This window comes from Odontesthes bonariensis, chromosome 7, assembly GCF_027942865.1.
Source record: "Odontesthes bonariensis isolate fOdoBon6 chromosome 7, fOdoBon6.hap1, whole genome shotgun sequence".
NCBI lineage: Eukaryota > Metazoa > Chordata > Actinopteri > Atheriniformes > Atherinopsidae > Odontesthes > Odontesthes bonariensis.
The window spans coordinates 11,767,137-11,911,315 of record NC_134512.1 but is presented as its reverse complement, the minus strand read 5'-3'; the positions used below and the strand labels follow the sequence as shown (position 1 = coordinate 11,911,315).

At 40.8% G+C, this 144,179-nt stretch overlaps 4 protein-coding genes across 11 annotated transcripts in view; 2 read left to right on the top strand and 2 right to left on the bottom strand.

Moving 5' to 3' along the window:
* nap1l4a (nucleosome assembly protein 1-like 4a) overlaps nt 1–3,938 on the top strand; it is a 13,592-nt gene extending 9,654 nt beyond the window's left edge. The window contains exons 14-15 of one of the 3 annotated variants that reach the window (XM_075469502.1): nt 1,791–1,825; nt 2,203–3,938. In XM_075469502.1, coding sequence (XP_075325617.1) covers nt 1,791–1,796 — 6 coding nt within the window. In that variant the 3' untranslated portion in view covers nt 1,797–1,825; nt 2,203–3,938. Of the gene's footprint in view, nt 1–1,790; nt 1,837–2,202 lie in introns of all 3 variants that reach the window. The other 2 variants (XM_075469503.1, XM_075469501.1) reach the window with 2 other exon arrangements.
* Nucleotides 3,939–12,934: 8,996 nt separating this feature from the next.
* On the top strand, nt 12,935–13,986 carry phlda2 (pleckstrin homology-like domain, family A, member 2). The gene is made up of 2 exons (XM_075470924.1): nt 12,935–13,515; nt 13,644–13,986. Exon 1 carries the CDS (start codon nt 13,062–13,064, stop codon nt 13,473–13,475), a length of 414 nt encoding a protein of 137 aa, XP_075327039.1. The 5' UTR covers nt 12,935–13,061; the 3' UTR covers nt 13,476–13,515; nt 13,644–13,986.
* A 20,833-nt stretch (nt 13,987–34,819) lies between these two features.
* osbpl5 (oxysterol binding protein-like 5) lies at nt 34,820–75,993 on the bottom strand. 6 transcript variants are annotated; one of them, XM_075469495.1, is made up of 23 exons: nt 75,824–75,993; nt 68,056–68,117; nt 54,058–54,213; nt 53,726–53,799; nt 52,333–52,413; nt 51,980–52,081; nt 51,530–51,733; nt 50,538–50,622; nt 50,262–50,424; nt 43,839–44,052; nt 43,457–43,641; nt 43,280–43,361; nt 42,341–42,439; nt 42,072–42,168; nt 41,800–41,898; nt 40,684–40,781; nt 40,457–40,546; nt 39,937–40,073; nt 39,416–39,595; nt 39,142–39,271; nt 37,881–37,995; nt 37,601–37,703; nt 34,820–36,631 (listed from the first exon to the last, which is right to left on the bottom strand). In XM_075469495.1, exons 3-23 carry the CDS (start codon nt 54,191–54,193, stop codon nt 36,496–36,498), a joined length of 2,610 nt encoding a protein of 869 aa, XP_075325610.1. In that variant the 5' UTR covers nt 54,194–54,213; nt 68,056–68,117; nt 75,824–75,993; the 3' UTR covers nt 34,820–36,495. The 6 variants fall into 6 exon arrangements, with proteins under 6 accessions (XP_075325610.1, XP_075325611.1, XP_075325612.1 ...); XM_075469496.1 differs by lacking the exon at nt 68,056–68,117; XM_075469497.1 differs by lacking the exons at nt 68,056–68,117; nt 75,824–75,993 and adding an exon at nt 57,552–57,629.
* Nucleotides 75,994–77,027: 1,034 nt separating this feature from the next.
* Nucleotides 77,028–121,630, bottom strand: LOC142383776 (receptor-type tyrosine-protein phosphatase beta). Its single transcript, XM_075469494.1, has 45 exons — nt 121,238–121,630; nt 104,553–104,574; nt 104,239–104,421; nt 103,768–104,028; nt 103,292–103,552; nt 102,823–103,083; nt 102,424–102,684; nt 101,955–102,215; nt 101,556–101,816; nt 101,087–101,347; nt 100,688–100,948; nt 100,219–100,479; nt 99,820–100,080; nt 99,351–99,611; nt 98,882–99,142; nt 98,483–98,743; nt 98,014–98,274; nt 97,284–97,544; nt 96,858–97,115; nt 92,487–92,744; nt 91,202–91,480; nt 90,804–91,070; nt 90,428–90,688; nt 89,408–89,668; nt 89,049–89,303; nt 88,196–88,444; nt 87,845–88,105; nt 87,499–87,765; nt 86,696–86,971; nt 86,324–86,590; nt 85,894–86,157; nt 85,608–85,757; nt 85,235–85,433; nt 84,765–84,880; nt 84,584–84,671; nt 84,447–84,491; nt 84,333–84,341; nt 84,138–84,225; nt 82,160–82,250; nt 81,876–81,952; nt 81,529–81,663; nt 81,142–81,258; nt 79,287–79,447; nt 79,009–79,144; nt 77,028–78,911 (listed from the first exon to the last, which is right to left on the bottom strand). Exons 1-45 carry the CDS (start codon nt 121,301–121,303, stop codon nt 78,774–78,776), a joined length of 9,159 nt encoding a protein of 3,052 aa, XP_075325609.1. The 5' UTR covers nt 121,304–121,630; the 3' UTR covers nt 77,028–78,773.
* Nucleotides 121,631–144,179: the final 22,549 nt, after the last annotated feature.

The following is a 144,179-nucleotide window of genomic DNA, read 5'->3' as shown; positions in this document are numbered from 1 at the left end:
AAGTTGTGGTTCATGTCGTCCAACCCTGCTGGTAAGAAACGTGTGGTTGTTGCCTCACAGCGTCTACACCAAAGTAATTAGACAAACACGGAGGAGCTTCATAGTGGTATTCTCACCCTTAACCCTTTACATCATGCAACCCGTGGGTTCGGTCTGTCAACCCTGAAGCAATATGAGCGCTTAGGGGTGCGCGATCTGACGATATAAAATCGTGACTGGCGAGGAAGAGTGGAGAATCGCAGGCGATCTACCAAATTAGAGAAACCGTATAGATCGCCTTTGCCAATCAGCGCAATGATTTTTTTTTTTTTTTTTTTTTTTTTTTTTTTTTTTTTTAATGCTGGTGTATGGTGTGTGTCCCCGTTAAAAGACACGGATACAGATGTCCAGTTTGTGGTGGATTTATTTGGCTGTGGTTCTTCTGGCATTTACACACAATAAACCCAGGGTGTACAGGCTAATGTTAGGTGAAAACAGCAAAGGGAAAATTACAAGCTGTTCACTGCTGCATCGGGAGGAGAAACGAAACTTTACAGTGACATCGTCTCACGCACAGGTGCGGTACATTCAGGAACATCGGAACGTCTATGGTGCGTTCACGAACGTTGGACGTATGAAAACTCACCGTAAAACACAATATAAACTAGAAATGCACTCAGAGTGCAGACCTCCGCCAGGTCGCGCCACCTTGTGGCAGGTCGCAAGATTGCAGCACGAACAGACGAACAACCAACAGACTCGGGCGATCACATAACCTCCTTGGCGGAGGTAATTAATGTATTTAACTGAAAATAACCAAACAACATGGGCTTTCTAACAGGTGGAGTCAAGTCGTCATCAGTGGTTCGTTTTTCTAGTTCCGGTTGCTTCACTCTCACTGTGTCAGATGTCATTAATTAGATCATTATTTTTCATCTTGAATTGGCTTACAGTTGAATTACAATGTGTTGATTGCCAAATTCTTTCTTTTACTCCTTAGCTCTTCTGTGGTTCAGCATGTCGACTTAACTCTACTGTAATTGGTCTTTCTTTCTTTTTTTTTGGATGGAAGATCGTGATAAAAAATCGAAATCGTGATTTTATGCAAAAAAATCGTGATACAACATTTTTTCCATATCGCCCACCCCTATGAGCGCTCCATAAATAGATTTTCAAATAATTCTCATTTAATTTCTTCTAGAGGCTGAGAAATAAAAGGTTTTTATTAAAAAAGATTGAGATTTTCTGAAAAGGTGTTCGAAGGCCTTTTGAAAAGCTGAAGATGTCAGTAACAGTGTGAACATCAGGTCACATGATCTGAAGCGCTGCACCGCAATTAACCTTGGAAAATCATAGATGGTTTGATTAAAGTTGGCTGTTTTTTCCATTTCATCTAAAATGCTTCAGGAGTCGTGTTCATGTCGCCTCTTTCTTATTTAGACTTTCTCAGTTATTTTGCTCACTTCCTCTGCTCTCACTTTCCCAGCTTAATGCCAGGCAGGGTGATATCTATTTATACACTATACCAGTCTGACAATGAGTTGGGCATAATGGACTGTTGTAAGTATTTATTCGGGATTAACCAACAATGCCGCTTTGTCTGAGTGAGCTTCTTTAGTAGCTAGTTGTGATGAGCTCTTCCTGTTGTCATCCATTACTGATTTATTTATTTATTTTTTGCTCCCAGGATTTCAGGGTGCTTATTCATCTAGTTCAGCAATGTTTGTGTGCTCTCTCTCATCTCTGAATGTGACGATTAAACCTGTTCATACTGTTGTCTCTCCCTCCCCTGGATTTCCCCTTCATTACAGGCATAATCAAACATTCTCACCCCATGCATTTCTAGGTAAGGGAGAAGTAAGGATGGCGTTCCACATTCATTACACACTCTAGTAGTGACTTAATCATTCTTGCTATCTTTCTCCTTCATTACATCTTTGATTTTTTTTTTTTTCCCACTAGTTTGAGGTATTTTTACCCCTCTCACATCTTGGGTAGATGACTTACGCTATTTCAGTCCTGTCTATTTTTTCCATCTACATATATATTCCCGCTCTAGTCCCATCCCAGGTTTATAACATTGGTTCCCTCTGCTACACCAAACCAGGTGCTTTCACTCTCTTGCACTTGCTTTCTCTTTAGCTTTACTAGTTGCTATTTGAGACTCAATGGCTTCATCAGCTTTTTGTCTAATCAGGTTTTCTCTCCATGTTTTCTTTGCAGAAAGAACAGCCTCAGCCTGCAGAATGTAAGCAGCAGTAACCGTGCTGATCAAGGGAGGGGGAGACCTACTGTCCTTCAAATCTGTTCGGCCAATCCACAATACCTCCTACTCTTGCAGGCTCCGCCCTTTTACAAACTCTCATCTAAACGCAATAGAACGCAAATCAGACTGCGTTTTTAATATGTGCATGACTTCCTTTTCTTCTGTCTTGCGCCCATCTCACCTACTTTTTTTTTTTTCCTTTTTTTTTTTTTTTTTTTTTGGCTTCATTCGAACTCAAAACAGGAATTGACTTGAATCTTAATTAAATGACCATGTTATCACATAGGGACAGTCTTCTCTGGTAAGGTAGGTACTGCCAAACTCAGAATATCGTTATCTGGACAAAGATAGGAAAGGAACAGATCCCAACTTTACTTTTCAAGGAAATAAGTCAGTTACTCAGGGTTTTTTAATGCCAACAAGCTAAATGAGTTTACTAGGAAACTGCTGAACAAGTTTGACATAATCATTCTCTGGGGTTGTGTTTTTCTTTCGTTATGGTGTGTTTTTTCTTTTTGTTCTTTTTAATGAGACATACAATGTATCATTTTGAATTTAATTTACTTTTTTTTTTTATGTTCATTGTTCTGTCATTGGCCTATTTATTTTGGTGTCATGCAGCTGTATGAATCGTTGCATTTTGGGGAATGCTTTAAGGCCTGGCTGCAGTTATAGGCTCTTTCCCATTGGCTAAAGAAAATCCTCATTGGGCTTCCCAGATCAATAAGACGTGAATACTGCCAAGTCATGTTTTTACCATCAAAATACATTTAAAGACTGATGGTTTGTTTTCTGCATATATATTGCTCACTCCTGCCCAGATTTATGGGATTTATTTAAACTGAGCACTTGAGTGGACACACTTAATTAAAACCATGACAGGCATGTGGGAATACCTCTACAACTGTCATCCATTACTCTTCCCCGTTCGCCCCGTCACCCCTCAAATGCTCTTGGAACTTGTTAGTGTGAAGATATTCGACAAGAACGCATTTCTCCCAATATTTGCTGATTTCAGTCGGTTGGACGTCCCCAGCCCGAGCATCTCCTCTGGTTGAATACTCCCCTCAGTTGTGACAGGGTTCAGCAGACCCAGTGGCAGGATTCTCTACATTTTGATTGTCTATCACTTCTTCTATGTATGTAGTTCTTAACAAATGTCATTGAAAGTCAGTGATGGGACTGGGTGAAGGAAGTTTGGATCAAATGTAAATTCTATTGCCAAAAAGCCAAAATTAAATATGCGCCGTCCTTTTATAAAATGATTTGCCAATTGTCATTAACACAATGTAATCTAATTCAGCATTTAAAGTTGTTTAAGCATATATAAATATTTCTGTTATTGTCTAATGTTTCAATAGAATGTCAGAGGGAAAACAAGTGGAACAGGGTGCCAATGTATTTTATACACTGCACTTGATTTATTTGGACCCCTTTGTCTGATGACTGGTCATCGATAGCAGTGACAGCAAACTGTACACTCCCCTTCTCTCTTTTTAAAAAGAACGATTGTACATCTTGTTGGACAGATCTCTCTAAGCCACGGTCAACATCCACAAATCTACCACATTGAACCGTGTGCTAGCAATGGCCTTAACTGGTTCTTATTCACAATTTGTTACTTGCGCAATATTTCTTTTCAATTTGTACAGAGTTAGTTAAGATATTCTATTAAAGTTGTGCGACATGGAAATGTGTTCCGGGTCTTCTTTCTGCGAGTCCCACATGAAGATTTAGATTTGCAAGAGGTCATTTATTCGTGGGTCCTACAGCTTGCAGTTCACCTTCTCGTAGGATTTTCAGGTGTATTTGTTTATGTAGGTTTTATTGTAGTGTCACACATATATTTATGTGTATATATATATATATATATATCAGGACCTTTAAAACTACAGTTGCCAAATTAATCAGTCAGAAAAATGTATTGATTCTGTTAGAAAACTGCTCAAATTGGAACTGCACAACTACATGTACATACAAAGGACAATATATTTAAAAACTGACAAAAAGAGAGAATTTCAATAAGAAATGTAACTGTGCACCTGTCTTACTGCGAAGTGTAAAAGTCTGTAAATCGTGTTAATAAAGGCACTCGGCTGCCCTCTGCTCCACTGATGGAACTCCTTCCCCGTGTTAATGACCAGCCCAAGGACACTGCTGTACTGATTTGTGTTCAGATCACTTTCCTTGGGTGACTGCAGATGCTGCCGACACAGCATGGAATGGTCACGCTATGATGTGACTATTAGACATCAGGTGGTGGTTTGCAAATGATTGGCAAGAGCCTGAGGCAAAGCAGTCAGTCGGTCTTAACCTGAGCTGAGCCTTCTCTCCATCACTAACACCACGGTGACATTGTAACAGCGGGCTGGCGGGATTTTTGAGCAGTCTGCGCAGTCTCAAGCAGAAGGTCAAGAATCCTGTCTTGGAGATGGAGAGCAGGCCCACTGAGGTTTTTGCTGAAGGTTTTGGTGGAGCATGGTGACTTTGTATCCTAGCAGCACAGGTTTTCTTCAAAGTGCTGACAGCTGCTTTCTTATCCTGTCACCTCGTCCAGTAGCACTAAGAGTTATGTGCGTTTTTTTTATTCCGTCTTCAATGGAACACAGGTGTCAACGTGAGACGGTGAGAAAACAGGAGTCTGGATTAGATCAAGATAAAGAAGCCCAGAACACCCTCCAAGATATCTGTTAACAACTCAAAAACTGCCAGAGACGGCTTCATGTTCTGTAGCTGTGAGTTCTCGTTTCCTGCTGAGGTCCCTTGCTGTAATTTTGGGTAGTTTGCTTTAAGACCTGTGAACAAAGAGCTATTCATGCCAAAGCTGCTGCGTGGGGTTGAGGATTGCCTCACTGTAACAAGGAGTCCAATTGTGGCTGAAAGCTTGTTTCTGCATTTTAACTAACAAGACCAGGGAAATGGAAATGCACAGTGGAGTCACAGCTCATACTTTAATATTTGTCTGAAATTGCTGTTACCTCTAGGATGTCAGCGTTTAGTAAGAGAGCTCTGAAACACATTATACAGAAGAAATGAAAACTCTCTTCATGGCAGGACTTTTGCCTTTTCCTTAGGCCTTAGTCTAAGATGAATGGCCTGTATGAAAGGAGCAGAAAATGTGTTGATCTCCTGCCATTTAGGGCAACAAACAAAGTGCAGCATCACAAACGTCCACAAAATGAGATGCGGAACTGAGCAGCAAATTTATCAGTGAGATCAGCTCGTCTGGTTCATGCTGAAAGACGAGTGGATGGAGAGAAAAAGAGATCCTACTGTGATGCTTTCTGTTCTGTGCCCTCTGACATCTCTCCACACTCTCCTCTTCAGCTGTTTGATGCTTTATCAAGAGTTCATGGGTGTGTGAACAAAGAGGGTGTTTAACCTAACAAAAACAGAAAAATTCAGTCTTATGAACTCTGAGGGAGATCATCTCCATGTTGTGCACATGCCACCGCAGCAGAACAAAGCAGAGAGGTGGAACAAAGAAGTATTCATACTGCGGGGGTTATCCCTAGATGACACCTCCTGCCACTTTCTCATCCTCATCCAGCCGCAGTGTAAAGGGAGCAGCCTTCCTCCAACCTTCCTCCAAGCTGCAGCTGCACCCACCGACTTACTCTTGGACTCAAGGTGCATTTGGCAGCTATTCTGCATGCGAGCACACAGGAGAGTGTGAACAGGGTTGTCTGTGTGGGGTCCTCTGTGTAGTTTCCCCTCGGTCGGAAGTGATGCGAGCCAGACTGAGTTCCAGAAAGAGAAGGGAATAGAGAGTCGCTTTATGCTGCTGACGCTGGCTTGGTGTTCAGAGCTGAAAGAGCTGAACTGGGAGCCTGATAAAGAGCCCATTACCTCTTAGATCTGATAATGTTACTGGTGGCACCGCACACACCAGCCACAGGCTATCTCATTTGACACATTTTGATCTGTCAGTTCACCGGCTCATATAAACTTACTGTCTTCCTTTTTGCATTCTTTGTCATCCACAGAAACTCCTATTGTGACTAGTGTGTGCAGTAATCGTCCTCACAGGATGAAGCATTGCGACTTTAGTGATCCAGATGCTGGAGCTTGATAGTTCAAGCATGAGACTGATATATGGTTTTGAGTGAAATGACACATGGTTCATTTTCTTTGTCTGTTAGTTGATAGGATCATTCAAAGATACAAACAGAATCTACCAAAAGTGGGTCATGGCCCTACTTCATGTTGTGTTTTGTTGCTTTCTTCAGTAGAACTCTGCTCAGGCAGGCCAGCATCCTTAATGGGTGAAAAGAGCACGGTCGTCTCCAGGAGCGAGACCAAACATGATCATTACCAGCACATTAGACTGGGTTTCACAATCAACCTCTGTGCTTTAATGTTTTATGTGGGAGTTAAGTGATGGAAACTTGGAGGGCTTTGGACAGTTTTTTTGGCTGAAACACAAACTTTTTTTCTTTCCTGGCTTATTCTTAACTGACGTCTGTCCCAGCATGCACTGGATATGTCCAGTCCACCTGATTGGCATGTGGGAGGAAAAGGAGAGTGGCAGAAAAAAAGGTGTAGGCAAGGGATCAAACCCAAACTGACCACTAAATCACCATTTCAGTAAAACTCCTTGGAAGTACACAAAGACAGATCAGTTTCTTTGGAAATAGGATAAAAAAAAAATCAAAAACTTTTGCACAATCTCTTACATTAAAAGCACACTTTGTTCTCTTCTGTCAAGCCATGTGTGTTTGGAAACAATGGCCCTATAACCACACTAATCTCATTTGATGTAAAGCATTATCACCAGTTTCTTTTCTGCTTGGTATGTCTGGGAAAGCGGGTGTCACACCCAGCATAGCAATACTGCAGCACACCTCTGTCTGAATTCATGAATGGACTGAAGAATGAGCGGGGAGCTAGGTGTGGCATGGTTTGAATCACGCTACTTCACTTCCGACCTCTGATAAAGTCAGACTGCATGAACAGGTTTCAAGTTACATAAGGTGAGCAAGCCTGGTTTGAATACATGTAAATTTTACAGGCTGCATGATGGTTTGTTCAGAGATAGCATCTATGTGTGTTGCTATGTTTATGTTGTGTGTTGCTTCACTCGTTTCTGGAAAAGCAATTAAAAGTTTTGCTTTCTGGAGAAGTATTAATTGAAAGAATTTGCAGACTTGGATTTGATTGATGAAATCCAGTTACACTTGCTCAGTTTCTGAATTCTCTGACAAATCCATCATCATATCAGTCTTCCTCTCAATTTTCTATAAATGATCTAAGGGGGATTATTTTAATGATTCGCTTCAAGCTTAAACTGTTTCTGCACAATGGGATGGATTAATCATCATCAAGACAAACAGGAGTTGTGGGTCACCTTAAAGAAAACAACAACTGAAATACATAAAGAGACGTTTGGCTTTCAAGTCTCCTCCCTGCACGGATTAGATTCATTCTTTGGAAAGACTCTTGGTTTATTATCTAAGCCTTCATGAGGCTTTGCAGAAGGCATAGATTCCTGGCAGGGAGAGGAATGGCAGACCTACATACCTACCATTCTTTGCAGCTTCACGCTGGCAAGAGTGAGCTCCTGGACTCTGCAAGCAGCTCACTAATCACATCTCATAACTGTCACCCAAGTCATGGCTCATGTGATATGTGAAGGAAATTGAATGCTTGGTTCACACACTATTGTGAAGAAATATGTGTGGAACTTACAGTGAGGTGTGACAGAAAGCTTATTTCATCATGACATTAACTAAATAATTAACGCGGGCGGGAAGCATAAGTTGGGATAGAAGAGATTTCAGTTTAGTCTTCTTCTGTTACTTTACTGGTAATAGATCAAATGTCATCTTAAGGCACTTTGAAGGTGAAGATCTTGCAGTAAGTTTTGTTTCTGGACCTTTGCACAATTCACATATTTGACATAGACATTACCATGCAGACAGCTGGATTCTCACAACATTTGCAAGACTGCCATCTCCCATTCATCCATTTTCCTCTGATTATCCAGAGTCAAGTCAAGGAAGCAACAGGTCAGGGAGGGAAATCTAATCCCTCCTCCTGGGGGATTCTGAGGCATTCCCAAGCCAGAGTAGATATCCAGCGACTTCTAGGTCTGCCCTGAGGCCTCCCCCCAGTTGGATGTGCCTGAAGAAGGCATCCAGGAAGCATTCTCATAGAATGTGAGAACTAACCTTGCCAACTCTACTCCTGGATACACAAGCTCCTTACCCTATCTCTAAGGAATTTTTTTTTCAATCACTACCCAAGTTATGTGACCATAGGTGAGCTTTGGAACATAGATTAAAAATTAAAAGCTTCACTTTTCCGCTCAGCTTCCTCTTCACCACCACCAATCAGAGGAAAGCCGTCATTACTGCTGACAAATCACCTCTCATGTGATTGTGGCCACAGAACAAAAATTTGAAGCACAGCTCTGTCTGACAAACAATCTGGCTCATCAGCACATGCAGAAATGTGTGACAAGTAGCAAAATCCACCTTTGGGTGTATGAGAGATGGTGGTGCAGTAGATCATGGGACTTTTGCCCCAAGACACATTTGATTCTTTCTCTTAAGACTTGCCTTTAACACTGCGAATTGAGTTTTCTTGTGTGACTATTGACACTATTGTTTGTTTTAGTCCAGTTCTCACTTTTTGCTTGGTTCAGTACCAAAACCACTTGTTCAGGGTTAGGAGAAGCTTCTCAACTCTGAGTATTCCTAACAAATTCTGAGTGTCCACTTGTATAAATTGAGATTGGTGGTTTTCAGAGTTGTAAGTACCAAAAATGTTATTCTTTTAGGGCAGAATTCTTCAAAACGACTGGTTGATCATGAAGAATGTGATGCAGATTTCACTTTCGAATCTTTAGCTGCCATCACTCAGTAACAGTTTTTCATGGGACAGTACACACCATGCATGGCAGCAGTTGAGACTGTTTTCCTCGTTCCTCCTGCAGCATTGTCTTTGCTTGCTTTCCTCATCGGCCATTTGTTCTTTTTCCCACGCTGCTAAATGCCAGCATGGCCACAGACACACACACAGGGCTTATCAGAACAATGCCTCAAATAGCTGTAGAGTCTCATCACAAGGGCATGTCACCAAAGCGCAGAAGAGGATGTGTGTGTGTGTGTGTGTGTGTGTGTGTGTTTGCGTGCATGTGTGTGCAGCTGTTACCTGCGGACTCTGCTGGATTTGTCAGCGACCCATCACAGGCCGCACATCCATACTGCTTCCCATTGTTAGGCTGACCATGTATAGTTCACTGTTAGAGCAAGGTTTTCACCAACTATTACCAAGATCATAAACATACACAATGCATATCACATTACTTCATCTTTAGTAGTGTACAGATATATGAAGGAATCTATAAAAGCAAGCGGGGAAAACATCTTTCAAAAACTGAATGTGAGGTTAGATTTATCCTCCTGATCAGTAAGATCAAACACTGAATTACTGTACTCATATATTAACATTGTATGACCTTCAAAATAATGATCTTTTAAAAAATGGGAAACTTGTCAGAAATGTAATCTTCACTGCCAGCAGTAAATTTGCTCTGATGTTCATGTGTCCTGCTGATGAGTCTGAGAGGCTGAATTTTTCATACATTTGAGGAGGTCAGTCCTTTTTCCTCTGTTGCGGAAGGGTGGAGTGCCTCGTAACTTTTACTCATCAATATTTCCCCGGCGGTTTTCTTGGTAATGTTGGCTGATGACAAATTTTTACTCTAGTTGAAAGTGAAAGGATTCATCTCATCCTTAATTAGATCTCTGAAGTTATGTTATGTGTTTCACAATACCTTATTCGACATTCTAAATATGCATTTCTAACATGTACCAGCTCATTTCAAACCCAAATGAACTCAAGGTTCACCAAATGTTGTTTATGGTGATTTACAGTAAACATTTCGCAGTTTCATGTCCCGACATGACTTCCAAACTGGGAATTTCTGGTCCTTCCACCTGCTGTCATGTCACACCCATGTGCTCATGATTTCAAGGCTACATCACAGTGAAGTAAATGTGGTGAAAAAAAAACAACATAGACACACACAAAGTTTCTTTAACCTTCACACTCACTTTTTGTTTCTTTTTTATGCTTGAAACCCTCCTCGGTTGTTGCAGGTGACACATTATCTGACTTCCCCTTCTGTGAGTGTCTGGGAGTTTGTTTTGTCTGTATGGAAACACTGGGAACCTGATTGCAAGGATTTGAACCTGAGGTTGTCACAACACACCTCCAGAGATCCACTGTGCCATCCAATTCCCTCCAGGAATAGTCGTACTTTCCCACAAACCAGAGAAACAGGAAAAGACTAATACATTCCCATTTTATCGCCACTGCAGACTGTGACATGTTGAGCTCATCCAGCGCTGTCTACAACAGCTTTATGCTCATATTTCCCATTACATCCTCCACAACTTGCCAGCTTTTTTTGTCCTTTTTTAAATACCCCACTCCTATTAACAAATAAGATAAATAGTGACCCTTACACACACACACACTCACAGGCTGACACAATATTTTCATCCTGAGCACATGCTCCATGACACAAACCCTGACCCTCCTTTGGCAAGCAAACTCTTCCAAAGTGGTGCTGCAGCAAATGCTGAGTCACTGCCTGGGCATGTCTGCCTGCCTTAACCACAATACTCCTTTAAACAAAAACTCACACACTTCACTTCAAACTCATACTGCCAGGTGCCTTTCACTCAACAGAAGCCAGCAGGCAGTTGAACTCACTGCACACGTGCGCCTTTGTCTTCTTTGAGGTCAGGAGTTTGAATTGACCACCACATCCTGCCCCTGTGTCAACACATATGCAGGGGTAACTTAGCATACTGGGCGTGGAGCTGTTTAAAGTGATTCACCATGGTTTTGTCTTTGGTTCCATTACATCTGTATGTCACATGGTGTTTATATATATGTAGCCTCATATAGGTGGGCCTGGAACTCTGGGCCACACAGAGAGCGGTGGTCACCGAGCTATTTGCAAATTTACTGCAGAGCCGTTGAGAGCTGGTGTGTGTGGCAATGAGGTGCTGATGATTCCACGACATCATGCCTCCTGAGGGGAAAAAATCTCCTTTAAATCTCTTTAAGAGGACACTGACTGACAAGTAGACAGGAAACCGCAAAGTAGGTGCTCTAAGCACCATCAGCACTGTCTACACAGACACACACATTGGTGCGTTTTATCTGAAATGAATACCATGGCAGCAGGGGAAGAGTCGATGACATCTGCCTTCTTACCACCTCTTCATGCTGATTCGCACTGGCTCCAGGAGCTCAGTGATATGCATCCAGTGTTTGCTCCTGTCAGTCTGACATAAGCAGCCGGAACCAAGTGAGTCAGGTGACTGGCGGGGTGACTCTGTGTTCAGGAGCAGTTGAAGGAGTGCAGAGTGCTGAGAGTCATGACGATAAGAAATAAGAGCTCCACCCCAGCAGCAAATTTCAAAGGGCATCAAAGTGGTTTGCTATAGCTTTCATTTTTGTTTCCCCCTCGTTCTGGGTGTATCAATAATCATGGGACACCTGTAAAATCACTTTTACAACTTTTTAAGCCTTTTCTTTGATTCTTGAAACTCAGTGAAACCATCTTTATTTATTCAGCTTATAGTCTTATTCTCAGACCGATAGAGCTTTAAAAAACTCACATTTAAAGACTTGAAATGAGGAGTAGAACAGACTTCAGCCCCATAACTGAATATTTTAATCTAGTACAGTCAGCATATAGTATGATTCTTTCGGGCATGAGTTATTTAAGAGATTTTCAACTGATTATATTTAGGTTTTTTTTTCATCTTTTTATTTTCAGTAATAATGAACATGATGAAAGCTTAACTCTATGTTTTGATTTAGCAGTACTACAGTAACTTGTAGGTTAATGTTGTCAAATGAATACCTGGCCCTACGAACTGACCCATCAACAGTAAGAGAAAACTTTAAGATGATATGAAACTGATTCATCTGGTTTAGTTTGACCTACATTTTCTCTTATTGTTGCTTATTTTTTGTCAAACCAAAATGCTCCACTGCGCATGAAAAACACTTCTGGCCCGCTTCCTGTTACTGCTGAACTACCTGTGTTTCAAACTTGTTAACTCATCCTTTTGTCGTAGGTGCCTAAACAAGTCTGTTGAACTCTTGTATTCTCTGAATGGAAACTGCTTGTGGAATGTCTGGGTACGTTTAGGAGCTTTCGGCATCCACAGACAGGAATAGCAGAGTTTATGTGAAACAACACTGAGCCTAAACACGTTTGGTCTAAGGATTAGCTTTTAAAAGAATATGTTAGGTGGCTTAGTAACTTCTTGGATAAAGGGAATGAATAACCAGCCTGAACTGGAAAAAGACAAATTTGTACATTTTAACTGGGAATTTTAAAATCCCTCTGGAAGTATTACATGTCTCAGTGACTTTTACGCACGCCGCCCAGCTTACTTTGTGCGCACTTCTAGTGATTACCCATTTTATATTGAATCACTTACTGCAGAGTGGACAAATATTTGGACAAACTCCACGGTAGGATGTAGATTACTAATTAACATGTCGGCAGTGTAATTGAGTCCACGTTAGGACTTCCTCCCCCGCCTGCACCACAGCTTCCGCCCACACATAGCCTTGAATTACTCCACTGGCAACTGTTGATGCATTCCCTTACCATCTGACGTCAAGAGGGAAGGGCTGAGGCCAGAGCTGACTATAAAAAACTGTTGCCTTAGTTCATTCACAGACACACTCTGGATTACTACGATTTATCGGAGAAGCTCCTTTCGCGGGCGAAGCAGCAGGAAATCAGGGGGGTTTACAAAACAGCCCGACATAAAAAATGAAAATGTCTGCGGCGGAGATCTGCCAGGTTCTCAAGGAGGGAGAGCTGGAGAAGAGGAGCGACAACCTGCTCCAGTTCTGGAAGAGAAAGACGTGCGTGCTGACCACGGACAGCCTCAACATTTACGCCGACACGCAGAAGCGCTCCAAAGGCAAGGAGCTCAAACTGCAGTCTATCAAGAAGGTGGACTGCGTGGAGCGCACCGGCAAGTTCGTCTATTTCACCATCGTAACTACAGACAATAAAGAGATCGATTTCCGGTGCTCTGGAGAGGAGAACTGCTGGAACGCAGTGATTACCATGGCCCTGATCGATTACCAGAACAGAAAGGCCATCCAGGACTTTAAAACGCGGCAGGACGAGAGCGCGTCGCCCGGACAGCAGGAGAGGCGCATGGCCAGAGCGCCCTGAACCTCTGCGGGGACACTGGCAGTCAACTCCTCCTAATATGGTGAGAGACACACCAGGAACACGACTGAAACTGTATATAAATATAGATATGAGTCATATAAACTAAAATGTGACACAAATCTTTGTGACATTAACCATAAATAACATGTGTTGTGTCTTCTCGTTCAGTGTCATTGGGGACCACTGAAAGAAAATGCGGACCAAAAAGGAAGACGAGGCCATCCGGTCCAGAGATGAAGGACTGTTCGGAACTGAGATCCCGGACTGACGGGACAACTGCCTCAAACCGACAGATACACTATCAGAAGCTCCAAACAGGACTGAACTCTTGAGCTGTCAAAACTATTTCATGTTTGCTCTCCAGGGAGAAATGACTCCCTGAACCAAGATGTTAATTTATTTGTTTCCAGAAAAAGGTGTTACTGGCAAACAGCTTGTGTTGTTTAAATTATTTACTATGTCAATGTGTGTCATGTGTATTTATTTGAATAAATATCTGTTTTTGACATAACATCATCCTCTCTTTCTGCTTTTATTTTTCTAAACTGGCTGTGCCAAATGGTCATCCACGTGCGCTTAGCGTCTGATATCAGCAACTGTATATCTGACACACAGCGACACCTTTCACCAGCAGCATTTCTTAATAAATGCCTGACATGCAACCATAGATAGGGAGTGGACAACAGGAAAGTCCCTTTCCTCTCTGCTGTCAGGTGGAATGTGACTCTTTATTTTCACTGGGTGTGTTTCAGTCTTGAGTCATGACTGATAAGCAGACTCAATCAGCAGCAGCGGACTCTTTGAACACACCTGCTTCCGAGGTGTGGACGGTTTATTGCACCTGATGGAGATACAGAACAAACATGTTAGAAAAACAATTTATATATATATAAATTGTTTGAATTATTTTATAATAACCCTTTGGGTAGTATCTGTGGTGTTTCTGACAGTGGGTTAAAAAAATCTAGTTGATATTTAGAGGTGTTCAAGCTGCGATAAAATGGCTTTTATACACTTTTCTTATCAGAGGACTCTGCTCTTAAAAAGGCATAGAAGACACATGATGAATCAGATTTACTCTCTTATCATATCCTATTTTTACAGGATATAAAGTGACAAAAGAAACACACCTTTTTTTATAGATGGAACAGCAATGGGCACGGCATTTCAAAGAGTATAAACTGTGAAAGAAAAGGTTATCTGGAATTCTAAAAACAGGCTTATTAGGGGACATTTAGAGAATCCGATGTTTTGCATGTGAATATACTACAATGTGTTAACATTTGCTATGCAAGTAAGAGCAGTATATTAACATAAGAGACTTTTAAACTACCTTCATACTTACTTTTAAGTAAGTTTGGTAAGAAAGAAGAAGCTCAGTCTTATATTCAGCTGTGTCACAGTTATGCTTTCTAACGATCCATCCTGAGTTTTTTTTTATAAACCCTTTAAAAGAAGGCAGCTTAGTAAACAGTAAATAATGAAGTGAACTTTATTTCTATATCACTTTTCAAAGACAGACACGCTGCTTTACATGTGCATGTAAAGTAAAATGTCAAAATAGAACAAACATGTAAGGAAATTAATCAAACCTAAAGTAAAGAAAACCATGTGCAAATGTTACATAAATGTCACTCTACAGAGGCAGGTCTTAAAAACAGACTCAGTGGGAATATTTTCCATCATGGGTATAAACTTTAAAGCACTCCGTGCCCTGAGCTCTTCTCCACATAAATATCTCCCACTGAGGATCTTGTGGAGTGGAAGTGTGTTATGAGCACAAATGTGCGGAGGTCAGAGGTGACAGAGAGCCAACTCACTGGCCAGGAATAATGAAGAGTATCGTAGAGTCACACCCCTCCCTGTCGCATCCCGTCCATGTGTGCTGCTTTGAAGTGGGATCACGCTACCATGAACGCATCAAAGCCTTGATCTGTGGAGCATTACAGGAGTGGACGGGCCTTCTTTCTAAAAATACTGCTTCACAAATTGGCACCATGTTAATCTCACACACACATATGCACCTTTGGCCTCTGAGCAAAGGTCCACACAGGGGTTTTTTGTCACCAGAGCTGCCATTGAACCACTACAAGAGCTTTTTAGAGAACATCCAGCTAGTTCTGAATCTTTTGTGTTTTAACCAACCCCTGAAGTACAACTCTGAGCAGTGGTTCTGGACACTGATCCTAGAAGTCATAATCTATTCTATATCTGGCCACACAATATAAAATTGTCTCTACTTCCTCGCTGGTGTGGACACACACCACCATCCACAAAGACTCACACACTGCGTCTCCTTCTCTGATCTCAGACAGCATAAACATCCTGTGACTCAGCACTGGCACACACTCAGGCCACAGTTCGTCATTATGAGAAAGCAGCGCAATATTGAAAAAAAAATGCAGAGGGTGGGAAAGAGTGCAATTCCAGGTCTAACACCTTCAATTCGTCTTGATTTTCAAAGTGCCAAACTGGAAAAAATAAGTCATTCTGAGGCGTTTATTGTAAGTCGCACTGATAAGGGTGCTGTCAGGTGAGGGTTGACGGCCAGAGAAAAAATATTACACTCCATTTGATCATCCTCATAAACTTAACAACACACCCACACAAACTCATCTCACATCGTTAACAGCAATAACTTATTAATCTTTATCGACACAGATATATTGACACAACTATAAAATCAGCATGTGTTTCAACATGATGATAGAGTACTGTTAAATGTGAAATATGAGAAAATTATGGAATTTTAATGCTTTTCAGGCAGCAAATAGTATAGTTGTGACAGTTATATATATGATATATTTTCAAGGTTCATTCAGATATTTATATGTTATCTTGTGACTTTATATCGATGCATTTGATTTCTTTAGACAAATTTCAGAATATTCTGACAGGAGTATGTGTCTCCTCCTCCTGAATGAGATGTTTCCTGGAAATGTGACTAGAAAGAGAAAGAGTTGCTCTTTAGAAATAGAGTGCTTTTGATACGACTCTAAGTTGTGTCTGTGCCAAAGTCCCTGTTCACATACTGCTTCATAAATGACCCCCTTTAGCATGGAAGTTAATTCTTTGGGGAATTTGTGAAACTACTCCGTCTTCACAATTATTAGAGCAAACTGTGTTTCTCTCGATTGATTCAGCTGTTCACCAAAGAAAGTGATCTGAGCTCAATTTTTGATACTGGAAATGTGTTGTTTTTAAATGTGCACAACTGGATTACATTACAGAAACCCTGGCATCCTATCATATTCTTGATTCCCAAGTAAATGTTATAAATAACGCTCATAAAATAACAATTAGATGATTTATTTAAGGTCTTTTAAAAATAGTCTGTGACAGTACAGCTCCTAAATAAAACCACAAGTCTTCTATTCACGATGTCTGACAGTTTCTTGAAGTGTTCTTGACCAGTTTTCAATGAAAAAGTGTCCACAGCCAAATGGACGCTGTTCATGGAGTTGTGTTGCCTTTCCTCGCTGCAATTTTCATGACTGAGAATGACTGGCAAGCTCTTAAAAGGCTTTAAGGCATGTAAGAAAGAGGTGCAGGACATTGTTCAGTCAACTTTGATGCCTTTTTTATTGCTGAAAACATTTGAGGTAAGAGATGCATCATCTAGGGACAAGTAAAGAGTTCTGGAGTTGTTTCTCAGTCAGTCTTCAACCACGGAGCTTGACCCTAACTTCCCTAGTCACTATCTGCTCTATCAAGAGTCTCTCTCAGTTTCTCTCATAAATCCTCATAATAATCTGTTTCAGATAGTTTTTGGCCCAATCTCTCTGTTCACATATCAGAATATCAGCTATTTCGCTCTTTAAATTTCTTTTTTGCTCCATTTTGCTTGAGGCAGAGCTTTCACGTAATAAAAATTCACACCTTAACATGAAGTATTAATCATTTAGGCCACTGCCTCCCACGTAACATATTGACATAACACTTGTAAGTAATTAAACAGGCATTCAAGTTTATGTAATTTGGAGATGGAAAATGAGGATGAAAATAATGATACAGTCAGAATAGTCACTGATAACTGTGTATGAAGTATAAATGTTAAGCACATAGGTTCACCTAGTAGTTTTAAGCTTTAAGCAGCACTTCACCTTTCTCAGTCCTGTTATTATGTGAGTGTTTACATATCAAAAGATTTAAAAAGCAAAGATTTAATCTTCTCTGTCTGGATTGGGAAATAAAAGAGTCTGTGTTTGGTGGATGATTTAACTTCTAAATGTAGACGATTTGCGATTCAGCCAATGAAAATGACTCTACTTTTACATAGAGCCCTATATTGGGTGGTGCTGATGGAGAGTTTGACAGGACATATCAGCACCACTTCACTGAGGTGTGTATCATGACTCATTCCAACATGAGAATGTGGGTATTTCTCTGCTTCCCGTAAACCACCACGGTTTAGAATCTGTGCTTTGCTTTAAGTTGTGTCATTTCCTCACTCGTTTTTCCCGTCAGAGTCTAATCTGACGCCAGAAGGATACAACACTAATGCTTCGAGTAAATAAAAATCTCCGTAGCCCAAACAGCAGAGACGTAAGGCAAGGTCTCTGGAGGTTATTTTATTACAAACAGCCTCTTAGATCTGGGTTTTGCTAACAGTGTCTGTTGACTCTGGACAGCAGTGACACAACAGTCATTGTTCGCTGATGGGCTTGAAATGTGCAGCCTTATGAAAAGACCAGCAGCGACGTGTCATATATTCTTTTTTTAAGCTATATGAATGGGATTGTCTTAGAAGAAGTGCTATACACAGGCTCGTTTTACTGGCAAGACCCTTTGTAGGTATTCTGCTTTGTAACGCATGACTCAGGTGAGCTAATACCTGAGAACATACTTTTGCAAACACACGCCCTCTGGTCATGGCTGATGTAATGTGAACCAGGTGTCCTGGGTAATCTGAACTTTTTGAGAGTTAAAGTGGGGCTGCCAGGAAGTGCTTGACTGAAATTCAGCTTTCCGTAGTTCAACGCTGATTCTCATCCCTTCATACAAATAAAGGTCATCTGATTCCCAGATCTGGTTTTGGGTATAACATGGACAAATTCCCTCCTCATCTTATCCACAAAGGGGTCTTTCTTCTGATTGTTCGCAGCCATGACAACCATGTTTGTTTTCTATCTGACATTAATTTCTAACTGCTGAGTCATGTAGAAAGAACTCCCGAAATCCACATCTTCGGCTGTGTGCCCTTACTCTGGTTGTGACTGTGGCCAGAATACAACACTAAATGTGATGACACGGAGAAATACTGTGTCATTGTGACTGTGACAGAGCAGAAATCATGGGACTCCACAGCTACAGCAGTGATGAATCTTTCCTGTCTACATCTGAGATATTCCCTCCAGCCTAATGTTGCTCCACATCCAGATCACGTTTGCTATTCCACAGAAACAAGCAGACTCCACTTATGTGAGATGTAGGGGAATATTCCCCCGTAACAGACAGTTTCTTTCTCCTCAGTCCTGTTTTTCAGGGGAAATCTTTTGAATGTGGCACCATTCACTTCTGAGACATGTGTGAGCATTTGATATACATTAGTGCATTCACATACAGCAAACATACAGCACATACAAAGTGTTGGCAGGAGCTGCACTGGTGAGTGGGGATCATGTTGCTCAAGACCCAGCTGTCCGGATAGAAGCCTCAGACAGCGAGAGGAGACGCTGTCAGGAATGTCTACAAGGCAGTGAGGGGGCGGAAGGCCGTGGACGAAAGAGCTCTGCGTGCTTTCAGTGGCCTCAGGAAGCAGGCAACACAAAGATCAGTGTCAGATAATGTCGACTCAAAAACTTCAGATTTTGCTCAAAAAGAAAGAAAAAAAGCTTTGTCTTGAAATGTGTATATATTGTATATATGTATATATGTTTGCTAAAATGTTTAAACAGGTACATATTTACCACTGTGTTTCATTTAATCTTCTTTTAACATTCTATAAGTATTTGAAAATATCCTTTATTAGTATTTGAGAATAATACTCAGTTCTTGCTGGATATAGGTTCTCAACTGCACAACATTTCACATTCTCTTTCATTCAAAACTGCGCCAAGTGTTTTCAGTAGATGACAGGTCTGTACTGTGGGCAGGTCATGTCGCACCTGGACTCTTACTATGGAGCCATCCTGTTGTAATATGCACTACTAAGGTGTGATAGAAAGTGTCTTACTAAGGTAAGGTCATCAACAGTACCTTCAAACTCTGATCTAATAACATACCACATGCTCTCCCTTTTGGCCCAGAGGAAGCAGCATCTACATGACTTACAATAAACACATTTCAAATTCAATTTTTTTTGAGAACAGAACACTTTTTCCACTGCACTTCAATCCATCTTCTGTTAATTTAAAGTGACTGCACTTCCGGCTGTGTAAATGTTTTTTTCTCTGCTTGTTCATGTTTTGACTTTCCCTTCTGGAAGGGGTGATGGTCAAAAGTGACCCTACGTACATGCTGTGAATTCAACAAAATAATCATGCCTGTTTTTAATGCAGTGCTACCCGAGGGCCTAAAGATTGTGTTTATTCAAGATGAATTTTAAAACTTCTCCCATGTGTACAAACAGATTTTCTAAAGGTTCTCCTAAGTTTCAATGACGTTACATAACAAAGAAGAAGAAATCTTCAAACTCTTCAACTCATCTTTGCTTCTCAAAGACTTTCTAGAATTCTTGAATTGTCCAAATCGCTGCATCCTGAAATTGGGTTTGCAAATAAAGGGTTTTGAGTCTCAATAATCAATCAATAACCGTGTCAGCATTTAATGGTCAGTGGAAATTTCTTATAAGGATTTTGGTGCTGGCTAGAAATCCACACTTATTACATTTCCTTCATAAATGCAACAATTTTCAAACTATTTTGGCTGGTTAGCACAAAATGTACAGTAAGACATCCTTTAACATGAAGTGGATCACAGCGGATGGTTAGGACTCTGAAAAGGGCAGCTGTGGTTCAGCTCTGGAGCTGCTCTGCATGGTCTGAGACTGATCACAGTCTAACTGGACTCCTGGGGGGAGGTTTAGTTACAAGCACCTGTCTGAGTGGGTGTGAGAACAGATGACCATGAACAGATTACAATAACATTACATCTCCCTGTCGGGTCCACTGTAAGACGTTATTACGATGTCTCCAGACAAGTTCGGTTTAACTCACGAAAGGGGAGTTCTTCTGTTTATCTGGTTTGGGCGCCTTTTCCTGACTTTTCCCAGACTTTACATTCATCACCTGTTGCGCAGCAGTAATAACTGTAGTGGTAGTCGCACATAAAAGAAAATGAGCTATAGACAGTTGAGAGGAGAAAGCCCATCTAAGTGTTAAGTTAAAAGGCAAACCTCTGGTGCAACTTAACACCAGCTGACTGTGAGTTACTGTAAACTACATCAGATTGTTGGTGCAGCAAATAAGGCAGAAACATGATCAACTTTTCCTGACAAGAAACTGCAGGTGAAACAAATGACTGCAATAACCCGTAATGATGACCCCGGGTGCAGAACTATTATCAGGGCGAGAGGAAATGAGTCCAGGGCAGATATTGCACAAGAGGAGGGGCAAATGAAAGAGAAGGAAAGATAAATGAGCACATTAAGGGAGAGAGGGAAAATTCCAACACAGAGAATATATCATTACTGGTGGCAATAGAAGAGTTTGCTGAAAGGAGAAAAATGAACGCACCAATTCTCCAGCGCCACACCAAAGCCAACACCACACCAAGAACGATTTAATGGACGGATAACTCATCAGGGATGGTGCTCCTTTCACAAACAATAAGCTGAAAGATTTTCAAACCATCTTGCGTCCGGTCTTAAGAAATCAAACAACACCCAAGAATGAGGCTTTAAAAAAAAAAAAGGCTTTTTTGAAAGCAGCATTTACAGCTAATTTGAGACCAAATCCCGTTATTCATAAAACATTTTCCCTTTTCTCTCTGCGCAACATTTTCACACAAGTTGTTGAAGAATTGTTTTCATTTACAGTAAATGAATGAGAAGTCATAAAGCGACGCTCCCAGTGTGGTTGGTTTTATTAAAGACAAGAAGTGCCGTAAATTTCTGTGAGCTTTAGAATTGATTCAATCTGCTGTATATCTTCATTATCATTATGTCATAATTATAGGGTATTTGTAATTTCACGGCAAGCACATGAACAACAGAAAGATTATACCATAATTCCTAAGATGAGAAGTTTTATAGGGAACAATATAAATTTATTATATATTTTATATGATATTCAGTTGTGAAACAGTGAACCAACGCTAAATGTCTGCAGATGTCTTCCTCAGTGTGACGAGAACACAAGAGGCTGGAAAGTCCCATTATAACAGCACAGGTTCTTGCACAATCCACTCCCAGATCCTCCATATTGTTTCGCTGCATGGCTCTAGCTCCCTGATCACTTCAACAGCGTGTTATTGACCCTGAAACAAATGTCTCCATCAATCAAAGCAGGACCCAACAGGGGTGTATTGTTCAGTTACTGCAGAGTGCATTTAATCGCTGCTGATCAGGGCGTAGGCATGTGGATCTGAGGCTGCATACTTTAACTGTGGTGATGTTAAGCCTGTGTGGGTTGATCTTGGAATGGATGGAAGGTTTGAACCTCAGGAAACTGGCAGGAGGTTACAACATCATCAAGTCTCTCTCATTCTCTTATTCTTCTTATTTTTTTTATGATGGCTGGCTTGGGCTGTCATTTTTATAGCCTCAACCATTATATGACTATGATGATGATGATGCGACTAAAGTAAAGTAAAGTAAAAAAAAAAGAAAGAAAGAAAAGAAAAATACCTGCAGTATTTTTCAAGGTTTTCACAAATGGCACATTGACATTGAGGAGGCTGTCTCATACAACCATCACAGAAATGGATGTGGCACTTAGAAGATTACCAGATTAGAATTTTCAGAACCAGACCAATTCCATAATTATTTATTGTTCCAAGGCTATTATTCACTCTAATCTAAAATTCTAATTAAAATGACAGATTAAAGCAGTGATTACAGTCGCATAGAGCATGTGTTCAACATGTGTTCAATAAATATCTAACATAAAATCATTGCATTATTTTTACCACTCTAACAGAAAACAAATGCAAATGTAATATTTGACTTTGCACATTTTTTAAATTGACTTGTAATGTTTGGTATTCAGATTAACTTCCTGCTTTATTTTGTGACGTTCATGACCCCACTGTTCATTCCTGTTAGTTTTGCTTTTTGCTCTTGAGTCACACCAGTTTTCTGTTTGTAATGTGATATAATTTTATTTATTTATTTTTTACTGAAATAAAGAACTTTTGTTTCCCATAATGACGGCCTCCTACTAAGCCCTGCCTTTGTGTCTTCCCTCAACCATGGATTGCGATATAGGCAGGTGCTGAATATGTACTTTTTTCGAAGGACTGTCCCTATCATAGACTGTAGAAAAAAGATTAACAATATTATTATAACTCCAGCCATTGTGAACATCTGTTTTGAAGACTTTTACAGTCCATTAAATCGTTGACTCACACAGGTGTGACGCACATACGCCAGCAACTCTCATCCGGTCATGAGAGGGATTAAAAATGTGAGGGAAAAAAGGTTTTAATGAAGCGAAGTGAACCTTTGAGAGCAAGATGAGAGAGCAAATTCAAGATGAGATAGGAAATTAAGAAATCTTTAACACCTCTAAGAACGTCCAAAAGGCCCCAAACAGGCATATAAGTAACATTATGAGACATAACATGTCTTATAAAGAATACTTCAACATTACTATCTAAAAGTCGTCTAAGAACAACATTTTAGTCTGTTTTCAGAGAAAAAATTGCGGTTTCACAATTACATTGTCAGAGGAAGAGAGGTAAAAATGGAAGTAAATCAACTTCTCAGCTTAAGCAGCACGTTCAGCACCATTCAAATGTGCACAGTGCACCACAATAAACACACACCTCGGAAAGTTACTTGTTTCTTAACCTGAAGTTTTGATGGAATTTCTGATAAAAAAAACGTAACTGGTCTATCAGTATCATGACCGTGGTAACACGGTGATACTGAATACATGAGGAGTTTATTTTGCTTTACATGGTTGTTAGTTGCTGTATGGTAAGTATCCTTTAAAGCGGGAGGAAGTGGGAAGAATAAAGACTGGAATAAGAGGATGTCCTGTTTTTCATGTCTCAAGGGTTTTTCCCAAGAAGCACTGGAACTCACAATGCTCCTCTCTGTGTCCACGCTGCCCAGAAACTGAGCACAGGGGCAACCTTTTACCAAAGGGGCTGTAATTTTATGGGAGGTCAGCATTAATCAAATTAGACAGTGAACTTAAAATGCAGCACAAGCACACTTCAGCAATGCAAACACAAGCTTCTACACACACTTCTCTTACCTGTAGAAATATGAGCCTCATCTATGACGGTTTCACAGTTTTAGCTTTTTTTATTATTCATATGTATATTTTGACATCATTTAAAGATGTAAAACTAATTTTAATAAGTAGAAGTTTCATTTTTATACATCTGGCTTTACATCTGGAAATTATGTCCAAAGTAGTGACAGAAAATGACTTCAAAATGTCATGTACTTTTTTCTGCCTGCCGCCTCACTCTTTCCTTTCCTTCTTTCTCCACCCTGCTTCACATTTAACTTTGAATCTGCCCCAAACTTGGCTCAGAGTGTGAGTTTTGCAGCCCACCCCATACTTATTTCAAAATGCAACAGATGTGAGTTCATTAGGGACACTTTCCCATGAACAAAAAGAGTCATTTCTCTAATGTTTGGTGAATCAACATGTATTTGAAAATGTAATCTTGCCCCTTTTGCTTCAGACAGGAAGTCGCATGATGTCATCTCCTTTGGATGTCATTTCTAATGAACACAACGTTTACAGACACAATGCTGTATGTTAAAAACATGCAGACATATCCTGATCCAATTGCTAAAAAACGGCTGCAGATGTCTGGTTTTGTCCCCACGAGATACGCCAATGTGTGCTGACACCAGTTAACGGTGGGGATTTGACTTGTGTGGTTGTGGGAACAGGAGTTTGTGGTGTAGGTTTACAAAGGAAATGTGGAGGAATTACTGTGGCAGGAGATATGGAGCCAGGGATCAGAGTTTCAGGTTTACACATCGAAGGTTGAAATATTAAACATGAACGGTGAGATCCTTTCAAATGAAATTTATTCCAAATGATGTTGAAATATTTATAGATTAGTGTATTGGTCTTGCATGTGGCATTAAATTACACACTTGCATGAACACACACACACACAGAAGAGGCTTTGACAACCATTAAACAAAATCTCTTTTCTTCTCCAAGCAATCAGCGAGTGTGTGTACGCGCAGGGAGCCGAGTGTCCGCCATCTGAGCCAGAGGACAAGGGGCAGAGGAAGGGGCTGGAGCAAGGAAGGAGATGTTTGGAGGGTGCAGAGGACATGATGGGTGGGTGGATTGTTGGGTAATGAGTCACTGGAGCCTTCTTCAAAGCCTGCTCTCCAACCCCAACACCCGAGCATGGAGGTCTGCTGGAATCTTGGCCTATGGGTGGAGGAGCTGAGTGGGCAGGCTACATACAGTGTGCATAGAATGGCAGTAACACGAACACATACACACACACTTGTCTCACATACAAACATACATTTAATCCCACTCTAACTAGGGTCAGGAGCTCACTGCCGAGGACGTGGCCCCTGTGACAAAGACTCCTACTGTAGAAAACGTGACGGCTGTATGTACAGTGTGTTGTATTTTGTCTGAGTGCAATGCAATCTATTATCCTTCCATAGCAAGCTAGTGAAACTGTGATTTGTATGTCTCAGTGTGTGGAGGAAAACACAGATTCAGGAACTCTGGTTTAATCTTTGACAGTGTGTAACCTCTTAGAGTTGATATAATAGTATTTACATTTATAAGTTTTCTTCCCGTTCCTCCTTCAGGTCCTTTAAATGCAAATTCAATCAGAGACAGAAGTCTGTTTGTTAAAGAAAATAAACAAAACCTGCCGGCAACAAACTTCCTGTGTAACAGCTCTGTTTTTTAAAGCCGGTGAGCTTGGTGGCAAACATGACATCTGTATAGGATTTCAAACACAAACTCACCAGCTGTGACCTCATGTCACAACTTTCACTCCCCTGTTTATGAGACCGCGAGCAACTGTGTGAGTGACGTAAATAAAAGGAGAAGTACGGTGGCCCCGAGGTACAAAACACAACAATTTTGGGGGAAAAAAACAAGCGTTAAAAGGAAAAAACACAAAACAGAATTACAGAGATGTATAATGGCAAAAGGAACAGAACAACATCTGACAGAAGACCACAATAAAAACACAACATTTTAAGAAATAGACATTTTAAAAAGCACAAACAAATATAGGTAACGTAACATTTTGCAAATTTTGGGCAATTTGGAAAAAATAACAAACATCCATCCATCTTCTATACCCGCTGAATCTGTCGGTCGGGTCGCGGGGGGGCTGGAGCCTATCCCAGCTGTCAATGGGCGAGAGGCAGGGTACACCCTGGACAGGCTGCCAGTCCATCACAGGGCCACACAGAGACAAACAACCACATACACACTAAGGTGCTTGGTGTTTTAGAGACACCAATTAACCTAACATGCATGTTTTTGAACAGTGGGAGGAAGCTGGAGTACACAGAGAGAACCCACACATACACGGGGAGAACATGCAAACTCCACACAGAAAGAACCCAGCTGGGAGTTGAACCTGGAACCTTCTTGCTGTGAGGTGACGGTGCTAACCACCACACCACCTTGCAGCCTACAACAAAAATAAACAAAAAAAAACAACACAATTTTTCAAAAACATCAAAACAATAATAGAAAACACAGAAATATGGAAGAAAAATACATTTCAGAAAACAAAACACCATGAGAGAACAGAGGACACAACAAATTTCAAAGTTAAAAAAAATCTGTGTTCTATATCTGTAAACTGTTGGTTTTTCTTCTTCTATGCTTGTGTTTCATGAAATGTCATATTTTTGTGTTATGATGTGATTTCTGCTTCGTTGTGTTTTCAGAAATGCTGTTTTTTTTTTCATTTTGTGGTCATTGGGTGACCTGTCCAGGGTACACGCGTCGCCAGTCCATCACAGAGCCACATGGAGACAAATGAGACAAACAACCATCCACTCTCACACTCATTCCTTGGAGGAATTAAGAGTCACAAATGTATCCGAAGAGAACCTACACATACACGGGGAGAACATGCAGACCCCATTCGAACCTGGAACCTTCTTGCTGTGCAAACAACCACACCACCATGCAGCCCCTGCTTTGTTGTGTTTTAAATGCTATTGTGTTCTTCTTGTTTTTTTTAAATTTCAGAATATTGTCTAATAATTTTCAGAAGGGAAGAGAAGAGAAAAATTAATTACCTGGGGGAAAAAAAATAACAAGTGTAGTTGAAGGATTAGCAATGAAACCAAAATACACAGACAGGAAGCAGAGATCAGCCAGTCTAGCTTCAAGCATTCAATGTGGAAACAATAAAGATCCAATAAAGATGATGTTTTTCTCTGGACAACCTGCACATGATTGTCTATTTTAGGATTTTAAGCATGAGTGAGGTGGTGAAAAGTGTCATTGACACTCCCTTCCGAACAACTGCATGCTGCCTCATTAAACTGTGGGATGAGTCGAGCTCTCTGGGACAAGACTCGACAAGAGCAGCAGCTCTACATGGAAGTCTCAGAGGCAGACACTGCCACCAGCGCAGCAACAAGTCAAAGCGTGACACTGAGCAGATTAAACATATTTTATGTAATGCCTTAGAACTCTTTAAGAAGATGTTCATTCTCACACCTACCCTGAGCTGAGGTTAGAAATCCTCCTCTGCTTGTGTTTCAACAAGTCATGCCTACCTGTCTGCACATGAAGACCACCCCGCATCCCTTTACCACATAAATCGAGATCAAATGATGTGGGTGTTTGACACAGCAACAGACAGACAAAGCATTGTCATAGCCACACCAACAAATCAGTACTCGCCTTAAAGGGTTTTTCTTTTAATTTGAGACTTTGTGACTCATCCATTAAACATCAAAATGAAAGCTCAATGAGTCAGTTTGGATGGAAACTAAAAGTGTGTGTTAGATTTTATTACCCCCACATGGAAATGAAGGTTGTAAGGTTCGGTTAATTCTGAAGAAAGAGTTGGACAGAAATCACACAACAGGGTCTGCAAGTCACTGTAAAATGTGAAACAAAGACAAACTACTACTAATGTTCAAAAATTTAAGATGCTTGCCTGAGGTAGTTGTGAACCGGTTTCAAACCTTAATGCACATTAGGGGGAATGTAAAGAACTTTGAAAATCCCTTCTGACCTGGCAAAGATTTAAATGAGGTGACTCATCACCCGTTTCTGGTCTGAGCCAACAAACATTAAACTCACTTGACTGACCAGTGTCTTCCCTGATGTTTTATAATATGCTAGATATCCCAGAGAGACAGTAATTCCTAAAGAAGAGCTTTCTCTATTTTCCTCTTGTAGATGTCCACAGCAGTAGATGTTGTTGTTTTCCTCCTGCAAGTTTGTTAATGACAACTTCTTCAACTGAATTACAACCACTAACAACACAGTTGTTAGAAAAAAATTAAATGTCTGGTGGATTTGCTTCAAACCAGTCAATGGTAATATGTCTGATTCATAATAAATTTTTTGTGGCTTTTCAAAAGATTGCTTCAGATTTGCTTTACTGGTCAGTGGGAACCCAGCTACTGTCTCCATCAGGAGCAGCTTATTGTTTATAAAGCACAACGCTCCAGAATAAGCCAGTAAGTTGACACTGAATCGAGTCTCTTCTCAACAAATTTGATGCTGTCAAATTTAATTTCAAGCCATCACTGACAAGAAGCCCTTGAAGCGTAGAATGATAGATATTTGGAACAGCTGTGGTTCCATGACAATCATTTGTTTTGGCCCCATAACAGACCAGTGAGTGGACCTTCAGTGGGTATAGTCTCAAGTAAAGCACAAGTGCTTTGAAATCATAGTTAAGTGCAACACTTGTCAGAGTCCGATGAACAGCAAGGGTTTCCCTGCACAATAGGAATGCTGTTAAAATCAAGACCTGAGCAGAGATTTAGTGGTTTGCTGAGATGAGTTAACCTGACATTATCTGATCCTTTGCAGTAAAGATAAAGTAGACACATTACTGGCACCTCCTCAGGGTGCTTCAGATTGCTGGCACCCTGCCTCTATGTCCTCTCTCCCCTCTGTTCTGTTTAGGGCAAGTCCAGACAAGTTTTCTGTCCCTGCCTGCCTCCCGCCTCTAAGCTTGGCTCAGTTCATTCCAGACAGGCTTGAGCTGAAGCAGAGCAGCAGCCCACACAACAAACATCCAAACTGAGTTCTGCCGCTCTTCAGACAAAACAAAACATTTACTTGAGCTTCATTCAGGAGAAGGTGGGGGATAAAACATCGTCCTCATTATTCTGGGTAGGATTTTTAGCTTTATTTACCCCGATGTGATTCAAAGCAAACCAAAGTGAAACACAGAGAAAAAAAAGAGTTTTTGTGTCATGTCATGCAAGACAGATTGCAAAGATTGTAATTTTACTGCTCCTTTAGGAATTAAGTGTAAGTAGCAGCCAAGTGCTGCTGCTCAAATGAACTTTATTAATTGATCATCAGCAGACGTGAGCGCCTCTGTTAAAGCAGGAAGTTGTTGATTTCGTGCTTTTAAGTGTGTTATCAGTAATGATCTAATAGACTGTTCATCAGTCTAGGAAGGGTTATGAGGCCATCTGTCTGACAGCCAAAGCTTGGTTGAAATTGTGTAATATCCCAAGACAATGGTCCCAAACACGGCAGCTAATCTACAACAGAAAGACTGAAAAAGAAAATAATCAATGTGGTGTTGCAATGGTCCAGTCAAAGTCCAGACCTCAACCTGACTGAAAGGCTGTGGTGGGACCTTAACCTGTTCTGAAATAAAAACCTGCAAACATCAATTACCTGAAGGAACGTTGTAAAGAACAGTGGACCAAAATTCCTCCACAACAATGTGAGAGTCTGATAATGCCATACAGAAAATGATTACTTCAAGCTGTTGGTGTATGAGGAATGACAAATTGATTGGGTTATTGTACAGTACAGTACAAGGTTTCTTCTGCTTTTCGCCTTAGTTTTTGTCAAATAAATGATGATACATTTTAAGACCTGGTACCAGGTGTTCTTGACATGTAAAATAAAAAGAGGTTTTCTGATTGTTTTTCTTACCTTGAAAACTTTTGTACACACCTAACCCCTTTTTTCTACTGGAGCCATTTCAGTTATGGCCAAGGTGGTGCTGCAGCTGCCATGTAACTCTACTAAAGAGCAGGACAAACAGACACAGAAGTTTATTGTTTTTTTCGTTTGATAGTTGTTTTTTCTACAGTGAGTTGAACTGAAAGTGAAGTGTTATCTTTGGCTAACTAGACAGTTTTTGTTCTTGAAAGTACCATGATCTACATTATTCGACATCACTTTTGGCCTCTTGACATTATCTTTGGTGCTTTGGTTATGGTTGACTTGAACAAATAACAGAACATTTTCTGGACAACAAAACAAGGTGTTTTCACACTGTTGAAGAAAATGACTCCCTTCCATGTGAACTGAGCGTAGCAAATTTGCATCCCCTTGACAAGCAAAAGACTCAAGAAAGGAAAGGGAGAACCTAAAAATTAAACGACCTCTTTAAGATTTTTCATTGTTTGAAATGTAGGACAGAAAGGCCACGAGACATTATTCAGATGCTGATTAATTTTGCTTTACTTTCAGATTCGGGATCACAAGTTCAGACATTTAACCTTCAAAGACAGAGATTGAAAAAGTCTCTGTGGGTGACACTGTGATTGATGAGAATTTGCAACCATCATGCATCCAGTGCCAGGACAAAAAAATCACTTTCACTCCTGGAAACCATCTTTTGAATTTTAAATGCATGGGGTGGGGGGGCACACCCCCACACAGTTAACTTAGACTGTCAGTCCCTCCATCAGCCTTATATAATACAGCTGAACAGCACAATGGCCCACTTTGCATTCACATAGAAATCTAGATATCTGGAGTATAGAGACAAGACAGAAGAAGACTTCTCCATACGCTAAAATCTCTGTTACTTTATCACCGCTCCTCAGTGAGCTCACACTGGCCTCCTCTTTAGATAGAAAACATACAGTTTGTCAAGCTGGGTGAGAAAATTGAGAAAGATTTGCAGTGACAGCAGTGCTCTGTATGAGTTGTTTTAATGCTGATCCTGTGCTCTGATCTCATAAGAAAAGTACAGATAAGAAAAAAATCTACAAAACAATTCAAAATCAGAGCTTATTGATCACTTATTGACCTGTTTTTACGGCGACTGCTTCAGGTCACATTATTAACATCATAGCCTGGCTGTCAGCGAGGTTGACATTTTTTCTTAATCAAATTTTTCTGTGACAGACGGGAAGTTGAGCCAAGCCCAAAAACTCAAAGTATCTACTGGAAGATACTTAACCACAAACACAGCGCTCTTTCGGAGGTTAGTTCCTGTTTGGGTTGTCTTGACACACAAATATGCCAGGCATCCGCTTCACTTCACATCAAAGGTGTTCTCTGTAAAGTGGATGGGAACTGGACAGATTTGCTGTCACATGTGGAAGCATGAGGAACGCTGGTTACTGGACTCAGTGACACGGGACATTTTACTCAAGAATCTTTCTTCAGGCATTTGAAATTTGAATTAAAACATCTTTTTATATCACAACTGCAGAGGGAAACAGGTGTACTTTTCTTATGCCTCTGATTTAAAAGAAAGAAGGAACAACTGGGCATAGTGACACTGTGATCATTATCTAATGAATAACACGTGAGCACAGCAATATGCAAGCATGGGAATGATCATTTATTGTTTTATATTTATCTTATAGTATTGTTGTAGATTTAGTTTACTCTGTATGTAAAGTCTGTCATTTTTCACTAATTTGAGTAGGAAGTACTGGTAAAACATAGTCACAAAGTGTAAGTACTGTTAGTATTTTTAAGTATTTGTTTTGTATTGGTAGTGTTAGCATTGGTACGTATTTTCAATTTAAAGCAATCTGACTAAACGTTTAGCATTTATTTGTCATTTTACGCTATTTTACAGAATCTGATACTTGCTGCTTCCTAAAAGAAGGATTATAATGACTCTGAATGGGTTTTTTTCCCCACATACTTTGCTTTTTAAAAAATTGCTTTCAAGTCTATTAAAAAACAGAACATATACATTATAATATCCCTTTCTCTGTCCTGCATGGCAGTCAGACTCCTAAATACAACCCAGGTTGCCTCAGTGGGGCTTAAATCACTGTGTGGCAGATATGTTGATCCATGTGATGTCTAGCAGGAGATTTCCACCTCCTCAGATTCAGCTCTCAGTCCTGTTACCAGTCATGGGAGACACTCCCCCTTTGATAGAAGAAACAATAATGGTGAGATATATTCAAATAATTCCATAATTGATCACACGAGTGGTAGCAGGAAGAAAAACCTTATGGACACGGTGTGACGCATGTCATAGCTACCACATACCACAGCTGAGCCTCCGTGTTTCAGAGGAGGTGAAGTTTTTTGTGAACGCTTCATTCTTTACTCTGAACTAAAGCACGTGGAGGGTTTCAAACTTGGTGAGATACCATACAGGTTGATCCCCTCTCATGCATAGCCCAGGACAACCTGCTTTTCCTCAAGGAAATCTCCCAAGCCTCTGAGAGGGATACTGGACATAAAGGCAGCCTGTGCTTGCTCTGACAAACAGTTACTGTGACCTTACTGCTTCATTCCTAAAGAGTGCCCATAGGGTTACTCCTTACTGACGAAGACCTTTAATCCATCTGATTTAGAGGTGGTCTTGACGACCCTGCAGCATAGTCCATATGAGCTCCTCGATAGTTGAGCTGAAATGGCCAACAATCGAGTGCGCATCTCCATAAGCTGTTGTATCAGCTAAAAGAGAAGGGGAGCTTCATGTTGCTTATGGCTGCCCAGGGATGGAGAGGTGGTGATGCACCTGGTTTAGTAGTGTTCAATTGAGCGCGGCTGATTTGTCCATGGGGTTAGCCTGCCTCTTGATTGATGGCAGCTGGGATAGGCTCCAGGCCCACGTCGCCTTAAATAGGATGAAGCGACTACAGAAGATGGATGGATGTGTTCATTTGAACTGATATCAAAACAGCAGTATTTGGTTGTAGTGGCTGAATGTTTGAGTGACTAATGGATTAAGTAATATAATCATGTTGACATAGATACCAGGATTTCGATCAGTCAAAAGATACTGTAGCCAAATCCTCTTTGTCAGCAGGATCCTTTGTCAAGCAGAAAGCTTCCCCTTGTTTTGAAATAAGTACAAACTTTTTGGAGTTGTGAAGAGTGCAGTGCTAGTATAAAAGATTAAGGAGATGTGTTGTTGCTGAGAAAATGCTTCTCCTCCAGCTGTATATGCACCCCACCAAGAAACTAAGACTCCCAAATTAACTCTCAGTTATTACCAGAAATATCTTAGCTCCATTACATGAGACATGAAAGAACTCCTTCAGTGTATGTTCTTGTGTGATGTTTTTTTAATTATTTTTATCTGGTGGCTTGGGGTAAATGGGGTGTACGTAAACTACACTTACTTATAACGCTCATCTAAACTTCATATGTAGTGAAAAACTAACATCTGACAGTGTGGACCAGAAGTCTCTCTTTGGCTATATAATTCACGCCTGCCATCTAGTGTTTGGAATGAAGAACTGACGTGTTCATCATGCAGTTCTAAAGAGACACAGACAACTGACAAAGTGACTACTTTATAACATCTACCTTCTGCAACCATTACATTCACCCTACAACTTGGCAAAAATGAAATAATTATCATGATAATATTCTGGATTTATGTTAAGAGTAGAGATGGTAAGCTATTCTGCTGAGAACAATTTTTTTAAATATCAAATCATCTTTACATCAGAACAACCATTTAGACTGACATTGTGGCAAAGTTTTTCTACATTTATACAGATGGTTACAATTAATACTTTGCTTTAAGTACTGCAGTGATGTGATAATTAGTTGATGTTTTGGTAGTTCAATGAAGTTTCAACATATACATCTTTTGTATCTGAATTCTTAGTGGCAGCACACTGCTGGTGGTGTGTAGCAGTTGTCTCTTTTTCAGGTCGGGCTCCTAAATTATCCAGAGTACTGTTTCTTTTCCATTCAGGCAAGATCGAGTCCTTGAAAAAAGTATCTAGAAATGTGCCATGTTTTTGCACCTGTTCCTCAGCCGCAATAAATAAGTCGTCGTCTGGCTCTGAATCTGTAGCCATAACTTCCAAGTTGGGCCTAGCTCTTTGCTCCCCTTGCACATTCAGCCCTCAAATTTATTGTCAAAAATGTGTCAAGTCTCTCATAGCTAGCCACAAAGATCTCTTCTTGCTCTAGAGCGGCACATTCCAAGCATGGACTTGGTCTCTGGTGCTTAGATGCAATCAGGTCCTCAAATCTGGTATACAAAACCATTTCAGGTCTTGGCTGAAGTATCACTATCCTAACAGCAACTTTTTAGAAGGGACCAAGATCTCTTCTCCTCATGCACAATCAGGCTGTGAAATGTAGCTTCAAACGTAGCGTCATGTCTGTGCTCATGTTGTTCAACCTTATGAGTGGGGCTCTTTTCCTGCTCTGACTCTTTGCAATCAGGAACTATACCTCTGCTGCTCAGATGTAACCAGGCCCTCAACTTTAGTGTCAGAGAACATGTAACGTCTTTGCTCATGTTTCTGAAGCTGAGCAGAAGAGGTCTCTTCTGGGATAGCTTTGTGATCTTCTGCTTGATGCACGATCGTTGAATCATTTCCACTTCATCTAGATGATCAGTCAGAACTACAATTATACTATAAATGTCTCCTCTGATATGTCCATATTTGTAATTTCTTCCATTATCTTTTGTTTTCCAACTTGTCATTGAGGTTCTCCCAATTTGAATGCAATTTTTGGAGCTGACACTGAGAGTCTGGGTCAATCGTTTGTCTTTTGTAATGGCGATAGTCCATTGGTTTCAGTTTGCAAGGCATTGCTTTTCCCCAACATTGATAATATCTGTGGTGTATAGCACATGCAGCCTTCTAATTTTGTTTCACATATTTTCATGGAAAACGCATCTGCTTTATAACAGCAGTGAAGTAACATAAAGGGAAATCCCTTTCAGATGCAGTTAGACTACGTTTACCTACATCTATATCTCCTTCTAGTGGAGAATGACAGAGCTAGTTGTCTGTGCAGGGAAAAGCTCTCGTTTTTAGCGCCTCCGGATTCAGTTTTTCCCACAGAAGACATTAACGACGGCCACACACAGTGTCAGGGTTAAAATATTTTACTGTAGTACTACAGTATGTGACAGGTATGAATGAGAACATTAGGCATCATCATATTGTGTTTTGTTCCAAAAATATCTGGCATGTAGAATCTCCACAACATGGCAGCAAAGTAGAAAAGAGGATGACGATGAAAAGAGGAAACAAAAGAAAAAAAAGAATTCAATGAGTTGACGTCCTTCTTGTGCTGCTCTCTGATTCTCTCCCGTTGGCTCCTTCAGTACTGACGCATAATCACACATAAATTCAAGGGCTAAAAACCAGTAAAAACCACAATGAGAGATCTGGCTGTGTTTTAGCGTGACCATAATGGCTTTCTCGCATACATGTGCTTCATCACACACACACACACACACACACACACACACACACACACACACACACACACACACACACACACACACACACACACACACACACACACACACACACACACACACACACACACCCTGGGAGGGTGACTGTTGTCCCCGGTCCTCTGTGTTGATTAAGATTAGGAAAGTCCAAGTGAATCACATAATAAATACATTCTGCAATTTCTTTTTGAAACAGACAAATATATACAAATTAATTCAAAGAAAAAAAACTTTTTTTTGTTACTAAGTGTTTACATCTAAGACAGTCACTTGAACATGGTGTAGGCCAAGATGCACACATAAATCTCTTCCCTTAGGCTCACGTTTTTTTTTCACTCCCTCTCTTTCTCTCGGTCCTTTCTTCCACACACTATTTTATGTGATTGATTGTACACACTAGTGTCATGGTCTAGACTAAAGCAGTGCTATTCTATTATCCCTTCACTTACACCACTACAGGCACACAAGTACAAAGACACTCTGTTTGGCTCTCTGCCCTGCCTCATTTCCAATATCCCCCCCTCCGATGTGTCACTACAAACACATGCAGCGCTCTCTGTAAACAAGTACTCTTTGTCCTTTCGGATAATAAATACTGTTTTGGTAAAATCATCATCATTAAAAGACGAGACACGTCGCATTTGAGCGTACACCAATACAAAACACACAATTGCACTGTTTGAAGATCTCTTCATCATTTGTATATGTTGTATTTTTCTTTCTTTTTTTCATTTTTCTTTTTTTTGGCGTCAGCATTAAGGCCCATAATCTGGAGTGGAAGGGAAGTAGGAGAAGTCCAAGCCGTGATCTGCTTATGCCCACAGGGCCTACTGTAAATACAAACGACACACATACAGGCACACTCACAGATGAGCAGTATTGCAGGGCAATATAAAAAGACACTAAGGAATGGTGAAACATCCTCTGTCACTTCTTTTTGCAAAACCATTCTATATCTTCATCATACATCTCAAATTTTTTCAGCCATGCCTGTCTCTTGTTTCTCCTCTCTGGTCCGACGTGCGTGGGTAGCAGCGCTGTTACGGTCTGGCTACACTAGGGGGTGCCGTTCCTCTCTGCAGATGACTGACAGGCGGTGGCTGTGGCTGTGTTTATTGCTATAAAGTCTTTGCTCCTCCCCTCATAAAAGGAAACCAAGGGATAAAGTGGCCCTCCCAACACTAATCTGAGCCCCCCCCCCCACACACACACACACACTCTCTGTTGATAAGAGTCTGTGCTCTATTTGGAGGCTTTCATGCCAGATCAGTGCCGGAGGGAAACTCCTCCCCAGGGATCTGGCTCAGGTGAAGACGTAGTTGATGAGGAGCTGAGAGAGGAGCAGAACACAGAGGATGAGGCAGTGTCGGCCGGTTAACGACATGCCGTCGTCTGTCGCCCTCTGAAGAGTCAGCTGACGACTCAGAGCCACCAGGTTCCTGCAGAAAGCGAAAGGTCAGGGTGAACATAGGGCTGTGACTCCACAAAAAGTTACATTTTTAAAAACCTTTTCACTCTTTTGGTGGTTTCAGAGTACTTTTTTACTGGCTTTTCTTTTTGCAGTCAGAAGATCACAGTGATTCTGGAGAACTTTTGATTTTCTGCATTGTGTTTCAGCCTCCGAGAAGCGGTTATGTGCTTCACTAAAAAAGACCCAGCTCGTCTATTTTTAATGTAAGCACTGACAGCCAGCACAGGCTGGATAAGTCAGAGAGGAAGTCAGTCACAGGAAGACCAGAGAAAAGCCGGCCAATTTTCAATAGAAATCAACAGCACAGACACTCTTCAGAGAGGTGTGTAAATCATCAGGTTAACGACTTTTTTATCACATTAAGACGATTATTCTGCCCTGCTTAATGTGACGTCTACACTTGTAAAACACTCCTGAAGTGAAATAAAGCCACATCTGAGACGTAAATAAACAGTGTTGCAGGTTGAATGCTGCACAACCGCATCTGATAGAAGCGAGAGACAAAAATGACCGAAGCTTAGTATACATCTATAAACAACAATGAATCTAAGTTTTAGCACCAATGGAAAATGACCAAAATAATTTTTGTGTAGAAAGACCTTTCTAACGCTAAATCCCAAATATAATAAATACTGACATATATAAGCATGTCCACGAGTGCAAAAAGAGGCGAAGAAGCTAAACAAAAAAAACACAAACAACACTTTGAATCAGATTCATCACTAAATGTTGTTCAGACATAAAAATCGTGTCAGTATTTTATCTCCTAAATGTTGACACGACTGCTTCTGGTCCTTAAAATCAAGAGTTTTTTCCCCCCTCCATCAACAGAAAAACAAATATTCATAAGCAACACTGTGTTTAGGATATTTCTGAACAGACAGTAATATTACACAAAGCAGCTCTCTTCTATACAGTGTAAATGTGTTCTTTTCACCTCTGAATATCTTGCTGTGTCTTCTGTATAGATGTGATGGAGGCCTCGATCACAGCGATGTCCTTCATCTCTTTACTGCAACGGGCACACTGGTTTGAAAAGCCTGGTCGCAAGAAAAAGACTCCGGGGTTACTCCTGAACTATTCTGAACGTTCTCAAGCTCTCTCTCTATATATGTGTATATATATCTCCTCCACCAAACCATTTATGCATGGCGTCTTAATTGATCACCTTAATGATTTGGTTCGTATCACCGCTTGTGTGAGCGTGCACACCTCACCTTCATTGTCCGAGGACTCGTGCGTGGGTTCTGGTGTGGTGCTGCTGCTCTCCGTGTTCTGGCTGCAGCTGGACGGCTGGCTGCTGGCCTTCCTGCGTTTCCCGTTCACCCCCGCCTGGGGAGAGACAGGTCATTTTTTTCTTACTGCACTGCATGAAAACTACCAGCGAACTGCTGGATGATGCAACATGCTAAGAGCTAAATAAAGATGGAATTTGGAAGTCTGACCATCACTGAAGTTAAAATCAAGCAAGAAGGAAAAAGGGCTATCAGAGCTATCAGGTGTAGTGTGACTTGACAGGAAGCAGCCCAGCTTTCAATTAGACAATATTAGACAATATTTCAGTGAAATACAAAATAACAATAAAACAATACACACTAGAGGAGGTACTTTTAATCCTCTTTCAAGTTTTCATTGTTTTAGACTCATTTTAAAGTAGATCAAGCCTTTTTTTCGTTTACATTGATTCACACTCGATTCTCCACAATAACAAAGAAAGGTGTGCGTTTTAAATTTTTTTTGTGGATTTATCAAACATAAAAAACTGAAACAACCTAATTACAGGAGTAGTTCTCAATCACCAACGCATTTGAGCTACGGTGGAGTCCACCGCACTGAATTCGCTGGACAGGCTCACATCCGTCTATGTCAGAGTGAAAACCAAACCAAGAGGTTGAGAGAATTGTCCGCAGACTGGTGAAAATACATTTTTGTAAAGGCAGAGAGCTTTATTCTGACCTTTACGATAAGAGTGGCCAGACAGAGGCCTGAGGGCAACTTAATATTATTCAGACCATGAGAGGGACTGAGCGATCAGTCCGGGTAGAGTGAAAGATGGATGCAGAACAATACAGAGCAATACTGAGTAAAACGACCTTTTCCAGAGGGCTCAGGATTCCAGGCTGGTGGAAACGTTTATATTTCAATGGGGAAGTGACCAAAAGCATAAAACCAAGAACTTGTCCTGCAGGAACTATTTCTGAAAAGACCTGAAAAAGGAGCTCCCCATTAAACCCGAAATATTCTGCCACACAAGTATGAAAAACAGGGGTCTGAATACTAAATGGGATATTCTGTCTTTTTAAATACTTTAAGACACTTTAAAATACTGTTGTTTTTTTTTGCTTTACCGGTGTGGAGAATTGTGTGTGGATTGATGAGAAAATAAATCAACTGAGTCCATTTTAAGATGAGTCTGAAAACACAACAAAACATGGTTCATTTATGTCTGGAAAACTTCTGCCAAAGCTGTAGCTTGACCTTGTGTTGACTGGCCCAGCCGTGGCTGTAGGAGAGCCCGTTGTGTTGCCTCTGACTTTTCTCGTGCGTCTGGATCACGCCGTCCTTCTCAAACTGGACCAGACAGTGCTCAGGGTCCCACGGATGAGTGCTACGAAAAAAAAGATGCAGCATAATAAAATGTGCCTTAGCCCACGGTACATCCTTCTCCACACTGAACGATAAACTACAGTAAACAAACAACAATGGGTGTCCTGTGCGGTGTGTGTGCTGCTTGGTGTGCGTGCGTTCGTACTCCATGTGCCTGTAGGTCCACTCGGAAGTGATTGGGTCCTGCTGGAAAAGTCGTGGGATCCAGGGTTTGTCTCCTCTCTCTCGGCTCTCTCTTCGCTGAGCCTCCTCCAACACAAACTTCTCCTGGGTGGCCCTCACTTGGTCCCGATCCATGATGGCACTGGTCACGTGCTGCCACAGTCTGTTGAGGACACATTGCATTAAACGCTAAAAGAGTAAATGTATTACACAATTAAAGCAATAGTTTTCCACCGTCTTTGTTAATATGCTTTGAGACAAAAATGAAGTTGTCTGACCGCTTGCTACTCCTTACAAAGATGAGTTACTTTTCCAAGTACATGTGCATAACTAAATGAATAATATCTTCATTTAGCTTGTATTTAAACATTTTACATACAGGTTTGAGGCATATCAGCTCATTGATGCAGCTTAATGAAACTCAAACATTAATGTTAGAATTATAGCTGTAATCTACCTCCACGTAGGACCAGTTCAAATGACTAACATACGGTTTGAGGTTACCTTTCAGACTCAAACTCTCCTTGCTGGTCTATCTGGACCACTTGTCTCTTGAGGCGCCAGCTGCGAATATCTGCACTTGGGTTCCACAAAGTCTCCTGCTGGTTGGAGCGCTTCTCATGAATGAACACCTCGTTGTCCTTGATTTAAACAAAGACCACAAAAAGGTTCAGCGTAGCCAATTTAAACATTTCCCCACACCGAGCCATCCAATTTTTACAATGTTAGGTAACTATGTAAGAAATTTTTTAAAATGTAATCTTTCTTCAAGGTCAAGCTTGAAAGTCTTTCCATTTAAATCCTCCATTCACTTTGAAACCTTTTAATACTTCATTTCCAGACACTCTTTAAGAGCCCTCTAAATGGAGTCTACTGCTTGTTGTGCCTGCTGCTCCTAAGCCTATAATTACCAATTCTGTCTCTGTTTAGTACAGAGAATTACTGAATGGTAATCAGTGGTATAAGTGGCAGAAAGAGATACATTCCAACCAGAAATCCAAGTGTGAGGTACAGCAGCTCTTACCCAGTGTCCATCAACGGTGGCCAGTAGCTCGTCTCCCACGAAGATCTTCCCACTGATCTGATTTACAGAGCTGGCGCCTCCGAGGAAAGGCTGCAATGAACAGAATTATTATGAAACACCTTTCCTAAAACAGCCGTTTCAGGATAGGATAACTTGGCTCTACTAACAAATCAAAAGAAGTTAAACTGAACATTTAACTTGAGCATTTTATTTGTTCAAATACGTACCTTCAGTTTGAACTCGAGCTCTGCAAAACATTTGGTTTTCTCACACTCGATGGAAACTTTCCCTCCCAGCTCTAATGTCATAGTGCCATACAAGATACCTACAGGAGACATAGCATTGCATCATCAGAGAAACACATCGGTTATTTGGCTCTAAATACTTAAGGTTGATGTCCACAGCGCATACAATTTCTGGATGGATTATTACTATTAACAAGCTTGCCAATTACAGTAAGTGGCGACCAGATGAAAACAGTCATTTACAACTTCCCAAAGTAAAGTTGGAGAATTGACAGAAACTTGACCTGACTTAAAATACATCCATTCTCCATCTTTACTTTTGGACATCTGCCATGTCAAGAGTTCAAGTTTAGAGCACAGCGAGGCCTCATTTTATTTCCAGTAGCTCAGAGATATTGACTACAGCAGATGGCTGTAAAAGATACAGCCCACACATGATTTGTTACATTAGACAAATATCTTTGCAAACACGGAAGAGACATCACACAGCTTACTGGATCCAGTCGGTCAGTGAATAGAGAGGAAGGAGCTACAGGCTGAATTCATCAGCAATATACCAAAATAATAATATACAGCTGTATATCTAGCATGTTTATCTATCTAAACTGATTTTTTTCCCCATGAAGATATAAAGAAAACATCACCAAGCTAAAGCCATGCCACACCCACTCACATTAGTCTATACATTCAGTGCTTTCAGTGTCGATACTGGGAACAATGTGTCATTTAGCGTCTTGCTTGACACACGGTAGAGCTGGAGATTGATCTGCTGACCTTCAGACTGGTGGATGCCTCGTAAATAATCACACATATCCTATAGTAAACCTTAGAGACTATTGAAAAACTTCCTCCTGTTATTTTTGCAAACGTATAATTCACTTCCCATTAGTGACCTTCATTTGTACTTTGATTTTCTAACAGTTAGAACTGAATATTCTACAGCGTAGTTCCATCCAATCATGGGTTTGTCACCAACACAGCAGCATGAAGAAGGACACCGCCATGCTGCAGTATTAAGACGATTATTAACAGAGTAACAGGGATGGGGCTCGGTTAATTAGTAGGGATATACATAATTATAAGTTGTAAACCTGTTACCTTTGCAGTGAGCGTAAGGCATGGTGATGACATACTCCTCATCCCTGCTCATGAACAGCAGTCTAGCTCTGCCATCTAAAATAGCTGACAGAGAGTTACCTGCAAGTGAACACAGAACAACACGACCATCAGTTTCCCTTCTAGTTCCCACTTCATAATCTGCCATCAACAGTCAGGCCTCTGTGGCAAGTGTGGGGTTTGGAGATCAAACCGTAGTGTCTTTGAATGTCTTTATATAACAAACAGACTGCACATTCCAGTATGACGTGTACCATAGAACTTGGACTTGGCCAGGATGCTGCCGCTGATAGAAAAACCATCCTTCCTATTGCAGATATAAAAGGCAGAGATGGGTGGATGGTGGGACACCTGGAAAGGCGACAGCAGAGTGAGGGGAAAAAAAACAAGGTGTTAGATACCCTGTGGTGCTGCATTTCCCAAGCGTGTGCTTAATGTGTTCGGCAAACTGCGCGAGAATTTTCACACAAGGGACGACTCGTGTCCTGTGACAGTTTGCATTTAGCTTTATATCTGGTTTTACCTGCTCGGCTATATAGAAGGTGCAGCTATCAGTCTGAGGATGGAGCCAGCAGCAGCGAAATGTTTCCCCCAGGATCGGGTTGTAAGGCTTTTTTAGACCCTGAAAAATGTGAACACAAAGAAGAATCAGTATCAATTCAACCATCTGCTGACCTAAACAGGTTTTAAATGATTTTTGTGACAATTGAGCAAGCTTCCTTTTCTTCAATGTATTAAGGAACAAACTAATTATGGAGCACGTTGCCACCTGTCTGCAGCATAGGACATAATCAACAGGATTACCAAAACAGACAGAGCTTTACATCTACTAGCTAATATTGGTATAGAATTGTTGTCTATCTACCTTGATTCCCCAAAAGGCAGTGAGCATAAAAAGTGCTGCGTAAGCACCGATTGATCAGAGGGAATTTTCTGCTGGCTCATACTGGCTGCTTCTCTTTGCTGCTGCTGCAGCCACAGAGGAAATAAATATCTAATGAGTGGAAACGAGTGGAAAGTGTCTCCTGACATTTTTACAGCAGAAACAGAGCCTGGACAGGGCTATTTGTCGAACAGCCAATTGTTAGTGAGAGCCTAAAACAACAACAAAAAATGCTAACAGTCAGAAAATCTTCGCCAGCAGTAAAAAGGGCCGCTTGCAGCGAGTCGAGGGGGCAGTTAGTGTGACTGAAAAAACAGGATGGACGAATGGAGAGCAGGAAGAAGGGTTTAATGATCATCAAACATGAAATCCTCTGGTTGTTACTGAATCTAAATTTGAATTAATAGTTGTCATAAAGTGAAATTAAACATATTACTTCAACATTGTCCAAACTTTGTGAATATTCACATATAAACACTGTAGATCCTGAGAGTTTCCGAAATACTGAGCCGGCTTTGGCTGTCTTATAGCACAGCTGGCTTGATAACAACAAGCCTTAATAGAGAAAACATATCTTACTTTTGGCTTCTTGTAGAAGCCAGACAAGTACCATCTCAGCACCTGCTTGATCCGACCATATGCACTCTCTTCTAGTGCAGCTCTGTGGTGAAGAAGCAGAAATATGAGATAAAAATAATCTTAAATGTTTACATTCTTATGAACACATACTCAGTTAAGTTAGAATAATTTACTAACTGTGAGAGCAGATCAGCGTGGTAGTAGTAGTCGGACAGCTTGTCCAAGAAGGACCGTGGCTCCAGGATGAAGGTAGGCAGCACCACCTTTGACAGGTCCATGCCTGGCCGCAGCTGTTTCAGCAGGGTCCAGATCAGACCCTTGTTCTCCTCTGACACCGTCTCCACCTGGGATGCCTCCCCAGCCTAATAAAGTAATAAACGGACAGAGGTGGGAGCAGGTAAGTGACAGTAAGAGAATAGGTCTGTGACAAGAAATCAAGTGTGGCTGAGAGGTGGTTTCATACATATTCATTATGGAAGATAACAAAATACCTGTGAAGTATGAATACAGATGATGAAGACAAAACTGACTGCAGAAAAATAAGACAGAGCCCCTTTACCTCAGCCATGTCCTCGTTGCCCTGCTCCACGTACGCCGTAGCCTGTGGGCCGGGGGACATCTCGTCTGACTGCTCCATGTCGCTCTCCTCTGTCAGCCTTCCACCATTTTCATTGACTGTAGTGTCCCAATCGTCGTGAATCTCTCGCTCCGATTTGTCTGAGAAGCCGTCATGCTCCATTTGGTCATTGCCGAGCAGGGCAGAGTCATTCAACCTGATAAAAACAGAGGAATTAACACTCAGGTAACAACCACAACTAATTATTGCCGACTAATTTGTCGATGCTCTCTCGCTTTTTCTTTATCCCTCTTACTCTCTTTTATATTCACTTTTAATCTTAATTTGTTTTATACTGAATGATTAGTATCCCTTGTGTTGTATTTGTTGTTGTAGTGTTTATGATTATTCTTATTATGCTTTTGCTTCTGTACAGCACTTTGGTCAACTGAGGTCGTTTTAAATGTGCTCTGGAATCATTTTGTGTGTTGATATTTGACTTAAAGCTGTATAACTGACTTTAAATAGCATATGGACTTGTTAGATAGGCAAACATAGGTAAGAATAGATCAAATGTTGTCAGTCAGATTGAATTAGAGAGATCTGGCAACATGAGGAGCAAAGATGTGACCATCTCACCCCCTCTGGATATGTTAAGATTCAGCCAGAGGCATCACAACTCTGTGGACAGTATCACTCAGGCAATAATTAACTTAGGATCTCAGCCTTAATGCGCCACATTTGATTTAATAAAGGCAAGACAGTGATAGACATCTGCAGTGAGGGCCTGGAGGAGAATTATCAGGGAGAATTATATGTCTGCTGAAGTCAAAAAGGCTTAAAAAAAATCATTATACTCTTTGACATTTGGACAATTGGACAAATAAGTAAAAACTGTCCACGTCTTATGATCACCCCAATATGAAACACACTCAACATGTGTGCGCTCACAAAGTTGTGGGCAAACAAATTGCATCCTTCGCTAAATGATCATGTTTCACACTGTGGAATTTTCCAGCCTCAACAAATCAAACCCAGACCTCAGTTCAGTCTGCAGTCGACGGTGCGCATCGGAAAAACGAAAAGATGGCGAAGAAAGTCATAAATCAGCTCAAAAGAGGCCACAGAGAGGAGAAGTGATAGTGTGAAAAGAGAAGAGAAATATGGAGGGTGAGGATGTTGGGGGTGGGGTAGCTTAAGAGGAACATCCAACTACCATTTTACAGGTCAGACAGTGAATGTCTGAGTGTATTCATAGTGCATTCAGCCAAAACAGATGCAAAGACACAGAAATCAACGGAAGTTTTTATCATGCTCACTCAGTGTTAGACATTTCACTCATTTTCCACACTTGGGATCTGGACAACAACTGTACTGTCTCACGTGCTTTCATAATCACTCTCAGTGACGTAACTATGGTCCCAAAAACCCCCCTAAAAAAACAGCTCAGTTTGGTAAAAAACAAAGGAAGAGAGTTCAAATTTCAAAATCCCAGAGGACTTCACAGACCTGATCAACCACTCTCCGGCAGACTATGAATAATTAACAGACCCACAATGTTATCTGTCAGTCCAAACACACCCTGGACAAGAGGCAGCTTTCCTTACCTCAAAGACATCCAGCATATAGACAAACTCTTCTTTGGGGATCCAAACACCAAAAATCAGCAAATCCAAAAAAACAGATGCAGCCTGTCCTTATCTCACCTTCTCTTCTGTGTGTGTGTAAATGTTTTCAGTCTACTGACAAAAAGGTGCTGTTTGTCCCTTTCACTCCGACATACCTGCTTCCTGAATGTGCGTGTGGATATTTCTGTCTGTGTGCCAAGGTGTGTTTGTTTGTGTGTGTGTGTGTGTGTGTGTGTGTGTGTTTGTAAGCTCGCAATGGCTGCGTTGCTACCGTCTCTTTCTGGGTGGTGCACTGCTCACATTGTGTTTCATCTTCCTGCTCCCCTGTCAGTCATGTGATTGAGCAGGGTGCTGTGATTGGCTGGGAGAGGAGTGAGACATTCCCATTGCTTGGGAAGGATAAGAGGGGGGGGAGGTGTGAGGAGCAGAGGGGTTTGTTTAATGTAGGTGCAAAGAGCACCCAGCAGACAAAAGTGAGGGCTTCAAAATAACTATACATATACACACAAGCGCATTTATATGAGCTTATATCATTTAACCGTGTTTTAGAAGGAAATATTCCGTACGATCATTCATAACTAAAGTATTTCAAGGAAACTACATTTCAAAGGAGCCATGGCATGAAATTTTCACTTTTTAAGGTTGTTTAACATTAATATGAGTTCCACTAGCCTGCCTGCGGTACCCCAGTGGCTAAAAATGACGATAGACCTAAACCATGCACTGGAAATTATTCTCCGCCTTTGGTAATGTGACCATGCAGATGGCCTGATCGGGAAAGCTGCCTCTTATGACGTGGCGCCTCATATGACGTTGAGGTTATTTCCCCCCAGAGCCCATATATGGCTATGCCAAAACTGCCTTTCCCTGCCCACAGCTCTTTGGCCAGCTCATTATAAAATCAGTTGAAAGTCTGTGCGATGCCATCTTGATTTTTCTGCGTAGGATATCTGACACACCATGGCTGATCGAAAGCATAGCATTTGCTCTGTACATGGATCAGGGTTCTAGCTAGCGCAAACTTGCGTAGCGGCCCGCTACGCTATAATTTTGGACCGCTACGCTTATTTTCAATACAGCGTAGCGGCATTTTGTCTGTATTTATTTGTACAATAACACCAGATCAATGCCATTTTCACCTTTCTGACAAACTTGACACATTTTTCGCAATGGCAGCCAAGAAAGGTTGCGCTGCCTGTCAGTACAACCGCAGACGAAACTGTAGCTCGAGGCAGAGGCACTCCGCGTCCGCGGCTCCTAGAATCTCTGGTAAGAGTGCTCCGTAGCCATGGTTACTCACACACGCAGAAGCGCACACGTAAGGGGATTCGGCAGAAATCATGTTAGAATAGCTGTAGCCTATTTTACCCGTCCCTATTTGAAGTAAGCAAAAACGATCAAGGTTGCTGTGCTTTTTCAAAGCTTCTTACGTACAATATGTGATGAGCTGATCAAGTTATCATTTAAGCTGAACGTGCAGTTGACTTGGCGCTCGAGAAAAGAACAGAAAGCAGTCCTCTCCACGAGGCGCGATTGACTGAAGGCGCTAGCATGGTTGCCGCGTCTGTCACGGTGGTGGCGGACCGTGGCGTCAAAATGACGTTTCAGGCATGGCGCTTGCCTTGAAAAGACGGCGCAGCGCGTTGTCGTGCACCAGTCGATTTTTGTAACTTGGCTGCGCCGAGAACAACGAATCGAATGGACCGATGTGAGACCGGCTCAGTCAGGAGGTGCGTTTGTAGAGGCAGCTGTACGAAACTGCAGTGAAACAGCACAGGGAGCACGTAAACTCCCAAAACTGGTGCACAGAGATTGGCAGAACTTTGGGGAAAGAGGGAAAGTTCTGTAAGAATGTGTGGGGGAAGCTACGGGACAGATACGTTTTTTAGTCATATTAGCTTGAACTGTCATGGGATTCTGGAAGTAGAATATTAAATAGGCTGTTTAGGAAAAATAACAAAATCTGTAGCTCCCTCTGAAGCCTGTAATCATGCTTGCAAAAACCGAGCGCTCCCGGCTGTTTTTAACCAATCAAGTTAGGGTGGAGGAATCCTACCAGTCAATCACAGCTTGTGCACACGCTGCTGAGCGTGAGTCTGCCCCAGCTTGTGTGCGCTCACACTGGTGTGAACTCACGTGCACAACCTCGTCCACAGAGGGGGAGGGGTTTGGGGGGCGATTCGGAGCTTGTTAGAGGTTGGGGGAGGGACCTGAAAGTTGTATCAGTTCGAATTTTCCGACTTTAGACTCGCAATTTTGAAAACCTGCCGACTGCAGCTTTAACTGAATTAATTAACCAAAAGCAAAGATGGGAACATCTCCCATTAAGACTTTATTGTTTTTAAAGTACAATTTCTCCCTTTGGGTACCCCTAGAATGGCCAATTTTTACCTTAAATTTCCAAAATCTCCGCATCACGGAAGGGGGAGTCCCCCGTTCCGCACCATCCCCCCCCGGGCTTGGTCGCTTCGCTCCCTCGCCTACACCACTACGCTATAATTTCATCCTAGCTAGAACCCTGTGGATGTACAACAGATGTAAAAAATCTGTTTCCAGAACTTGGGCCAATACCGAGCTGGCCTTGCCGAACGTCTGAAAATTAACCCTGGATCAGTACCAACTCTCTTTGGCCCAACTACAGACCTCGGACAAGTAAGTAATTTAACTCTCTATCATTGTGTTGCTTTCATGTATGTACAGTATAGTTGCATAGCTTGTTACCACAGGAAAGTGTCTGTATCGTTAGCTCTGCAGCTAATAGCTCAGTCACTGTCGCTAATGTAACGGTAAATAGGATGAGTTGTGCGAGTGGACACCTCATTTACTGTAACGCGAGTGTTGTGTACTTATTTGTTGCTTTGAAAGCCGTCCTGCTGTTGGTGTTATGGCGCGCACGATATCTGCCTTTACCCCGATTGAAATGACTAGCGCTACGTGCATCTTTGCAAACCAGAGCAATCAGATGAGAATGTCAAAATCCTCACTCCTGCTTTCCCCTTCACGCACGCCTTTTTTGTAGTCTTGCTGTGGTCAAATTGAAAAGCTTGAACGACTGCTGTTTTACGTGCCATAGCGATTCACAAAACCTTTACGCATGGTACCACAGGCGTAAGTAAGGCCACACCCCCACCTTCCGCTTTGCCCTGCCTTTCTCCTCCTAATTTGCATTTAAAGCTGCAGGCCCAAAACAGCTCATTCTGAGGATCCTAAGGAAAGCTTATTTTTGGGATTGGCTGTAATTCTGCACCAAGGCAGAATTTTGTGGAAAAAAACTCAGATACAGTATTAGGGGACCACTAAAGCCTATAAAAATATATAAAAGCCTCCATTTATTTTCATGCCATGGCACCTTTAAATGCAGGTTGTAATTTTGGTTTGACTTTCTAATCTCACAGCATTTATCAACCATTACTGGATTTGAAAACCACATTAACAGTAAGCACATTAACAGACCCTGCCGTCATTTTCCCTCTACTTTTCCTACTTAGTTTCACATTCAAAGTTCAGTAGATGCAAACTGTTTTATAGTCCACCACTTAATAGATACTAGCTGAGTTGTTTAATCTCCGATTTCCAAGTTGTGTCTGAGGAACAACTACGCATTAACTTTCCAAGCCAGTATGTAATACATCAAAGTTATTTTGATAAGAACATTATGATTACATTTTAATCTTACTCATATATTGTGCCAATTCATCACAAAAAGTAATCTCCTGGCACTTCCCATTGTGAAAACTCAGCAATTCCTTTCGAGCAGGCACTTAGAGACAGTCCAGACCAATGTTTGGTGTGAAAACATGACACACACGCATACAAACATAACTTAAGTGTTGTCAAAAGATGAGAGCTATGAGGATACACGCACAAAATGGCACGTGTGTGTGTGTCGCGTAAGTTCATGCTTACAGACACAGTTGTGAAATAATCAAATGAAAACTTGGTTTTAATGAGTTTTGACAAACCGCTGACCCAAGCTAACCACATACCCAAGTACTCACAACATATTTAACCCCACAAAGCAGCCTAATTTTGGAGGTCGTACCTTTAAGAGTCCTGCTACATTTGGGATCGGGCTTACAGTACTGAACATTTCTGATTCGTACACCTTACATCTTATTTGCACCTGTTTTCTCAGTGATCTCCCTGTCAATATATAGAGACAGTTAGAACAGATGGGTGATCAATACAAGAGCTATTCACTTCCCTGCCAGGGATTCTCTGTAAGGTGTATGGCTGAAATTGGCTTGCAGCAGTCTGGTCTCTGACCGGGAGAAGCAAATCTAACTGACTGCATCTGCATACAGTAAATCTAAAATCTGTACGTCTACTGCAGAAACACAACATTGAAACTGTTAGTTTGATCTCAATTGCCTTGTACTCACATAAAGAGTATCCGTCTTTGTAAAACATCTTCACATGAAAAAATGTTTAAATTTGAAACATTTTCAAGATTAACATGCAGTTTTTTTTGTCTCATCTAAAAATGGCAGCACATGGTGTACACATGGTATACACTATAAAGAGAAAAGGCAACCTTTTTCTCACTTATCAAAAATATCTCCAGAGAATCCACAATTCTGCATCCGCTGCTGTAAGCTGAACACCAGACTGCACCGTTACTACGTTCAAATTTGGCCATTTGGTCATTTCTGCATATGTGCCAACTGTCCTGTGCATGAACTAGAACGAGTGTGATTACAGAAAGCAGCTCATTAGCATAGGGGAAAATACAAATAAGGGTAAGGTGGAGATGTATATATGCATCTGCTGTATGCAGCCATATATGTGTATTACTTACTGTAGCAGCTCGGTATCGGTGAGCGGAGAAGACTGCAGCAGGTGGAGTATATGCGAGGACTCTGAAGACATGCTGATATCTCCCTCTTTCCCAGGTTTGGCTGTCAGCTTGTAGAGACTGGAGCAGCTTAGAGCCAGCTCCAGGGCATCCATCCAGCACCGTCCTGAGAAAAAAGAACAGGTTTTAGAGTGCCTTCAACAATTTCTGATAGCAAATATATTATCCAGCATGCGAGGATGTATACATCCAAGTGAAACAACTCCCCATAGGCCTCACCATCAGACTCAGATGCAGCTCTGAAGATCAGGTAGTTGCTGGGTAAAGGCTGCGTGATGGAACCAACATTCTCTCCTTTGGGACCCTGAGCATATGGTTCAAAGAATGACTCACATTTCATATTGCGCATTCATGTTTTACCAACAGAAACAAATGGCTCAAAACCTCCGGTCCTTGAAGTCCACCTGAACTAAAAGAGCTTTAAAACTTTTTAATATGTCCATAAGATGGTTTTTATGTTTTACAAGACATATCGTGAGCAAAATCAGCCATTAGCGACATGGCTGAGGATTTGTGTTTGAATCTGCAGAGCACCACTGACTGTCTCAGACAGACAGCCGGGCAGCCTGTATGTTCTACGTAGACTTTTTGGAGGAACCAGCTCCGGGATCCGGCAGCTTCCACGCTAGCAGCCAGTCTGAGTGTCCGCTCTGCTTGCTCATGGGCTGGACCGTTTCCCAGGCTTATCGAGCCTGGTGCTCCCAGAGCTGCCAGCTATTGTGACGAGCAAGTTTCTGGTTGCGTTGTCACATGTAGGGGTTCCATGCTGGGCTTAGTTTTGTGTTGTGTGCAACTAGCTTTGGAACATAGGAGTACCTTCAGGGCCTTTAACAGCTTTGGACTAGCCCGGCGCTCCTGGACACAGCCTGTGTTTAATTGTCAAAAACTGAATCCATTGTGATGATTCCATGTTGCTATCACCTCGTATTGTTCCTTCTGCTTCCTTAAGAAATGCTTCCTGGTTCAAAGATATGGCTTTTTTTCTTTCTTATTTAAGAAAGTCAATGTATACTTCTATGGCTCAATATTAACAATGGTCTTTGCTTGGCAGAGACAGACAATGTCAGGTGGAGATGTGGGAGTGGTGAATTTAGGGTTAGGGTTAAAAACTTTTAAATGTACAATTTGGAAGGAGACACAAGTTTAAGAGGATTTATACATTTCCTTTCAAAAAAAGCATTCCTGCAAAAATGTAAAAAAAAGTGTCTGACCTTGACGGCCCAGATGGATTTCTCCAGTGGGTGGTAGAGCTTGAAGCAGAAGCCATCCTTCTTGGAGGGTCTCTCAATCAGCTTGCATGCAGTGAGCAGAATGGTGCCCACCCAGTGATCCGCTTTGGGAGTCTTATAGATCAGAAGTACTCCGGGCTTCAGGGCACACCACAGCTTGGTCCAACTCTTTAAAGAGCCACGGATCTTAAGAAGGGAGAAGGGATGAGACGGGGAGCAGTTATAGGAACATGATGTTGATGTGCAACTGCAGCCTAAATAACCCCACAAGTTCATGTTTTGTGTGCTGGATATAAGCATAAACACATTCTAAACTGTTACAATTACTTCAGTGGTAATTATAACATATTACAAAAACAATGAGAATTGTTGATGGGGTCTGTGTGATTCTGCATGTGACTGAAACAGGTGTGTGTTCTAACATGCTCACACCTTTAGCCAGTTGGACATGATGACAACACTGGGGTCCTTGAGTGCACTGGACAGTTCCTTAGCTGCCCGTTTCTTCTCTTGCCTGTAATTTTGCTTTTGGACCTGTTAAGAGCAAAATCACACAAGAGTCATCAGTGTCAGTGTCAAAGGACTGATGTGAATAAGCAAACACTAGGTGGAAGCAGAGTCAAACAAACTGTAGCATTCATCAGAGACGTGTCACTCATATGTACATATTTCAAAAGGTTCTAAAATGGCTTTTCAACATGTGATCTACTTCATGATTAATGAAATGTTGCATCATAATGCTGAACATTTCTTGCAGTTGTCTCAAGAAAGGAAGTGACGTGTACCTTAAGAGACTCCTTTCGGGCAAGCTTCTCTGTGGGGGAGGGGCACTCCTTCTCAACACCATTAAACATCCTGGACTCAGACTGAGAGTCGGAGTGGGAGTGAGGAAAGAGTGAAAAGAGTGATTCACAGAGACATAGACTCTGAACTCTTACAGCTTCTGTGGAGATTTAATTTTACATAAACAAAGGACTGAAAAATATCGTCAAATATTGTCTTGTAAGTTTTTATTGGGCCAAATTTTGAGAAGAAAAATCTAAGTCACGTTTTTACTGATGATTGTTCAGTGATATACTGCCACAGGAGTTTATTGTCTTATTTGCTTAACTTACGGACAGAACAACGTTTAATGTTTCTACAAGCTAGTGAGAAGGTGGTGGCTCTTTCAGTCAACAAGGGAACTAAGCAGGTAGTCAGTTCTGGTTTTGTGACCACAAACCAACTAACTTCCTGAGTTAGGACCACAAAGGGCACAAAGGGTTTGATTGTCTCCATCAAACAGAGATTAGAACCATATAAGTAACTCTGTGATTGTATTGTGATATACAGTATAACCACACAACTACTGGTTTGAGTGCACATTTAAAAAATCTTTTGGTGAGGCCACACAGCCCTTTAAACACATTTATCTGTGTTAGTAAAAAAAAGCCACTCTTAAAGCATATTACACAACCACATCCAAGTGTAAGTGATAGCATGCACGGATAAAGCTGCCTTGAATTGGTCCAAAAGGGCCTTTGGGATGGAAGAAAGGGCAAAAGGCAAGACCTGCAGCTGCACATGTGACATTACTCGACATAATGCAGAAGGCAATATAGTGGGACTGAGTGAAGCAAAGCAACATGAGGAGACAAGACATGATGAAACTACCTGGTTGCCAATGGCAACATTTATTTCTAATTCGTAATTAATTTTTTCTTAAGAATGAAGACGGATTGTTAAGACTGATAAATAGTAAGCAACATCGTGACCAAATAGGTCTGCGTTGCTACATAATAGGCTTGTGATCCAAGACATAGTTCCCACCATGGCCTTGAATTAAAAAATGCAGCTTTAAGATGGCTTATCTAAACCGGTGCAGTATCAGGCCTTGGAAATGTTTCCATTCCTGTTCTGTTGGTGCCAATTCATCAATAAGCAATACCTTAGCTGTCTAATTCAGACTGTTGAATTAATTTCATCTTTGTAAAATGCTCTGAAATCAAACGACCTCCTTTAAAAGCCTCGATATTTAGAAGCTTTGTCAACTTAAAATTTTGCACAAAATTCAGGTTGCTAACACGGTGACGATAAGAAGAAAAGAAATGATCTCAAAAGGAATAAGTGTTAGCTCACCTATGGTGTCATTTATAGTGAGCTGTTGAAGAACTGCCCAATCAGGAACTGTGTTCTTACCTTGCTGCCTGGTGATTGGGCAGGACTAAGTTCATTACTCAGCATGGAGAGACCGTTCCTGTCTGTCTCACTGCCTGGTGGGAACCCACAACACACAGTCACATACAAATGCGCTCAGTGAATAAACCTGCTGACAGACAGTTAAAGCATGGCAGCCGCCAAAACAGCTAAAAAGCAGTAGCTGACGATTGTTGACTTGTATGGAGTAAGAACATTACAGCAGCGCAATGCAATATTTTCAGACAAGGAATCCACCAGCGAAAGTCAATGAAATATCACCATCCTGTCATATTCACTTTCCATTTATCATCTTTGACCTTTGGGCCACTTACCTGGAGTAAGGTTATAGAGGTCGTTGTCTCCTCCATAAGACAGGTTCCGGGTGAGGGTGCGGGGGTCAATTTTAGGTGGAGAGGTGGCACTGTGGCACAGAGAAAGCCTCCGATGGAACAAATTCTCCTCCTTCATCCTGACAACTTGCTCGTCCTCTGTTGGGGGAAAGTACAAAGGAAGAAAGAGGGAAATGTGATTTCGACCGTAAGGTGGCTGCGTGTATTGGTCCGTCTAATGGAAGAATTTACATATCATCCAAGTGATTTCTCCTGCCACCGAGGATCCTCTTCTTGTTAATCCAATTTACTCGTTTTATTTCTTGCTATTTTCTTGCTATATCACAAACAGAGCTCTAAGCCTAATGAGACTTCTCTGTGTTCATTTATCTGTCTGAACCTCCACCCTTTCACTCTTCTCCCACACTAACAAAGCCCTACTGTACAAGGACATGTCAGTCTGTCCACATAACAACACAGTGCATGGCAGTGACAACCAGTTCAGACTGCACACTGTCAGACTACTTGACAGATGGAGGGTCCAGCTGAGTTCAGCTAGTCTGTCCACAGAGATCGACAGTACAATAACTTTTTGAGTCATTCTGTTATTAAACCTTAAAAAGCCCTTCTGCTAATGAGACGCACATATCAGCAGATAAAAAGAGTAACGATTGCAGCTAATGCAGATGTGCACAGGATTGGCTGTGGCTCTGCAGCTTTATGTTTTTCATTTACAGCAAGAACTGGATGACTCATAGTCTTTGGCCACCAAAACAAGCGCACACACACAACCGGTGTGCATGCTGTATGCAAGTCTATTTTCGCCTCTAATGAGCTCGTCAAATATTGACAATCAGAAAACTATTCTTAGTGTGCCGCTATCAACAACTGCACGGAGACACAGCTGTTCGCAGTCAGATCATTATGCTCAATGTAAAGGGGGCTGAGCTGATAATAGCAAATCAGTGCTGATGTTAAAACAGTGATGTTAATGGAGCAGAGCTGTTACCACCTGGTCTGTCCATGACCATGCTGTGCTCCATTCAGACCAATTATAGTCCTATTCACTTTGTGCACATGCTGTATATGAGACCCTCTGACTCCGAGCCTATTGAGCAGCCTCGTCTACTCAAGTCCTCAATTACAACATCCAAGAACATAGTCTTACATAAGACTCATTTCAGAGTGTCTTCAAAGACTGATTCATATTTTAACCTTCCCACATTATTCCACGGTGATATTGCAATGGTAGTTTGTGAAAATGGTGAACACTGGAACTAGTAATGACAGTACTGCAGGAATTTTCATCGTTAAAGTGTGCCCCCCCTCTACAAGTACATTCGTGTGCAAAATTAAAAAATACAAAGCACACTCACGTCCTCATTACGCCACTCCCTTCTTCACTCTGTTGTCTATGCTGCCTCAGTGACTCATTCTTTCAACATCCAGACTAGCTTCTCATTTCTGGTCCTGCAATCTCTTCAGTTAGTACCCCCCCCCTACAGCCCTTTGCTTTTTTTTCCATTTTAAAGAGGATCTAATAAATGATTAAGGTAAAAAAGAAAAAAGAAAGAAGAAAATGTAAATGGCCTCATTTGTCCTTGCAGAGCAGATCTATAAATAGCTCCATTGCTGCAGTGTATATGTGCATGTGCAGTGCAGCGCTGAACCCTCTGTGAGGTGCATGCTGCATGGAAAAGAGACAACACAACATTAAACACAACGGGCTGCCAAGCAGTACAGGCAGAGTACACACACACACACACACACACACACACACACACACACACACACAGAATTAATACCATTTACAGTACAGGCCACAAGACAGATCAAGATGTGGAGACACAAACAGACTGACAGGATCAACCAATCACAGCTTACTGACACAACTGCAGAGCCGGATTAGTTGGGGAAAAAACTGAGAATTTGAGCACTTGTGCAGCCAAGACTGAGCATGAGTGTGGCATCCTTACATTTGTAATGTAATCGCACATTGTGTGATTCTAACAGTTACGCATATATGAAGGACGTGCCAGTGATGGGTGTGTTTGTTGAATGATGCAAGTGCAAATAAATGAGTGTGTGGACACGCATGCCCGACTGTGTTTCTGTGTGTCTGGCTTGCTGCTGCAGACTGAAGGGAGGATTACAGACACACATGATCAATTGCCATTAAAATGCTCCTCTCTGGCCAGCCAATCTCAACACTAGTGGAGAAGCAGTGCATGCAAAACAGTTCAGTTCCAATCGTACTATTTCAGAGGTGAGAGAGAAACATTGTGTGTGAGAGGTAAGCAAAGCATCGTGCTGAATAAGTTGTGTGCGAATGTTTGTCTGCATTAAGTGTGGATGTGACATAATTTGGGGGGTGGAGCGAAAACCTGCGAGTTTTCAGACAGTCGCTGCAGGGAGTGTTGAATCGAGTAGTACACATAAAAGTGCCATAACAGTCGCGCTACAAGTTATAATAATGAAGATCCTTTCCAGCACACAGCATGAGCAATGTGTGAATGCTGAAAAGTCATAGTTACAGATTACACTATAATCAATACACGATAACTAATGATACTGAAAATCTGTGGAAAACTTAGGAATAATAAAAATACCAACAATAAAATAAAAAAATTTAAGACCATGTATTGCAAAATGATGTGCAAAAGAACAAGAGCATTTAATGGATTCTCAACAAGATGAACTGATAAACAAGATTCAAAGAATTAACTAACATATCATGGTTGTCATGAGCACTATCACATAACCTCTATAACAGATAGAGAGACAAACACATTCCTTGTCTGAAGACAGAAAGATGCAGGGGTTTCTGACAATCATTAACCAGGAAGTTTCTTTTTTTTGTGCAATTTTCCATCTCATGCATTCGCTCGATAGCTAATAACAGTATAATCATGAAAACTACTAAGACATATATATGCCAATTACATCCCAAAATATCTATTCAAAACATTTAGCTACAATTTTAATCTTTACTTATGGCCAAAAAGTTAATGTTTGTAAAATATCAAAGCTGTGAGGGGAAAATAACTAACCGCAAAAGATCAATGATATATCAGCAGGACCAGATCAGTGTTGGCTGCACTGACATGTTCTATCTGTGATAAAGGGGGACATGTAGGGGGAACCTGCTCCCCGACAATCCAAGCATGAATCTAACCAGCATTTCACTCGCTCTTAATTTACGTGACCTTCTCATGAATTCAAATACAACACGCAACAATGTTAAAACTCAACGCTCCCCTCTCTCTGTACATAGAGTAAAGTCTACAGTGCTGGGCTAATATTATCTCAATCCAGCAAAGCCAAACTATGCAGGTGCTGGGCGAATATTTATCCTGCGATATGAAATGATAACACTAATACGAGTGTAACAGCCGCGGACTGGTTCATAACGCATTCTTGAGTCATATGTTAACCATACAAAAAGTAGGACAGAAAAACAAAGCAAAACAGAAACAACAACAACAGAAGTGCCTTACCCACAGTCACCTTGTTGAGGTGAAAACACTCGACTTGCTGTCACATGGAGCCTGTTTGTTTTTAGTAATCATTACACCACCTGGGACAGTTGGGGGAGAGGAGGGTTGGAAGGCAACCGCTGACATGTTCCAACCTGTGTATTGTTAATAAGCTCGACTGACCTGACTCGAATAAATCTGAGTCTCTGAGCTGCAAAAACAGAGGCCAACTGGCCAATTCACTGCACAATGCTGCACACGGTCATTTTAACAGAAACACATTTTCCAACAATTTCTGTTTAACTGGCCAAAAAGCGCCGGGATCTGACTGAGGCAGTTCACTTTGCTGATTAATTGCAGAATACGCGCAACGCTGTAGCAGGGAGGAACATGAGCTGGGAGCTGACTTTACAGGAGCTCTACATCAATCTTTAAACCAAAAAAAGCACAACCTGAACTTTTTCTGTAGATTCTGGCAAATGGCTTTTGTAGAACAAAAAAACACGTGTTTATTCATTAATTTATTTATTTATTCTAATCCATTAGTTGTTCATAAGTGGAGAAGCAACAGTCTAATGCTTTACATAGAAATTCAGCTTCGGGATTTTTTCACAGACAGTTGCTATAATCCTTGGTAGTTATGTTTAGGCACAACCTTTTTTGTTGTCGGCAAGTATCTCTGTCATTGGCCTTAAATGCATTGGGAACGAGCTGAAAAAATACAGACGCAGTTTCTCTGTGTGTCCATCTGCTGTAGATGTTTGCTGAATAGCTCGAGTCTTTCCCTGCAGACATTAGGTATGTACAGAGAACACCAAAGGTACACAAAGAGGAACAATGTTGGCCAAGGGAGGTCTTTGTTTTTCCCAAAGAAGCTGGGAGAGGGAAATAAAAAAAATAAAAACATTGTATTAACAAAAATAAGGAGGCCAACAATAAGAGCAAATACCCAATGCTACAGCAACTTTAAAATAGACAATATTTGACAAACACAGTAGGTCTCCAGCCACAAACTACCGGTAGATGTGTTGAGCTTGTAAAAGCCTTGCAACACAGACACTCAGAATCAAGCCAGCTGTTCTTAATATGATTGCACAGATTAAGTCCAGACACTCTCTCATCCTTTCATCTATGCCCCTTTTAACGTCCCCCACCACGTTAACCCCTCGTCTCCAGTGACGATTGGAAGAACGGATGACCACATGACCCAGATTAACACCAATGGGATGTTCCCAAAGTGCAGTGTATGCACCAACAATGAACATTACAGCAGCATGCAGCGGCAGATGAAAAAATTTAAAAAACATAAATAAATAATGGTGCTGTACCAGCATGCACCGAAGAGCTACATGTGCAGGCATTTGTTGTTTAAACAAAAACTAATAGAAAGATCCATTTCATCGTAGTATTTTCACACAAGTTGACTCGTGCTTTCGTGGCATGGTATGGTTAAAAGCAAAGTAGGTCAATAAATTGACAAAGCCACCCAGTGCATTCTCCAAACTCTTCATAGCACCAGCAAATGTATATATCTGCATGGAACAAACTGTATCAATACTGTGGAAATAACACGTGAAATGATGGTCACTGCTTCGTGAACTATGTGTCGGTAAGAGCTACGTTTAGAAAGTGCGACCCCGCTTCGTGCACTGACGTTCTTATAAATAAAACAAAAGAGTTCGAATCTATAAATGTCCAACTAAACGGAAGCAAACAAGGCATCAACAACTGTAGCTGCTGTGTGTTTAAAAGTGTTCTTTAAAAAAAAACAAAAAAAAAAAACGCATGGTGTAATTCTGGTAACCACTGTGGGAGGATGTGTGGTTTAGTTTTTCTATTCTCTGTCTTGTGGGGAGGCCAGGATATTCTAAGAAACTTGCATGGAGAAAATCTCCTCCAGTTAAACTTCACTAACATTTCACCTTATTAAAAACAGGAGACCTCCTTTGCTTTTTCAGGACTTTGATAGATGGTGAAACATCTTTACATCCTTTCAACCGACATCTGTACCCTGTTTTATCCAGAAGCCTTTTCCCTGATGCTGATTCAATATCAACAATTGCAACTTGTGATACTTTATATGTGCACATCTTCTCTCTGTTCCCATGATGCAGCATTCGGCTGCTGATAAATTCAGCAGATTTGTCAGAGATTAAGGAACTTCCAACACACACCCGTTAGTTGTGTTTCAGGTTCGACGGGCAGCAGATGCAACCTCCCTTGATGCACGCTTTGTGCGAGGCTTCTGTAACAGAAGCAATGCAATCGTGGCCTGTAAGTGAGAGAGGTTGAGGTTGAGGTTGAGGGTAGAGTCTGTTAGAGGGTAAGGGTGAAAAGTAGGGGATGGCAAGATGAACAAAACTCTACCTGAAAATTGACTGCTACATCAAAACACGACTACAGATTAAAACCTAAATTCTGTGTATAAAGTATCTGCCTTTCTTACTCCACTAATAATCTCGACTATTAGTATTAAGTGTTTCAGTGTCTGAACATTACCCAAACACGTACCCACTTTTGTACCTGCTACAAATCATCACACTGAAAAAAATGTCATGCACACAGTGGAGGTTAGAAAAACCACAAGTACACCACAGACACCATCTTACTTTGCATTCTAGTTCAGATTGTTTTATGATTCAATGGGCATGTATCTTATTAAACAGACCTTATCCCAAACAACCACTTCTAAAATTTTAATTCCTTTCTTGGTGATAAATAAATTGCGGTGTAATTTCTTTGGAAACTAAAAAGCCCTTTTATCGTCTTCCTCCAAAACCAGCTCATAAGCTGTGCTAACGCTTCTGATTCATTATCATACATGAGCGAAAACTGTAGCAGCAACATCTGGACCACTGTTTATAAAAATGAATAATGGGGCACTGTACTGGAAATATACAGTAAATAGCAATAATCATGTGTTCCCTTTTGCTTTAATATACTAAATATGATTAATAGAGCAGGTCCCAAGACACAAACTGCAGCCATGTGTGACCTGGTAGACAGACCGAGCCAGCAGGCTGTGCATATGACTGGGCTCAGGGTTTGAGGTTGCTGTGTGTGAGAGCCAGCCTAAGAAAGGCCTTGTCAGAGAGAGCTGATGTATAATGCCCTGCCATCGTGGCGCACAAGGCCCCATTGTGTATATGAATTGCAGCAACAGAGAAGTCCACATGCACTTATAAACCCACATGTACAAATATACACGCTGAGTATCCTGCCAGTGGTTTAAAGTGTCAGGGGACGCCAGTAATACATCAGAGATGCTGTAGGCATGAAGCACCTTTCCAACTTCCCAAAAAGAAAGAAAAGGATCTAACTATAGAATGACATGAAAGGAAATAAGATACATACATGACCTACAGCCCACGGAAATACTTTAAACCTTCCTCAAGGACCACAGCAGTGTTTTTCATAGGGCTTATTTTCTTAAACGTATGCTGTTAAATCTCTGTAATTTTTTTGTCTCCTTTCATGTAGAAAAATATTGATATATACGCAATAGAGCTGCATGATAGAAGGAAAACATGCGATATGTAGTATCATTGTTGAATTGAACAAATACTTTAATATATGGTGCTAATCACAGGTGTATAAAGGAAGGCAACAGTCCACCAATGTAGCTGTAGAATAATGATAAATAATCAATTTTCAACATGTTGTGCAGCCCTAATGATCAGTATCATATATATTCATGTATACACACACCTTTATTTCTTATAAACAGACTGTTAGATGGGCTCAGTCACTTTGAGTTCTTTGTATAGCAACTGCTATAAAACAAAAGGAAGTGGACTGTGAAGCCCACACTGAAATGGAAACACTTAAACTGAGAGCTCAGAGCAGCTTAAGAAACAGAGGAAAGTAGATTAAAAATATCGGAGCTAATGATCTGCATGGCATATCTCTCATGTTTGGTAATTTGAGATTTACCCTCGAGTCTCAGCTGAGCCATCTGGTGTGGTAGGTGTGGCTGGCAACCGTTCTCTTCAAGGAAACTCCGGATAAGAAAAAAGAAAAAAAACTCCGGACCCATCCCACATGCTCCAAAACAGAATTTGACTCCCATCCACTGAATGTTTACAATCTCAAAAGTCAAAACTAAGGCTACGTGCCCACGACAACGGTAACGACAGATAAACGTAGAACATTTCGACAGATGTGCCTATCTTGCACACGGCGACGGCGTTTTTAGGAGTTCAAAACGGAGAAAACACAAACGCCCCCCAGAGTGGAGATCTTGAAAACTTTCCAACCTCTCGTCGCTGTAGGAACAGTTCAAAATGCAGAAGTGCGTTTTTTGCACACGTTTTTTATTGTTGCTACTGCCACCTACGTCCGGGGCGTGCATACTACATTGGCAAACTGCGAGTTTTATGAGTTTTATACGTTTTCCCTGTTCCCATGGATAGACAGATATCCACCCAAGACGCTCGTGAGAACGCAGATAAATTGTGGAGGAAAAAAACGGACATCTGCGTTTATGCTTCAGAGCGTTGTGGTGGGCACGTAGCCTAAGTTCCTTTGGCAGCAATTTGGCTGAAATCTGATACAAACCACCAAGTGTATAAATGCTACCAATATGTTTTTCTTGTTAAACAGCTCGACATGTCCACTCAAAACAAACTCGTCCCATCAGTACAAATAAAGAAAATATCCAATTTGATCTGAATGTTCTCACCTATTAGGACGGCCTGACTGGGAGACATAACTAATCTCTTTTCTAACAAAGCACCTTTGCACAAGGGTATCAGGGATGAAGAAGGGATCAACAGCAATTTACTTCATGAGTTCCAAGGTATTTAAAAGACCCACCCCAGTTTCAATTGTGTGCCAGTTTCAGGACGCAACAAGATGACAACACAAACAATCAGGTAGCATGACAGAAATTTACATGGTTTCATAGAGGGTGAAGAAGAATGTGTCTTCGCGGGATGCGACAGTGCTAATAAGACAAATAAGCGGTTTTGAAAAGCTCACCTTAGAGCTTCATCCTATCAACAAATGTCATGCAGAGGCTTTCCTTCAGCTTGAAATGACAATCCTACATTTCTATTCCCCCGAGCAGACAATTTCATAGTATGAATAAGGAAGACATCAGCCAATTTACTCGTCCAATTGCAATTTGAATGATATAATAGAACTCTATAAATTAGATTATTTCTTTTGCTCCTCTCGAGGTTGTTACAAATATTTTAATGCCTTGTTGAGATTACGACACGGCCTTTTAAGAGAGCTGAAAGCTCTTAGAGGCAGAAAAGTTATAATAAGCTGTGTCGATTACAAACACAGAGAAAGAGAGAAAAAGGAGCAGAAAATGAGCCTGTTTTTTCTTGATTAAGGCATCACAGACTCCTGGCTGGGCCAAGTGTTTTCCTCAGGGGAGAGTGTTTGGTAAGGCCTCTTCTGTCTGTCTCCTGGAGAGAAAGGAGGTGTTAGGGACTGGAAGGATGCCCACCAGCAGAGACGGGGAGGCTGCCTGTCTTAACTAAAAATAAATCAAGGATTGACTAATGACAAGGTGTTGGATCAATTACTTTAATTAATGATGCCGAAGCGAAAACCAGCCTTATTGAAGGCAGAGGATAGTGAAAATACTCTCACCACTCTCACCATTTATCAGATAAATTGTAGGGTTTCCCAACCTGAAGGGAGAGAAGTTTGTCAATGAACAGGATATAGAAAGTATTCTATGGAAAATGAGCTGAAGATCACAGTTCCCATGGAGCTTTGAAATGAGTCAGACTCAGAGCCTGGACTATCGCACACCGACACAGGCACTTTTAGAGCACACAAGGATGGTGAAAGTGGCTGGAAAGATGGAGATAATGTCTATATTTCCAGGGCATTCTTTGGCAGGGACGCTGACAAAGACAGTAGGGCAGGTTGCCAAGAGCACCTTCTACGGCAGCTCGGTCGTGACTAGAAAAGTCCCAGATATTAAAGGCTCCCTTACAGGCACAAGTCAGTTAAGCTCTGTGACCATCTCCACACTTTGTTCAGTTCCACACAACGATAAACTCGATGCATAGTGACAGGTCTTTAATAATTCCCCTTAACTGTTTTAAACTAAATATTTGTAATACACTTCCTCGCGTCTAATACGAAAAACAAATACAAGGCAATTCAAATGGACCCAGGTTTGGTCATCAAAAAAACAAACAAACAGCCGAATGCTTTTTAGAACCCAACTTTCCGATATCACAGTCTCAGCATGGCAATGCAGCATAAGTTCAAATCATTCAGCTTTTCACACCACTTCTACAAACTGCAAGACTGTCTTATAAAGAAAAATTTGAAAGAAATTCTACCCCAACAGTGACCTATACAACATTTATTGAGAGATAACTGGATCATCTACAAAGGGCACAAGTTCTGCACTTTGTCAAAGCAGAACTGTAACTTTAAAAGTTATTCTTAAAAAAAAAACCAGTATACTTAGTGTAATAACATTATATCGGAGGTGTCACTGTGCTCTCTATACATGCCCATCGAGATTAAATCACTTATTTCAGTCCAAAGTGTCAATGAGTTTTATTAAAACATTTACAACAAACTTTGCTGTTCTGAAAAATTAATTGGAAACCAAAAAAAAAATAAATAAGGAGCATAAAGTGTGATAAAGCTAGTTTGTCATAGCAATTGCATCTCAAGCCCTTTTCTCATTACGGAAGTGGCTCAATGGTGGAAAAAAGTCGTCCTTGTTAACACGCCCCTGTTCTTCCTCCGTAATTCACACTTGCCGGATAAAGGTGGCTCAGCTCTGCATCGGTGTGTGCTTACACACATCAGCTGAGTGATGACAGATTAGAGCGGCAAGTTCTGCTATGCCGACTTGATGGGTGTACGTACACAGCGATGCAGACCCATTTCGACTCTTTCACTCCCCGTCTTGTCGGCTCACAGGTGAACCAGCTTCGGTTCGACTTTGACTCCCTGTGCCTCCTAAGACCATGACAACAATGTGCAATGAAGGCGCATCAGTGGTGCGTTGAAAGGCATATCCGACAGACAACGACCAATTGTACACAAATGTTGTGTAAAATTAAGTAAATTCACCATAAAATGCTGTAAATCAATCAACACAATCATCATCAAACTGTTTGCTAACAAGCTATATATTATTCTGCAAATCTGCTAACCATCAGTCATTGTCATCAAGTGCAAGATAAATATGCAAACAAAAAAATAAAAGTACAATAGTAGCAATACTGAATTTGTACCTCAATGGACAACGATGATGGGAGACCACAATAAAAAAATCTGTCTGTCTTTGGCTGGATGGAAATAAAGCAAACCAAACTCAAGCACCATCTGGCAAAGCTACACCGAAAGGAGCATGCAAATAAAGAAAAATTATTTTTCCAGTAGAAGAGTAAGTAATGCACCTGTCAGAGAAGCAAATGGTTAACCTTTGCAACAGGGGAGGGGGCATCTTATCTTTTCACTTAGCAAGCTATAAAAAAGCAAAATGCTGCATGTGATTGTAAAAGAACTCATACCACCAGCTGTGGGGGAGTTAGTGTGAGTTTATGCCTGGAGCAGAGGCAGCTGATGTGTGGAAAGCTGTTACAACTGAACCTGTGCCCCTCAACTTTCTTCACACCGACTGCAATAAAAACTAAAAAAAAAAAGGAAAAAGTGTTGTGAAGCACGGATCCCCTTAAAGTCAGATAAGCTAAGCTAATGTCACAGCAGATCGAGATAAAAGTGTTTAGTTTAAATGTTTGGGGAAAAGTTAACTGAATTCTCTAAGAGTCTGTAACACAACTGTTTTGTAAAAGTTTAGAAAACTGTAGATGACCTTTCACCCTGTCTGTCCATCCCTTTCCTTTATTGTCTACCACCCACCCTCTTTATGTTCCTCCATCAGCTTTACATTGATGGACTTTTATAGATGCTGGCAGAAGCTCCCAGGCTTTTCACCAACAGAAACACAAGCTTATTCTTACAGAAGTGATAATGCAAAAGACAATTAGGTAAGACACTGAACACTGGAATGCATATAAAAGATCTTAAATGGTAGTAGTTAACATAAAGATGCCACGATTGGTTTCTCTTGGAATGTTTTCCCTAACCTACATACAAGCTTATTTTTTATCCATCTGTTCACGGGTGGTATCCAGACTTGCAGCCAGTTTCATTTCTATTTCCACGAGACTCTCTCCCACTTAGTTTCTAGATCGCTACCTTCATAAGATCTGCATGTAAATAGTGGTGTGTTAGTTTTGCTCTAGATTTGCCATTGCATAAATAAGATCACGGGGCATCTTTGTTCACACACACAGCAACATCACAGAGAACTCAAGACATAATCAGCAGGTCGAACTCAAGCTTACTGATTGTTATTCATATTTCATTCAATCTTGCTTTGCCAAACAAAATGCTGGCGTGCTGAACAGCCTATTTTCTGTGACCGTGGTTCTAAAATGGCCAATAGAGATGCTAATTACCGTATTTTGTAATTACCCGTTAATTCATCTTGTTAAACAACTCATTTGGAGTTACCCTTTCTTTCAGATCAGGGTAACGAATTAGCTCCTGACAGAGATTCCATGATCGAATATTGGCTTATACTTACACAGAAACACTCAGAAATTAAATTTAGTCATGCAATTCTTTTCACGGAATCATAAATGAGCCACATCATACTATGCTCCATCAGGTATTGATCAAACAAGCTTTGAAGCTCAGACCACTCATGAAGGGAAGAGAAGCTGTGCTGTTAACAATTTCAACATTTCCATCTATTCCACAATTTCTATTTCCGGAAGGTTACAGACCAGCTAAAAATTTAATTATTTTTTGCAGTACAGGGTACCCTGTCCTGTCATTCGGTCCTTATAGTTTTCAGTCCACCAGATGTTTTAAATAAACATACCATTTGGTATCTCGCTGCTAATTTCACATTCTATCTTTTGAGAGAAAAAGCTTAGTTTTAAATTGAGATTTTGACAATATTGGATATTTGTTTTAAGTCCGTTCCAACTGAGTAGGCCTGATAGTACTTGAGTGACTGAAATAAACAATGCCAGCGTGATTCACTGCTGATGCAAAAGATCAAGGTGAAGCATGAATATACAGTACAGTAAACTCTGCGTGCACAATAGCACAGTAAATCCACTGAGGTAACGCAGAGCAGATAAGGGAGATAGTCACCAGAAAGAAAGATGAACCATAGTTTTATAACCACCATCGTAATACTGCATTAAATAAAATACGTCTCAATATGTGCGGCATTTAAAGCAAAAATGAGAAGACAGTAACCTGGCTGTGAGATGTCAGTAAAGGTTGGGGAATTTTGTCAGGTTAATAAGTAATTTGCAGTTAAATTTAATGTCTTCATGCTGCTAACAAACCAAGAGTCGCTGTAGCTCAGGTGATCTCCAACTTCCAAGTTTACATGTCAAAGTATCCTTGGGCAAGACACCGTTCCCCCACGATGTGTTCCTCACTCGTGATGTAAATGTAACGTAAGATAAGTAGCTTGGCTGTGGCTGAACCCAAACACTTTCTGACAAAAGTATACGGGCATGTTTAGACTTTCTTGACTTCTGCCACATTTTACTCTGCAGCCATCTTACGGTTATGTGTAATCTGCCACAAAAAAATATGAATTCAATTGACAAAACTAAGTCAGAAAGTTAAAAGCAGAAAGCGTGGGATTACTGTATCGTCACTATCAACTCTATCACACCAAAATATACTGTTCTTCAGAGAGAGGGCCACCTACGCTCATAAGTAAATGCTGGCTTATAATAAAAAAACTTAATGCCTGTTGGGCAGACGTGTCAAACAGCTGAACACCTCTCGTAAAGCTCACACAGCTAACCTACATAAAGACACTGGCACCCTTATCCTTCCAGGAGAGATTATAGAGGCTGAAAAAAGAAACAGTAACTTAGTATTATATCCCTACTTCTGTATGAAAGATCAACAAGTACTCAGGCCGACTACCTGTTTCAGGGCTTTGAGGATCTTTGTAAAGTATCATTCAGAAGCCGACTGTCTTCGTGCAACCCCAAACATCCACTCCCTACTAAACCAATTTAATCTGACACACCCTTTTAAACTGATGATGTCAGTTCTGCCAAACCATCTCTCTTCTTACAAAGAAAGCACTTTCTGTGCAACTCTGACACACAGGTTCTCGCATCAGAACGAAGTGCTCACAAAAATGGAAAAAGTAAGAAAAATGACAAACAGAAAGTCCACTTCCCACCCTGAGAGACATGCCCTAATTTCTGTTCTGCTAAGAAAGTCAGATATCCCTCATGGCAACAATGAGTAAAAATGTGCTTGTATCTGTGTCAGACGGATGTCTGGAACAAAATTAGTTCACAAATTAGACGAGTAAATCCTATACTATTCAACAAGTCGGGACTTTGGACTTTAACATGTGTATGGTACATGCATACCATTTGTTTAAATGAAGCTAAAGCACTTAAAAGGAGTACTTGCATTATTCATTTACTGAAAGAAAAAAAAAAAAAAGTGATCCACCAGGTGTAAGAGCTCAGCTTACCTTTCACCTAAACCGCAGGAGACACAGCATCCAGAAGCCTTTGCTGGAGCAGCCGGTCTCACCTGCAGACATACAAAAGTTATAAGGTTTCACTCTAACTCACACACTACAAACAGACAAAACTGCCTCAACCCCAGCGTTCGTTTCTCCTTCCCATGCTCCTCCTGGTCACACCACTGTGCTAAAGCCCCACCCCATTCAATCTGAAACCTAAGGGAACTGCTAACATCTTACAGTTTTTCACCTGCACGCACACATATACACAAACCACCGCAAGTCAGCTACAAGCCCACACCTCACCCAAAATAGCTACATGAGCGGGCCGCTGGGAATAAAATCCCACCCCTCCCAAATAAGATAATTAAAAGGGTAAAATGCTAGCACCCTAATGCTTGCTCAGTGTGTTTATCACCAGAACAGAGACACACTTCACCAAAACTAAAACCAATCCAGTCAACACACACCATCATACTCATGGATAATTACTACTCTTACCCTCGACGAACACTCTGGTAGGATGTGAACCCTTTATAGCAGGAATCTGACACTCAGGTCAATGTCAGTTTTAAACAATCTCTCTCTAGAAGGTTAGACCTGTCACGCCGCATATTGTGTTTTTAACAGCTAAAAGATGTTGTGTTCGCCACCACCTGTGTTTGGTTTTCTCTTTGTTTTCTCCTTGAAAGGCCTTATAATCATCCTCGTGGAAAGAACAATGCGTTCTCAAACAGCTGGGAGCTGGGATGTAAGATAAACCAAATATGGACAACAAGTACTCTGTAGAGTTTGTCTCAGTTTAATTGGACCTATTAAAACTAACTGAAAAGATGAGTTTATGAAGAGGAAATCTGCAGAATTACTCAGAACGCTAAAGAAACATTACACGGCTTACATTTTATAATGACATCACTCCTCCGTTGCATCCCATGAAGAAATCACAAATTCCACTTTATCAGTCTGTGCATGGATCTCTGCCAAGAACACCTTTGGTAATAATTTACTGGAAAACCAACACGTGTGAAATGGGTTGGGCAGCTGTGGCAAAATCTGTGCCTCACATCCTACTGCTAAGAAAAGGAGGAAGCAATAATACTCGAGCGTGTCTAACCTAAATAAGTAGTGAACTGAAAAAGAATCAAAGAGCTGACAGCGCTAAGGGGGGAAAAGACTGAGGGTTTGTTGAGCAGGGGCGATGAAACCAACACACAGTGAATTAAAGAGAACAGAGAGATGTTGGGAAGATGGAAGATGGCAACAATTTGTTGGTTTTCATTTTGAGCGGCACAAAACACGCAAGAATCATTAAAAAAAGAGTAAAAACTAGACGTGGGATAAGACACTGACCCAGAATGTAACAGGGCTCGGATGGAAGGACGCCAGCTCAACACCAGCACTAACCTCCTCTAGCTGTCCCACATTTCCTCCCTCAGACCAGATGTTTGCATCTGTTCTTGGGACCGCCTGACTGTAGTAAACTTCATGCCACACAGAAATAATGCTATGTGATTTCCCCAATTACTCCTGCTTCCTACTCATTGCATATTAATAAAACTAATTCAAATATAATTCAGCAAAGGGGACAGTTAGCCCACACTAGCGCTGCAAATTAAAGGCCATATGGTTATGGACTGCCGAGTTACTGTGCCACATGCATATTGTATAACCAGCATTCTGCTTGTTTCTCTCCAAGAATACAACTAAGCAACATTTGCATAAGAGCATTGTCGGTTTGCCAACTCTCACAGCAAAGAGCCAAGACTGACTCATAGGATGGGGTCCAAGCCAGAGCCTGTCCAGTGATTTATAGTCGATCCTCTGGCACAACTTAAAAAAATGACAGCAATGCTGTGAACAATAAACTGAAAGATGACAGGTGTCCCACATGAGAATTAATGGCTATAAACTGGGGCGAAACTGCTAAACAACAACTATTTGGCACTTTAACTGATATCTGTTTGGTCCAAAAGCACCAACACTGCCAACCCATCAACTTTAGTGGGTCAATCTGTGTGAGGTAAAGAAGGAAAAGCCACAAAAAGTTGGTATGGGACCCTGAAATCTATCTGTGTGCAGCATATCCAGGTCAAACATGACTCAGAAGGGACGCAATCACTTTCCATGTCCCTATTCACACAAGGGTTATTGAAGCAGAAAATAAACAATAGACAGCTGTGCTAGTTATGCTGCAGTGGAAATTATTGGCATGAGTGGAACAGGACACTGATCAATCACTAAATGAAGCTTGATGTTGAAACCAGCAGAAAAATCTACTCAGTACTGCAGATGAAAAGCTTCTTTATCTGGCATGAAAGGAATTAACTGACACTTTTAATAAGATACTTTTTATCTTTGTACTTTCTATTTAAGAGTTGGTCAAGAAGATCTAGATCAGTTTCACCTCTGTGCTTTAGGTACACCGTTGAACACCATTGCAACCCACAAAATTCATACTGTCAATCATCACAGCCTGGAAGTCACCTCTTATAAACACACTGCACGTGTTAGATAGTCCATATACCTAGCATTGGTGGGCTATCACCTTATGAGGTCAGATGATGATCCCATGTCACGGAAACCACCCAGCTTCTGAAACCCAAGATCTTTCTGTAAGGTTAAAGCGATGCTTGCTTTCTTGAAGCTGCTTGGCATGGACAGCTCTAGCAGGGAGTCACAAGTTTCCGTTGAGTGGAACATATCCGTGTCACTTTCCTCCACCTGACTACTTTTTTGGGTAAATACAGAGTCTACTCCATCTTTAATACAACCCTGTTGTGTCAGGATTGTTCATTTCCTGAAGCAACAAAGCTGTCATATTACATTAAAAAGGTATTGACTCATTTGCCAACAGCAAACAAAATCTCATGACTTGAAAACATCAGGAGCCAGATGCCAAAAAGGCTACAGCTAATCTGAGTCTGCACGGAGCACCACGATGACCGTCTAAAGAGGGCTTTAACGGGCTGATGACGTAATTAAGCCTCCCACCGACACTTCCTTCATGAAAAAACACACTGTGTAGAAAGTATGTCAAAAACTTACAACAGCCCAGCTGTAAACTCAACGCAGATGCTGTGGCTTATCCCTCGAAGCTGCAGATTACTCGGATTGGACATGGGGTGAGCATAGGGCCGATCATTTTCAGGGACTGGACGAAATGTCTGCGCCAATATCGCCACTCTGAAACCACTTTAGAACAAAAGTAGATGGTGTCGAGGTGCATATGTGCAACAGTCCCATGTTTGATTGTGACGCAAGAGATTAGCAAATCTGCTGATCACAAAAACAAATATAGGCTACACATTACAAATGGAAATAACAGGGAGAATGCACCAACTCTCAGACTCAATATCACTGCACTGCACTGAGCGTCACTGTGTGATAAAACTAGAATAAACGCATTCCATCCACACAAAACACAGAGGTATATATCATACAGACACAAGAATATGTGTTAAATCATTTCTAGTACTTATTAGTGCAGTCTTCACATGGTAAATACACTGGGGTGAGTAAGGTCACATTATTTACAAAAGCAGCAACTCCATAAAGCAAGCATAAGATGTGTGAGAGGTGGATATTGATTACAGAGGCGATAGCTACAGTGAGAACATTCACAGCAGCCTGTAAAAAGAGGAGTGGTGGATGTACGCCTTTAAACTTGCTCTCTATAGAGACGCCAGCTACCCGTGAACATAGTAAAAGTCCAGGGGTCCAGAGGTTAGCTGCAAATCTTATATTTATTGTTGGATGTAGTCAGAAAGACATAAACCACCTATAGGAAAATAAAACTAGAACACTAAGAAGCCCAACTCGTTGTGCCACTTCTGTGTTCTCACACAGACCCAGTGTAAATGAAGTGTCTGTGCCTAGTATGGCCATAGAGCATATGTCAACAAATATAATGATTATCAAATGTTTGTAATGGAGAATCAAACAGTTTTGCTTGTAAACAATCTTAGAAAACTAATATGATGACAGTGTCATCAAACAGACAGTCAACTCCTATCAAATGGTGAAATGACAATTAGATATAATGTTCCAGGAGATATCATGACAGCAAAATCTGAAGATGTGAAGCTGCCATGAAAATTGAACATAACGGCTGTCTTTTTTAGTTGCACCCTGCCAGCTCCAGCTCTCTTTCAATAAACAAACCATCGCCTGTTGTCACCAGTGACCCAAGATCGAGATCTCATGACAGAAAAATCCTGTTTGAATTCATAAAGTGTTGCAACTCGACCACAAAAACATTTCAGATGTTTTAAAGAACCATGTTTTTCTTTGTCTGATTTTATCACGATAAAAGGGGGGAAATTTGGTAACAATATGGTAAATACACAAAAGACTAGTTATATTAGAGGGTGTCATAATCCCAGTGTGCGTTCAGCTAAAAGCTTGAAACATTCTTAACAAATGCATGAGATCAATTTGGTCATTTTCTAATCTAAATGGAGCTTTAGTAAAATTTAGAAAAAACAATTGTTCAGTTGTTCTGCAGTCCCTTAAGAGGGATTTTTCTCTGGGAGAAAAGATGCTATTTCTGCAACAAATGGACTGGTTTGGAGCCATAAAGGTCCATCTTGCAGCTGTAAAGTAACTTTGAACAAAAATCTGCAGGGGATGGGAATCTTGGCACAATATAGGCTGCTAAAAGTGCTTCAGAGAGAAACAGATTCAGTATGGAACGGTATTAGCCTAGATTTCGCCACTAGATGTTGGGGAAAGCATTTATATCTCAGGGGAACGGGAGAGGCGCTGAGACTTATCAACCCAGGAGTAGCAAAGAGGATTCGCATTCAAATCAGTAGCTTAAGGGTATGTATTCTTATAAAATTACAACATTATTTACTACAGCATTTTCGTGTTTTCTTATAGATAAAACAGACAGAAATGCCATGTTTTTAAATAGTAACCAGCCGGTCATTTCTGTGACGCTTTGGCTGCATTCATTTGTGGATATTGATAAATGGATTGAAAATGAATGAGTAGGAGGAGGGGTGAGATGCACAAATGGTCCACAGCAACACAGTTATCATCTTAAACACCTAAACAACCACGACTACCTCAGGTGACCTCTCCAGTAACATCAAAATCAACAGTCTGTGGTTGAATATGGCTTTTTCTTAAGTATCCCTCGCAGCTCAGCATGAAAAGTTATGGCATCTGTTGTTCTGTCTTCCTGCTTGAAACACCAGCGATAAAAACACAGCACCAACCGCCACCCACAGAAAGTGACTCAAACAGCACCTCACATTCCCTCCACCCCTTTGTTTTTCCTTCATTCACTACCACTCTCTCCCTATTTGTCATTCACAGTAGAGCAAAGCCATAGTTCTACTTGATAGGCTTAAGGCCCAACACCATTATATATCCCCACCTGATTAGGGGAAGGCAGACTGTCACGTGACATGACCAGACATTAGGTGTTTACAGACCAGTGCATGATTCCTCCCCTTATTGTCCAAACTAAATTGCAAAGTGTAATAGATGTTTATTGGCTTTGTAATAAAATTTCAAGAGTCATTCTGAAAGAAGAGTGTCAGACAGCTTCTATTTAGGGCAGCACAGACTTGTGAAAAGTCTGATATGCAAGTGAGAGTAGTGTCTGTTCACGATTTAATGACCCAGTTCCAATGGCCATGCAATATTTATGACCTTCGAATGCTTTCTATGTTACCATCACTGCTATTGACACTGCGTAAGGTCCGACCTTTTGCAGTCAATCAATACTGGCTCGATCTTTGTCCGATCCAAGCCTCAGAGAGAATCACAATAGTGGGTATTTGTGTGTATCTGTGGAAAGATGGAGTCAAACAAGGAGGTTCAGACAAACGACAGAGAGCCTGAAGCAAAAGCACAAGCAAAGAATGTGCAGAGCTTTGACAGAAAGAGAAAGTGTGGAACAAAAGGTAGCCATCTTTTCTCGCTCTGCAGCAATTTCCAGGTATCACTTAACATCTCACACACTGGTATTCATTTCCGCCTGTTCCTACCCTCTCTTTTCCTGTATTTTGAGTGACAAATTTCAGTGAATCTCGCCATCAACTTGAGTGTATTTCAGTGTTATTCTAAGCCCAACTCTACATAATACCAGACAATCAAAGATGATGAGCTCCTCCATCTTAAATGTGCATACAAATAAAGGGAAGCGGCACTACAAACCTCCATATATACTCACAGTCTAATCAAAGACTTCGAACCGCAAGTGTAGCCCAACCCACAATCAGCTGTTGAGGCGGACCAGGACTGTTATGATAACTAAATTACTGACTTATCCAAAGATATCTAAACATGATCTAAATGGAGCTTGCCAGCGTTGATACTGTGGTAGTTTAAACAGTAGCAAGGCTTTCAACCATGAAAAGACTTGGGTGCAGCAACGAAGCATGTCTTCGAAGTACCAGATTAGACATATCTGCAATTACAACTTGATTACAACTTCTCAATATCTTTAAGCAAAAACTAGTTTCTCCATTAAAGGAAGTGGTTGCTTTCTTGTGGTATTAAATTATCATGCCAGTGATATAAAAGGGTACTAAAACACCAATTTTCCTCATCACAGTACCACATATTGGCTTAAAAATACCCAGCTGTCTCGACAGCGCTAAAGTTGAGGACAGCTTGATTTAAAGAAAAGAAATAGATAAATAAATAAATAATAAAAAAGTGAATGCTATTCTATACAATATTCTAAATGCTAATATGGATCTGTTCTGTTGTTGTGACTTTTATATGTGGCGTGGGCTCCATTTTGTTGTTTTAAAATTAACTAGCCTATGTGCCTTCAGGTAGAAAAGCTATGCTTCTGAATAAGTTAAAATACCCTGAATCTATTTAATACTCCAGCTCCATATAACTCACGTAGGCTAGTAACACATCTGCATTGTGACTGTACCTAATTACAACTCCCACATTTAATTTCTAACCAATGTCAAAATGTTCAGTTCATGAAAGCTGTTGCACTGAACTGTGAACACATGACAAAAACCACAGGTTTGGTGATACACTGATAACAGAGGAGCTACATCTTTCTGATGATGTTTCAGCCTCAAACTGCATGTATGCTATATTTTAATGTCTATTAGCCTAATTTCAGCCATCAACAATTGCCCTGTGCGTGCTAATGCAACACGTCGCAACGTGCAAGCCACCATAACCACACACAGAGGGTTTCGATTCCTCTGATCAATGGAGGTTGTTTAGAGGTAAAAATACTAACTATGTTTATTTCTCCGACGACCTCTCTCTGTTATCGCGTGTAACGTTATCGCGTTAACTTGCTCGTGTTAACCCGTTCGGTTTATTACACTTCACGGAGGATGACAGCAGGAAGGTGCATCGCACCCATACGAGAGGATCAAAACCAGTTACTCGTCCTTGTTTGTCACAACCACCGTGGGAATCGGGTTGCCTCATGGTTGCTATGCAAACGGGTGACAGCGAAACTACAGCCGCCCGGTCTTCTCCGCTAACGTGGGGATGAAGGTTTACTTAGGGTAGCAAGCTAGTAACGTTAGCAAATACCCAAGGAGATGGCAGAGCAAACACACACAGATGACGTTACAATCACCACAGACCAAATTCCTCCAAATATAGCGACTCTAGCATGCCTAAAAATACCATCAAACCCTCATTCCCTGTAACGGCTATGGGAGCTCCGCTAGCTAGCATAAGTTAGCATATAAAAACATATGTTACTAAGATAAATAGAAGTAACTAAAAATAGCAAGTTGTCCTCCTCGTTGTGTTGCCGAAAACGTAAACTTACTCTTTGTCGATCAGGGCAGCGCTCGTACAGTTTCACAGCTCCCTTCCCAGTCCTGTGTCATAGCAGGGCACAGAGGGGAGACAGCTGGGTTGTGGGGGACGGTCGGGGTCTGTCGGAGGAGAAGTTGCTCCGTTTCAACATGGAGAGAGCGGAATAGACTGGATCCTCCTGCTGCGGTTCATGTGGCTGCTGCCGCGCAGGGGGCTCTGGCGACACCTGTGGCCTTAAAGGCGCACTACACCTGCTTGCACCCCTCCGTACAAACTATCGAGTGGTCATGTTACTTTTTACATCAAAGACACATTTTCATGGTCACATAATGTGCATCTGGGGCCTTATGCACTCTGAAATGGTTAAATTGTTATTTTTCATATTCAAAATGTCAGAAACGTTTTAAAAAATGCATTCAAAATTTGTACCATTAAAAGATAATGCTTTTATTTTTCCAGTGATCAACATGTATAATGGCCTAAAAAATACAAATGTCTTGATTTTAATCAAATTTAGCACTTCACACTCCACTGAAGTAAAATACAGAAATATCATCAGCAAATTTCATGTAAAGTAATTCTTAGGCAGCACAAAGGTTAATATCAGTATTATACATTACATTTTATGGTATGTATGAATTATGGATTAACATATGATTGCAATTTACTATTGTATCTTGTTAATTGTAGATACAAAAAAGTATTTCATATACTGTTCATACTGGCAGATCGTTATTATTTGGTTAGCATTAACACCTGTTTGATTAAATGCAAAGTAGTTTTTCTTACTGAATCCATGTGGGTTTTCTGGCACTTTTGGCTTTTATTTCATCTGGATCAACTCATTATTTAATTTTTGCATTTTCAGGTTGGATAGCTCTCACGATTGCTCCTGCTCTTTGTATACTTTTTTTTTTATTGAAAGTGACAGCAGAGAAAACCCGAAAGAGACATTCAAAGGCCAGATCTATTTTTAAATGTAACTTGTGGATGTGAGTGACATAAAACAAGGATGACGTGGAGGAGTGGAGAGATGGAGAGATGGAGGGGGGCCTCATTGAAGCCGACATTCTTGCAGAATCTTATATTACCATTGCACTGAGCAGTGTGAAAACAACTCCATATCGTACATGGGTACATGGGAGTGTAGGCCTGTTGTAGGCTGTAAAATGCTTAAGTTTCCCCCCCAAAAAATCTGTTTCCTTGCAAAATAAGAAAGAGAAATGGTATTTTTTATTAATTTGTCGAGGGTGCACCTCACTACCTGCAACTTCAAAGTTGAATATTCCAGAGGTGCACAAGCTCATCCACCTCTGCAGCATGGAACATTGAGTTGTTTCATTCCTTTTGATCTTTCCATTTGACTTCACATAATGAACATATTATCATTGCAGCTTCCAGCTGTCACACCTTGCTTATCTAAATATTAGCTTATAAATATGTTACGAAACACACAATAACAGTCATATTCAGTGTGGCATCAGCATTGTAATTCAAACTGCTTAGACAACATTATACTGAGAGAATAAAGCTTTAATAATATTGAGGCTGATGGATCCTTGTAGGGAAGATTGATGCTATAAGGCATGAACATCTTTAATCACATTTCATCTGACAAACTCAGAAATATACACATTTTAAAATCCTGCCTCTTTTTATGTAATTGCATTGAACCAGCAAGCATATCATATAGCATTTAAAAACATCTTAAAACGTTGACGATTCCTCCTATTCTTATTTGTCATTAAAAATATAAGTGCTTCCGAGCATTTTAGGTACACAGTGATATAACTAAAATAGAGCGCGAGTTTAGGAGTATCTACAAAAATGTACCTGCTTCACGGAAAACTTTGCTCTTCAGAAGCTGAAAATAAAGCCTGTACTTCTCGGGCAAAATTAAAATCACAGGAAATGACCACAGTCGGATCTGTTATGTCGCAGGAAGTTACATAGCATTACAGTTTCTGTGAGGAATGCACAGTGTAGAAAAGACGGACATCAATAAAACAAAACAATGGAAGTGACCTTTAAGTCCTAGACAGTACAGACTGATCACAACAGCCAGAAAATCTTAATTTAGCAGAGTTCCTGAGAAATCAAACGATGGGCAAGGAGTAAAATATTCCCCTTCGTTAAGCCCTGGCCAAAATGTAATAAACACTACGGATAAAACATCTCTTTTGTTTAAAGTGGACAGTGTAGAAGACAAATGCATCCAGTGCATTATTCACATTGCAGTGCATATAAAAGAGACAAACAACAAATCTCCTTCATTTAAAAAAAATTGCACGGTTCAACATTGGCGTACTGTTAGTCAAGCAAAAACAATATGTATAATTTAAGGTTCCTGCAATAATAATATCATAATGTCCCCATTTGTCTTAAAAAGACGAAGAAAAAAACAAACAGAAGACTGCCACCTATTGGCATAAAAGCATACAGGTTGTGAAAAGGCACACAGTATTTATACCAGCATTTGTTTTGTGCAAGTCTGTTCCAAGTTTGTCTTTGTCAAATATTTCTGTAAAATACCTATACAGCATCCAACAAGCTACCTGAGAGAAAAAAAAAAAACATCAGTGAGTCATATACAGTAGGAAGCAATCAGACATTTTGTGCGATACACACATATGCAGTAAAAAGAGAAAACTCAAGACAGAGCTGTACATCTGATCCACATTTTTGGTCTCTGATAACATCCACTATTGCATCGCCACACAGTTTCCTCCACTTTCAAACATTCAACTTTTTTTTTCTTAAAAAATAAATACAACAAAATAGAGGTTTAAATCCTGAATGTTGGAAGATTCTTCACAAAAGTGTGACTGGTAAAAAAAAATATATACAGCAACTACATCTATTAAAACCATTCCCTTTACACACGCCTGCTCAGTTCCTTGCTTTTCAGAAGAAAGAGAGATGGAAGAGCTGAATAACTCCATGCAATCTAATATTCATGTTTAGGAAAACCTTTGTTTTGGTTTCACATTCTCATAAATCGAAAGTGCAGCTGTGTTTTGGTAGATTAGATCCACGTTGGTCCCCGTTCTCGACCGGATGACATCCAAGGCACACTGGTTTAAGAACACATACTGGTCCTGTAGATGTGTCAAACATGAGAGATCAGTGAGCTGTAAACTGATCATATCAAACAACATGTGAAGAAAAGGCGCAGCGGTTGCAGCTGTTTCCTACCTCTGTCTGCACCATTAGGGGCCTGTGCATTCGCAGGTCGTAAACAATGCCATACACGTCAACGAAATTTTCCCTTTCAATTTGGAAGATCAGGCGGTCAATGGCTATGAAGGTGCCAGTGCGCCCCACACCAGCACTGAGTGTAGGCAAGATGAACACAGACAAGGGAAGGAGAGCAGACAGAGAGAAGATTAGATAGCTTTTCTCTGTAATTTCTGAAACTGTCACGTAGCTCTAAATGCAAAAGTGTGTGTATTTGTTTGTTTGTTTTGTCTGACCTGCAGTGGACCATGGTAGGAGAGTTTCTAGAGTACTGGTTCATGTGCTCTCTGACCAAATGTCTGAAGCTGATGAGGAGCTCGGTGGTTTCTGGCACCCCGTGATCTGGCCAGGCTGTGAAGTGGAAGTGACGAACTGAACGGACCTCTGCTGTTTTCACCTGGAGCAACAATATTGAAACAATTTTGAATTCCAACAGTATATGACCTTAAGATAAGTTCCTTGGGTCAGACAGTAACTGTAGCTCAGAGCTTTTTGAAATAATATTCAACTTGTTGTAAGGGTTTATGTTGAAATGCAAATTGCTTTTCACTCCCTAATAAATATTCATACAAATCTTTAAGGGATTAAGGTAATCACTCAGAACAACTTTGTAATGATTTCCAGTCACACGAGACGTGCTTGCAAAATGATCCCCAAGGCATAACAGAGGGTTCAAGCCTTCAAGCTTGAACAGTTCTCTTTGTGTAGAATGCAATGAATTGCAAATATCATAAATAAAGATATATTCACAAATATTTCCTCACTGGAGGAACATGTTGCAACTAATAATGTTAATTTACGACAAGTCAGTGACATGACTGGGTATTAAGATAGTCAGAGGTTGTGTAATCTGAACAAAAAACTGCATCTGCAAATTGTGGAGCAATTTCATAATAATGTTCTTCAATGTACAATAGCACAGGCTGAATATTCCATCATCAACAGTACATAGTATCAAAAGATTCAGAGAATCTGGAGACATTGCTGTGCCTGAGAGGTATGTTCAAAAATCAAAATTGGATCTTCAAGCCCTCAGACAGCACCACATTAGAAGCATGCACAATTCTGTAATGGAGCCCACTGCATGGACTCAGCAGCACTTACTGAAATCATAAGTTTGTGAACACAGTTCACTGTGCCATACACAAATACAGGTTTGAGCTCTATCGTGCAAAGAAGAAGCCATCTGTGAAGATGATCCAGAAACGGTGGGCCAAAGCTCATTTAAAATCAAAAAGCCTGCATCTCTGATGGTGCCAGGGTGCAGATGTGCCTACGGAATTAGCAACTTGCACATCTGGAAAGGCACCATCAAAGCTGAAAGCTATATGCAGGTTTTAGAAAAACATATGCTCCCATATTGATAATGTCTTTTTCAGAGAAGGCCTTGCTTATCTCATCAGGACAGTGCTAAACCGCATACTATTACAACAGCATGGTTTCGAAGTAAAAGAGTCTGGACTGCCTGCTTGACTGGCCTGTCTGCAGTCCAGATCTTTCACCAATTAAAAACATTTGCTGCACCATGAAATAAAAGACCAAGGACTGTTGAGCAGCTAGAATCATATATCATACAATCCTCTCCCAAAGGTCCAACAGCTGTTCCAATCAGTTCCTAGAAGTTTGGAGAAGGTTGTTAAAAGAAGAGGGGATGCTACACAGTGGTAAACATGGACCTGTCCCAACGTTTTTGAGACATATTGCTCAAATCATATTGAAGATGAGCTAATATTTTCCATGATGTAGTAAAATGTTTCACTATCAACATTTGATATGTTTTCTATTTCCAATTGTGAACGAGTTATTGTTATATGAGATTTGTTTTTATAAAAATTTTACACAATGCCCCAACGTTTTTAAACTGGCGTCGCATATCTTTTAAATGTAGTGTAACAGTCGTTGATGTGATGAGCTGTCCAGTATAAAGACGAGGAGGTAAGCTGTTTAAATGATATGCAGACTTCACCTTCTCGGCATGCCACTGTCATGTGAAGCTTCGGAAATGGTACAGACCCAGTAACTTTTACTGGAAGAGGTTTCTTTTTTTTCTCCTCTGAAAAAAAGCCTCATATGTAACACCTTGATACTTACATTTTTAACATCAAAGTCTCTGATGGTCCAGTCATCAAGTGGTATTTCGGATGTTGTTGTCACAGTGATGTCTTCAAAGTGCATTGTGCCAGGACCCCAGTACTGCTCACATTTAACCTGATAAGGGAAGATTATGATTGAGCTGCAGGAAACTGCAGGTATTCATGTAATAGCAATGATCTTTATTCAGACTGTATGAGCTTTATGTGCTCTACATAGGCTTACAGCGTATCTTTTGATTAAAAAAAATATTAAGCTATTTCAGGATATTGTTGTTAATACTTTCTTGGATCAACCTGTAGAAAATGTTTTAAGTGTCCACAGAACATAAAAGTTGTAACCTTTAGGATGAGGTGACAATTGCAGAAACAGTTGCTGCATACTCACTCTTCCCTGTTCATTACAGCGTGTCAGCATGACCAGAGTCTGAATATTCTTCTCCCAGATCATCCTCCAGAACTCGTTGACTGTTGTGGGCAAAGGACCCTGAGCTGCAATGAATTCCTTCCTGGAGAGGTAACCCTGCCAGACAGAATGTCAACCCAGCCACAGAAAACATCAAGTTGAGTTTTTCATGGAGCTCCTCTAATGCTTAGCATGAGTGAAGATGGAATAGTTTTAATGGCCCCTATTAAGCAAAGAAATGAGTAGCCATACTGCCCCATAGGATGTTTGCTAAAACTGAAGCAATGAGCTGGGAGCAGGGAGCTGTGTTATTAAGTGTCAGTACGCACCGCCATGTAGTTAGCATTGATGTAGTCATCATATGGACTTCCATGGATAATAGAGAGTTTCACTCTTGATGAGTCATCTAAGGAGTGAACAAGAGGGTGAATGAAATATAATGGTTTATGGTTATGGTATATGGTTGGATTTTATTTGTTGGAATATGTATGATAATTATGATAACTCTGGTTAAATGCCAGAAAAAATGGGTAAACTGTCATTGATGATTCATGTCTGAAAAATGAGCGTTAGTGTTGAAAGCAACAGAAGAGGAGTTGTTAAAGTGACTCACAAGGAAGCACGTTGTTGTAGCGGTTTTTAGGCTTGTTTTCCAAAGTCAGCGCATGTATTTTTGCCTGACTTGTGCCAACAGGCTTCAGATCCTTAAAGACAAAGAAAAAAAAAAAGAAGTTTTGAGTGATTATTTGATGGCTGGATGTGCATTTCAAGAAGCAGCAACTTAATTTACAAGGATGCACAACCACTTCTTTTTTCCACAGTAAATGTGGCTTGAGTTTGATTTAAGACAATGCCAGTGACAATAATAATATTACATTTTGCTGCAGCTCCAACACACTTTCTATTTCTCTTTATGCATTTGGCAGACACTTTTATCCAGAGCAACTTACAGGTAGAGTAAGGGGGTCTTGCCTAAGTATATACCTTTCATGAAGGGGATTTGAACCCAGATCACCTACATGAAAGGTGACAATCTTACCACTACACTATTCACCATTTACAACAGTAAAGTATTCATGAAGTACTGTAAGCTATTCAGTAAAAGAGTTCCATCCTTGATAAGTTAAATATAATAGTTAAAATGTCTAACATGTCTGAGGAAGATAAGCTAAATAAATTTTATGCTTAAGGTCACAGTTCCTTCCAGCCCAAGCCTCTCTATTAAATGTATTACTTAACTGCAGCAACAGAAGGTACTTTTTTTCTACAAAGTAAAATCTAAAAAAATGATTACCTTGTAAATCTGATGTTAAGAGGTGTTTGGAAGTTTGTAAACTCTAGAATATACTTATATCTACGTAAACATGATCTAAAACAATAAAAATGTTCCCCGTTACATTTTTCTAGATCAAACATTTCAGATCAAACCATGGACGTAGAATGAGGTTTCTGCACTAGAAACCTTTGTGTTGGATTAATGTCAGGACTGTTTAATCTTATTAAACCATTTCATGGTGGGGCAGTCTGTGGCGTAGTGGGTACAGCAGACGCCCCATGTACAGAGGCTAGTCCTCGTGCAGCTGGCACCAGTTCAAATTCAGCATCGGACAGCCCTTTGCTGTGTGTTGTTCCCCTCTCTCTGCCCCTTGCTTCCTGTCTCTCTTCACTGTCCTATAATAAAGGCATAAACCATTTTGTGGTAGATTTTCCCATGTGCATAGTATTGTTTTCCTGACGAATGTTCATTCCTTCTCTTAAGACTTAGGTCCCATGCAAATGCTCCTGTAGAATACTCTCATATAATTAAGAATTCATTGTCTCGTGTATGATGGTGAGCCGCCTTGGTCCAGATTTAGTGTGACAAACCATGATACTACCACGACTATGTTTCTTATGCAAAAGTGCATTGCTTACATTTCTCTAAACATAATAAACACAATACCGCTTGTATTTTCATCTCAGTCACCCCTTAAATAATTTTCCAAGACCTCTCGCTTTTCCAAATGATCTCCAGCAAACTGCAGACCAGACCAGTAGTAATTGTGTTTTGCTGGAGCTATAGCTGATGGCTTAGAGTCCTGCCATGTTGTTCAGTGTCCTTCAGATGGTGGAGTCTTGAACATTTACAAATGAGAGAGGCCTGTATGTGCTTAGAAGGTTCCTTGGATTCCTTTGGGATCTTGCAGACAATCAAGCCAAATCATACGCGGATCCATACGCGTGTGCAAACAAAGCTACAGTTTGGATCAGCGAGGCCAGAGCTTTCCATGCATGCACATTTGAACTATCTACTGTCCTCTTTCAGTGAATGCTGGTAACAACGATAAAAATAAAACTTCCACATGATGACTCTAATGTCAGCTTTAAATCAACTGCATATCATTTACATCATTTTCAAGTAATACATGGTATTTATCATATTTGGTTAATTAGCTTATCTTTATCGAAAAGCAGCACATGAAAAATCATATTCATGCAAAAATAAGTTCTCAACCTTTCAAGCACCAATGTAACTGTCACATTTACTTAAATTGTTCAATTACAGCAACTGACACAAATCAGGAGCCATTGAATATCAGGTTCATTTTCACCTCAAACTCTTCTGCAAAGCCACAGTTGGAGTCTGCCTTCTGCTTCTTGTAGTAAGCCTCATAGTCCTCCACCCTCACAGCTGCACTTCTGCTCAAATGAACAACCAAGTTCAAATAAAAATGACAAGTTGTGATTGGAAAACTGCACTACATTCAAAAAGTCTGATAATAATGATATAAAGGGCTTATACTTACACTTTGGCTCTGGAAAAAAGAAAGAGGAAAAAGCAATGATTACAGAAACAATCATTACCCAATACATTCAAACATACAGCAAGAATAATGAGGTTAAGAAAATGTAAAACTTACCTTAGTGAATGAATCTGGATGTCTGATTCCTCTTTTTTGTATAACCTGCAGCACATTATATAGTGAGTTTGGAGTCTGTATCAATAAACACTGTCTCAATAGTCTTTTTTCTTTTGACAATAATGATATTGACTAACCTTTTCCAGTAGATAATGAAGCCCATGAGTATTACGAAGAGAAATCCAAAAATTCCCAATGTTACTCCAATAGCAATTGCAGTGATAACTAAAATGTTACAGCAGAAAGACAAATAGAAATATAAGCATTTGCTCACAGCATAGGACTATTTCAGTCACATTTTAATTTTAAAAATGGTACCTGGATCTTTTTGGAGTTGAAGAGGCTCATAGAAGCCTGTTATTGAAAACAGTGACCGCTTGCTATTCACACGGTTGTTTTCCATATGCAGACGGGTGAATATCACAATGGCATATCTGCAGGAGTAAACAAACCACTCAGGTTAGAGATTTTAAATCATTCTTATGCACCCAAATTTTACATGGATTAGATTTACGTTTCTAATCTGTTGATGATTGTCTTGACATGATTACTGCTGTAATATTTGTTCCAGTAATTAAATACAAGGCCATTCAAAAATGTGAAACAATGGGAGCTGATGTTTTTAGAATTATCTAAAAAAAATCAGTATTCAACACAGGGTGACTACTAATGCAACAATATTACACATTTCTATATTTACATAGTGTAAATTATATGACACATTGAATGTGTTGTGTGTCCTCTGCCACTGGAGGCCTTTTTATACAAAATGTAGTTTGTGTTCTTACCGGTAAGATTCACTGGGATTCAGAGCACCGTTAGTGTAGCCACTCCATGTGGATCCACTTGCTATATCAATTACCAGATGTTCATGACTGCTGCGTGACTGGACGGTGTTGTTGATGACTGTTGCAAGGTATGCTTTAGCAGAGTTTGCTTTCCACTCTTCATAAGTTTTCTCCAAGTAAATTGATGAATCTGGATCATCTGGAAGGAAAGAAATAACCAAAATAGGAAGATGCTCTTTAGAGGAAAGCTCTTTATAGTGTAATATTTATATAAAATGATGTAACTAAAACTGCAAGACAAACAGTCAGACGAGCACTTAACTGATTACAACAACAGAACATACACGTCTTAGTGTTATGAAAAGACAATTACCAGGAATGTCGCGTTTTACCAGAACCCCAACATATGTAATTGGTCCTTTCGAGTTGTCTAGCAGGTCGCCATCAATCTGAATACTGAACTTGTTGTGAGATATTAGAGTCGTAATGCTTAGATTCTTAAAATCTCTGGGAATGGGTGGATCTTCCAAAGAATAAAAGAGAAATTGAGAATTAATCATCTTGTAACGAGGCTCATCCAAAGCTCTATAAAGACTGCTGTTTGTATCTGCAACAACTCTAAAGAAATATGTGTGAGTCCAAAAAAGATAAGGTCTTACTTGTGATGCCAGTCTTGCATTTGCGAAATACAGGAATGCTGGAACGCCCACAGCTTTGAGTTATCACAGTCATATTATATTCCTTATAGTAAAGAAGCTTTGAAACATTGAATTTACAACAATTGACCATGGATTCAACAAGGTGTCCGTCTTGAGTAATCTGGAAACCAGAGTTCTGACCAAGGGGTTTTTTCCATGACAAAATGACTTCTGCGTTTTCTGAGTCTGGACCATGACATGTGAAATCTGTCACAGGGCTCGCATCTGCAGCAACAAAACAGAAATAAATGTTAGGACAAATTTTACTTATATCACTTTATCTGTGTTTCAATGAGTTTTTTTTTCATTGTTTTGTTACTTATTTAGTTACAAACATGTGAAAACACTTGGCACAAACACTGTAGATTAAATTAGGTTGTTATAATCACACCTGTGCAGTTGTTAACCATTTTCGAAGCACCCTCGGTTCCATCAGAGGTCTCTGTGGTAACACTAATAGCATACTCGCTACCAGGTGTCAGGTCATCAATGGTATACAAAGTTTGATAAGATATGTTGCTCATGCTAACACTCCCATTGGAGCTTTGCCAGGTCACATTGTAACGATAGCTGCTCTTGTTATCAATGGGTTCAGTCCAGCGCACTGTGATTTTGTTCTCCTGCGGATCGGTGGCAAGGGACCGCACGCTTTCTGGTCCTAGTGGTGTAAGAGACATTTAAGAAAAGTAACCGTTAATCCACACAACATATATGAATGAGAAAAAGGCTTTTGTATTTGTTGGTGCGAAAATAAAACCCTTACTTGTGGTGACCATGGGTCTGTGAACACTTTCACTCTCAAAATTCATGGGTCCAATGCTTCTCACAGAAATGTCGTGAGGAGTCCCAGAAGGCAGGGAGGTAAATGTATGACTGGTTTTGGTACCAAGGATGGTAGTGTTGTTCCCTCCTTGGGTGTGTGAGTAAGTCAGTAGATAGTGAAATGATGAGCCAGCCATTAGAGGAGCCTCATCCCATCTAAATTCAATGGAGTTGATCGTCTTGCTCAGGATCTCAATCAGCCCCGGAGGGTTAGGGACTGCAGAGACAGATATGTACGCCGACTTCAACAAACGGATGCTTTCAATTTTCACGAAATATGCATGATTAAATGTTTATACAACTACACTGAAGACTTTTATATATAAAACATCTGAGTTTCAAGAACTGAAACGACCACCAATGATCTATTTACTACCATGTTTGTCCTGTTTTTTTTCTGACAATACAATTAATTACAATCCGTGTCAGCAGCAGCTCACTTCCCTGCTAAACTGATGAACTTTTGTCATATTTCTCAAACTCTATACTCTCAGATATCCGTGTACAGTCAGTGTCAACTAACTTGTCACAGTTAAAACAGCAAAACATTTTAATTACATGAAGGAGCAGTTAGGCTTTGTGGTACCAGATGCGTTTTTACACCCAAGTCTCAGTTCAAATATAAGTTTTCAAGTACTTTGAAATTAATCAAAACTTTTTTCGTGATGGAAAAATAATCAATACAAATAAAAGCTTTCATTATGTAAATCAGAATTCAGAATATAACAAATTTATTATACTCACAAGTTGCATTAGTGACAAATTCAGATGATGCATTGAAGGGTCCACTGCATGTGGACAACATGACGCTGTGAAGCACTCCAGCTGACAGGTTGTTGAACAGGAACGAGACACTGATAGAGTTTAGCTCAATTACTTTGTTGAAACCTTTGGAGGAGCTATTAAGATAAAGTTTATAACGCTCTACATTTCCAAGAGGTTTGGTCCATGACACCAGGACTGAGCTATTAGAGCCCTGACTGGAGATGCTGGGCTTCACCTTCTCAGGCTCTGTCAAGGGGCAGATGAGGAAAATTAGAGCAGGTCATGACACATTTACAAAAAGAGAAACAACAGGTGAGGATCTCACTAGTGTATTGAGAGATGCAGTATTCCTCCCCTTCAATGCCATCTGCTGCCCTCACAGAAACACAGAAGGTGCAGTTGGTGCCAGGAGTGAGCCCTGAGATGTCAATGTTCTCCTCTGCTACAGTGTTGTTATGGGAGCCACAGCCTGTCGTCTGCACCAAATATGTATACTCATTTTTGTTCTCCAATGGTTGCATCCAATTTAACTGAATAGCAGTTGTGTTTAAGGTTACAGCCTTCAACTCTGTGATTTTGTGTGGTCCTAAAAACACAAGATATTGAGTGTTACTCATTGAAACAGAGCATAACTCAATCAATCGATCAATGTCTGACAAGATATTACAGTCCGCACGTGTGAAGTAGGAAGCCGTCACAGGTTCTGATCGAGTGCCATCTGCTGTCAGCGTTGTGATGGTGACGCTGAAATTGCTCCCAGACCAAAGATTCGGCACTGTTACTTTAGTAGTGTATACCACAGACTTGGAGCCATTGGCCAGCACCTCATAAGAGTAGCTTGGTTTTTTCTCTTGTTGTCCCCACACCAAGGTCACTGAATTTGTGGTTATTTCTGTCGATGTAGGTGTTCTTACAGGATATGGTCCTGAGTAAGTGAGACAGATGAGAGACAGTGAATCAGCAGAGATGGTAACTCTCTGAATGTTCTAAGAAATTGTAAAGTGCATAAATAGTGTCTGTAGTTCACCACAAATACATATTTTGGTTTGCTGACTTTCCATAATCCAACTTTTGCAACTAAATGGCCACGATTTGAAAGAGAAAATATCTATCATAAAAACATCACTGAACATGTCATCAAGGTTTCTGTCAGAAATTAAACCATGATTAAAGTAAAATGGTTACTTTTTATTCTTTTTTTTTTGAGGATTTATTTTGATAGTACTAGACACAAAATACAGTTTTTCAAGTATTCCATTTTTTTAAAGAAAGCTTTGTTATTTTGGGGCTTATTACTGCTGCCTACAAACTATGTTATTCGAAGCTGTAACAAAATCTGTATTGCAGTAGTAAGAATTATTATCAAAACCAAAAAACATCAGTAAGTAGATAAGAAACCCTTATCAAAGATGAATATATCAGACTGAAAAGAAAACGACTTATGTTACAACTGTAAAATCCTATGGAATGGGTCATTTCATCCACAGAAATAACCCTGATGTAATCAGTATTAGTATGAGTCTACTCACGTGTGTAATTTTCCACTGTAACTGCTGTACTCATAAATCCCCACACACCAACAGTAACAACAGAGATTGAGTAGGGGCTTCCTGACTGGAGATTTTCCAGAAGGAGCCAGTTGTTTTCAGTCCGATTAGAGATATTAGCACTGGACACACGGAAGTTGTACTGATTATGGTACATGTTTTCTGGATGCTGCCAGGTAAAGTTGATTGAGTTGACTGTCTGAAAGGCCACCGTGATAGGGCCAGGGGGGTTGGGAACTGAACAAAAGTGGGAAAGCAGTGTTACCATAGAACACATTCGTAAAATAAATATATAGTTGACAAAGTGTGAATACAATCTACTACAATCTCATGTTACTCACAGGTTGCGTTGCACAAAGTTGTGTTGATACTCTCAGCAGGTCCGCTTCTGGTGACCAGCACCACACAGTAAAGGACTCCTGGTTTCAAGTCCTGAAACGATGTGTTTCTGTCGTCTGTGCTCACATTTGTGTTCTTCACTAATTGATTGTTGCTGTACAGGCTGGCAGAGTATGAGGACACCCGCCCCTCCGGCTTTGTCCAGCTCACTGTGAGGCTAGTTGTGGTTCCGATGGCTGTAATGTTAGAAACATTCCTAGGATCTAAAAGACAAAAAAGACTTAAATGTAGTTTCAATAACAATTCTTTAAATGGTTCCGCATGACCTAATGAACACACATTAAAGGGATAGTTCACCTAGAGAGAGAAAATAGCGCCAAGCGATTGTGAGGTCTGACTTTTTCTGGATGAACGATTTTGTGATGCAAACGTATGACTCTTTTGAATGCATATTGTTTTGAGAAGCAAAACGCTTTATTTTTGTGGCCCCTGCCAACTAGCCGGACTACCTTCGTCAACGCCAAAACAAGGCTGGAACTCGGCTCACAGGACGCAGCAGGGGGTAAGTCAAATTTAATAAATGATATTGCTAATATGGGATGTCATACAGCTTCATGTCAAAAGAGGCGGACTAGTTGATCACTTTGTAACAGAATAACTGTTACACAATTATATATTTTAAATGCATCCCAAATTTAATTGTGTGAGAGAAATACTCATAATGGTACATGTGACATCAAGGAAAAAGTTGAAATTGAAATTTAGCTTGAGAACTTCCAATAGAAAATCTGTGTTACACTACAAAACATAGGAATTTAACAGGCATAATAACTACTGATCCACAAATAAGAGTAAAAGCTGTTATTTCAGGTTATGTAGCTCTCTTTCTTCCAACTTGATAGAAGATCAGCACTAGATCTAGATGTCCTTTTTTTGGCAATATTCTCGAACACAGTATAGATTTAAAATGTGATTACTTAGATTTATCTTAAAAACAAATTTAAGGCACACATAAAACATACTTGTGTATATCTCTTTGCTTCTGCTTTCAGAAAAGACCCCGTATATGACTGTGTACACAAAAAATGTGTACGGGGTTCCAGGGTTCAGATCATAGAAGGTGAATGATTCCTCTTTTGTGGAAACCTGAACCGTCCTTGAATCCAGGAATACTTTCACCCAGTAGGTGTAGGAGGGCTTATGATCACTTTGTCTGTCCCAAGTCAAGGTGATGGCTGTTGTATTCACGTATAATCCTTTTAGGTTGGTCACTGTTTCGGGCTCTGAAACAAATGCAGCATAAAGTTATAGAAGGCCAAATATCAACTGTAACTGTAAATGAAACTGTATTTTTCGTAATGCTTCAGCAGTGTAACAGCATTCCATCTATTTACTTACTTGTGTAATTGAAAGTCGTCACAGCAGTGGATTTACTTCCATCTGGAACTGTCACTGTGACACTGATATTGTATATTGATCCTGGCTCTAGCTCGTTTACATCCACGCTGCTACTGTTAACTGTTTGCGAGTTAACAAGTCTTGTGACGTTGTAGGTTTCAATCAAGTATTTGTAATAATCCCTGGCGCCTAGTGGCATTGACCAGTTCACTTTTATTGAAGTGGTCGAAATGGGGTTGGCTACAACATTGCTCACTGGGTTCGGCACTAAAACGTTGATGAAGGGGGAAAAAATAGTTAAAAAGCAATTTTGTTAGCAGGAATTGTCATCACAAATGACACGTTTGTATATTTATTAAATGTAACAGCAATCTTATGTGCCTGCCAGACAAACTTACGAGTGAAAGATGATTTACGGACAACCACGCTTTCCAGACCTTGTGGTCCAACAGTGTTGATGGTTATGTTGTAAAGGGTTCCAGACTCAAGACTGTTTAGAGAAAACTGTGTGGAATTTCCTGGAGACACTTTACTTCCTGTGCTCTCACTAGCATTTGTGTAGTTGATAATGTACTTGATGTTAGGAGCATTATCCATCTTTAGTGGGCTCATCCACTCCAGCTCGAGTGAAACATTTGTCTTGTGACTGATGTTGATGAAACCAGGGGGTGTGGGTACTAAGAAGTAGAAATAACAGATGCACACACACACACACTTATCAGTTTACTTTGTTCTACACAGTGCCTATTATTAGATGAGATACAATTAAACAACTATATAAAACATGTGAAACTAACATTTTAGAGTAATTTAAAGGAACAAAAATAAAGTTACATCTGTTTTAATGAGATGATTTGTGAGTGTGTAGTGTCATCACGTATCTATCAAAGATCTACCGAGATAAACCAAATTCTCAAAGGTTTAAAAAAAACAGGAAAAAATAGGACCTATAAGACTAGGGAAGGAGATTTAAAAATATCTTACAATTACTTAAATCAAATTTTTCCACTTCCTCTTTTTTTACATGTCATATAAAATTCAAAGTACTGCCAATTTGTCTGGAACGGCTGCCACAGAAAATTGAGTTCTACCAGGACTATAAATGTGCCACTGCAAGAAACCCACTTCTGTGTGGTAGGGTAGTCCCATTCAGCGAGCTGAAAAAGCCACAAAAAGCCCTCAATTAAGGTATTTCTGTTAAATAGGGAAATAGCAGTTTCTGAAGCCAAGGGAATGCTTTTTCTTTTCCTCAGAAGAACAGATATTTTGCTAAATAAATGATCGTTAAAACTAATTTTCCTTGTGGTTTAAAAACTTTAAATCAAATCAGAAAGAAAGATGTTTGTCAGAAATAGTCAGCAATTTCCAAGGGTTGTACTTTCATCCAATGTCTGTAAGACTTATTCTATACTTATAAAATCATAAAAAAATCAATAACAACATACACTTAGACTATGAATAAATTATTATGCTCAATTTAGCTTTTCATCTACATAGTTCTTTAAAATATCAATATAAGATTAAATCAAACTGCTACAAGGCCCTGCTTGTGTATGCATGGAGTGGAAGCATATCAGCCATTGGAGAAACTGAAGTTGTTGAAGCTACAATCTTATTATCTTTTTTATTTTACTGCAATTATTCAAGTCCGGATTGTTTGATGGTATTTTGAGATGTTCTTACCAGTGGCAAATGAATGAGTTCCATTTGTGTCAGAGAAGCTTCCAGCTTTAGCGGTCACTGTGACATTATATAGTCTTCCTGGATGTAAATCAGTGAAGTGAGCTGTGGGGAGTGTTGTTTCCATATGGCTCAGATATCCCAGATCAACATTAGAGATGTTCACGATGTAACGAACATCCTGTCCTCGAGACAAAGTCCAGTTGATCTGCAAGTTGTCAGTTCCTTGTGCTGCAATAATGTTCCCGGGCTTCTCAGGTCCTGTCCAGCAAAAGAGTAGAAAGGGATTTTTGTCCATGAGGAGAACCAGCATAATGGTTGTAAATGCAACACATTTAAATAAAAATACTCTGCTGTGCTTCAGCATATTCAGTTTGACTGAATGATTACATCACAAAAGTCTCAGCAGTTTATATCAAGAGAGAAGTTTAAGAGAAATTAAGCTTTTTCGTCATGTTGTGGATTCAGAAATATCATCTGAGTACTTAATGTTTCTTGGGCTTCTGTGTTTTATTGTGGCAAGACTGAATGGACAGAACAGCAAAAATGTGGCTCAGTGTTTGTCAAAAGTTGGCGTTTAGATGAGGTGGAACTGAGAAGACTTGTGGATGATTAAATAATCCTTTTCGAAGAGAAGGAAAAAACCCTTTGTGATAGAACAGAAAGACTGACAGTAAAACTGTAACCCCTGGGGATTCGTCTTAAGATGTAAGCCCCTTACAAGAGTCCAGAATGGCAACAGGCAGGTCAGGTAACTTTCACAAACCCATCTGGAAAGTTCTGCATAGAAAGTGTTTGGAAAAGGCCTGACTTTTAAAAGAAAATATTTAGAAGCTTATCAGGTGTAACATCTATCGCCATCGTTAGCAAACTTCAACCAATACATAGGAGCCAGTGAGCAGGAGCATTGTTGACTCTTTTCACACTTAATACCTGCTCATTGTAGGCAGTATTGGGCACAGATTGGTCTGAAATTTAGTAATTTGGTCTCAAACTGAGGGCTTGTAGCCTGGAGATGGGTTTTCATTTGTTTTTTGTTTTTTTCATAATTTGAGTATGTGTCATTCAAAATGGAGATAAAACAATCTTCCATACTTTATATCACCATTTATAAACCACCACAGAATTGTTTTATTGATGATTTTACTGAACTACTTTCAATTGTGTGCACTGCTTTTGACTGTTTAGTCATAACAGGGGACTTGAATGTGCATGTGGATGTAGCCCATTACAAGGAAGCTAAAGAGCTCACTGCTGTCCTTGAAATGTTTGGTCTAACTCAGCATGTGACTGAGCCCACCCACAACAGAGGGCACACTCGAGATGTGCTCATTCCAGCAGCTGGGTCTGCAGTTGTTCGGGGAAGACTGAACAGGGACACAGTTTATGGAAATGATTAGGTTTGAGAACACCCCGTGTTCTGATGTTGATGATCTGTTGAACTCTTACACATCAAGTCTCTTAAATGTTTTGGATACCATTGCTCCTGTCAAGGTTAGAATGGTTAAAAGTAGGCAAAGGGCACCATGGGGGAAAGAAGAGTCGGTCAGGGCACAGAAAAGGGAGTGCCGGAGAGCCGAACGGAAATGGCGCAAGTCAAAGCTCCAAGTTCATTATGAGGCAAGGCAAGGCAAGGCAAGGCAAGGCAAGGCAATTTTATTTATAGAGCACAATTCATACACAGGGCAATTCAAAGTGCTTTACAGCTACATAAAATCACAAGAAGGCAATAAAACCATTAAAAAGGAATAAAAAAATAAAAGAAAGAAATTAAAAAAGAAAGAAATTTAAAACCCATTAAAATAATCATTAATTAATTAAAAAGTGAAGAGTGCAGATAAAATACTTTCAGGTGTCATATGCACTGCTAAACAGAACTGTTTTCAGCCTGGATTTAAACATTGTCAGAGTTGAGGCCTGTCTCACATCTTCTGGAAGACTGTTCCAGATTTTAGGGGCATAAAACTGAAACGCAGCCTCACCTTGTTTATGACACTTACAAAGAAAAGCTATGTGTGTTCAACCAGACTTTGCGTAGAACGAGGGAGAGATATTTTTCTGAAATCATCAAAAACTGCAGTAAAAACTCTTGTGTCCTTTTTGCTACAGTAAACAGATTATTAAACCGTCCAGTTTCACTGCCTTTAGAACTCATTTCTACATCCAAGTGTAATGAGTTTGCAATATTCTTTAATGACAAAGTTCAAGGCATTAAAAATGCAATAATTTCCACAACACAAATAACTACTCTGTAGCCAGCTAGACACCTAGAGCTGACACATTTCACACCTGTTACTGACAAAACAGTCGAAGAAACCATCTGCAGTCTGAGTTCATCAACATGCTTCCTTGATGAGTTGCCCACTAGATTCCTAAAGTCTGTGCTGAGCAGGTTGTTACCACAACTCACTCATCTAGTCAACATCTCACTCCAGACTGGAACATTTCCAAAGGCCTTTAAAACCGCTGTCATTAAGCCTCTTCTAAAGAAGAGAAATCTTGATGCCACAGTACTGAACAACTACCGGCCCATATCAAACCTGCCATTCTTAGGCAAAGTACTAGAAAAAGTTGTATACCAACAGCTTAGTGACTTTCTCCTGTCTAACAATGCTTTGATACTTTCCAATCAGGCTTTAGGTCCCACCACAGCACTGAGACAGCTCTGATCAAGGTGACAAATGACATCCACCTGAACACAGATGCAAGTAAAGTCTCAGTCTTCTGTTAGACCTGAGTGCTGCCTTTGACACAGTTGACCATGCGATCTTATTACAGAGGTTAGAAGACTGGGTGGGAATCTCTGGTCGTGCTTTAAACTGGTTCAAGTCCTATCTGGAGGACAAGAAATATTTTGTTGAAATTGGTAACTGTGTCTCAGACCAAATGGCTACGACCGGTGGGGTTCCCCTGGGGTCAATCCTGGGACCCATATTGTTCCATCTGTACATGCTGCCACTAGGCCAATAACCGGAAGGTTGGCGGTTCGATTCCCACTCTCGCCACTCAAAAAAAAAAGATTGGTGGAACTGATGTCAGTCCACCTCCTTGTCACGGCTGAGATGCCCTTGAGGCACCGTACCCCCATGCTCCCCGGGCTCTGAATGGCTGCCCACCGCTCCAGGTTGGCATCTGTCTCTGAGTGTGTGAACCTGTGCATGTGCATGTCAACAGGTGCCAACCTGGATGGGTTAAAAGCGGAGGACAAATTTCGTGTGTATGCATGTATGCATGACCAATAAATCGGATCTTAATCTTAATAATGTGTCCTACCACAACTGTGCAGATGACACACAGATCTACGTGTCACGGACGGCAGGAGAACACGGGCCTGTAGATACATTGTGTCACTGCATCGAACAGATCAGTGTGTGGATGCAAAGCAATTTTCACCAGCTAAACTCAGACAAAACTGAAATCATTGTCTGTGGCCCACAGAAACAAAGAGAAAGTGTTATCAGTCACCTTAAGACTCTCTCTCTAAAACCTAATTATCAAGTTAGAAATCTAGGAGTAATATTGGATTCAGACCTGAACTTTAACAGCCACATTAAATCAGTAACATCAGCAGCTTTTTACCATCTAAAAAACATTGCCAGAATCAAAAGAATAGTGTCTAAACCAGACTTAGAAAGACTGATCCATGCGTTTGTCTCCAGCAGGTTAGACTACTGTAACGGCCTGCTCACTGGGCTCTCTAAGAGGGCTGTAAGACAGCTGCAGTACATCCAGAACGCTGCTGCTCGAGTCCTGACTAGAACCAGGAAACACGACCATATTAGTCCAGTGCTCAGGTCTCTGCACTGTCCTGTTGCTCAGAGAATAGGCTTTAGAACAGCTCTGCTTGTGTACAAGTGTCTTCATGGTCATTCGCCAAAGTACATCTCTGACATGTTAGAGCCATGTGAACCAACTGGGACTCTGAGATCCTCAGGGAGGGGTCTCCTGCTGGTGCCCAGAGTCAGGACTAAACAAGGTGAGGCTGCGTTTCAGTTTTATGCCCCTAAAATCTGGAACAGTCTTCCAGAAGATGTGAGACAGGCCTCAACTCTGACAATGTTTAAATCCAGGCTGAAAACAGTTCTATTTAGCTGTTCATATGACAACTGAAAGTATTTTATCTGCACTCTTCACTTTTAAATGAATTAATTAATGATTATTTTTAATGGGTTTGTGATTTTATGTAGCTGTAAAGCACTTTGAATTACCTTGTGTACGAATTGTGCTCTGTAAATAAAATTGCCTTGCCTTGCCTTCTCTCAGATTCTTTATTTGGGTTCCAAAAGTTAAGTGTTGAAAATGCAATGAAGAAGAAAATTTATAATTTCTCTCTCTTTAAAAAAGAATAATAATGTTCTAGAATTATGAACCTACTTGTGAAGGTACTTTTGGAGACTGCTTTACCCTCAACTAACCAAACAACCGCAGTCACTGATATGTTGTACAGGACTCCAGGGACTAAGCTTTTGATGATAAAGTAGGTTTCGTTAGTGTTGTTACTGTTGGAGCCATGATTTTTCGAATACCACTGAATTTGGTAAAATTCAGCATTGCCCTGTGGTTTAGTCCAGTTTAGCAACACAGAGGATGTTGCGACATCAACTACTGCGAGATTGGCAACCTCAGCAGGCTCTGTAAAAACAGGGGGGAAAAGAAAGAAGATGGGAACAAAATGAATTTGTCGTTTACAGTTTTGTAGCATCTTCAAGCAAGACGTTCGAAAGGGAAACCTCGGGAGAGAAATGCATCAGCAGCATGAATTTCAATTACAAGATAGTCAAAGTAATAACTGTGGCTTACTTGTGGTGACTTGGATTTTGTGGGGCTCTCCTTCTGTTTTATTGTCCCCAGCGACGGCAGTGATATTTATTGTGTAGTTAGTACCAGGTATCAGATCTAAAAGTGTAGCGGAGGTATCGTTTGTGTGTAACACCCTTGAATCTCCAGCTTTACTCCACTCCACTTTGTATCTGAACACCTGACCAGTGGGTGAAGTCCAGTTCAAGACGATGGTGGATGTGTTTATGTTAATGCTGTGAGCTGTGGGTATTGCACCTGGTCCTGCAAAGGATACATGAGGAGAGGACAGGAGAGCAATTAAAAAGTTAAAATAAAGTTCATATACCTCCAGACAATAGGATATATACATATGTAGCCTTTAAATTCTTACACATAAGGAAATAGTGTATTGAAGAAAGTAAGATTCCTAACTACTTCTGGCTGTGTGAGTGAAGATAAAGAAAAAACATAATGTGAAATATAGACATTAATACCAGACAGGAAAATTACAAGTTTCAGAAAAGTTCTTTAAGTCTGCTAAGGGACTAGTACGATAACACCATTTATCTTGCTTATATACACTGAGACTGCTGTGGTTTTTCTTTTAAATTTCTGATCTCCAGTTGCCACAGTGACAGGATAAAAATACAGGATCACAATAACCCACTTCACACTTCCCCTTATCTTTTTGGTCCAAGTCTTTTTGGTCTCCTGGTCATTCAGTATGAGCCAAACACTACTGTGTACTTACGTGTGTATTTGGAAACAGTGGTATTCTGTCCTTCAGTGTGACCATCACCAGCTACTGCAGTGACAGTTATCTTATACTGAACACCAGCAGTCAGGTTAGTAATGTCCTTAAATGTATCAGAAACATTTACAGAGCCACTTATTTCTCCGTCTGTCCACTGTACTCTATAGAAAGAGCTGTTTCCCTTTGGTTTGGTCCAGTTAACAAACAAAGAGGATGTTGTTAAACCAGTGACAGTGAGATCCCTGACTACCTCAGGCTCTGTGAGCAACAGAGAGGTGGATGCAAAGGTGGAAAGACAACAGAAAAATCTTATTTATCCACAAAAAGATACAGGAGAAATGCAACCAAAGGAAATTCAAGCATCATTGAAGTTTCTCAGGTTAACTGACAGACAGCTGACATCAACTTTAAAGGAAAGGCACTATTTGACAAATGAATGCAGATGCTGAACTGCTGAACATCTTACTTGTATACACTGAGACTGTTGTTGCTTTCCCTTTAGTTTCATTATCACCAGCCACAGCAGTGACATCTATTCCATACTGGACACCAGCAGTCAGGTTATAAATGGTTATGTTTGTTTCAGCCTGACTTGAACTCCTGGTTATATTTCCATCCGTCCACTGTACTTTATAGAAGGGGCTCTGACCCAATGGTTTAATCCAGTTCAGAGATATGGAGGAAGTTGTGATTTCAGTGATAGTGAGATTCCTGACTATCTCAGGCTCTGTGAGGGAATGAAGGTTAGAATGAAAAGAATCTTAAAATCATCCTAAAAAACCTTAAAAAAGACGCTTCTCCCCCAGATGTCCTCTGCAAACGTTAACTATCTCCTTATATGAACCATAACTAAATGCTTGCTTACGTGTGTATTTGGAAACAGTGGTATTCTGTCCTTCAGTGTGACCATCACCAGCTACTGCAGTGACAGTTATCTTATACTGAACACCAGCAGTCAGGTTAGTAATGTCCTTAAATGTATCAGAAACATTTACAGAGCCACTTATTTCTCCGTCTGTCCACTGTACTCTATAGAAAGAGCTGTTTCCCTTTGGTTTGGTCCAGTTAACAAACAAAGAGGATGTTGTTAAACCAGTGACAGTGAGATCCCTGACTACCTCAGGCTCTGTGAGCAACAGAGAGGTGGATGCAAAGGTGGAAAGACAACAGAAAAATCTTATTTATCCACAAAAAGATACAGGAGAAATGCAACCAAAGGAAATTCAAGCATCATTGAAGTTTCTCAGGTTAACTGACAGACAGCTAATATTAACGTTAAAGGAAAGGCCCTATGTGAGAAATGAATGCAGATGCTGAACTGCTGAACATCTTACTTGTATACACTGAGACTGTTGTTGCTGTCCCTTTAGTTTCATTATCACCAGCCACAGCAGTGACATCTATTCCATACTGGACACCAGCAGTCAGGTTATAAATGGTTATGTTTGTTTCAGCCTGACTTGAACTCCTGGTTATATTTCCATCCGTCCACTGTTCTTTATAGAAGGAGCTCTGACCCAATGGTTTAATCCAGTTCAGAGATATGGAGGAAGTTGTGATTTCAGTGACAGTGAGATCCCTGACTACCTCAGGCTCTGTGAGCAACAGAGAGGTGGATGCAAAGGTGGAAAGACAACAGAAAAATCTTATTTATCCACAAAAAGATACAGGAGAAATGCAACCAAAGGAAATTCAACCATCATTGAAGTTTCTCAGGTTAACTGACAGACAGCTAATATTAACGTTAAAGGAAAGGCACTATGTGAGACTTTAATGCAGATGCTGAACTGCTGAACATCTTACTTGTATACACTGAGACTGTTGTTGCTGTCCCTTTAGTTTCATTATCACCAGCCACAGCAGTGACATCTATTCCATACTGGACACCAGCAGTCAGGTTATAAATGGTTATGTTTGTTTCAGCCTGACTTGAACTCCTGGTTATATTTCCATCCGTCCACTGTACTTTATAGAAGGGGCTCTGACCCAATGGTTTAATCCAGTTCAGAGATATGGAGGAAGTTGTGATTTCAGTGATAGTGAGATTCCTGACTATCTCAGGCTCTGTGAGGGAATGAAGGTTAGAATGAAAAGAATCTTAAAATCATCCTAAAAAACCTTAAAAAAGACGCTTCTCCCCCAGATGTCCTCTGCAAACGTTAACTATCTCCTTATATGAACCATAACTAAATGCTTGCTTACGTGTGTATTTGGAAACAGTGGTATTCTGTCCTTCAGTGTGACCATCACCAGCTACTGCAGTGACAGTTATCTTATACTGAACACCAGCAGTCAGTTTAGTAATGTCCTTAAATGTATCAGAAACATTAACAGAGCCACTTATTTCTCCGTCTGTCCACTGTACTCTATAGAAAGAGCTGTTTCCCTTTGGTTTGGTCCAGTTAACAAACAAAGAGGATGTTGTTAAACCAGTGACAGTGAGATTCCTGACTACCTCAGGCTCTGTGAGCAACAGAGAGGTGGATGCAAAGGTGGAAAGACAACAGAAAAATCTTATTTATCCACAAAAAGATACAGGAGAAATGCAACCAAAGGAAATTCAACCATCATTGAAGTTTCTCAGGTTAACTGACAGACAGCTAACATCAACTTTAAAGGAAAGGCACTATGTGAGACTTTAATGCAGATGCTGAACTGCTGAACATCTTACTTGTATACACTGAGACTGTTGTTGCTTTCCCTTTAGTTTCATTATCACCAGCCACAGCAGTGACATCTATTCCATACTGGACACCAGCAGTCAGGTTATAAATGGTTATGTTTGTTTCAGCCTGACTTGAACTCCTGGTTATATTTCCATCCGTCCACTGTACTTTATAGAAGGGGCTCTGACCCAATGGTTTAATCCAGTTCAGAGATATGGAGGAAGTTGTGATTTCAGTGATAGTGAGATTCCTGACTATCTCAGGCTCTGTGAGGGAATGGAGGTTAGAATGAAAAGAATCTTAAAATCATCCTAAAAAACCTTAAAAAAGACGCTTCTCCCCCAGATGTCCTCTGCAAACGTTAACTATCTCCTTATATGAACCATAACTAAATGCTTGCTTACGTGTGTATTTGGAAACAGTGGTATTCTGTCCTTCAGTGTGACCATCACCAGCTACTGCAGTGACAGTTATCTTATACTGAACACCAGCAGTCAGGTTAGTAATGTCCTTAAATGTATCAGAAACATTTACAGAGCCACTTATTTCTCCGTCTGTCCACTGTACTCTATAGAAAGAGCTGTTTCCCTTTGGTTTGGTCCAGTTAACAAACAAAGAGGATGTTGTTAAATCAGTGACAGTGAGATCCCTGACTACCTCAGGCTCTGTGAGCAACAGAGAGGTGGATGCAAAGGTGGAAAGACAACAGAAAAATCTTATTTATCCACAAAAAGATACAGGAGAAATGCAACCAAAGGAAATTCAACCATCATTGAAGTTTCTCAGGTTAACTGACAGACAGCTAACATCAACTTTAAAGGAAAGGCCCTATGTGAGAAATGAATGCAGATGCTGAACTGCTGAACATCTTACTTGTATACACTGAGACTGTTGTTGCTTTCCCTTTAGTTTCATTATCACCAGCCACAGCAGTGACATCTATTCCATACTGGACACCAGCAGTCAGGTTATAAATGGTTATTTTTGTTTCAGCCTGACTTGAACTCCTGGTTATATTTCCATCCGTCCACTGTTCTTTATAGAAGGAGCTCTGACCCAATGGTTTAATCCAGTTCAGAGATATGGAGGAAGTTGTGATTTCAGTGACAGTGAGATTCCTGACTATCTCAGGCTCTGTGAGGGAATGAAGGTTAGAATGAAAATAATCTTAAAATCATCTTAAAGAACCTTAAAAAAGACGCTTCTCCCCCAGATGTCCTCTGCAAACGTTAACTATCTCCTTATATGAACCATAACTAAATGCTTGCTTACGTGTGTATTTGGAAACAGTGGTATTCTGTCCTTCAGTGTGACCATCACCAGCTACTGCAGTGACAGTTATCTTATACTGAACACCAGCAGTCAGGTTAGTAATGTCCTTAAATGTATCAGAAACATTTACAGAGCCACTTATTTCTCCGTCTGTCCACTGTACTCTATAGAAAGAGCTGTTTCCCTTTGGTTTGGTCCAGTTAACAAACAAAGAGGATGTTGTTAAACCAGTGACAGTGAGATCCCTGACTACCTCAGGCTCTGTGAGCAACAGAGAGGTGGATGCAAAGGTGGAAAGACAACAGAAAAATCTTATTTATCCACAAAAAGATACAGGAGAAATGCAACCAAAGGAAATTCAAGCATCATTGAAGTTTCTCAGGTTAACTGACAGACAGCTAATATTAACGTTAAAGGAAAGGGACTATGTGAGACTTTAATGCAGATGCTGAACTGCTGAACATCTTACTTGTATACACTGAGACTGTTGTTGCTTTCCCTTTAGTTTCATTATCACCAGCCACAGCAGTGACATCTATTCCATACTGGACACCAGCAGTCAGGTTATAAATGGTTATGTTTGTTTCAGCCTGACTTGAACTCCTGGTTATATTTCCATCCGTCCACTGTACTTTATAGGAGGAACTCTGACCCAATGGTTTAATCCAGTTCAGAGATATGGAGGAAGTTGTGATTTCAGTGATAGTGAGATTCCTGACTATCTCAGGCTCTGTGAGGGAATGGAGGTTAGAATGAAAAGAATTTTAAAATCATCCTAAAAAACCTTAAAAAAGACGCTTCTCCCCCAGATGTCCTCTGCAAACGTTAACTATCTCCATATATGAACCATAACTAAATGCTTGCTTACGTGTGTATTTGGAAACAGTGGTATTCTGTCCTTCAGTGTGACCATCACCAGCTACTGCAGTGACAGTTATCTTATACTGAACACCAGCAGTCAGGTTAGTAATGTCCTTAAATGTATCAGAAACATTTACAGAGCCACTTATTTCTCCGTCTGTCCACTGTACTCTATAGAAAGAGCTGTTTCCCTTTGGTTTGGTCCAGTTAACAAACAAAGAGGATGTTGTTAAACCAGTGACAGTGAGATTCCTGACTACCTCAGGCTCTGTGAGCAACAGAGAGGTGGATGCAAAGGTGGAAAGACAACAGAAAAATCTTATTTATCCACAAAAAGATACAGGAGAAATGCAACCAAAGGAAATTCAACCATCATTGAAGTTTCTCAGGTTAACTGACAGACAGCTGGCATCAACGTTAAAGGAAAGGCCCTATGTGAGACTTTAATGCAGATGCTGAAGTGCTGAACATCTTACTTGTATACACTGAGACTGTTGTTGCTTTCCCTTTAGTTTCATTATCACCAGCCACAGCAGTGACATCTATTCCATACTGGACACCAGCAGTCAGGTTATAAATGGTTATGTTTGTTTCAGCCTGACTTGAACTCCTGGTTATATTTCCATCCGTCCACTGTACTTTATAGGAGGAACTCTGACCCAATGGTTTAATCCAGTTCAGAGATATGGAGGAAGTTGTGATTTCAGTGACAGTGAGATTCCCAACTATCTCAGGCCCTGTTAATACATGAGGATGAGTAGATAATGAGATGAAAGCCAGTGAGTGGAAAAGAGGGGATGGAGAAACAGTTGACATACGAGCTGGTTAAATCAGTTATTGCAGTTTAGTTATAGCAGTGCACTCAAAAGCACACACCACACTGTGTTCACACCTCTACTCTTTTTAATCATGATCATCTTTAAGCTGAAGACAAACTTAAATATGTACTCACTTGTGTAAAGAGACAGATTGGCACTTGCTCCTTCAGTGCTATTATCCTCTGCCACAGCAGTAACAGTTATATAATACTGGACACCAGGAGTCAGATCGGTAATGTTTTTATTTTCTTCTGTCTCATTTGCCTCCTGGGTTTTATTTCCATCCGTCCATTTCACTCTGTAAAAGGAGCGACTTCCAGATGGTTTGGTCCAGTTCACAAACACTGAAGTTGTTGTGACTTCAGAGGCATTGACATGACTGACAGCTTCAGGTTCTGTAAATCAGAAAGATGGCAGTGGGGGACTAGTTCAAACGCCATTTCATCACTCATTATCATGAAATATGATAATTTGTTTAATTAATTCAGAGAGAGCTTTGTTGCCAAATGTAGTTAGAGTCAGGATTATCTTTTGCTCCGTTGTTGGCACTACATCTACAAAAATCTTTGTTTTACATTTGGTTAATAAAAGAGAAACAGACTTACTGGTTGTGACCTTTTTGCAGCAGGTATAACAATCAAAGGTAACTTCATAAATGGTTCCAGGACTCAGACCAGTTATGAATCCACTTCCAGTGATATTATTGCCAGTGGTTAGGTTGCAGGCTGTGCCAGATAAACTAATATTTGTTGTTGTTATTTTTAATGTAGAGTTTATCTCACATGTTTCTAAAAGAAAGAAGAAGGATCCGATTTCATTAAAGATCTTGGATTAAATACAAAAAGATTGTTTGAATTCATAGAGACAGAACAACAGACAATTAGCACATAAAAAAATAATAAAAGAATAAAGTACTTACCATTACAGTTTGCTTGGATGCTCTGCAGAGATAAAGACAGAGAAGCAGTAAATTATTTTTAACCAGAAGAGGGCAGTAGTTAGTTTCAAACAGAGAGTATAAACCACCGACCATCTGTTTAAGTTCCAGGGAACTTAAGCATTCAGCAATAACTGAACATGAGTGTTGAATTAAAAACATGTAAAGAGCTGCTGGTGAACTGGTGACCACTCTTACTGACCAAATTGAAAACATTTTCAAATCATAAGCGCACGCACTATAGAGAAGGCAGGGTCATACTCCCAGCCAGCCGAACAATTAGCTTTTTCAGTTCTCTTCACACTGTTTTGGTGAATAAATACTGAGCCTTTTACAAAGCTGGGTATCAAACCTAAATCCATTCAAAAGAAACAATCATTTTTAAAAAGTTCATAAGAAATTCTTGTCACAATCTTCTTTACTGCTCCCTAGTTTTGAATCAGATGTTTCCTCCTGTAAATTAGGAAGCTGCACTGTCAGGAGACCATAAGTTCTAGCTCTGGTGCATTGTGAAATTTCCCGAGCTTGAATATACAGAATGAGCCTGTCATGTTTACATTGGCTATTGTACAGACACAAATATTAGTAGCCAGCTGAATAGCTGCCTGTATAAAAAAAAAATAAGAAGTTAAATATCATTTCCAACCCAGATGATGAAGTGCAAACAAGGAAGTAAACCTTATCCTCCTGTTGCCTCATTGGATGGGACTGCAGTTCAGAACAATGTTCTTCCTCATTGTAGCATTATATCTGGATCTCTCATTTCTCAAACTCCAATATAACCACGAAATGTTGATCATGGTGAACTGTAATATCTCATATGTTCATGACCCTTTGTGTCGACCTCATCTCTGTTCGTGGTTATCATCTGTATTCTCTTATAAGGACAAACACACAGATCTGATTCCACATTACTTATTAGCTAAAATTCAATCATCCCTTTCACTGTTTGCAACTCAGCTAAACATTAACATTAACGCATGGTGTCATCGGTCAAACCTGCAAAAGTTTCTCTCCAACAAAGATAACAGAGAAGGACAATTATTAACTTCTAATAATGACAGACACTGTGAAAAAAAAAAAAGAAGCAACTTTTTGTCTATAAGCTGCTCCTGAGTTAAGAAAGGTTATTTGACTTTGCTGCTTCATCTGCCTGGAATCCACTACAAAATCACCTGAATTTAGTGAAATGAATGTCACACGAAATTCTTCTCCTCACATATAAAGCTCTTAATGACCAAGCTCCATCATACCTTCAAGATCTCATAGCGCTTTGCTCTTAGATTGCAGGTTTACCTTCAGTTATCAGGCCCCTCTCTGTGGAACCAGCTGCCAGTATACGTCCAGGATGCAGACACCCTCTCTACCTTTAAGATTAGGCTTAAAACTTTCCTCTTTGATAAAGCTTATAGTTAGGGATGGCTCAGGTGACCCTGAAACATCCCATAGTTACGCTGCTATAGGCCTAGATTGCTGGGGGACCTCCTATGATGCACCACTCCTCACTCTGTTCTCTTTTTTCTCTATGTACATAACATTATTGTTGTCATTAAGTTTCTCTTTCTCAGCAGGTATCCCTGCTCTGGTGTAATGGCGTTTCTGATCCTCTCTTTCCTGTGCTCGAGGCAAATGGCCACCCTTCCTGAATCTGGTTCTGATGGAGGTTTCTTCCTATTAAAAGGGAGTTTTTCTTTCTTTCCACAGTCACCTCGTACACGCTCAGGACGGGGGATTGGATCAAAGTCAGTTTTCGGTGCAATCTGTTGGTTTTCTTAGCTCGAATACTTATTTTTTTTGTCTGTATGAAGTGCACTAATTTGGAATTAAATGAAATGGAGGCTAATTGTATTGAATTGGATAGTATCTTTGAAGTGCCTTGTGATGACATTTGTTGTAATCTGGCGCTATATAAATAAAACTGAACTGAATTAAATTGAAGTGAATGTAATGTAAGAGTCTAGCCTATGGACGAAAGGCGAGATACACCCTGGACACGTCGCCAGCCCATCACAAGGTCAACACAAAGACAGCATGCAAACACACAAAGGCCCCAGGGATGGAAATCAGGAACCAGGCTTTCCTTTTCCCCCCTGGGACACTATCTGAAGGACAAAGGTATCACATAAATCTGTCGGTGGAGTTTAAAAGTCCAGTAAATTAAAAAAATAACTGTAAAGTTAATCTGTCAGGTAATATGTAATATGTCAGCTAATACAAAACTCCCCTCATTTTTGTACTTTAACAGGAGACACAGCCTGTATGAGGAAGTATACATGGGCGTGAGTGTGCAGCACTTCTGCTACTTGTTTACAATGTCTGACCAGAATAACACCCTGGGATGGAGAGCGTCAATGGGTGTTAGAGAATTATCACTGGTGTAATTCAGTGACACATTTTACTTTGCCGATATAGATGGTCTTTGAGACCAGAGTGAGAATAACTTCTCACAGTAGTATAAGGCCATGTCTGGGGTTGGGGTTGGCATAATGTCTGCAACAGTTACTGTAAGCTCCTAGCTTCACTCAAAACTATAGACTTTATTCACAGGTTTTGTGGTTCTCAAACATGTGTGGAATGAATATGGCATGAATATATAACATCAAATTCTTAAAAGCAGAACATGACACATTCTGAATAGAGTCAGTAAGAGATGAGACAATTAAACATTCATCAAACTTCAGCTCTACCATTGCCCGGCATCCTTTCAAAAAGCCTAATTTACCAGTGATTTAATGTACCAGCTGTCAAAGTTCACTCTCCACTCGAGGTTTTTTGCTTACAAACACCAATAACATGAAGCATCAGCATATCCCTTCTGTGGGTAAAGATACTGACTGAACAAAGAGCAAAGTTACATCAGTAATTACATAAGTACACGACATGAGTTAAGAGGAGAAACCTTGTGCCGGTGTAGAGAGTAGTGACATTTCGCGTTAACGATATGCTCATTACACTGCAGAGAACAGTATTTAGTCACTCAAACTCAGTCATTCTTGTGTGGAAAAAATACTAGTGATGCCCTTTTTCTGTCTGTATTGTTAATAAAATCAATTCAAAGACATTTCTTTTTTTAATTACTATTTATACAGCAAAAATATGACATATCTTAACTTTTTTTGTTTTCGTTTGAGCCTTCATGTCCATCAACTACTGGAAATGCACACTTTCAAACTGAAAATATTAGAGGTGGTAGCATCAAATTATCCAAAAGCTCTCACAGGTACGGATTTAGTCATGATTTTATTCATCAGGGTAAAGTATCTCGGGGTCTTGTTCACGAGTGAGGGACGAATGGAGCAGGAGATTGACAGGCGGATTGGTGCGGCGTCTGCAGTGATGCGGGCTCTGCACCGGCCCGTCGTGGTGAAGAAGGAGCTGAGCCAGAAGGCGAAGCTCTCCATTTACCGGTCAATCTATGTTCCTACCCTCACCTATGGTCACGAGCTGTGGGTAGTGACCGAAAGAACGAGATCGCGAATACAAGCGGCCGAAATGAGTTTCCTCCGCAGGGTGTCTGGGCTCTTCCTTAGAGATAGGGTGAGAAGCTCGGTCATCCGGGAGGGGCTCGGAGTAGAACCGCTGCTCCTCCGCATCGAGAGGAGTCAGATGAGGTGGCTCGGGCATCTGGTGAGAATGCCTCCTGGACGCCTCCCCGGTGAGGTGTTCCGGGCCCGTCCCACTGGGAGGAGGCCCCGGGGAAGACCCAGGCTGGCCTGGGAACGCCTCGGGGTCCCCCCAGAAGAGCTGGAGGAAGTGGCCGGGGACAGGGACGTCTGGGTCTCTTTGCTCAAGCTGCTGCCCCCGCGACCCGATCCCCGGACCAGCGGAAGATAATGGATGGATGGATGGATGGATGGATGGGTCACATTAAGACATCTCCTCTGCCAGAAGTCCCGCTAACTCCACATGCTACATCTTAGAACATGTTAAATAATGTGTAATCTGCCATTATCAGCAGGTACTGCTAACAATAGCTAACCCAGTCAGTGAGCATTATTTTCTAACTTTCTGACTACTGAGACTCGGTTAACGTGGGATTTGACAGAACTTCCAGCTCCAACTTTACAGGTAAATAAAGTGCATCATTAGAATAGTAGCAAACCACCAGTATAAGAAATGATGTTGATAGCCCTGCAGTGCCCCCTGGAGCTCATCATACCAATGTTGGTTTTGATATTTTAAAGCATTGTTGGGATATGACTTTTGTTCCTGTTCAGCAGCTCTGCCATTAAAAAGATAAAAATATATCCTTCAATCATCTGCGCCAATTTGGGTGAAAATAGCATACATTTAATGTCTTTTTAACTTTTTCATTCTATCAGTTACAGCAGAAACACATGGATTTTTGCAATAAAGCTAAGTTTATGGTCGCTCTTCTCGACTTGCAAACCATGCTCCAACACTGATGCCACAAAACCTTGGGGCCCGTACACTTTGGTGCATGAACATCCTCAATATTATTCCAATTAAATCATCAGCTGGTGGAGAAGATAAAAGCCACAACAGCTACCAATAAAAGCATGTGATTAGTGCACAGAACTTTGTCTAAAAAGTCATTTGTGCTGTGAAATATGTTTTAAATGTAGTGACAAATACATTTGAGCTAAAATCCCCCCAGCTTCTTGAGAACATGGTAAAGGTCACATAATGTCTGCATCTCAACACCATGACAATTTCATGTTTTTATCCAAATATCCGTGATAAAATGACCCCAGGGATGTGACTTCTCTAAGCAATGACTCCCAGAAATTTTATTTCCCTTGGCTCTACTCCCAAGAATCACTTATTTTCCCCTGACCAAATAAACAAAACAACGGCTAAAGCCATTACACTTTGGCGCTGACTCACATAGCATGGATAACATAAACTCAAGGTCCCTTTTGTGGAATACTTCCATAGAAATACTTCAACTCAAAAATTGTGCTTCATTTTCTTATATATTCCCTTTGATCCACCTACATCTATCTCAAACTTACACAACATGTCATATGATCATGTCATTTGGCAGCCAGTCCATCAAGGCTATAATTTTGTATTCTGTTTTTATAACAAGAATAAAGTGAATATGCTGCTTGTAGCTTCTTAATATTTACTGAAAATGTTTTCTCTCGCTTTTGAAGAGCACACAGCGTGATTTGAAAGACACCTCTTAAAAACTACTTGTAAGCATTAGACATGAAAAGCAATATTTAAAGTTCATTGGGGAACATGCAGTACTCTTTTGAGACTCAGTCCATGCCCCTGTTGCCCTGTATACTATCTGTACCCTTTGACTGGGCCTGTCTGCAGGTCAGGAGAAGGAGGAAATGGCTGTCCTGACCGCTATATAAATATTACATCACCCCTAAAAGCAGCCTGCCACCCTTCTGATTCCTTCAGATTCCTAACAGTCGGCCTCCTGATAACACCCAAGTTCCTTCCTGAATAATAACACTCAGACCCAAAAACAATCAAGAAATCACCTTAAAGGTTGTTAGTTCAAGGATCAGCCATTTAACATTAACTCCAAAGAATCTGATAACGTGGAACAAAAGAATAAAGAAGTAGTTGCGCAACTCTTCATTTATTCACAAAGTTATACAAATATAGCTGAGGACTTGCTGACGTGCTGAGTGAAGAAAGTGGACACTGAAGGCTGTAAATTTGGCAGAATCGTGTTATCGGACTCAAACCATGACATGTATGTTTATGTGTGTTAATGATTAACAACACCAAAACACCCAAGATTCACAAGGAAGAAACATATGTAGATAGCAGTCTTATCTCCTTTGTTAATTTTTATTTCCTTCTTAATAAAACCTTTTAAAACCTTCTTCTGAGACATTTCATTTTAATTCAGTTTTGTGATGCCTTCTGTCGATTTTGTTGCTGATCAGGAATATCAAGTGTCGATTAGAGCTGTTGATAGTGAGCAGTTTTGGCCAAACATACTGCCGATGTGTTGCTTTTGCAGGGCTTTACTTGAAAAGAAAACACTGCTGAAGACCAAAACAAATGAAAAGGTTTGGGAAGAACAGGGGCTGGCACTTCCAGCTGGAACTAAACTGTAGGAATCTATCTCAAAGAGATATTTTGAATATTTTGAAGTGGGGTTGTGTGAAGTACTTAAGAGAAGTCAGTGTTTTCCAAACTGAGAGAACTCTCACCTGTCTACTACAGGTAATACACAGACTGCTTATAAGTACTTCACACAGCCCTACTTTAAAAAATAAAATAAAATATAAAAAAACTTTCTTGCCTACTTCTTTCCATTCATTCATATGCACACCTGGTCCCTTTCCTATAGAAGTCGTTATGACATTATAAGAGACTGATGTGCTGTGACTGTGGGTTAGGGTTAGAGTAAGTTGAGGGATTGGTTGCTAGAGTTTGGTATGTGGAGTTAGTCAGGAAATAATTTGCTAGTTGCTTTCAAATATGTGACTCAAAGGCAGATTAATCACATCAGACCACGATCACATGCAGCAGAGATAGTGACCCTTCTATGCTAGTTTATTTAAAGCTATGGTAGGTAATCCTAGAGAGCTAGCAAGAGAGCTAGCAAGATTCGAAAGTGTCCCCTCCTCTAAGCTCCACCCCCCCCCCCCCCCCCCATTCTGTCAGTGCTTCATCCAAAGCCGGTAGAACCGCGTGCGCACATGGAGCAGGGAGCCGGCAGAGGGGGGCGTAGGCAGAAAGCAGAGGCATCTGATTGGTTTTTTGTAGGCGACCAATCCGAGATCAGCGGTCAGCTTTTTCTCAGTCCTGCAGCTGCCACAGAGGTCTGATTATTTTCGTCCCTTTTTCTAAATACATCTTGTATAGATTTCTCTCAGGATAGACGGACCATTTCACCCAGTATTACAAAATGTGTTTCTGAACAGGATTACCAACCATGTCTTTAACCCATTGAAGGCCGGGAAAGCATTGCCGCATTTCTACCTTTAAAACCGGGGGGCGCTGTTGCGTTATTCTAGCTTTAAGAACGGGAATGCGTACACGTCTTTTTTCATGTATGAGGTTGTTTTGCACCAATTATTGACCTCTGCGCGAATTAAATGCATTATAATAGACATGTGAGAGTGTCGTCATGTTCCTCGTGTCATTGTTTTGAAGTTAAGTTACATCGAGAAAAAAAAAAAAAAAGTTAAGTTTCATTGAACCAAGCATGGAGGACTTTCAGTGGGAAGATATTTCAGACGGGAGCGATTGTGAGGAGTTTCTTGGCTCTGATGATGCTGAAGAACGTGCTGACCCAATTGATGGAGATTTATGGCCAACACATATGTTTGAGGATGATTTTGAAGGGTTTGAATGTGAGTGGAAGACTGAGAATTACCACCGTAATCGACAGAGAGATTTCAACCGCACACCAGCGGTGAAAGTCGGTTTACCTGCAGATGCCACATCGTTGCAGGCATTTAATCATATTTTTACTGAGGAGCATCTCGTTTCCGAGATGAATAGATACAGTCACCAGGTACATCAGACTCCAGCTCGAGCAAAGATGGCAAGGTGGTCACACGTAAGTGTGCCGGAGATGAAAACGTTTATTGGAATGTGTATGGACTCCTTGTGCTGCCAGTACGAAGAGATTACTGGCGATAAAATAAATAGATAAATAAATAATTTAAATATCAAATAAAATTTTATTTTATTTTATTACTGTTTTCTAATTGAAAATAGCGCTGTTCCTGCACTTTACTTTTTATTTTATTTTATTACTGTTTTTTTATTGAAAATAGTGCTGTTCCTGCACTTTACTTTTTACATGTTCTATTTTCGTGAAGGTGTATGTAAATAAACTCAATTTCCAAAGAAAGCCACAGGTGCAAGTTCTCAAATACTTTTTGAATTTTGTTTCTATCTGCTACAGAGACTGAGAAATCAATCATTTAGTAATTGCTGAATTTCCAGAAAAACTTCAGGTTTTAGGAGGTCTTTCTGAAATCGCCCATAGTTTTACAGGCATTCTTTTCCAGGCGTCTTAGGCCTAAATGGGTTAAATGTGAAGCAAAAGCAGTGTTTTCCTTGTTTTCCTTACCCATATAAGTCCAATAACATGCAAAACCCCAGTAAATACTTGAATCATCTAAAACTGAATCATAAAACACATCCAGCGACTCGTGCACACACATTTGAACCCAGTAAGAATTTATCAATTCCCAATTAAGATGTTTTTTAAATGCTCCTAGACGCTTTCTGTTCACCTCCACTGGTGTTCTCAGCTGCATGATAAGAGCTCTTGATTGACAGCCTCTGTTTTCCTGCCAGATTTGTTGTGACTATTACAGCAAAACAAAAATTTCACATTTGATTCACTGAGTTCATTTTCATCAGGAAATTTTAAACTCAGCCTGATAAGAGGCTTAATCATCCAGGGTAATTCAAAACATTTATGTGGTCCCCTTAGCATTTTGAAATCTTTTAAGTGAAATGTATTTATTTCAGGAAAAGAACAGCTCTTTCTGTCGTCAACTTGAGTGTGAGTATATGTAATTTCAAATCTAAATCCTATCCGCTAACTCTCTTCTTCAAAATGCAGAAGTAAGTTGTGTCCATCACAACGATTTGTTCAGGTTGGCATTATTTTGTTCCCCTTCTCCTTTTACACAACTGGCAGCTTGTTTTCTATCAAAGGTTCATTGGCTCAGAACCTATGCATTGTTTCTGTTCTAAGATAACTTCCTGGAACTTTCTGGGCCCACCCAGAGACCCCTAATATAACATTTGGACAACATTAAGGACGTTTTAGTTACCTATCACTCTGTACTCATTAAGGTCAAAGAAAAAGACAAAAGCCACATGACAATAGCCGAAAACCCAACATGAACTATTCTAACCGCTTAAAACAGTGTTGGTGTGAAAACCACCTGACAGACTGCCACAAGTCTTTCCTCTGTGGCCATTTTGAATTCTCACACCTTTTCAAGTTTAAATACAAACAACTTTTTGTAAATTATATAAAACATTTGTCACTTGATACTCGATAGTGCATTTTCTTATTTTAAATGTACCTCCATTCACAGTTAAGAGACTCTACACACAACTATGTCTTTGCCATTATCCCAGTGTTTCTCAATTCCGGTCCTCGGGACCCACTGTCGTGCGTGTTTTCGATGTTTCCCTCTTTCAGCACACCCGATTCAAATGATCAACTCGTCATCAAGCTCTGCGGTGGCCTGATCAGGAGCCATTCATTTGAGTGTGTCAGCAGCCATCGCTCCCACTACTGCGCCGTCATCTACCCGAACTGTCAGTGTGGTGTCAACACCACAACCTGGCCCTGAACAGCACAGAGACCAAAGAGCTGATCATAGACCTCCGGAAGAAAATAACCTGCACTGAATTCTGCCGACAGAAATGGGGACAGCGTAGAGGGTCAGTGACTTTGCGTTCCTGAGTGTGAATGTGGATGATGACCTCTTGAAGAAAACAAACTCCAGAGCGCTTGTTAAGAAGCAACAGCAACATCTAGATTTCCCGAGGACCCTGAAGAAACTGCTGCTGTCCTTCTACTGCTGTTCCATCTGGAGTGTGCTGAGTTACTAAGTTTCTTTGGGATTCAGAACCAGCATCTCCACTGCAAAGAAGACAATTGACAATCCTCTGCTTTCCCTTGAGGAGTCACACAGCTCTCGATGCCTCGATAGATCCTGCGGCATTCTGGCAGACCGGTCCGACCTTTGACATTACTTGTTTGAACTGCTGCCTTCTGGGAGCTCAGACCGTGGACAAACAGACTGAGAAATGTGTTTTACCCTAGAGCTATCATGACATTGAACTCTGAAAACAATAATGCAACATCCATAAAACCCTTTATCATCACCAGTGTGCAATAATTTGAATAATGAGTGTTATGCACTCTTAATGTACCTTCCTGAATATACCTACATCCTTGTATTGTTCACAATGTCTTTTATATCTAGGATTAGGGTAAGAGATTTGGAGTCAGCTCCTAGTGTCCATCAGGGATACTGCATGTTAAGGCACTTCCACACGAGCTTCATATCTAACATCAGACATAAATGTCCATAACTACTCATGTTATTGAACAAATAAATACTTCATGTTTGTTTGTTCAGTTTTTTTGGGGGGTGGGTAATTTTGAGTCTTTTAATACATACTAAAAATGCCTCTGTATTTTTAAAGTATTTCCAACCATTTTGATATATTTTACAGAAATTGACCATGACAGCCTTCCCATGATAAAACAGACAGGACAATATTACAAAAGTGAAATTCCGTGGAAGCATCTTTCTGTGGGACACTATGGGAACATGATTCATACAAAATAGCTGTGTCTAAATATATCCGCTGCTTCCAAAAAATCCCAGTGCCTGAGAGCTGTAGTTATGAGTGTGTTTGTCTCTGATATCAGCTTCCCACACCACAGTCCCATCACTGCTATCAGGGGCCACATCAGTGTCTATGGAAATGAGTGACGTGGTATTTACTGTCTCTGACACTGCGCTGCGCTCTGCAGAGTGCTACACTGCTGGCTGCAGATACTCATCAAAGTAAAATGCACTTCCTCATTATGCTGGTGGCCAGCAGAAGGAAGAAATTGCGCTTGAATGCATACAAACCCACGCCCTTGGATTCTGGTCACAGAGGGCTGGGCCACTACACTGATCACTGAAGTGTGATCAGCGTGAAATGTGTGAAAGTGAAGCGAGAAGAGTGAATGTGTGATTAAGCAGAGAAAGAATACTGTAGGTTTTTGTATTATTAATGAATGTCTTCTTTCTGCTGTGCTGAACAGTGTCATTTCTGGTCTTACTTGGTGGGAGGAAGTGTGACTATAACTGTTGTTCTCTATTTAAATCCACACTTTAAAGAAAATGGTGCTGATACAGCCTCTAATCACATTTGACTATCTGTCTTCACAGCTTCATTGCACCATCGCTTATACATATATGCTACTAGTGTTGAGAGTTTTCATTCTTTCAAGAATGAAAACAATTATTAATTTTGTTTACAACAAACAAATAAAATGTAAACGCTTCATTCTCAGTAATACAGTAAGATGCACTGGAGAATAATTAAGATTTTTACTTGTGCATTGGTCAGCCGTGCCTTCTAAAAATATAAGGTGTCAATACTACACACCTCCGCGCCGACATTTCCTGTAATGGCCAACTGTTTATTGAAAGGTATAACACAAAATCAAATAAATGCACCTCAACGATTGAAAGCACTACTCATCTGATCACATGACACCAATAAATGAATAAAGCAGAGGAATTTATCCACATTCCCCCTTAACCTGCATGTTTTGTGTGTATTTATTTATATATATATATATATATATATATATATATATATATATATATATATATATATATATAAATATATTTGTTATGAAATATACCAGAATAGTGCATCTCCTAAACTACTGCTACCAGAGAATTCATTTAAAATATTTCAGGTTCCCAACAGTACATGTTTGCTTTGAGAAATTTAGCATTGGTTTTGTGATGTTACAATGCGTGTTGATGTTGTTGCAAGTGTGTTGAATGCTGCAGCGGCTTTTCAGACCAAGACAAGTTTCCCCATGAGACATGAGAGTATGTCTTATATTTTATCTTTTATCTTTATCTTTGTCTTTGTCTTTGTCAACCTCTGTTTGACTTGCTTGACAAGACGGAGACATACACACGTGCACACTCACACTCACTTCTGGAGTCAGTTTAGAATCACCAATTAACCTCACATCCGTGTTTTTAGATGGTTGGAAGAAGTAGAAAATTGAATCTATCCTTTAGTTGATGAGATCAGTCTGGATGAAAGTGCACCAAACAACTGCCATCTTAAGTGTATGGACATTTAGTCATGTGAATGATTAAAGAAAAGACTGTTATCTATTGCTGGTGCTAAGGGAAGAACAAAAAAAGCAGCTCATTTTATAGTAATGGGAGCATTAAAAATCCTGTTTGAAGAATATAGCTTTGAATCTGAAAATACAGCATGACCGAATGAGAGCAAGATATATGAAATAAGGGGAAAAATAATAATTTCATTATCACCACTACAGCCTTGTCTGGTTATAACTTGTTCAGAGGCCTCTGATAAAACGATTACTATCTCCTGACAATGAGGCCTTTCAGGCTGTAAGAGAAGCCTGCGTCTAATTTACATGCTGGAACTGGGACTCTTTGTAATTCATCTTGTACTCTACATGTTGAGCTTCCAGTTGCATTCCTGGTCAAAGGCAGCATGTTTGAGGATGTCAATTTGAAACTGAACTGTCTGATGAAGCTGAAGGGGGCTGAGAGTGGGTGGAACCTCCCACAAAGAGGGACTTGATTTGTGACTTTTGCTCTTTAGAGAAACAATACAAGACACAGAAAGGCCTGTGCTTTCTAATTTGGATAAAGTAAGGGGAGCACATTTAGAAAGAGAAATGTATCAGACGTCCCCAAATCACTGCACGTCATCACGCGTCATTCATATTTTGAACAAGTGCATGGAATTACTGTTGAAATGCTGATAGCCACAAAGACAGCGCTCCACATACAGTGCTCGTTCTTTTAGGTGTTAGAAGATATGCCATTACTTTGTTCCAGGATGTTTCCCTCTGACAGAAGTGCCGTCATCCCCTCATTTCTACAAGCTGCGAGGAGGACAGGAATGAGAGAGAAACTGACACAGTGGATGGGATCAGTAAAAGGCTCCATTCTATGATGAACTCATGCAAAGTGTTGTACTTTTCCTGCATGGGTCATTAATGCTTGAACCTTAAGCTGTGCCATTGCACGCACCCTGGATTTCTCTGGATTGGGCTGCACAAATAACACGTAATATTTTGGCCTGTCTTTAATCTCATTTGCAGGTTATTTCCTGCGTGGTGAGCGAAGGCCTCATAAATGGCACAAAATGGAAGCATTAAAGGAGCTACAGACATAATACAAGGGTCAGAATTAAAAAGTAAATTTTGGATATATAAAATCATTTTAGCAGATGATTTCTAATGTTTTTTCTCCAGATTTAATAAGAAATAGAAGTTAAACTTTCTAATAGGGACATCCATACAATCTCAAATGTCTTTTCTAATCAAGGGTTAAGAAGCATAACATGAGAGACTTATTTCAATCTTAATTACCAATTTAATGTTCTTCATTTCAACATTTCAACTACATTAAAAGAATGTGGCTGAAAATGGCTCACTTTACACTGTTTTAGTTTAAGAGGATATTGCATGTTTTTAAAGGTGGAAATTACATTAATGGAACATATTAATATGCAAAAGGACTTCATTTCAAGGAAGCCAAATATTTCCCCTTTTCTAATAATCTTTCCCTTGTAATTTTAGCTGGGCTTTGTGTCTAAATTAGTATTTTATTCCAACTGACTTTTAAAACAAAATTCAGCATCTGATGCGTTCTCAATTTACAAATATAATAAGTAACAGATATCATGACCTAAACATGTTTAATCAAAATTAGCTTGTTATTGCTAAATTTTTCAAGTATTACATTATAATCTCATCCACTCTGACTTGTTTCCATGACCTAAGAAGGGCAGTGCCCCCCATAAAACTCCCTGCAAGTGGAACAAACTTTTAAAGCAATAATGTTAAAATAAGAACTGCGGAGACAAGAAAAGTGAGGGTAAAAATGTTTAGGTTTTTTTTCACTGGGGGGGTTAAAAGTTAGGGAAATGATGCTGATAGAACATAGCGAGGAAGATAACAAGATGAAAACAGAAAAGTGAGGAATAAGACAGAAATCAGAATATGATTCATCCCCTGAGCCTCTTGGGTGCCACAAAAAGGCAACAACTGTTTCTAACCAACGTGGCCTCTAATCTCTAAATTCCATCAGGAGAACAGATGTTTAAAGTGAAATGTGTTTTAAACCAGAAAGTCCTGATTGTCCTGGTTGAAATTACGGTTTAAGGCTCAACAAACAAAACTCGATTCTCTACCATTGTTTTTTTTTTTTTTTACAAACAATTCCGGATTTACATAAGTAGAAACATGATGACCTTCTAGGACTGAAGTACACATTTATACAAGTCTGAAAATGTTTCTGTCTTTCACAGAAACAAGCTGTGTTGGTGTCGAGCTCACATTTGCATGTGTAGCCTACCGCGTGCATCTCCGCTCTCCTAGTGTATTATAGAAGTTGACTGGATTAATGGTTCATTGCACATTCACTTCCCCATTAAAAATAACATGGTTATATCGCATTTGTATAAGTCAGCAAAAGACAATTCATGACTGTATTCAAGAATTAACTAAAATGAATGTCTTGAGTAAGAAGTTTCACATGGTTAGTATGTTTACACTGAGCACTAAATTATGTGCATCGCAGTTTCATCTGTTTCACCACGAGTCTTCTGATCAATTGCCTGAGAAATGGAGTTGTGTGATACCTTGATATTTAGAGAGAACTTTGAGTCCCAGATTGACTCTGTTAAAGCATTGATAATAAGTAACTGCATCCAGGATTTAGCTGGAAACAACGTGTTGACAGTTTGGAAACTCTGTGATACATTGATTCAAATAAGGTCCATATAACAGCCAAATAAGTGACTAAGCTGTTTTGCATGATATCAAGAAATGAATACATCCACCGTGTCCACATAACTAAATGGAAAAATGTGTTTATGGTAATCAGTTTCCTGATAAGATGTCTGCATGTTGAAGCTCTGGGTGCGGTGTTTAAAAAACACATTAATGACTGTTGCCAGGAAAAGTCATATGAGCTTCTCACACTGGTGTCAAAATCACACATTTTACATCCATCCACCCAAAAAGGGTGGGGTGTTATTCACCTTCGTGGCTTGAGATGGTGCCTAAATTTGTTTTTTTTTTATTTTTAGTCAGATGCTTTTACTTTCTAATCAATGCCAGTAGTTATTCTACCTTGGCCTGATCTTAAATAGTGCTTTCACAACGTCATGACAAAAACAGGCTCTTTGTGTACATTAATGTCTGTTCCATTTTCAATCAGCAAGTGATGCTTCAGTTCCACATTAGTTTGTGTTACCTAACATCAAAAGAAGGTTCCATGAAGTACACAGGTGTGAAATGTGGAACAAAGGAGAGCACATGTACAATATCAGATTTGTGCAGTTTAGTATCAGCTTATAGTTTTACATTTCACTGTAAATTAGTCTGCTTTGCGGAGCCAGAAAATATATTTACAGATGGAAAACAACAAATATTGAGGAGGTGGCTGTAGCTCAGAAGATATTGTGGTTGTCTTTCAGTCTGAAGTTTGCTGGTTTAATCCCCAACTTCCCCAGACACCGCACCCCACACTGCTACCTAATGTGTTTCTCACTTACAAGACGCTTTGGAAAAATATACCTGTTAAATCAATGTGATATCAATAACTAATATTTTCAACTTTTGTGTGTTATCTGTTAATAAAGTTACATTTTAAGACTCAACTTTCTCAGAAGCTGATTAAATGTTTCATTGCATGGAAGCACACTGGATCGTAGTTTCTTTCTGTTCTCTCTAACCTTAAAAAATAACCATTAAATCCGAAACAAGAGAGTTATTGTATGTGATTTCCTTGTTTTTCACTTCAGATACACATACGGTAAACGTAAGGTAAAGTAAGGTTGCTTTTTTTTTGCCACTTTGACCTTTCAAGAACCACTTTCCTTCTCCGCCATATATTCTCCATTATATAATGCAATATTAAAATACAAGTGGCAGGAAAGTTAAGTCAAATTATGACCTCTTTGATTAATACTGTTACTTCAGCTTTTATTTGCTTTTACATGGATTATGCAGAACTTTTTAAATGTTGGTTACGAAGTCTGAATTGGTCTGTTTGGCCATCATAATCCCGCCTCCATCCCCTGACATTTTTTGCTGGGGTTTTTGATTCTGGACCAACAAAGAGTTAGTCCTGCTCTGGGCTAATTTAGGTTCTTTTGCTGTGAAGACCCAAAGACCTGGCACTGGAGCCGCCGCGGTTGCTAAAGGGGTATGAGCTGCACCTCATTCCATTCCTGACCCTTTTGTGTTAGCCGCACACATCCTCACATGCCATTCTCAACCTCTCTAACCCTTCCCCTGTCTTTCACCAGATAGACCAGTGGGACGAGGACAGGTGGGTCTGTGGCTGTTGGATGCCTCAGTCTCTCTGTTATGTAAGTTTGGTTCAGAGGAATGCATTTATGACTTATTTCACATAAAATATCTGAAACTTTTTTTTTCTATCCTGCGCAAAAAAAATTGATTATTCCTAATCGAAATGTCACGTTTGACTTACTTCACTCGATTATTCCACAAAAATGGAATGTGTTTTTGGACTGAAAATATGTCAAACCACGTTGGACTAGAGTATTTTCTGAAAGACTTCCAATAAACTGTAAAGCATTGTTAAATCTCTGCAGCTGAAGGGTGATTTATCAATTGCATGTTGACATAAAATTTGTATCCAGTTGAAACTCTCAACGAATTCTTTTTTAAGCCATGTCTATCACCATCTCGTCTATAGTGACACCAGAATGAAACTATTTTGAAAGTGATGATATTTTTCATCTTTTTTTCCCTCCGTCTGCAGCTACCTGCGCAACAGGTGCAGTCACACTCCTCTGACTTCATCACTGAAACAAAGCGCCCTGACATCGTTTCTCGTGGCAAAAAAAGAAGAGTAAAAAAAAAGTAACTTCTAGATCAAGTTTGTCTATAAGGAAAATGAGGGAAATGTCTTTCTTACTTCGCAAAGAGCGCTGAAGACCAGGAGAGTCCACAGAGGGACGCTGAAGCGCCGCGACAGCTTCATGATGCCGGAGAGAAGAAAAGAGAAGGGCTTTTTCTACCCGTCGAGAGCTTTCATGACCAAACTTCTTGCTTAAAACTTCTCACTCCGTCGAACTGTTGCAGCATCAGAAGAGTTGAAAGTAAATAGGGTGAACGTTTTCCTCTTCGCTCTTAATGGGGAGGAGCGGCGGCCGTGCGCGTCACTCAGGGAAGTTCAGAGGAGCTGCCCCTCCTCTCATCATCATCATCATCATCAACAGCAGCAGCAGCACAGTCCTCATTGCATCAGTATCATTATGTTACAGCTACTTCATCCTGTAGATATTGTTCTGAAAACTGCGAGGAAAAGCATGCCCATCCTCTACCTCCAAGGCATGAAAACAAGTCCTCCCGCATGCTCGTCATAACTTGGCCAACCAGAGTGAAAGAATGCGGTTGCGAGGAATGCGAGGTCTCTTTAGCCTAGTAGGGCTGGACTGACAGTCTGGCATACCGGGCATTTTCACGGTGGGCCGACGCCCCTCGAGGGCCGGTGATGTCGTTTTTTTTGTGTGTTTTTGTTTTTTTATTAATGTAAAAAAGAAAAAAAGTTACCGGCGGGCGGCCCACGATTTCATGTTGACGGGGCTAGTCCAATGAAATCTCTCAGCACCTCTTTGGCCCGCCCCTCCCCTCACCGTTGACACAGGTCATCAATCCTTCCATTTGAGCTGAACTGACTAGGAGAGAACAGTCAAAAACCCAAATGGATAAACAACAGAAACGAAAGGGTGGTGCACAGAAGCTCGAGATAAGGCTAAAAAGCCTACAAGCAGCAAAATGTGCGAAGCTTACTGACATGTTTGCAAGTGGTTCCACCACGACCACAGCACCGGGTGCAGGGCCATTAACACTCTGGGGTCTAATGCCCACCGGTGGGCATTTTGACACATCTCCAAAAACACATCTGTAACTCTGTGAGTTTTTGTCATTCAAACATATAAGTGACACCATTAAAAACCTTGAAACTTCTAGTTTTCAAATATATATATTTTAAAATAAATTATATAGCTGGCCCTTTTTAAAGAGAGTGAACAGAAATCTTTGGATTTTCTGTACTCTCAGACTGCAGCAGCTTCCTAGGCCACACCTATCGCTATTCACATGTTAAGTACCAGGTGATTGAGTGGCTATTCACAGGTGAGAACACACCCCATTCAGCCAGCATGTGGGGGAAGGCAGCAATGTCCTGCCAGTGACAGACAATTATCACATGGAGTGACAGGGGGCTGGGGGGGAATCAGGGGTGTTACACACCCATCTAATTAGTATTCAACGCTCAGAGACACTGACTGGAGTTACAAAAACTTTTTTACAGTTTGTGTGAAAACAAAAAAACATTTCTGACTGCACTTTTTACTTTTATGCAGCCAACACTTTTGTTTGCAAGGTTCAACCTTCAAAAGTCTTGGCTAGATATATTTATAGTGTGTTTTCTTGCACTGTTTGAAGACCTCTAAAACTTGTTTTTTTGTACAGTTGTGTTTCCCCTCAATTTAAATAAAACTTGTTTGTATTACATTCACTTCACTCTCATATTGTTTTTTGTTAGGCTTTTCCGAATACAACCATATGTGTCACTTTTGCATAGATGTTTACAGTTAGTTGATATACTTGAAAATGTCAAGGTGGTGACAACTGCCTCAAAGTCTCTGAAAAGGCCTTAGAACCCAGAGGGTTAAGTGCAGGGCCAGGGCCGTCAACATCAGCAGCAGCCCCCAGTGCACGAGTGTAGGACAGTGTAGGCCAAACACAGAGGAAGAAGCTGTCGAGGTGGATTCAGAGGTGGAGGAGGAGGAGACAGACGTGACCCAGGGACAGGTTGAGGAGGTCAGAATAGCCAGCCCGGTAAGAAGTAGGCTAATGTTAGGCGAAATGTTAGCAGAATGACGACATGTTTTTTTAATGGGAGGACTGAGGGCTCTCCGTGTGCGTGGAGACTTAAATTAGGTATTTATAGATAAACGACTGGTAGGCTACATCTTCATTACATCAGTATGGGGGAATTGATCATGCTGAAATTATTACTTATTTTATCCAGTTAGGCTGGAACACGAATAAAAAGCCTAGCCTGTTCTTTGCACAACCTTGTTGGTTAGGAGGTGCTCACCGACTGTGGTGTGTGTGTGTCTGCGCGTGCGCGTTTCTGTCACAGAGATCATTCAGAGTCTTTATTTTCAACTAATGTTATGAGTAGATTTATTTTATTTGAAGGTGTAAAAATGACATGCGCCTGTCATTAGCGTTACAGTCCTTAAACCATCATTAATGTAGGCAAGGCTATAACGTATCTTGTGCCATTCCATTTTGTAGGCTTATGTAAAGTTGACTGGTGTGCAGATATTGCAAATACCCAATGACATCAGTCATAGATATCAAGTGTGTCATTAATGTTTATGACACTCTCATGTAGACACCAAAGTTTTCAGTGTTATTTTAGCTTGTGATAACTATATTGTTTGCAGGTGTTACAGGTTACAGTTGCCCATGTAATATTTGTGAAACATTGCTTTGCTGAAATGGATTGGTAGGTAACCAGAGAAATACGGAATTAATATTCCTTCCTCGGTCATTTCCGGTCATTTTCAACCCTCCGCTACATCAAACACAGACTGAGGAGTTGCCTTTCTGCCAGCAAACTGGAAGCCTTTATGTTGATGGCCACCGAGAAAGATGTTCTTGTGTCCCTTGATACTGACACAGTGATTGACAGAGTTGCAGAGAAGAGCGATTTAATGAAAAAAATACTTTTGTAAGGTGAGGAGATGGATTTAAATGAATACATTTGTGTTAGGATTTAATTGCATTTTTCACAGAAAGTGATAAGATTACTTGTGTGATCGTATAAATATTCAAAGGTGAGCCGCCATGGCCAAAAATGCCCGGGCCATTTTTTGGTCCCAGTCCAGCCCTGGAGAGAGATACAAAGCAAATAGTTTTTAGGCAACTTAGCCGGCTGACACAGTTTTGCTGCAACCAATAAGTGATGCTGCAGGCTGATTCCACATCAGCAAAAAGTGCGTGGTAAGCAATTATAGGGCTCTTTAGCATGAGGGATGACAAATGGGTGTCATGGGGCTCCTCATGTGCTTCCCACAGAGAATGTTCCCTCACACAAGGAAGCATTTAATATCCTGGAGATCACAAAACAACTTAAAAGAATTGTAAACTAATCCTGCAACAAATTATTATTCATTTTTTATTAATCTCACGTTGTCAGTTTATAGATTGAAATTCTCTTGGTTTGATCCTAATGGAACCCATGACAATGGCTTACAGTTCCCCGAATCCTGGTGAGAATGTTAATTGTTAACATGAAAAAGTTAACCATTTTTAAAATAAAGTCATCTTATCTCAAATTATTTTGGTGTTTTGGACTAAATCGAGGGTCAAACTGCCACATGACTAACAGGAACATCTCTGAAAGAGAACCAAACAACCAATTACCATAAGCCATACTTGAATCATGCTGCAGATATATGTATTTTTTTTTTTTCAGTACTTTGGTTATCAAAATGTCTAAAAACATTCAGATTAATCTTTAGACTTTGTTGACCACCAACCCATAGCTCAATATTAATTTCTGGATGTTTTCACACCATCACCCGCATCAGATCTGAGCTGCACCAGCTGACTTCTCAGTCAATACCAATACAGTCAGAAAGAGACATGATTCTCCTCTTCTTGTGGCTGGTAAGGCAAACTGCCTTCCTATACCTTTGTCCTCTCAACCCAGCTAACAGGAATCATGAATGCAGAATCAATTCATCTTTTGTATATTTAATGACAATTCATTTGTTTATTAATACTATCTAACTTGCCTTTTTCACATTGCAGTCACGTCACACTGGTGTAAAAAAGTGGTCCTTGTGAAGCCACTGCTGTTCCTGTTTGATAATTCAAGATAGCCCAGAGGCTGTTCAGCACATCATCAATGCATTGTGTGCTTACAAATAACAAGCCGATGTTGAGGAAATAGGTGAGTGGCAACAATATCATTGATTAAATTGTTGCGCTATGCCACAGTTACTCACAATTAACACATGCGTGCCTATTCGGCCTCGTCACCACAGCCCTTTTCACACAATGGCTGCACTTTATCGGAGCAAAAAAAGACTTCTTCATCAATATACCACTGTTCCTCTTTGATAATACGCACAGATCAAAAATAGGAAGCTCAGAGCCACGCCAGCGTGTGCTTTTACTCAAGTTGTTTTCACACCTTCAAGCTGAAACTGATGCACCTGCATTGCTCTTTGGTCTCATGTGTGAAAGTAAAGAGGTGGAGTCAGTGCTCAAAGCTGACTCACATGGGTGTGACGCGATAATTCTAAATGTTGGGCGAACTTGATATTTAGAATTGTGGCAGTAATCAGTAATGCAGTCAGATATGCGATCAGTCATTTCATTTGAATGCTGGCTGCCTTGCTGCCTCTTGAGATGTTGAACTATTCTCAAATTTCCATCATGAGCTATGCTAACAAAGCAAAGCAACAGATCCAGCAACAGATCCCCTGTTCAAAGTGAATGAGAACCGTCCGAGAACGCTGATGCCTGAAACGTTTACTCGTGAAACCTATTTTAAACACATAGACCATTTTGGCGCTTGAACCTGCTTCCTATCAACGGAACATCAATGTCAACCCTCATTGTGCTTCTGTACTCACAAAAGCTGTTTTTACACTGCGCCTTTGAGGACTGATCTCCCGTTGTTGTGCATCGGTGTCCTATGCGCCAGTACATCTTTTTTTGCGCCAGCTTGGTGAGATCGCTGTGTGAAAGGGCCAAACAGGAGGCCAATGCTCACTAAAGGCATATCACTCTCATCTTAAATATTCAGTATGAAATGGTTCTCTACTTGTGCCTTCATGGCTGTGAAATAGGGGAGGTTTTGTCAGATGTAATACATATAGTATTGTCACAACCATTCTTCATTTGTCTATTCAACAATATGTTATTATATCACTCTACTCTTTGATTTACTGACTTGTCCAACTTGTTTTTAAAATAGTAACCACAGTTGTTTGTTTTGTCTGTCAGTGGATTTTGGTTGGTACAATGTGAAAACCCAAAAGTGTGTGAGAGGATACTGTAATGAATTTGCAGCTGAAAGGGGACAAAGACTCTGATTGAGGCCCTTCGAGGCCCCCTCTGTCAAGTAGAACCCACAGAAGATGTGAAACCAGACTGAAATGTAAGTGTGCACTGTTGAAGATACGGAACTCTTTTTTTCTAAAGTTTAAAGTCGAAAGTTAGGTTCAGCTGCAGAGCAGCACCGTGTTGATGTTTGATTCAATGTCTGTTCAAGAAGTGAAAAGAAGCCTGAAAAACGTCCTGCACATCCTCACTGTGCATATGAGAATGAAGATTAACATAGATTATTGGAAGTGTTAAGAGGCAGTTATCATGTAAAGTTTGTTTGTAGAACATTTAATCAACTTAGTTAAGGAAACAATCAGCTTTTGTGCTTAAGTGGCTGTGAAACTATAAGATGCCCATCTTAAGACAACAAGCAGGTATAGAGAATTAAATGTATGGACGGATGGAAATAATGATTCTCTGCAGATATTTCATCTAAAAAGGTTTATTCATACAACTAAATGGGCCATAGTCTCAATGTGTTGTCTTGTGGGCTTGTTTCGTGATCATGTGGGTGTAGAAAGTGAGTCCAAATCCTCCTTTTAGAATCACTGGAGACCAATTACCTATCAGAATAGTACAGTGCAATGACAATCGCACAGCATTTATTTGCATTAGTTGATTCCTTCCATAGGATCAAAATGGGCTTTTTAAAGTGAGTGCTTAGATGTGGCACAGGTCAGTGTTTAAACATTATCTGTAGATGGAACACATTTTTTGATTAAACAAAATGTGACCGACTTGTTCATGCAAAGAGTGGAAAAACAGTTTGAGAGCGTTCAAGGCTTGTTTTATTTCTCACCCCAGCACACCTGGTTACATTGCATGAAGTGGCTTGAATGTTGAATTTTTGGTTGAACAGTTCTATAAGTTATAACACTTCTGTCATTAGAGAAGTAGCAGATATGAGCAGCTGCTGTTTCATCTGACATTGAGGCGTCTTTAACCCCTCAATGTCAATATGATGCTATTCGAGATTGATTCAAAATAACTAGCTGCCTTGAGTTCAGGGTTTTCTTTATGAATATTTGAGTGATGTGGTTGGGAACAGAGACGCCATTAAGCCATCTTGCTTTCATTTATCTTACTTAACAGTTCAAATGGGAGCCATTCACAATGGACAGCAAACCCTCCTCTTGCAAAAACATCCACTTAAACAATGAAATACTTTCACAACAAACATTAGCTGCAAAAACATTTGAGTACAGTCTTTAAAATGATCAGTGACTGAAAGCAGCAGCACTGCTTATCTAGCTGTGAATCGCTCATTGTGCTCTTGCAAAATGAACACGTCTTAATTGTTGTGTCGCTATAGATGATGTGCCGTGTTGAGTGGGTGATTTTCTGACCTTTAAATAGTACACTGGATGCCGGAGCTGCCACCGCTTTGTGACACATAGTTTCAGAATGGCTGTTAAAACAGGCCTGCTGATGGAGACAGAGATGATATGAGCTGGTCACTATGACCCACCATTCCCAAGGAAATGTTATGTAATCCTCTGGGGAGTGTTGCAACTTTTTTTTTTCTTTCATTCCTACGAGCCTCACTTTCTATTTGTGCTTTTGTTTCCCATTTACATAGTGAAGTATATGTTCTGAGCATGCATTGTTTTTTTCTTTCTCCTCTATTTGTGTTTGTCCTCTATTGTCTCCTCACCTCATCTTTGTATGTCAGTAAATCAAAGGTAAAATATGTTCATGTTTGAGATGATGCAGATAAAACACAGGCAAACTGGAGAAATGTGATGTTATCTGCAAGGATTCATAAACATGCAAAGATCCATTAAACTCTGGACCTACCGTAAACATCCCAGCCTGAGTGATCTGGATTTACAGAGTGGAGGTTGTATATACAGTATAACCTGCATCTCTGTGTTGATGCTTTACATTCAAGATAACATGGTTGATGATATAAACATGCTCTCCCAGGAGCATTTCAAGATAACATTGTAAAATGCAAGAATGCACATGCTGAAGCACCACTGCTTTCTTTATTTAGTCTCAGATTTTGGCCATACGTGTAGATTCCTAAATAGTGCAATTACTTTGTGGGTAAGAATTTAGTGAAAAAAAAAAAAAAAAAAAAAAAACACTGCTCATCCTTTTGGCCTCTTCTTTACCAACATGCTTCCTCTCTCTTATAACAACTTTTCTCTTGACACAGTTGGAACAGATGTAACAAAAGGGAAAGAATAACCATCAGAAATCATTCTAGCTGCACAGGATCCAGAACAGCTCATGGAAATGTTACAAAAACAATTGTTTATTAAAAAAATGAAAACAATTATTGTGGCCAATCTGTCACTAGCGTGAAGCCACTTACCAGCGCAAAACATAACTTTTAAGTAATAGCAACAGTTTTTGTAACATGTTATATGGTTAAAGGCATGGTTGGTAATCCTGTTCAGAAACACATTTTGTAATACTGGGTGAAATGGTCCGTCTGTCCTGAGAGAAATCTATACAAGATGTATTTAGAAAAAGGGACGAAAATAATCAGACCTCTGTGGCAGCTGCAGGACTGAGAAAAAGCTGACCAATCCGAGATCAGCGTCCCGCTGATCTCGGATTGGAGCGCCTACAAAAACCAATCAGATGCCTCTGCTTTCTGCCTACGCCCCCCTCTGTCGGCTCCCTGCTCCGTGTGCGCATGCGGTTCTACCGGCTTTGGATGACGCACTGACGGAATGGGGAGGGGGGGGTGGAGCTTAGAGGAGGGGACACTTTCGAATCTTGCTAGCTCTCTTGCTAGCTCTCTAGGATTACCTACCATAGCTTTAACTTGGATCCTCTTCAGAAGAAATGTTATGGGGACAGAGAGAGATTTACTGTATTCCCAATTTAGACTTGGTCATTTTACCCTTCCACTTGTAGCGCTGTCACAGACACCTCAACTGAATACAGGTTGGAGGCTGTCTGTGGTGGTGATATCTCACCACAGTGGTAATAATGTGGTGAGATTGTCATTTTTTAATCATTGGGCATTTCACTTTTGTGGAAACCCTGCTGAGTACATTTTTTTTTTTTTTTTTTTTTTTTTAAATTGGCTCTAAATGAATGATTTGGACTATTTTGAAGTGAATCACTTGGATTTCATTGGATTATTATTACTGTAACCAGATTCTGTCGACCAACGTAAGACAATGAAGAGTCAAGTGTCCAAAGGTTTACAATTTATTTAGAACCAAGCTCATGAGAGGGAGGAGTCAGAGGTTGCCACCCACCACTGGGACCTTAAATAGATAAAACACCAAGTCAGTAACAGGGAATAAATAAACTCCAAACAGAGAGTGCAAACCAAATACATATCTCAGGTTCACAAATGACACCACTGCAAGCATTACACCTAAATTCAAACATGGCGCTCAATAACTACCAATGGCTACCCACAAGTCAATTGTCACACAAAAAGGCCCAGTAGTAGGTGCACACAGTGGCTACAGCCTGCAGTCCCCAGTAACTGGCAAAGTTCATTAACATTAAAACAGTTAAGAAAGCATTACTTTATTAAGTTTAATCCTAGTACTATGTTAAAAAAGGCAAAGGCCACCACAAATCACCATGAAGCAGAAACTACGACTACTGGACCTCAGGCTGAGCCACTCGGGGAAGGCAGAAGGTGTGCAGCATTTCAGCACAGGTCGGCCGCCCTGGCCTGGACAAACAAACAAAACTAACACAAAACAAACCAAATAAACACAGCAAAACTCATATGGAAGGAGACCGGAGCTTAAGGCTGTTCTGGCTCCATGACGGCACTCAACTAACCACAACACTTAGCTCTTGTTAAAGCAAAAGCACATAAATTACTCAAAGCAAACCAGAAAACTCAGCTGCACACCATCCACCTTACCCACTGCTGACACAAAGGAGACCAAGGCCGCAGGCTCTCAACAGGCCCAGCTTTTAAAGGTTCCTCTTCTTCTCCCCATGAACCCAGTATTTCACAGCAGCAAATCCCATAGCTCCCCCATTGTCCTGGCCCCATTATTGCACCCTTGCTCCCATCCAGTCCATCCCCCACCACATTTTCACAGCACATCCTTGTGCTGCCGGTCAATTGTCCCCTTGTCCATAACGCTGGGATGGGATCCCCCTTGAATTGCGCTGAGACCTCCGCAGCTCCTCAGGTCCCTCAGCCCCAGAATCTTCCGCTGGGGGCGCCGTGGACGGACCTGCAATGTGCCATGGGGGCAGCCATCGGGTTGGTGGGGGCATCCACGTGAACGACGGTCTCGCTGGCTCAGGTTCGCCACGTTCTTCCTGCACTGGGGCCTGCAATGACAAAAGACAAGAACGAAGCAACCGCCTGTGCAACACTTTCTCCTTCCCCTCCCCCCTTTCAGGCTTGACCACATACACAGGAACATCAGGGTTAGGGTGTTTTACCACTACATAGGGTACATTATGCCAATAGTTTGCAAGTTTACTCAGCCCCTTGGGACCCACATTACGCAACAGCACCCTTTCCCCCATCATTAATGGACCCAACCCCCCTTGGCCGTCATGTTGCCTCTTTTGCTTCTGTGCTGCCCCTGCATTCACCTCCCCCGCTCTTTTGTAGGCAAAATTCAGGCGCTCATGGTGCTTCTGGACCCACTCTCCAACTGTGCTTGGTTCTTCCAACGGACCCCCCAGGAGAACGTCTACCGGTGCACGTGCATGTCTTCCGAACATGAGGTACGATGGGGTATATCCTGTATGTACTGGTATGCACAGTGTTGTTATAAGCATGGATCATTTCTGGTAGGTAATCTGCCCACCTGCTCTTCTTTTCCTCCACCAGACTACGCAACATTCCAAGCAGGGTACGGTTGAATCTTTCTGTGAGCCCATTACCCTCTGGGTGGTATGGGGTGGTGTGACTCTTTTTGCAGCCGTACAAGTCACAGAGTTGTTTCACCACAGCCGCTTCAAAGTTTGGCCCTTGGTCAGCATGGAATCGGGCAGGGCATCCAAAATACTGGATAATCTGTTGCCACATCACCCTCACAGTTGTTTTTGCGGTCTGGTCACGAGTTGCAGCAGCCCAGGCAAACTTTGTGAAATGATCAATGAGGACCATGATGTTTTCAAATCCACCTACGGAGGCTTCTAAAGACAGAAAGTCCATGGTAACCAGCTCTAAGGGGTAAGAGGCTGTAATGGGTGTCAGACTAACTGTTGAGTTGGTGGGCTTTTTTCTTAGCACACACTGAGGACACTCCGAGCACCACCTCTGGGTGTCTGCAAACAAATTGGGCCAGTAGTACCTGGTTTGTAGTGTCTTAAGGGTCTTGTCCACAGCAAAATGTCCCATATGCTCATGACAGCTAGTGCAGACTTCTCACCGTTTACTCTGGGGTAAGACGAGCTGGAAATAGAGGGCATTAGTTTTTGAGTCCTGAACTCGCCTGTAAAGTACCCCCTCTCGCAGCTCTAAGCGGTGCATTTCCTTCAGCATGCGCCACACTTGGGGACTCTCCAGCTGTCGTTCGGCTGCCAGCAATAGATGTTTGGTCTGCAAAAGGAACAGAATTCTCGAGATTGCTGGGTCCTTTTGTTGTCCATCGGCCCACCTGTCAGCAGACCAGCCTTCTCCAATCCATGAAGCTTTTGCTGGCTCAGGTGCAGACTCCACATCACACACCCCCAACAAGCACGCCTGGACCACCTCCACCGTCACATCTTGGAAGCCCGGAACCTCCACCCCATCCTGTTCTTCTGATGCCTTTGGGGTTTCTAGGGGGTAACGAGAGAGCACATCAGCATTAACACTAGACTTTCCGGAGCGATTTTTCACCTGGAACTTGTAGCTCGCCAGTCGCGCCACCCAGTGCTGCTCCACTGCACCTAACCGGGCTGTGGAAAGATGGGCCAGGGGGTTATTGTCTGTGTAAACTACAAAGTCGGAACCAAGCAAGTATTCATGGAATTTTTCTGTAATGGCCCATTTCAGTGCGAGTAGTTCTAATTTAAAAGAACTGTAATTGGCATCATTACGCTCAGCACCTTGCAGGCCTCTACTTGCATAGGCAATAACTTTTTCTTGGCCCTCTTGGACCTGGGAGAGTACTGCGCCCAGGCCTTGGTTGCTGGCATCCGTGCAGAGGAGAAAAGGCAAACTGAAATCAGCGAAGGACAGGATTGGGGCCTTGGTCAAGGCTTGCTTTAGACGTGAGAAGGCCAGATTGCATTCTTCTGTCCAGTGCCAAGCAGGACCTGGCACTCTGGGTTTGGTCTTCTTTGCTGGGTACCCGCCTAAGAGTCTGTGGAGAGGGCCTGCTGTTTGGGAGAACCCCTTGACGAATCGGCGGTAATACCCTGCCAGGCCGAGGAATGCTCGTAGCTCCGTTGGTGTAGCTGGCACTTTCCACTGCTGGACTGCTGACACTTTACCAGGGTCTGGGGCTATTCCATTTGCAGACAAGATGTGGCCGAGGTACTGGACACTATCGCGGAGAAGTTTACACTTGTCAGGTTTCAGCTTCAGGCCCTGGGCAGAGAGACGGGAGAACACATAATCAAGACGCTCAAGGTGAGTATCAAAATCAGCCGCAAAGACAATAATATCATCTAAATAGATTAACAGTGATTGGTAATCATGTTCTCCCAGGCAACTCTCCATAAGGCGCTGAAACGTAGCAGGCGCATTGCATAATCCAAAGGGCATCCTTTGAAATTCAAAAAGCCCCATGGAAGTGGTAAAGGCCGTCTTTTCTTGGTCTTTGTCATCCACTTTGACCTGCCAATAGCCAGATGCCAGATCCAGTGTGGAATACCAGCTGGCCTTCTTCAAACTGGCTAGAGCTTCCTCGACTCGGGGTAAGGGATAAGAGTCTTTCCTAGTGACTTGGTTTACTTGCCTATAGTCCACGCAGAATCGAATGGAGCCATCTTTCTTGCGTACTAAGCCTATGGGTGATGACCATGGGCTTGAGATTGGCTTGATGACATCAGCTTCCAGCATGCGCTTGATCAAGGCCCTGACCTCAACATACAAGTTTGGTGGAATCTGACGATGCCTTTGCCTGATGGGGGCTGCGTCTCCTGTAGGGATTCTGTGCAAGATGGTGTCTGTGCAACCATAATCCTCATGCTGAGAAAAGACAGCTTTGTGTTTGTTGAGCAAGGTGGACAATTTGCTCTTCTGTTCTGCTGACAGAGCAACCCCTTTAAGGTCAAATGATGGTAAGGAATCCAGGTCAGTCTTGCTAATTGGTGTGCTGTTTGGTTCAGCACCACTTGACATCTGGGCCTCCACGCTGTCACCTCTCACAATTTCAAAAGCAGGTTCATCATCAAATACTTCACAAGAATCCAACAGAAATATTTTGCCTAACTTTTGGTAGGGGTAAACGACTAGAGGGGTATTGCTGATGTTGCGCACCCGTACCTGTGCCCGTCCACTCCCAACTGTCACTAGGGCCCGAGCTACCAGGAGTCCATCTTGTATGGGCAGTGGCTCCATCAAGGCTTCATACCCTCGACCTCCTGGGCCGCCCCTGGCTCGACAGTTCAGTAGCAGCTCCCGGTTCCCAAGTATAGTCACAGGCCGATGGCTGGCAAGACGGGCATATCCGACAAAACCATCAGGGGTGACGAATCCTTGCTCCTTCCTGCATACATGCATGGCCTCCTGCCACAGGGTCTTGCCGAGGTCATTTAGTTTTGGTGGGGTCTTCACTTTGCAAGGTGCTGTGTTCTTGAATAAAACTTGCCACACTTGTTTAATCACATTCATTCCTACAAGGGCTGATACTTTTAAACAGCTGTCTTTTACTACGATTACCCCCACGTTTGACAATGTCACCCCAGCAATGTCCGTCTGAACTTCAACATATCCTAGGTATGGAATCTCTTTACCATTTGCTGCCTTCAACTTCAGCCAGGAAGCTGGATCTTTCAGGTGCCGGCCATCTTGGCCGAAGTGTCTCTGTAGCCACTCTTGGCGTACCATGGACACCTGGGAGTCAGTGTCTAGTAGGCAGGAGATTTCAATGCCATCCATGGAGACTTGAATCATGGGACAGTCCCCTACAAGCCCAGCAGGGGGCACTGGTGTTTGCAGCTCACATGCTTGGGTCAATGTGGGGAATGGATCATTTGCTGTTTGGCCCACTGTTAGATCCACAACAGCAGGGCAAGCTAGTTTAAAGGGGCAGGTGGGCTTCGTTTGGGGCATTGGCGTGCAATGTGGCCTGGGGTTCTGCATTGGTAACAGATGGGTCGCCCCTGTTCGTCATACTCATTGGGCCTGAACTGGGCCCTCGTTTTCTGTTGCCTAGGGCCTGGTGAAAAACTACGGGATCTTTGTGACACAGGGAGTAGAGGGTGTCTGGGTTGGCTGTGACTCAAGCTTCGCTTTGCGGAACTCCTCCCTTATGCCCTGCAGGAGAGATTGGGACAGGTTATTCACTTGATTCTCTACCTCCTTCGCCAGTTCTGACTTAAGTTCAGTTTGAAGTTTTTGTAAGTCATCTTCTCAAGGCTTCTTAGATGTGGTTGCCTTCACTGCTCCACAACACACTTGCTCATTTTCCTCCAGGCCTGCCCGTAATATAGCCTCCTTCTGCACGTCTGCAAACTTAAGATCGTTATTCAGTGTTACCTTCATTCTTAGTTCTCTCTTCAGACCATCATCACAGAGCCCTGAAACAAACTGATCTCGCATTAGTATCTCCGGGTTCAAGATATTTTGTGCATCATGGATCATCATCTTCTGCCAGCACTCCTGTAGGCGGAGGGCAAAAGCCCTCACACTTTCTTCAGCCTGCTGTCTACAGTTGAAGAACAGAGAGCGTGAGACAGAAGCAGGGACAGCACTAGAATACAAACTTGACAACTTTGTGAATACTTTGGCAACAGTATTTATCTCATCAGCAGGCAAAATGGCCAGTTCTCTCTTTGCTTCCCCCTCCAAACAACTTAATACCCAGTATAACTGATTTTCAGCAGGAATGCCATACATTCTAAACCACATTTCAAGGTCACTTTTCCACTGTTTAAATGTACCTTCATTTGTCCCTCTACCCCCAGAAAATTTAGCACAAGGCATCATAAATGGGAAAAAAGGTAGGCACTGAAGAAGACCTTGGTCTCCCCCCTCCTTCATTCTCACTCTGAGACATCTTCAATCAAATTACAATTAAGTTGGTCGCTGCCGAACTACGCCAAAGATGTAACCAGATTCTGTCGACCAACGTAAGACAATGAAGAGTCAAGTGTCCAAAGGTTTACAATTTATTTAGAACCAAGCTCATGAGAGGGAGGAGTCAGAGGTTGCCACCCACCACTGGGACCTTAAATAGATAAAACACCAAGTCAGTAACAGGGAATAAATAAACTCCAAACAGAGAGTGCAAACCAAATACATATCTCAGGTTCACAAATGACACCACTGCAAGCATTACACCTAAATTCAAACATGGCGCTCAATAACTACTAATGGCTACCCACAAGTCAATTGTCACACAAAAAGGCCCAGTAGTAGGTGCACACAGTGGCTACAGCCTGCAGTCCCCAGTAACTGGCAAAGTTCATTAACATTAAAACAGTTAAGAAAGCATTACTTTATTAAGTTTAATCCTAGTACTATGTTAAAAAAGGCAAAGGCCACCACAAATCACCATGAAGCAGAAACTACGACTACTGGACCTCAGGCTGAGCCACTCGGGGAAGGCAGAAGGTGTGCAGCATTTCAGCACAGGTCGGCCGCCCTGGCCTGGACAAACAAACAAAACTAACACAAAACAAACCAAATAAACACAGCAAAACTCATATGGAAGGAGACCGGAGATTAAGGCTGTTCTGGCTCCATGATGGCACTCAACTAACCACAACACTTAGCTCTTGTTAAAGCAAAAGCACATAAATTACTCAAAGCAAACCAGAAAACTCAGCTGCACACCATCCACCTTACCCACTGCTGACACAAAGGAGACCAAGGCCGCAGGCTCTCAACAGGCCCAGCTTTTAAAGGTTCCTCTTCTTCTCCCCATGAACCCAGTATTTCACAGCAGCAAATCCCATAGCTCCCCCATTGTCCTGGCCCCATTATTGCACCCTTGCTCCCATCCAGTCCATCCGGTTACATTACAATGAATTGAACTCCAATTGGCTTGAATTGGACTATATTATTTAAGTGCCTTGAGATGACCTTTGTTGTAATTGTGCGCTATATGAATAAAACTGAATTGAACTGAATTGAATTAAATTGAAGCAAAATCAAGAAAGGCTTTGATTCTTTGTTGCACTGAGCTGAATCACAAGAGGGCTGCACGGTGTTGTGATGGTTAGCACCGTTCCCTCATAGCAAGATGGTTTCTGTGTGGAGTTTGCATATTCTCAGGTGGTACTCCGGCTTCCTCTCACCATCCAAAAACATGCATGTTAGGTTAATTGGTGACTTTAAATCAATCATAAGAGTGAATGTGAGCAAGCATGGTTATTTGTCTCGTTTTTTTCTGTGTGGCCCTGCAATGGACTGGTTACCCGTCCTGGGGTGTACCGCGCCTTTCAGCCAGTGACAATTGCGAAAGAACCCCCTACAACACTATTTGGATTTAGAGGGAACAGAAAATGGATGGATGGATGAATCATATGACCAATATTCAACAAAACAAGAGTCCACAGGAGAATAAATGCAAATATTCAGAGGTAAAACACAGCTTTTATGAGGTTACATTGCTTTTTATAGATGGAAATGTTTGTCACACCATGTTTACCATATTACAGTATTTCACTTGCAAACACACGCACAGTAGTGGTGTCATATACTCTCATAATGCAAACCAAATTCAAATCAGTGTTTGCTCTTCGGTTTAAACCATGCCCGCACATATATACCCACCGACAAATAATGACAAATACATGGTGAAATTACATTATTACATTTCTTCTTCATTTGGCAGTTTTGTTAAATAAATCATAATCAAAGGAAAAGCTGAGAGAAAGAATATAAGGTGGTGTCCATTTGAGGCCTGATTGTGTATTTGATTAACAGGGTTGCTGAGAAGAACTTCAAAGAACAGCACAATCAAACACAAAGTGACCTTGTTCAAGTTCATACACCAGAATGAAAAAAGGTGATCCCTTGAATATTTGCTCCACTTGAAAGAGGTTATAAGCAGGAAACAAACCAAAGCATTTCAAGTTCCAGACCAAATAATGGAGACAATGGAGAAACTTCCTAATTAGGTCAAAGTAGTGACATGATTTGGCTGACAAAAATGGGAGAGTTGATCTGATATGACAGAAGTATGTGTGTGAAACACATACACGGGTCCTGGTTGTTCGAGTTGTAAAAGGAAATAAAAAGTTCTCAGCTTTTTCAAACATAGAAAGATGTTTTCATACAGTTCAACTCCAAGTGCACCCCACCTTTTCTTCAGCTGTTATTCTCTAATATGGTTGGTGTTTGAAAATAAGCTAAAACTTTCCAGAAAAAAAAGTTTCTTTAAGTTTTCTCACACAGGAAGCTGCCAACTGAGATGATTCTCTTTGGTTCCATGGGAAACACCCAAGGTAATAGAAACTGAATTACCTTTATTTTGTGTGTTAGACTTCATTGACAAGGTCTAAATCAATGGGGTGTTGGTTAAGCATTGTGGAAAAAGCTTTTTCTGTTAAAATGTTATATAACTAGCTAATGGTACTGACATAGGCGATGAAAAAGCAAGAAAGGATGAGTCACCACAGCTTACGGTAATAGGCTGGGACACCTCATCAATAAAGGTAATATGTAGTGAAATATACAAAATAGCAAATCCTTTTAAGCCTCTAAAAGTTTCCAGAGACACACAATGAAACAGTGTTTGAAAAAATGTCTGACTGAAACACACCTCTTGGATTCAGTATGATCCTGCACATGGCTACATGAGCACACACAGTAATGTGTACAGACTTATCCCATTTGTAGTACTTTTCAGTTAAGAACTGTTTTCCATTAACACTTTTCTTTCCCCTTGTTTTGTAAACTCATCCTCTCTATGGATGCACAAATTTACTTTTTACACCTGTTTTCTTGGCTGCTTTCCTCTTGAAATATCTTTTTATTCTGTTGTATAAACATTTGTTTTTGCAATTTACCCACACCATCCCGTGGTTGTAGCATAAGTTTATGAAATGCACATTTGAGATAACATTACAACTTTATAACTTTTACCTCTGACCTGGGTTTATATAGACAAAGAAGGACGGAGGAGCTGTCCTCTGCTTGAATTTCAATCAGGAGGTCATTACTCATTCAGACGGGATCCACACTGGGAGGTTTATGGTGAGTTGTGAGGGAGCTTCCATGGAGACTAAAGTTCTGCATGTAGAATGCTCTTCGTGGTTAGAATACCAGGCTCCACTTCTTTTTTTATTCCCTGTGTGCAAGCTATCAAACTTCATGGTTTTTAGACCTTTTTTTTAACCTCACAACAAATAAACTATTCAGGTTCAGCCTCAGTGTTGTTAGTCGTATCATCAACTGCAATGTTTAATAGCCATGAGTACCTGCAGTTGTAGTAATGTAGAAGATGGAGTAAAACGTGAAAAAATACAAATAAACATGTGGCGACGACAAAAATGAGAATGAGTTATGAGGCTAGATGGCAGAGAAGTCTAAACGGTAATGGCTAAATGGTTCAAATAATTACCAGAAAGCAATAGAATATAGAAACATTGTTCAATTGATGGAAATAATGTACCATAACTCTAATGAAGGGGTAAAATGTATCCAAAAGTCCCGATTAAGTGGTGAATTTATAGAGAGAAGAAATGGATGTGTTCAACAAGCTAGACAAGTCTGTTCTTCCATATCATTTATATGTTCTGCACTGTACAACAATATAGTTGAGAAGCTAGCTGTCATGAGTTTTAGCTTTAATAGGTTCAATTTCACATGGTTCTCTCATGATATAGCAGGCCAATACATTCAGCCCACATGTCATCACTAAACATATTCCTTTGTTGTGCTGGTGTTGATTTTTAAAGTAATGTTTAAATAATATTTTAGGGCTTAAAGAGGCACATTTTTGTCAGAGTATCACTCTGCAGCTTCAGCCCCTTAATACAAAATTCAAGATGTCACTTCTAACTTTCTCTGCGGGGGATGATCGTACATGTAAGCATAGCCAAATTCACTGCAAAGACATTTTCTTTTGGTGATTTTGTGAGCTCACAGTGTGGTTATAAAATCTATTGGAGCACAGCGACAGTATGGAAATGCAAAGTCATGGGCTCGTGTTAAGTACATGTGTTGCTGTCTGACAAAAAGAAAAAAGTAATGAAAATGAAGTCCCAATGATATTATCTCAGTGTGTCAGTCCTGTTGTGATTAACATGTTTGCATGGCTTTAAAAGTTTAGTTTGGATCTGACTGACACAATCATTTGTTTTTCTCACTAGTGTTATGTAGCCATGCTCAAAGACTCTTTTTAAAGTGCAACACCCCCAAATGAATAGCAAAAACAATGGTTCATATTTCTAGAGTGCTATGGGTTGCATTGTTAGCCACAGCCTTTGCTCTTTGTCTTGCAGACAATGCTGGACACACACACACACACACACACACACACACACACACACCCTTCGTGAACACCTTGGAAACTTTGAACACAGAAAAAAAATGATTTTCCTCGAACTGATAGCTTGCATAATGTAAGTGCAATGACGCCCTCGCAATTGAGCGTCAGTCCCCCCTCACTCAATCTGTTCAATAAGCTTAGACAAAGTACACTAGTCAGACTAATATATACCTTTTTTTAGTTACGTTGTGCACTTCACAGTCTTTCGTTCATGATAAATACCGTGCTTGAACTACAGTTCTCCTGTCAGTCCTTGCCTGGTATGTCTCAATAAAGCTTTAAGAAATATTGGCATAGACTGAATGAGTGTTCAAGCTTCAGCATACTGATGAAGACATTTTGTTTGAATGTGTACTATGTCTCTTAATATCTAACAATCCCAACACCTCCCAGATGAACAATTAGAGTGCATAGAGGCTTCAGAGGCTTCACTAAATCTATCAAATCCTAATGAATCATCATGAAATTAAATTAAAGCATTAAAAACACATAACAGATCTACTGCTCCATTATAGACTGTTAAGACCTCTTGGGTACACGTTGGCCCACCAAACAGACTCAAAGCTTAACACTGAGCAGCAACATTCAGTTTTTGGGCAAAACGTGTTAAAAACATACTTCCAAAACAGTGGAAAGGACTTTTTTTCTTTATTGAAACCCATGAGATTCAAAGAACTAGTGGCTTACATGCTGAAAGATGCTCTACAAATAAACTGCCTTTGCCTTAAAATGCTAACCTTTAGCATCTGACTAACCTAGTTGTAAGACTGTATTGTTCGTGAATAATAGTAGTTAAAATAGATACGATCATGTGAGAAATTGTTTGAAAATATGTTTTGTTTTTTTTTTATTTGAGACATGAGTCATGGGGCACTAAAGCAGAGCTTTGTTTATCTGAAGGGGTTGTGGATGAACATCAAACAGAAAAAATGTTGCCCTATCAGTGACCCTGTCGTGTCTGTTGGTCTGTTTCTACACTTGCCCCCTCTACCACCTCCCTTTTCTCTGTCTGTCTCCTTCTCAATCTAAACTAACCAACTAACTCGGCAAACTTCCTCCTATTCGTAATTCCACAGAAATACAGAGAGGCAGTGATCAAAGCATCTCTGTTTGACGGCATATGTCCTCTGGTTATTCAAAGCATGTAACTATGCTCCCTCTATCTCTTCATCTGCATGACTCTCATTTGTTTGTTTATGTCGGATAAATGGTCCTAATTGCTGCTTTGACCCATGAACATGTGAGTTTATATCTCCACTGTCAGGGCTATTTTGTTTACATTTGAACAGCGGAGTAAACAGGGTCTCGTAATCTAGCATTTGAAAGCTAAAATACACACAACGTTAAAATGATGTTTGTGGTGAGGTTGCAGTGACACAGCCCTGCAGCGAGGGTGGAGATACAAGACGTTTGAACTGCCCCATCCACTGAAATCTTGATATAGCATAATTTCTTACTTATCTTTTTTTCCCCCTTTTCTTTATCTGTTACAAACACACACGAACACGGTCACTTTAAAACACATCCTGCACATTTCATACAAACGTACACTCACTTATTTATAGATAAAGATTAACTTTCCAGAGTTTCATTTTCATAAATCATGTGAACAAAGGCAATGAGATCCTGTATCAAACCTCTATTGTCAACCCCCTGCAGCCTTGTTAAATGAGAAATGAGACCAAAATGTACAATGGTTTTGTTACCACCATCATGTTTACATTTCTGTTAAAGGTAACAGGAATGTGTCAAAAATTTTACATGTTGGCTCAGCAACAATTTCCGACGACTTAAGGTTATTACTGTTAAAAATCAACAAGGCAAACCTCAAGGAAATATTCTTCCGAATAACAGTTGGAGATTAGTTATTTACAACCACATGTCTTAGGTCTGTCAGTGTGGATCAGCAGGAAGACTTTGTGTTTAAAAAAGGTAACAAATGAGCAAATTTAAAGAGCATTATTATTATTATAGATTGATATGGAAATGGGATGCATCAAGTTCTCTGGGAAATACATTTGGCAATTTCTATTGTGTTTCTATAGCTGTTTTCTACACATTATACAGAGAAACTATGTGTGAAAAACTTAAGATTTTGAGGTGAGGTTCACCAGGGGGTCCTGACAAAACTGAAGATTATGATGCCAGTGGAGTATGAATGGGCTGCTTACACTGCAACTAGCTATAAGTTAGTCATTATTAAACCTCCAACCTTGTGATTAAGAGACAAGTTCTTCACCGACTGACCTACAGCCCACAAGATTGCAAGTGCTGGTAATTCATTTCCTCACAGTGAGGAGAAAGATGTGCAGACTAAAGCTCAAAAGCCTCAACTGCTTGTTCATGCAACGTATAATGTCCTAAAAAGGGTATGCTATGATTAAAAGATATGTTCATGTGGTCCATCATGTAGCTCAACTGGTTGAGTGGTTGTCCCACGTATACGCTGACTGAAGTCCTAGTTGCGGCCAGGCTTAAGTTTGCGGCCAGGCTTTAAGGGGAAGTTAGTTTTTTTTTTTAAACCTGAACCTTATCCCTGCCATAAAATACGTTAATCTACTCACCGATAACAGTTTGGTCATCCCACTAGACATGTGTAGAAAGCCCCCATAAGCCCCCCGATAGCCCCCAATAACAACAACACGGGTAGCTCTGAACTAACAGTGCAATAGTACGCGTTCATTCGTCTTAAAGTATTGGTGAAATAAAGACAGATAATGCCTTATTTAGTGGCTGTATTGTCAATGCCCCGTTCTCTTCCGTTATATGGATATACATCGATCTCGAGACATCTAAATAGCGTCCAAAGGACGCCGACTTTCACCAAACTGTTATCGGTGAGTAGATGAACGTACTGTATGCCAGAGATAAGGCCCAGGTTTAAAAAAAACGTACTTCCCCTTTAAGTTTGAATCCTGACCCGCACGTTGTTGCATGTCATGCTCCCTTCTATCGGCCTGCCTTCTTGTCTTTCTCCCACAGTTTAAAAAAAGGCTTCTAAGTGTAAAAAAATGTTTAAACCAACTGAATGCCTTCTGCCTACCCCTATATTTTACTGTCTGTGGGAAATGCTAAAGGACTCCTGTTGTTCAGTTTGCTCCTTTTTGGCTGCTGCAGTAACATTGAGGAGGTCTCATTTTTTAAATATTTTTCAATTACTTCAACCCAGTTTCAGGGAAAAAATTAAATAGTCACATAAAAGACTTGTTAACGAGGACAAAATCTGTATTTTTTTTTTAATGCCATCTAACATAAATTACAATAATAATCCATCCATCCATCCATCCATAATTTTCCGCTTCTCTGGCCACTTCCTCCAGCTCTTCTGGGGGGACCCCGAGGCGTTCCCAGGCCAGTCGAGAAACATAGTCTCTCCAACGTGTCCTGGGTCTTCCCCGGGGCCTCCTCCCAGTGGGACGGGCCCGGAACACCTCACCGGGGAGGCGTCCAGGAGGCATCCTAACCAGATGCCCGAGCCACCTCATCTGATTCCTCTCGATGCGGAAGAGCAGCGGTTCTGCTCCGAGCCCCTCCCGGATGACCGAGCTTCTCACCCTATCTCTAAGGGAGAGCCCAGACACCCTGCGGAGGAAACTCATTTCGGCCGCTTGTATTCGCGATCTCATTCTTTCGGTCACTACCCACAGCTCGTGACCATAGGTGAGGGTAGGAACATAGATTGACCGGTAAATCGAGAGCTTGGCCTTCTGGCTCAGCTCCTTCTTCAACACGACGGGCCGGTGCAGAGCCCGCAACACTGCAGACGCCGCACCAATCCGCCTGTCAATCTCCTGCTCCATTCGTCCCTCACTCGTGAACAAGACCCCGAGATACTTGAACTCCTCCACTTGGGGAAGGATCTCATTCCCGACCCAGAGAGAGCACTCCACCCTTTTCCGGCTGAGGACCATGGTCTCAGATTTGGAGGTGCTGATTCTCATCCCAGCCGCTTCACACTCGGCTGCGAACCGCTCCAGTGAGAGCTGAAGGTCACGGCCTGACGCCGCCAACAGAACCACATCGTCCGCAAAGAGCAGAGACCCGATTCTGAGGTCGCCAAAACGGACCCCCTCAACGCCCTGGCTGCACCTAGAAATTCTGTCCATAAAAATTATGAACAGAATCGGTGACAAAGGGCAGCCCTAACGGAGTCCAACCCTCACAGGA

Coding starts and splice junctions, on each gene's coding strand:
- phlda2 (XM_075470924.1), top strand. CDS start 13,062: ATGAAAATGTCTGCGGCGGAGATCTGCCAGGTTCTCAAGGAGGGAGAG.
- osbpl5 (XM_075469495.1), bottom strand. CDS start 54,193: ATGAAGGAGGAGAATTTGTTCCATCGGAGGCTTTCTCTGTGCCACAGT. Junction 43,642..43,838: donor GCAACGAGGACATGGCTGAG/GTAAAGGGGCTC, acceptor TTACTTTATTAG/GCTGGGGAGGCATCCCAGGT. Junction 40,074..40,456: donor CCACCGTTGATGGACACTGG/GTAAGAGCTGCT, acceptor GTTTAAATCAAG/GACAACGAGGTGTTCATTCA.
- LOC142383776 (XM_075469494.1), bottom strand. CDS start 121,303: ATGAAGCTGTCGCGGCGCTTCAGCGTCCCTCTGTGGACTCTCCTGGTC. Junction 97,116..97,283: donor CAAAATCCAAGTCACCACAA/GTAAGCCACAGT, acceptor CTGTTTTTACAG/AGCCTGCTGAGGTTGCCAAT. Junction 78,912..79,008: donor CCCTAATGGTGCAGACAGAG/GTAGGAAACAGC, acceptor ACACATCTACAG/GACCAGTATGTGTTCTTAAA.